This window comes from Gorilla gorilla, chromosome 13, assembly GCF_029281585.2.
Source record: "Gorilla gorilla gorilla isolate KB3781 chromosome 13, NHGRI_mGorGor1-v2.1_pri, whole genome shotgun sequence".
Classification (NCBI taxonomy): Eukaryota; Metazoa; Chordata; class Mammalia; order Primates; family Hominidae; genus Gorilla; species Gorilla gorilla.
Genome location: NC_073237.2, coordinates 87,847,191 through 87,991,369, shown reverse-complemented (window position 1 = coordinate 87,991,369; position 144,179 = coordinate 87,847,191). Strand labels below are relative to the sequence as shown.

Sequence of the window (144,179 nt, the reverse complement as noted above, 5' to 3'; positions counted from 1 at the left end):
AGCCAAGAGCAGGAGGAAGGCCTGCAACAGGCTGAGGCTGCTGCACAAGCTGCTTTACCCCTTGGGCCATATGACCCAGCAGATGAAGTGGTGCTTGAAGTGCTAGTAGCAGATAGAGATGCTGTTTGCAGCCTTAGGCAGGGCCCTATAAGTGAATTGTAGTGCAAGACCTTAGGATTTTGGAGCAAAACCCTCTCATCCTCTGCAGATAATTATTTTCTTTTTGGGAAACAACTTTTAGCCTTAGTAATACTGGGCCTTAGTAACACTGAACACTTAACTATGGGCCACCAAGTAACTATGGGACCTGAGCGGCACATCATGAACTGGGTGTTATTTGACCCTCCAAGCCATAAAGTGAGACACGAACAGTAGCACTATCATCAAATAGGACAGAGCCCTCAAGGTACAAGTAAGGTGCATGAAGAAGTGGCCCAAATGCCCATGGTTCCCACTCCAGCTACACTGCCTCCTCTCTCCCAGACTGCACCTATGACCTAACGGGGAGTTCCCTACAACCAGCTGACAGAGGAGGAGAAGGCTTGGGCCTTATTTATAGACAGTTCTGCACAATATGCACTCACTACCCAAAAGTGGATAGCTGCAGCACAAGAACCCCTTTCTAGGAAATCTTCTCTGTGGGCAGAACTTCAAGCAGTGCTGCTTGAAACTTATTCATTTTGCTTGAAAGGAGACAGGGCCAGATGTGTGATTATATGCAAATTCATGGGCTGTAGCCAATGATTTTGCTGGATGGTCATGGACTTAGAAGAAACATGAGTGGAAAATTACTGAGAAGGAGATCTGAGGAAGAGGTGTGTGGATAAAACTCTTTGAGAAAAAGAAAGAGAGAGAGAGAAAGGAAGGAAGAAAGGAAGGAAGGAAGGAAGAAAAGAAAGGAAAGAAAGGAAAGAAAGAAAGAATAAAGACATTTGTGTCCCATGTGGATGCTCACCAAAGGGCGACCTTAGCAGAGGAGGATTTTAATAATCAAGTGGATAGGAGGACCCATTCTGTGGATACCAGTCAGCCTCCTTCCCCAGCCACCCCTGTCATTTCCCAATGGGCTCATGAACAAAGTGTCATGGTGGCAGGGAGGGAAGTTATGCATGGGCTCAGCAACATGGACTTCCACTCACCAAGGACTACCTGGCCACAGACACCCCTGCGTGCCCAAACTATCAGCAGCAGAGACCAACACTGAGCCTCAGATATGGCACCAGTCCCTGTGGAGATCCGCCAGCTACCTGGTGGCAGATTGCTTACATTGAACACCTTCCATCATGGAGGAGGCATTGTTTTGTCCTTACTGGAATAGATACTCTAGATACATATATGCCTTTTCTGCATGCAGTGCTATTGCCAAAACTGCCACCTATGGACTTACAGAATGCCATTTGCCATCATAGTATTCCACACAGCATTGCTTCTGATCAAGGAACTCACTTCACAGCCAAAGACATACAGCAATGGGCTCATGCTCATGGAATCCATTAGTCTTATCATGTTCCCCATCAACATGGTGTAGCCGACTTCACAGAACAGTGGAATGGCCTTTCAAAGTCTCAGTGCCAGTGCCAGGTAAGTGGCAATACCTTGCAGGGCTGGGGCAACATTCTCCAGGAGGCCGCCTATGCTGCAAATCAGCAACTAATCTATGGTGCTGTTTCTCCCACAGCCAGAGTTCACTGGGCCAGAAATCAAGGGGTAGAAATGGGAGTGGCATCACTTACCATCACCCCTAGTGATTTACTAGCAAAATTTTTGTTTCCTGTCTCCACAACCTCAGGTTCTGCTGGCCTTGTGGTTTTAGTTCCAGAGGGAGAAATGCTTCCATCGGGAGGCACAGCAATGAGTCCATTGAACTGGAAGTTAAGACTGCCTCCCAGCCACTTTGGGCTCCTCTGGACAGCAGGCCAAGAAGATGATCTTCACAAGTAGTTCTCCCCTAGCATAGCTTTTTTCCTTTCTTTTTTTTTTTTTTTGTCTTTCCCTGCCCCTGACTCCTTTTCCTGGCTGCCATGTTCCCAGTCTGTTTCCTTGAAACCCCCACTCCTCTTGATTCTGGGTTCACCCTTAGAGGAAGGCTAGAGGGGGCTGGAACAGCTGGCATACAGCTCTAGCAGTCTTTTCCCTGGGAATGGTTCTGGGTGAATTTTACAATTTCTTTCCTTTTACTCTAGTCCTAGAGCTTTTTCTTAGTGTTTCATTATGGGAACCTGCTGGGGTTCCTGGAGGGAAAGCCCAGCAGAGTGTGCCCGCCAGAGCCTGCAGACCCAGACATTCCTCACTCCCACACTAGTCTACACTCGGCCCTGAGTCATTTGCCAAAATTACCATTGAAGTTTTGCTACTAGCTCATGACTCCAGTGGCTTCTGTTCCAGGTAAGTAGATGTCGACCGTGAGTCTCTGGACTTGCCTCTTTCAAGATTTTGGGGTGGCAACTTGCCCTGAATCCTCACTTCTCTGATGGGCCCCAGAAAAGTCATTACGTTTCAGTTTATACAGCTTTTTCTTGTTACTAGGATGGGAACGTTGACTTCCAAGCTCTGACATGTCAGAGGTGAAACTGAAAGCCTCTCATAAAAAATTTAGATGAATTATAATTTTTAAACTTTTTATCATGGAAATTTGAAGACATTTCTAAAGTAGAGAGAATAGACCAGATGCGGTGGCTCATGCCTGTAATCCCAGCACTTTGGGAGGCTGAGGTGGGTGGATCACCTGAGGTTAGGAGTTCGAGACCAGCCTGACCAACATGGTGAAACCCCATCTCTACTAAAAATACAAAAATGCACCAGAAATGGTGGCATGTGCCTGTAGTCCCAGCTACTTGGGAGGATGAGACAGGAGGGTAACTTGACCCTGGGAGGCAGAGGTTGCAGTGGGTCAACATAGCGCTACTGCACTACACCTGTAGTGCAGTAGCTGGCACACACCTGTAGTCCCAGCTACTCGGGAGGCTGGGGCAGGAGAATTGCTTGAACCCGAGAGGTGGAGGTTGCAGTGAGCTGAGGTATCGCCATGCACTCCTGCCTGGGCGATAGAGCGAGACTCTGTCACAAAACAAAACAAAACAAAACAAAACAAAACAAAATTCCTACTGCCACCATAAGCCCTCTGAATGCCCACAGGTTAAATTAAAGGTTTTAATTTAATTTAGTTAAATTTAGTTAATTTATTTAGTTAAAATTTATTTAGTTAAAATTATTTAATTTAATTTAATTTAGTTAAATTAAATTAAAGTATTTTCTTTAATACTTAAAAAAATAGGCAAAAAAAGACAAAATATTAGGGTGTGTAAAAACTGGGTGGTGGGTATGTGGGTATTTATTATATTATTCCTTAAATTTATCGAATTTTAAAGTATTTTATAGTAAAACTTGATTAAGATGGCAAAAACGAGCAACATGGCAAAATATGAAAATGTGTTTGAGTGGTGGATGTATGGGATTTGGATTTGTTTTATTCTCTAATCTTCTCTGAATTTTAAAGTCTTTTATGATAAAACTTATTTAAAGTATAAGAAAAAATGTTCATGAACTTGAGGTGGAGAAAACTGTGTAAATATTTTCTACCAACCTTTAAGAAAAGATACAAACCGAAGAAAGTGAAAGGGGAGAAGCGGTGGTCAGCAGGCATATGAACAGATTATCAGCCAATCTCATAGTTCTGAGATGGTGCAAAACTAAGATGTCATCTCTTCCCTTTCATTTATTTGTATTCTTTCTTGTTTTGTAGTGGAACCGTTTGAGGCCTAGAATTTTTCCCTGAGTGTAAGCTACCCAAATGTTATGGATTATGATACATACATTTTTTTTAAAGTACTACTTTGTAAGTGTTGCACAAATTTGATTTTGAGTCCCTCTTTGGGGCCAGATCTGCTTATTGTACAAGAGAAGGTTAAATGTCTTTTGATGTTTGCATTTTTCTGTTTGTTAATTTTCCTTTATTTCTCATTAATACAGTGTAATCTGAAAATGTTACCTGAACTATTTCTACTTTATAGAATTTTTTTTGAAGTTTCATTTGGGGCTTTATCTATAATCAGTAAGTATTTCATGAACAGTTCAAAATAAGCTGTATTCTGTTTTATTCCAGGCATAGCACTCACTATATATTTATTAGATTTACCTTATTCTGTGCATCATTTAGAATCTCCTCACAGTTTTTATTTTGAAATGTTTTCTGTTCATTAGAATTACCTGAGGAGCATGTGAAAGCTCAGATTCCTGCGTGTTGCTCCGGACTTGCTAGCATAGAAGCTTCTGGATGGCAGTTTTAGGCACATCACAGACAATTCCGGTGCACGGTGCATTTTCAAGGCCACTGTCTATGTTCTTACTGAATTTTTCTCTACTTGATCTGTCAGTAGGTGACAAGTGAGTTAATGTCTCCTACAGCTGTTGTATTTCCATGTCTCCCTGTGTTTCCTTCAGTTTTTGCTTTATAAATTTTGATAATAGATTATTTGGAATGTGGAGATTCATGATCATTTTGTATACCCTAAATATACATAGTGTTTACTTTTTTTTTTTTGAGATGAAGTCTCGCTCTGTTGCCAAGGTTGGAGTGCAGTGGCGCAATCTCAGCTCACTGCAACCTCTGTCTCCTGGGCTCAAGCCATTCTCCTGCCTCAGCCTCCTGAGTAGCTGGGATTACAGGCATGCGCCACCATGCCTGGCTATTTTTTTTTTTTTTTTTGTATTTTTAATAGAGACGGGGTTCACCATGTCCGTCAGGCTGGTCTCAAACTCCTGACCTCAAATGATCCACCCACCTCAGCCTCCCAAAGTGCTGGGATTACAGGCATGAGCCACCATGCCTGGCCTACTTTTCAATTTAAAAAACAAATAAATAAAATTCACAGAGCACGGGGATTGTGTGTCGAATGGAAGGTAAGTACTGTATTATAAGCAACAAGGAGACACAAATGAGAAGGGACTAAGAAAATGAGAAGATGGAGAAGGTGTAAAGTGAGTAAATTTCTCCACTGCTATCATATGGAATTGCTATATACTTCCCAAATTTGATAAACAAAAAAGGTGTTTAGGCCGGGCACAGTGGCTCACACCTGTAATCCCAGCACTTTGGGAGGCTGAGGTGGGCTGATCATCTGAGGTCGGGAGTTCAAGACCAGCCTGACCAACATGGAGAAACCCCGTCTCTACTAAAAATACAAAATTAGCTGGGCATGGTGGCACATGCCTGTAATCCCAGCTACTCAGGAGGCTGAGGCAGGAGAATCATTTGAATCCAGGAGGCAGAGGTTGTGGTGAGCCCAGATCACGCCATTGCACTCCAGCCTGGACAACAAGAGCAAAACTCTGTCTCAAAAATAAATAAATAAATAAATATGTTTAAGTATATTCCTTCATTTGAAAATCTTTTCTGAGTCTGTCACAGCTTCCAGCCTGGGATAGACAGTCATGCAGTTGTCCCCATGGAACTTGCACTCTAGTGAAGGGAGAAGACAACAAAAAATTGGCCAACAGTAAGATCGGTAGCTTGGTGGTCTTTGTTATAATGATAGTAAGGGTAGAGATGTGGTGGAGAAAGTGGATGCCAGGTCAAGAATGGCCTCTCTGGGGAGGTGACGTCTGAGCTTGACCTGAAGCAGTAGCTGAGGCACTCGTGTGTGGACCTGGGAAGGAACCTTTTAGGGCAAGTGTATGAGCCCTGAGTGGAAAGGGCTTCAGAGCTGGACAGGATGACCAAGCCCTGCTAGGGCCATAGAGATACAGAGAGGCTGCCCTAGAATGTCTGGCCCATTGCAGAACCCTGCCTTGCAGGCATTGAGGAAGAAATGGAGTGTTAGTTTAAGAACAATGGAGTCTGTAAAGGATGTAAAGCAGGACAGTAGTGTTATCTCCATGTGTAGAATGAACGAATGTTGAGGGTAGAGTGTGTGTGCAGGGCTAGGGGGTAGTAATGAGGCTCCTGCCTCCTCCAGGAAGATGTGCTGGTGTCACACTGAGGGGGTTGGAGTGATGAGGGTGAGAAGTGAATGGAATCAAGTGTGCTGTGGAGAAGAAATGACATGACTTGTTGGATTGAACTTTGCTGGATAAAGACAAAGAAGGAATTGAGGATGACACCTCAGTTTTTGACCTGGTAAGGAGGTAAAAGAGTCATCTCTTTACTGAAATGTGGGAAAGCGTGAAAGGGAAGCGTCTGGGAGGCTGGAATCATGATTTGGTTTTGACACATCAAGTTGGAGGCACTTAGCCACCCAGCAGTGATGTTAGGTAGACAGTTGGCTGGCCAAATCTAGGGCTCACGGAAGCGATCTTGAATTGGGAAGGCATGTTAAAAGATATAAGAACAGCCACTTGAAGAATTATAGTATTAATATTAAAACAAAAATTAGGCAAAGGAAGTGCTTGTTTCATTGCAGGGAATCAATAGATATTACTAAAGTTTGTCAGTAAAGAAAAAAGGTTTAAGTAAATTATGAAGAGTTGTGAAGCTAATTCTTTATAAAAAGGAAAATATTGACACACTCAAAAAGAGAAGCCAAACAGCGAAAGATTTTTAAAATGAAGCAGAGGCACAGAAGACATAAGAAAATAAGAGGTGAAGAGAGAAAGGCAAACACATCCGTAACATCAAATAAGGGATGAACTGCTTTATTAAAAGGAAAAAATGATTTTCAGATTGACTCAAAACCCATGTAAAAGCTGCATATAAAAACAAATAACAGATGACAAAATGGCACAGGACATTTGAGATGACAGAAGATGGGCAAACAACTAAGGAAACAAAATCAGAAGAAAGCAAGGTGCCAATAAAAATATCAGGAAAGGTTTAATGTGGGGCAAAGAGCATTCAGTGAGCAGGGTCACTTGATAATGATAAAAGGTACAATTTACACTGTACAATGCCTTCTATACCTATATATACCATCTATACATGCCTCCTATACCTATATATGTTTTGATATGTGTATACATTGTGGAATGGCTAAATCAAGCTATTTATCATATGCATTACCTTACATACTTTTTTTGTGGAGAGAACACTTACAATCTACTCTTTGAGTAATTTTAAAATATACTATATATTGTTACTAATCCGAGTCACCACGTTGTACAATATTCCTCCCATCTAATTTTGTGTCCTTTAACCAACATCTCCCCAATTCTGCCACCTTCCAGCCTCTGGTAACCACCATTTTACTCTCTGTTTCTATGAGTTTGACTTTTTTTACACTCCACATATAAGTGAGTCATGTGGTATTTGTCTTTCTGTGCTTGGCTTATTTCACTTAATGTAATATCCTCCAGTACTATGTTGAAGAGGAGTGGTGAGAGTGGGCATTCTTGTCTCGTTCCTGTTCTCAGAGGAAATACCTTCAACTTTTCCCCATTCAGTATTATGTTGGCTGTGGCTTTGTCACAGATGGCTTTTATTACATTAAGGTATGTCCCTTGTATGCTGACTTTGCTGAGGGTCTTAATCACAAAGGGATGCTGGATTTTGTCTATTTTTTTCTGCATTTATTGAGATAATCGTGTGATTTTTGTTTTTAGTTCTGTTTATGTGGTGTATCACATTTATTGCCTTGTGTATGTTAAACCATCCCTGTATTCCTGGTATGAAATCCATTTGATCATGATGGATTATCTTTTTGATGTGTTGTTGGATTCGGTTAGCTAGTATTTTGTTAAGGATTTTAGCATCTATGTTCATCAAAAATATCAGTCTGTAGTTTTCTTTTTTGGTTGTGTCCTTTCCTGGTTTTGGTATTAGGGTGATGCTGGCTTCATAGAATTAATTAGGGAAGGTTCCTTCTTTCTTTATCTTGTGGAATAGTGTCAAAAGAATTGATACCAATTCTTCTTTGAACATCTGGTAAAATTCTGCTGTGAATCCATCTGGTCTGGGACTTTTTTTGTTGGAATTTTTTTTTTAATAAAGTTTCAACTTCTGTTAAATGTATTCCTGGGTACTTTATTCTTTTTGATGCTATTGTAAATGAAATTGCTTTTCTAATTTTATTTGCAGTTTGCTCATTGCTACTGTATAGAAACACAAGTGATTTTTATATACTGATAGTATATCCTACAGCTTTGCAAAATAGGTTGCTTTGTTTTTTTAATTATACTTTAAGTTCTGGGATACATGTGCAGAACGTGCAGGGAATTTTAAAATTACTGTTTCAGTCTCTCTGCTTGTTGTTGGTCTGTTCAGGGTATCTAATTCTTCCTGATTTAATCAAGGAGGGTTGTATTTCTCCAGGAATGTATCCCTCTCTAGGTTTTCTATTTTATGTGTGTAAAGGTGTTCATAGTAGGCTTGAGTGATCTTTTGTATTTCAGTGGTGTCAGTTGTAATATTTCCTGTTTCGTTTCTCAGTGAGGTTATCTGGATTTTCTCTCTTCTTTTCTTGGTTAATCTTACTGATGGTGTATCAATTTCATTTATCTTGTCAAAGTACCAGCTTTTGGTTTCATTTATCTTTTATATATTTTTCTTTGTTTGTTTCAGTTTCATTTAGTTCTGCTCTGATCTTGGTTATTTCCTTTTTTCTGCTGGTTTGGGTTTGGTTTGTTCTTGTTTCTCTAGTTCCTTGAGGTGTGACCTTAGATTGTTTGTGCTCTTTCAGACTTTTCGATGTAGGCATTTAGGGCTGTGAGCTTTCCACTTAGCACCGCCTTAGCTGTATCCCAGAGGTTATGATAAATTGTGTCATTATTGTCATTCAGTTCAAAGAATTTTTTAGTTTTCATCTTGATTTTGTTTTTAACCCAGTGCTCATTCAGGAGCAGGTTATTTAATTTCCATGTGTTTGTGTGGTTTTGAAGGTTCATTTTGGAGTTGATTTCCAGTTTTATTCCCCTGTGGTCTGAGAGAGTGCTTGATATAATTTCAATTTTCTTAAATTTATTGAGGCTTGTTTTATGGCCTATCATATGGTCTATCTTGGAGAAAGTTCCATGCGCTCTTGAATAGAATGTGTATTCTGCAGTTGTTGGATGAAATGTTCTGTATATATCTGTTAAGTCCATTTGTTCCCAGGTATAGTTTAAATCCGTTGTTTCTTTGTTGACTTTCTGTCTCGATAATCTGTCTGGTGCTGTCAGTGGAGTATTGAAGTCCTGCACTATTATGGTGTGCTATCTCATTTCTTAGGTCTATTAGTAATGGTTTTATAAATTTGGGAGCTCCTGTGTTACCTGCATATATGCTTAGGATTGTGATATTTCCCTGTTGGACAAGGCCTTTTACCATTATATAATGTTCCTTTTTGTCTCTTTTAACCACTGTTGCTATAAAGCTTGTTTTGTCTGATATAAGAATAGCTACCCCTGCTTGCTTTTGGTGTCCATTTGCATGAAATGTCTTTTTCCACCCCTTTACTTTAAGTTTATGTGAATCCTTATGTGTTAGGTGAGTCTCCTGAAGACAGCAGGTAGTTGGTTGGTGAGTTCTTTTCCATTCTGCAGTTCTGTACCTTTTAAGAGGAACATTTAGGCCATTTACATTCAATGTTAGTATTGAAAGGTGAGGTACTGTTGCATTCATCATGCTCTTTATTTTTTGTTTTTTGTTTTTGTTTTTTTAACTTGCATTTTTGTTTTATAGGTCCTGTGTGATTTGTACTTTAAAGAGATTCTGTTTTGATGTGTTTCCAGGGTTTGTTTCAAGATTTAGAGCTCTTTTAGCAGTTCTTGTAGTGGTGGCTTGGTAATAGTGAATTCTCTCAGCATTTGTTTGTCTGAAAATGACTGTATCTTTCCTTCATATATGATGCTTAGTTTCACCGGATACAAAATTCTTGGTTGATAATTGTTTTGTTTGAGGAGACTGGAGATAGGCCCCCAATCCCTTCTAGCTGTTAGCATTTCTGTTGAGAAATCTGCTGTTAATCTGATAGGTTTTCCTTTATAGGTTACCTGGTGCTTCTGTCTCACAGCTCTTAAGATTCTTTCCTTCATCTTAACTTTGGATAACCTGATGACAATGTGCCTAGGTGAAGATCTTTTTGCAATGAATTTCCCACGTTTTCTTTGTGCTTCTTGTATTTGCATGTCTAGGTCTCTAGTAAGGCTGGGGAAGTTTTCCTTTATTATTCCCCCCAATATGTTTTCCAAGATTTTAGAATTGTCTTCTTCCTCATGAACACTGATTATCCTTAGGTTTTGTTGTTTAACATCATCCCAGACTTCTTGGAGGCTTTATTCATATTTTCTTATTCTTTTTTCTTTGTCTTTGTTGGATTGGGTTAATTCTTCAAGCTCTGAATTTCTTTCTTCTACTTGTTTAATTCTATTGCTGAGACTTTCTAGAGCATTTTGCATTTCTAAAAGTGTGTCCAAAGTTTCCTGAAATTTTATTTTTTTTTCTTTTAAACTGTCTATTTCATTGAATATTTCTCCCATCGCTTCTTGTATCATTTTTTGGATTTCCTTGCACTGGGCTTCACGTTTCTCTGGTTCCTCCCTAATTGGGTTAATAACTAACCCCTTGAATTCTTTTTCAGGTAATTCAGGGATTTCTTCTTGGTTTGGATCCATTGCTGGTGAACTAGCATGATTTTTCGAGGCTGTTGATGAGCCTTGTTTTGTCATATTACCAGGGTTGGTTTTCTAGTTCTTTCTCATTTGGGTAGGCTCTACCAGAGGGAAGGTCTAGGGCTGAAGGCTGTTGTTCAGATATTTTTGTTCCACAAGGTGTTCCCTTGACGTAGTACTCTCCCCCTTTTCCTATGGATGTGGCTTCTTGTGAGCCAAACTATAGTGGTTATTGTCTCTCTTCTGGGTCTAGCCACCCAGTGAGTCTACCTGGCTCCAAGCTGGTTCTGGGGGTTGTCTGTGATGTGAACCATCTATGGGTCTCTCAGCCATATATACTAGTGCCTATTCCAGTGGAGGTGACGGAGGGTGCAATGGACTCTGTGAGGGTCCTTAGATTTGGTGGTTTAATGCTCTATTTTTGCATTGGTTGGCCTCCTGCCAGGAGGTGGCACTTTCCAGAAAGCATCAGCTGTGGTAGTGTGGAGAGGGACTGGCAGCGGCCAGGGCCCTAGAAATCCCAAGATTACATGTCCTTTGTTTTCTGCTACCAGGGTGGGTAGAGAAGGACCATCAGATGGGGGCAGGGCTAGGCATGTCTGAGCTCAGAGTCTCCTTGGGCTGGTCTTGCTGCGGCTGCTGTGGGGGATGGGGATGAGATTCCCAGGTAACTGGAGTTGTATACCTAGGAGGATAATTTTTGAGTGCAAATAATTTTTGAGTGCCTGTATGGGACAAAAAAATGGCCATATATAAAGTGACACACTTATAAACTGTCTCACTTTTCCTAAGTGAACTTCCTGAATTAAGAAAATCTTTTAACACAAAGAATCCCTGGATATAATTGGTAAGTTAGAGAAAGAAGTTTTTTCTCCTTTTAAATCTACCCTTTCTGAATGAATACCATACACATTATTTTATCTTTTTCTTTTGTAAAGATATAATTATGCATTTTTCTGCTTATTAAAATATGTCTTTTTCCTGAATTCAAAGAGAGCCCATACCCATCACATAAGATCCACAATAATGGAAGCATTCTATTACTGAGACTGGCTGCTATTATTGTTTTAGATTCTCATCTTTTAGTCTTTTCTGTGCTTTTTTTTTTTGCATTAGTATCCCATTTCTGTGTAATAAATTACCACACATATGTAGCTTTAAGCAATACAGATTTATTAGCTCACAGTTCTGTAGATCCGAAGTTCTGCATGGCTTGACTGGGTTCTCTGTGCAGTGTCTCCCAAGATGATATTGAGGCGTTGGCCAGGCTAGGCTCTTCCATGGAGGCTCTGGGGAAGAATCTGCTTCCAATATCACTGGGTTCTTGACCAAGTTCAAGTCCTTGCATCTGCAGGACAGAGATCCTCGCATCCTGGCTAACTGTCAGCTCCCCATCTCTCAGCTCTTTAAGGTTGCCTGATTCCTTTCTCACCTGCTTCCTCCAGGTTCACACCAACAGAGGTGCATTGACCACTTCTCATGCTTCAAATCTCTCTGGCTTTCTTTCCTCAACCAGCCTGAAAGATTCTCTGCTTTTAAAGGGTCTCATGTGATTATATCAGGCCCACGAGGAGAATCTTTCTGTATTAAGAGCAACTGTGCTATATAGCATAACATAATCATGGAGTGATACCTCACCCTGTTCACAAGTTCTGGGGGTAAGGGAGTGAAATCTCAAGGGACTTGTTTAAAATCTTGTTAATCATGTATCTAGACACTTTTTAATTTTAATTTTTAAACTTTAATTTGGCATTTTAAATAATTTAAAATGGAATCAGGGTGATACTGTTTCATACACTTTTTACTTAACTATACATGGTGAATTTTTTTTCTGTCCTTAAATGTTCCTCTAGAATGTAATGTTTTAGGACTATAGAGTGTTTTACTGGATAGAGGTACATAATTTATTTGTATCATGCCTGTGTTTCACATCTTTTCAAACTCTATTGTATAAATCATGCAGCAATTTGTGTCTCATAAACTCTTCCACGTAAATCGCTGTGTCAAAGGGCTTCTAAGACACACTGCCAAGCTGGCCTCCTGAAGAGTCATGCTGGTGCATGCCCCTCCCAAAGGCGTGTAAGCCTGCTCACTTCCATGGGGCCCTGCTAACATTTGTTTACATAGGACAGCAGCAATGTGAGACTCAGACACCATAAACAAGTTGGCCTTCAGCACTCACACTTTGTGACCCTGGCCTTCCATAGTGCTTCTGCCCCTCAATGCATTTTCAACTGGGGAATGTTGAACACCTCAGAATTCTTTGCTACCCACTGGGCCACATATCAAGGTGTTGTCTCAGGACTGACCCCAAAGGCTTGTCAGCAGAGTCCCCTCCTGCCGAGGGGCCTAGGTGGTTAAACAGTGACTCAGTGGAGTGTCTTCAGTATAGGTCATTTCTGTGGTTGTGAGTAACTGGGCTGCTTCAGCTCCCTGGCTTCACTCCTTGTAGAAAAATAGACTTAGCCCTTATTGGAATAATCCTTTCACTCTTTTGGCTATTTATATTAGTTTTTGATTAAATGGCCACTCACTGTGTTTCTTGGGCTGAACCCATGCTGTACATCCTTCTGAAACTCTAAGTCTTTCTTTAGGAAGAGTAAGAATAGTGCCAGGGCCTTGACAAGAAAGAGTGTGAAGTTGGCACCCCAGATGCTGCGTGTCTGCGCAGAGGGCTTCTCTCGGCTTCTGCTTTGTTAGGCTGGAGTGCAGTTAGCAGGAGATTGGAGATGGTCAGTGCAGGCTTCCCCATGATGATAAAGGCATCAAGGCCAAGTGACTGCCCAACACTTCTGAGGGTGTCCTCCAATTAAAGACCTTTGTCTCAGAGACAAAATGAAGTAACAGCAACGGGCATGTTTTGCTAGGGGACTTCAGTTTTCGATGGTGCTTATTACTGACAGCGGAGTGGCCAGTGAGATACAGCCTCATGCTGAGAAACTGAGGGTCCTCATCATGAGCTGCCCCAGGCTTTCACTACATCACTAGCCATTAAATCTGAGCCTGAAAAGTCACAGAGAATGGCTCTTGAATATACCATCTTAGAAATCATGTATTAAGTTTGTCTTCACAGGTAACAAGGAATACAAAATGGGGCTCTTCCATAAAGAAGTAGGCTTCCAACATTTTTCCTGTTAAATAGGATGAAGTGTGTGCACGTGTGCATTTGTGCAGGTGTGCATGTGTGTCCTCCAAAGGGAAATAATACTTAGTTTAAATCATTCATGTTTTTTAATCTTTACAATCTGCATTGATTATATTTTCTGAATAATTACTGTTTGGGAGAGTGGAGGTGGGTCAGTACAGATCCCTCTGGGACGGTCAAGACATCAGGCCCAAGAAAGTCTTTAATGTTAAAGTATCCCTGTCTGCCCCTTTGCCCATATGTCCAAAAATATTTTTTAGTATATTTTAACATACTTTTATGAAATCTGAAATTTTTATATTTTATGAAATCTGAAAGTAGCATATTTTTATGAAATCTGAAAGTAAACAACAGTAAAATCTACCTTAACCAGACAAACGAAACTACCATTCCTTACCATAAATGGAGGACTTGCAGAATCCAATGTCCAGATGAGAAATAACGTGCAAAGTCAGCCACTAATGAGGGGAAAGCAAAGCCTTTATAGCGCACCTTGGTTTAGGCTGTTAATACAGAGCATAACACAAAAAGGTAATTGACGTGTTCTAATACAACTTTGGAATAAATGAGTGTGACCTGCAACATAAGATGATATGCAGACTTGATTTTGGATGACTTCACTGGAGGCACTGCTGGTTTCTTTAACATCCAGGCACTTGTGTACAACAAGCAACTGTTCCTCTTAGCACACAACCCAGACCCCTCTATCTGGAAACTCGTGAACATCACATGAGAGCGTGACTATCCCAGCACTGCTGACCTTCATGTCCACACTGGGGAGGAGGACAGCCGACAGTCAGCCAGCACCCATGGTGGCCAAGAGTTCACCACACTGTATGAATCCATTTGTCATTTATGAATGGCAGTTCCTGCTATTCCTCTGAGTAGGCTAATAAGGGAACTATGTAGCTATGCCTTCTGGCACAGAAAGGACCAAGGCATCTATGCAAGCCTGGCATGTGAGAAGCCAGATGCAACCCCATGGGAAAGCTGGACCGTCATGAACACAGGTGCAGACACCTCCATGCCTGCCAAAAAGCCTGGGCATGCCCTGCCTTCATGCAGGTTTGTTGTCCTGGGCTCCTCTTGGCACCACCAGGTGCCTTAGAAGGATTCGGCAAGTCCACCCACCACCCACCTCCAAATAGCACACTGTAGCCTCTGTGTTTTTCCACTCCAAGAGGTGGCCTTACTCTACTTAACCCAAGTCCACGGAATGTGCCTCTAATTGTAGACTGTTCTCCATCAGCAGGCCCCATAGGGCAGCAGGCTTTCAACCAGCGCCACAGGAGTTATAGCAGCGAGATGGCTAGTGACTTTGTCTCTAGGTACAGTCAGCCCATGAAAGGAGACCTCTTGTCTAAGTGGCTTTGTTCCTGGCTATTGAGAAAACTCATAGTCAACCCACACAAGCTGGAGCCTTTTCCTGGGACCCAACGCTGTGGACAGCATTGACTTATAAGCCATCCTCTTGTAATTCCATGGCCAAAAATGTTGCTTTGAGTTAAAACTATACATACCAACTTTGGTTTTTCTAAGGGAAGTATTTTGTGAAGTTCCAAGTTTAGGACCCAATGCCTGACTTTATAGGAGTGACAAAAGTTAACACATTTACTGAATTCTGAATGGTGTGACATCAGGTATTGTATATAATATATATATACACACACAGATATAAATTCACATATATACACACATACATATATTTATATATCTCCATTGGTTCTAGTTCTTTGGAGAACCCTGCCTAATACAGTAACTCTGGCTTTATTTTACACAAATAAAATACAAAGTGTCATATGATGAGGGAATGCCATCACTGTTACAGATGCATTTTCAGACGCAGATCTGAGGGGATTGTTGGGAGAAAGCTCAGGACCAGCTGCAGGCTCAGGTGGGTGAGCAAGCCTGCACTGTTACTGGCTTTGGCTTGACGATGACCAGACTCAAAGGAATGCAGTGCTAACATAGGTCCTGGACTCATAAAGTCAATCCACAGGTCCTACATTTCACATTATTATGGTGAACTCCAGTGACTGGAGGAAGGCATATTTTCTGAGTGATTTCTAAAAGGCTGTCTATGCAATCTGGTATAAAGCAAAGAGAGGTTTGCTTTAAAAAAAAAAAAAAAGAAAAAGTCCAAATGAGGGTTCTGCATCAAAACTGCCCCCTGGAAGTGTGTGTGTTTAGGATACCACCACTAGAAACCATTCTGGAGCTCTTCTGGCACTGACTTCAGAGCCAGTGTATCAGTTTAAGAAGCAAACTGATGCTCTTAAGTAGTCTGCAGGCAGCCCCCTGTACCTTGTTTCTGAGCTTCCTTCTTTCCCCTACTCTGCCTTCTTCCCCAGCAGTGGACACCAGCCCAAGGACTCAGGCAAGGGCCAAGTGAGAGCCTGCAGGAAGTCAGGACCTGGTCCTTACCCTCCTCATCACAGCTAGCGAGTGTGGCTGTCTTCCCATGGCACCGTTTATTTCTCACTCAGACCTCACAACCTGTAAGGCGGCTGCTCTCATTACCGGGGGGACACGAGGCACGGAGAAGTCAAGAATTGAGTCTTATTCACACTTTAGGAAATGCCCATCAGGCTTTAATGTATTTCAGAGCACACCACAGTGCTGCTTCGCCCAGCTAGTTTTTCCTGACCACTCCCCTCGCCCCTCTGCAATGACAACCATGTGAAGCGTGGGCCAAACACTCTGTGTTGCTATCACCTACCTAATTCTCCACCCTCGTGTTGGCCTTCTGCTCAAGGCAGCATAGTTGCATTGTTAGGAAGGAGACTCTAAAGCCACACTGCCTGAGTCTGAATCCCACCCCTGCTGCTTAGTAGTAGGGGAATGAAGAGCAAGTAACTTAATATTCTGTGCCTCAGTTTCCTTATCTGTAAAATGGCACTAATAATGGGACTGACTCATAAGGTCGTTTTGAGGATTAAATGAGTCAGAATTTATGAGGCATGTCAGACAGTTCCTGGTGCAGAGTAAGTACAGGCGGGTGTGAAACAGACAGAGCATCTGTGGGGTGGGAGGCAGGGCCAGCGGGACAGCAACACAGGGACTGTGTCTGTGTTGCTCCCACTCTATCCGCAGGGCCGGGAGTGTCAGACGCAACACTGGTTATACACCATGTTCAATACATACTTTTCGGATGTTGAATATTGCTACACTCAGGTATGTTTAACAGCAAAAGCAATGTTTTTAACAACTATGTGTATATTACCTCTCGGAGAGGTCAGATTTTCCCTAGCCATAGTGCTTAAAGCTATGCATTTTACCTCAACTCCAGTGCTTAAGATGACAGTAGATAATTGGTATTAAAAATGCATATAAGTCCATATAATGGACTCATAGATTATTACTCAGGTATAAAGAGAAATGAGCTATCAAGTCACAAATATTCATGGAGGAACTGTAAATACATATTGCTAAGTAAAAGAAACCAGTCTGAAAAGGCTGCATTCGGTATAATTCCAACTACATGACATTCTGGAAATGGCAAAATTATAGACAGTTAAAAGGTCAGAGGTTGCCAGAGGTTCAAGGGGAGGGAGGGATGACTAGGCGGAGTGCAGGGGGTCTTTAGGGCAGTGAAGCTATTCCTTCTGATACTGTAATGATGGATACATGACATTATGCATTTGGCAAAACCTGTAGAATGTACAACAGGAAGAGTGAATGCTAATGTAGTCTGTGGACTTTACTTAACCATAATGTATCAGTATTGGTTCATCAGTTGTAATAAATGTACCACACTAAGGCACTATGTTAATAACAGGGAGTGTGGATGTGGGAGAGGAGGTATATAGGAACTCTTTGTACTTTTCTGTGCAATTTTTCCTTCAACCTAATACTGTGCTACAAAATAAAGTCTATTAAAATAAAATGTGAAAAGCATATGAGGACTCCACCCCCTTCTTCAAATCAAGGAAGGAAGGAGAGGCACTAATATTCACTAAGAATATATTGCACACTAAGCACTTTTTATTTATCTCATTTATTCCCCACAGAGATGATGATGTAGGTATGATTCATAAATAGAAACCGGAAGACGGACACACTGCATGCACATGCCCTGATTTCTTTTCCCCAATCAGGAGGAGATTGTTTCCGCCATCTGACTACCTCTTCTCAGCTCTATAACACAATCTTCATCTAATTTGACTGAGTTGTCCATTAGCTGGCATTAAGTTCCTTTCAAGCCCACTTCTAGTACTTTTTGCTTTTCAAAACATTTAAAGAGAACAATTTAAAAGAGAGAGATAAAAGTAAGTCCTTTACAAAACTTTCCCAGAGCACCAAAGAAGACTGAGAAAGTAGCCACAGGGCCTAAACCCCAAGGGCGTAGAATATCCCAGACAGTGAGAGAGCACCTCCAGGGTGTGTTGATCCTGGAAAAGCAATAAAATGTTGCTAAATGTATCCTTCTTCCTCCCCAATCTCCTTCTCATAGCTGTTCCCTGATTTCCATTTCTTCCTTTTTAGGGTAAGATCCAATGCAATAACACCATCCTCACTCATTCATGAAGTGTCTACTGAGCACCTGTTGCATGCCAAACACCATGCTAATATTGGGTACCAGCAGCTGGGTGCGGTGGCTCACGTGTGTAATCCTAGCTCTTTGGGAGGCAGGGGCAGGTGCATTGTTTGAGCCCAAGAACGGGGCAGGTGCATCGCTTGAGCCCAAGAACAACATGGCAAAACCCTGTCTTTACCAAAAATACAAAAATTAGCTAGGCATGGTGGTGCACACCTGTAGTCCCAGCTACTCAAGAGGCTGAGGCAGGACGATCACTTGAGCCTGGGAGATGGAGGTTGCAGTGAGTGGACATCATATCACTGCACTCAAGCCTGGGCAAGAGAGCCAGATTCTGTCTCAAAAAAGATAAAAATAAAAATAAATAAATAAATAAATATTGCGCACCAAGCAGCAAAGAAAGCACATGAGCACAAGAGGCTCCCACACTCCCTCCCGCCCAGACCCCCCCACCTTACAGACCCCACCCTATATATGCTTTCTCTCTGCCTGATGAGGGCTCTTCCGAATGTCCGGTTAGGCTACACCCAATTCCTAATAAAACCTCTTGCCACAGATTTCGAAAGACTCAGGAAACATTAAAAGTGACCTCCCCATATGCTGTCACTCTTAGAAGATCTATGCCATTGAGTAGGACTGTTAGCCAATGGCTCTTATTGGTATCTTTCTGGGGGTAAATTTCAGTTTTGTGGATTCATGGTGTGCACTGTAAGCAATCAATTGCTTTTCCTTGGCCCACTTTAAGTTTCTGAAAATTTTAATTATGTTGAATACTATCTTGTTCTCAGAATCCAAAATAGTTTGAAGGTTATAATTTTGCACTTCCTATACCTTCCCTTATCTAACACTGCTAAATCTTACCTCTCTCTTCTCTGACAGCAAGATGAGTCTCTACAACTGGGGAGGAGAATTCACTTCCTGCAGATGTTTACTAGTTTGCCTGATCTTCTCTGGAGCATTTTTTCTTTTCAAATACCATCTATTGTTAGTTGTTGTGTAACACTTCCTGTCAGTGGCGCTGTTGTTTAAATAAGGCATTCCTGAAAATTTCCTTCTCTGGACAGGTTTTTCTCACTTTCGGGAGGGAGGAACCCAGAGATTTGAAGAGACCCTTTAAAGGATAGGGTAAGTAAGTTCTGTCAGAAGACTGCCTGCTGATAAAAGTCATGTCCATTTCTGACAACTTTCTGTTGTGGTTTGTAATTGCTCTGTGATAGAGCTCGTCAATCTCTGTGGTTATTGAAAGGTGTTATGATGGACGAGAAGAGTTGAACAGACACTGGGGAGGCATGCGAGCTCCCTTAAATGTAAGCAAAAGGTACGTGTAGTGTCCATTTAGAGCAGGGAGCCCTGCAGCCTGACACCAAGTCCCCATGAAGGCTCCCAGATAGATGATGTGGTCATCTGGTTGGAGGAAGGATTCCATCAGCGCTTTGTGAAGCCCCTCACCCACCCTTGGTGTTCTGGGGGCAGTCATGTCCCCCTAGACCCCCATGCTTTTCTGGAGACGAGCTGTGAGTGTGCCCAATGACTGTAGAGCATTCCTTAGTTCTTACAGGTCCTTGCATTTTCCAGACGCATGGAACACCCTTCCCCAGCCCTCCAAAGGGGCTGCAGGCCATTCTAAAGTGGGGCTGATTTTCCTTTCTTTCTTTTAAGGCATTTCTTGCATAGAAGACAGAAACAGCAAATGCCCGTGCCTCCCACTGCAATAAATACGTGAACTTGAAAGGCAAGAAGAAGAAAGTGGAGCAAACCAGTGTTTCTCACAGTTTTTGGTCTCAGGATCCCTTTATGATCTTAAGAACTATTGAGGGCCTCCAAAAGCTTTTGTTTATTGTTTGTTTACTGATAGTTACTGTACTAGATATTAAAATGGAGACAATAAAAGATATGCACTTGATTTATTTAATAATAATATATAAACCCATTGTTTGCTAGCACAAATAACATATTTTAAGTTAAAAAATAACATATTTTAAGTTAAAAAAAATTACAGGCCGGGTGCTGTGGCTCACGCCTGTAACACTTTGGGAGGCCAAGGCGGATGGATCACCTGAGGTCAGGGGTTCAAGACCAGCCTGGCCAACATGGCAAAACACCGTCTCTACTAAAAATACAAAAAAAAAAAAAAAAATCAGCCAGGTGTGGTTGTGGGTGCCTGTAATCCCAGCTACTCAGGAGACTGAGGCAGGAGAATCACTTGAACCTAGGAGGCAGAAGTTGCAGTGAGCCGAGATCATGCCACTGCACTCCAGCCTGGGTGACAGAGTGAGACTCCGTCAAAAAAAAAAATTCCAGACAGAGTGGCATTAGTTTACAGTTTTGTGACACTTTTAAATGTCTGCATAGTACACACAGAGTGGAATTTTTGTATCTACTCCTGCATTTAATCTGTTGTGATATCACAGGTCATGTGGCCTCTGGAAATCTTTACTGTACACTCACCAAAGGATGAGACTGAGAAAAACAAATCACATCTTATTATTATTATAAAAATATTTGACCTTGTGGAACCCCAGGGATCCATGAACCACACTTTGAGAAGCACTGAATTCAACAAATGGTTTCACTTTTCTTAAAAAGGCGAAAAACAGTGGTAAGATTTGTCCCTTTTTGACACTGGGGAAGAAACCCAGGCATTGATGCACGAACACACTAGCAGGAGAGCCTCTGCTCCGGCACAGGGGATGTGATTTGCCCTTTTCCCACCATAGCAAGAACTGTGGCCTTCCACACACTCAACTGATTCCAATGGGCCAAAATCTTTGCTTCCTTGTTAATGTTCAAGTCATTACTACTGGGACCCTGTTGTCAGGATGGTCACCATTTTTTCCATTTTCACACCCCCTAGGTCTGGCTGTGGTGGCATCTTTGCTTTCCGACAACAGCAGTGTGTTCCAGACTCACTCTCACTTCACCTGCTCCAACCAGACTCTGCCACTTCCAAGGCACCCTGGTGACTCACAGTGGGGCAGAGCAAAGGGAATCTCATTTTATTTCACACAAGCTCTCCAAGGTAGGGTCAATGGCACAGGGGCTACCAGACAGTGAGTGATAGGGCACGAACATTTCTTCTCTTCAAAAGGTCAAAAGTTTAAGCTGAGATTCCCAAATTAACTGTTTCTTGTTAGGCTTGCTCTATTATGAACTTTTACCAATTCTATTTGCTCCTTTCTTCACCGGCTTTGATGCACTGTTATACATCATACCAAACAATATGTTCAATCACAGTGACATCCTTAGATTTAGAAGTCTTGGGTGTTTTTTTTTTTTTTTTCACCAGTTGTGATCTTTGGTTCAGGACCCCCAGAATCAAAGTCTACATATTCAGGTAATCTTCCTTACCACCATCCCTCATGAATAGAGCAAGAACTCTTTATTTTTATTTTTGAGACGGAGACCTCTTCTGTCACCCACCCACATTGGAGTGCAATGGCGCGATCTCGGCTCACTGCAACCTCCGCCTCCCGGGTTCAAGCGATTCTATGCCTCAGCCTCCTGAGTAGCTGGGATCACAGGCATGCGCCACCATGGGCAGCTAATTTTTGTATTTTCAGTAGAGACAGGGTTTCACTATGTTGGTCAGGCTGGTCTCAAACTCCTGACCTCAAATGATCCACCCGCCTCGGCCTCCCAAAGTGTTAGGATTACAGGCATGAGCCACTGCGCCCGGCCAATCTGGATATCTTTAACTTCCATCTTCTGTTTTTGTTTTGTTTTAGCCTTATTATCCTGGCTGGAACTTCCAGTACTAAGTTGAATAGCACTGGTAAAGTGGACATCCTTATCTTGTTCCTGATTCCAGGGTAAAGAATTTATGGGATAATCTTATCTGGTCATGGTAAATAATACTTTTTATGTGCAGCTAGGTTGCTAATATTTCGCTGTGAAATTTGCTGTCTCTATTTACTAGGGGTTTTGTTCTGTACGTTTCTTTTCTTGTGATGTGTTTGTCTAGCTCTGTCACTGGGATAATGCTGGCCTCCTACAATAAATTTCTCTTCTCTTTTCTCAGAGTTTGTGAAGGACTGATATGATTTGATAGAATTCACCTGCAAAGTCATCTGGTTCTGGAGTAAGTTTTTGTGGAAAGCTTTTTTTCTCTTTTTTAAAAAAATCGTGGTAAAATATAGATAACATAAAATTTACCATTTTAGCCAATTTTATGTGTACATTCCTGTGGCATTAAGTACATTCACGTGGTTGTCCAACCATTACCACCGTCCATTCCCAAAACATTTTGTCTTCCCAAAATGAAATTTCATACCCATTAAACCACATTTCCCTTCTCCCCGAGCCCCGGCAACCACCATTCTACTTTCTGTCTCAATGAATCAGACTAATCGAGGTACCATGTATATACGGAATCACACTATTTGTCCTTTCGTGACTGGCTTATTCACTTAGCTCAATGTCCTCAAGTTTCATCTGTGTTGTAGCATGTGTCAGGATTTCCTTCCTTTATAAGACTGAATAACATTCCCTGTATGGATAGACTACTTTTTATCTATCCATTCATCTGTCAATGAACACCTGGGTCACTTCCACCCTTGGCTATTGTGGACAATGCTGCTATAAACATGTGCGTACAAATATCTGCTTGAGTCCTCACTTTTATTTTCTTTAAGTACGCACCTAGAAGTGGAATTACTGGATCATGTGTTGATACTATGTTTAACTTTTTGAGGAACTGCCACGCTTTCTCCACAGGGTTTCAATTTCCCCACATCCTCACCAACACTTGATATTTTCTCTTGTTTTTTATAGTGGCCATCCTAATAGGTGACAAATGGCATCTCATTGTGGTTTTCTTTTCATATGCTTATTGGCCATTAGAATATCTTTTTTGGAAAAATGTTGATTCAAGCTCTTTTCCATATTGGGTAATTTGTCTTTTTTTAAGGATAGGATTTCACTGTGTTGCCCAGCCTGGTCTTGAACTCCTGGGATCAAACAATCCTCTCATCTCAGCCTCCCAAGTAGCTAGGACTACAGACATGTGCCACCATTCCTGACTTGTTTGTCTTTTTGTTGTTGCATTGTAGGAGTTCTTTATATATTCTGCATATCAATTCCTTATCAGATAAATGATTTGCAAATATTTTTCCCCATTCTGTGGGTTGTCTTTACACTTTGTTGATGTGTTCTTTGATGCACAAAAGTTTTTAATTTTGATGAAATGCAATTAATCTGTTTTTTATTGCTTTGCTTTGATGTCATATCCAAGAAATTATTTCCAAATCCAATGTCATGCAGGTTTTTTCCCAGTGAGTTTTCTAGTTTAGCTTTATGTTTAGGTCTCTATTCCATTTTGGGTTAATTTCTGTAGATGGCATAAGGTAAGGGTTCAACTTAATTCCTTGCATGTGAATATCCAGTTTCCCAGGACCATTTGTTGAAAATCCTATGTTTTCCCTATTGCATGGTCTTAGCATCCTTGTCAAAGTATACACGTGAGGGTTTATTTCTGGACCCTCTATTTGATTCCATTGGTTTATGTGACTGGGTTTTGATAGTATCACATTGATTACTATAGCTTTGTGGTAAATTTTGAAACAAAAAAGTGTGAGACTTTCAACATTTTTTCTCCATTTTCAATATTATTGTAGCTATTTGGCTAATAAAGATTACATGTAAATTTTAGAATGGACTGTTCTATTTATGCAAAAAATTTTGTTGGGATTTTGATAGGAATTGAATTGTATCTGTAGATCACTTTGGGTAGCATTGACATCTTAACGATATTAAGCCTTTCCATCCATGAATACAGGATGTCTTTTCATTTTTTGTGTTTTCTTTTTTCCTTTCAGCAACATTTTGTAGTTTTCAATGTACAAGTCTTTCACATCTTTGGTTAAGTCTATTCCTCTAAGTATTGTTTTTCTTTTTGATGCTATTTTAAATGGAATTCTTTTTTTTAAATTTCCCTGTCAGATTGATCAATGTTAGTGTACAGAAACACAAATGATTTTTGCATGTTGATTTTGTGTCTTGCAGCTTTGCTGAATTTATTAATTCTATTATAGCATTTTTGTCTGTGTGTATAAAATCTTTAGGGTTTTCTACATATAAGTTCATATTGTCTGTGAACAGGGATAATTTTATTTCTTTCCTTCCAATTTGAATATCTTCTATTCCTTTTTCTTTCCTAAATGGTCTAACTAGAACTTCATGTTGAGTAGAGGTGGAAAAAGCAGGCATCCTTATTTTGTTCATTGTCTTAAATGAAAAAATTTAATTCTTTCATCTATGTATGATGTTATCTATAGAATTTTCATATATCACCTATATTTTGTTGTACATTATTTGTATTCCTAGTTTGTTGACTGTTTTTACCGTGCAAGAGTGTTGAATTTTGTCAAATGCTTTTTCTGCAGTATTTGAAATGGTCTTTTTTTAATCCTTTATTTTGTTAATGTGGTATATTACATTTATTGTTTTTTGTATGTTGAATTAGCCATGCATTCCAGGAATAAATCTCATTTGATCATCATGTATAATCTTTTGATATATTGTTAAATTCAATTTGTGAGTATTTGTTGAGAGTTTTTGCATCAATATTCATAAAGGATTTAGATCTATATTCTTCTCTTTTTCTGTAACATCTTTGCCTTTGGTGCCAGTGTTATGCTGTATTTTTAGCTCTAAAATTTCTGTTGGTTTTTAAAATAATTTCTATCTCTTTATTGATATTCTCATTTTGTTTATATATCATTTTCCTGAGTTCTTTTAGTTCTTTATCCATAATTTCATTTAGCTTTATGGCCATATTTAAGACAGATGTTTTAAAGTCTTTGTCTAGTAAATCCAATATGTGTTTCATCAGGGATCATTTTTGGAGATTTATTTTGGTTCTTTGAATAAGTTATGGTTTTCTTTTTTTTTTGTATGCCTTGTGATCTTTTTTTGAGAATTGAAAACCCAACCACCTCTCCCAATATTTGCAAACTGGCAGAGAAGACCTTCATTCATTAGCAGGGCACATTCTGAGCCTTGGTATCTGCCTGGAGTAAAGGCTTAAATTCTTTTCTGGGCATGTGTCCTATCTGGGCTGGTGTGTGTGTGCCTTTTTTTCAATGTCCCTTAGATATTCCATTGTATTCTTCTGCTTCTAATTTCTTAGAAATTAGGCATCTGTAGGTCTGCAAATTCCCCTACAACTTTCACATGCCATGACACCTGCCACTGCTTTGTGTGGCCTTTGCAAGCAAGAGATCTGAGCTATGCTGCTTTTCCCTATCTGAACTCTGAGTCAGGTGAGACTGAAACCAGTCCCTTGAACAGCTTGCAGATAGATTAGAAAATTGCAAATAAGTTCTCTGCCTCTGTGTAGAAATGTGATTGGACAAAAAGGGTATGATCTAATACTAACAGACTGAATTAGAAAACCTGACAAAGCCTATCTGTTCAGATTCTTCTTGATCTCTCTGTGTAACATTCCCTCCTTCTGGGTATGGGGCAGTATCCTTTTAAGATGGGGGTCTTAGGACCCACAATCAGAAGGCAGGTCAGAGAATTTATGGCCAGCTCCAAGAAAGAAAGGTGGGGGAAGGTTTCTGCCTTGAAGAGAAAAAGGGGCAGGTGAAAGGTGGGCAAGAGAAAGTCAGAGAGAGCGATTCTGTTTTCTGAGGCTGCTTATGAGGCCAAAAGCACCCTGACATTATAACAAGGGTTATGAGAGTTACGCACTAGGAACCACGAATGCAAACCAACATATATGTATCATAATATCACAGTTACTAGCACAAGTTTTTACTTCTATAAATTATTTACATTTACTATCTTTTCTTGAGTCAGTCTTGGTCATTTGTGGCTTTCATCTAAGTTGTCCAAATTTTAGCAAAAAATAGCATATACTATTACCTTATGATCCCGATTTTTCTAGGATGAGTATTTTAGTCTCCTACTGTTGCTATAACAAATTACTATAAACTTGGTGGCTTACAACAACACAAATTTATTTTCTTACAGTTCTAAAGGTCAGAAATATAAAATGAAGGTGTCAGAAGGCCAGTATTTCTTGAGGCGGCTCCAAGGGAGAATCCATTACCTTTCCTTTTCTAATTTCTAGAAGCCACTTGTATCTCTTGGTTTGTAATCCCTTCCTCCATAATCAAAGGGTGTCACTTCAATCTTTTGCTTCAATTTCCTTCTTCCATCTTTGACCTTCTTGCCTCCTTCATGATAAGGTCACTTGTGACTACATTTAGGGCCCACCTATATAATTCAAGATAATTTTCTAATCTCAAGATTCTTAATTTAATTATATCTACATATCCTCTTTTGCCATAAAGATAATGTTCACAGATTTTAGTGATTAGGAAGTAGATTTTTTTTTTTTGAGATGGAGTCTCACTCTGTCACCCAGGCTGGAGTGCAGTGGTGCGATCTTGGCTCACTGCAACCTCTGCCTCCCAGGTTCAAGCGATTCTCCTGCCTCAGCCTCCTAAGTAGCTGGGATTACAGGCACCCACCACCATGCCCAGCTAATTTTTGTATTTTTAGTAGAGACAGGGTTTCACCATTTTGGACAGGTTGGTCTCAAACTCCTGACCTCAAGTGATCTGCCAGCCTTGGCCTCCAAAAGTGCTGAGATTACAGGGGATGTAGATATCTTGATGGTGGGGCATTATTCAGCCTATCACAGTAGAAAAAAGTGCCCCATCTTTCATTTCTGATTTTGGTAATTTGTGTCTTCTCTCTTTTTCCCTTGTCAAACTTGCAAATTAGTAAATTTATTTGATTTTTCCAAAGAACTAACTCTTTACTGTACTATTAACTTTGTTGAGGCACATTATATAAATCACAAGTTTCAGGTGTACAGTTCAATGGGTTTTAGTACTTTTACTGAGTTGTGCAATTGTGATTCCTTTTTCTTGCCTAAATGGTTTAACTAGAACTTTAATATTTATGTTGAATAGAAGTGGGAGAAGCAGGCATCCTTATTTTGGTTAATTTTATGTGTCAACTTGACTGGACTATGAGGTGCCAAGTCATTTTGTCAAACATTATTCTGGATGTGTCCAAGAGAGTGGGATTTTTTTTAATTAACATTTTAGGCAGTAGGCTGAGTAAAGTGGATTACAACCCTAATGTGTGTGGGCCCCATCCAATCAATTGAAGACCTGAGCAGAATAAAAAGGCTGAGTAAAAGAGAACTGCTGCCTGTCTGACTGAGCTGTAACATTCATCTTTTCCTGCCTTTGGGCTCAAACTGAAACATTATCTCTTCTTGTGTCTTGAGCCTGCATGCTTTCAGGCTATAATGTATACCAGTAGTCTTCCTGGTTCTCAAGCCCTCAGATTTGGACCAGAACTACATCATTAACTCTCTAGCTTGCCAACGGCAGATCTTGGAACTTCTCTGTCTCCATAATCACATGAGTCAACTTCTTATAATAATCTCTTCCCCACTTTGCATTTCTGTCTCTGTATTTTCCCTGGGGTTCTGTTTCTCTGGAAAGCTCTAATACAGTAAATCATTATTAAAAATCTGTTTTAGACATTTTCATCACTCTAAAAAGATCCCTCATGTACTTTTACTGTTAACGCCCACAACCCCCTCCCTTCCACCCTAGGTAATCACTAATCGACTTCCTACCTCTCTTGCCTTGACATTTCACAAATATAAAATCATACAATATTTCACTGTAATCTTTATTATTTGTTTTTCTGCTAGCTTTGCATTTAATTTGCTCTTTTTTTAGTTTCTTAAGGTGGTAGCTTAGGTTATTAAGATATTTCTTCTTTTGTTATATAGGTTCTTAAAACAATGAATTACACTCTAATCTCTGCTTTATTTGAATCCCATAGATCTTCACATATTTATGTGTTTCCATTTTCATTGAAAATATTTTCTAACATCCCCTGTGATTTCTTTTTTGACCCACAGTTATTTTAGAAATGCACTATTTAATCCAAATATTGGGGGATTTTCCAAATTTCTTTTCGTTCTTGATTTCTAATTTAATGTCTTGTGGCTGGAGAACATACTGTACATTATTTCCAGTCTTTTAAATTTATTGACATTCATTTTATGGCCTAGCATAGTGTGTCTTGGAGAAGGTCCATACACACTTGAAAAAATGTGTATTCTGATGTTGAATGAAGTGTTCTATACATGGCAGTTATGACAAGTTGGTTGATAGTACTATTGAAGTCTTCTATATCATTGCTGATTTCATATATAGTTTTAAGTCAATTACTGAGATAGGATTATTAAAATCTTGGACTATGTTGAAACATTAATTTTTTTCTTTAAATTTTGTCAGGTTTTACATCACATATTTTGTGACTCTTGTTAAAAGTGTCTCTTTCTGGTACCTTGACTCTTTTATTATTATGAAATTTTCCTTGTTGTCTCGAATAATGCTTTTTTCTTAAAATCAATCTTGTCTTAGTATAGCTACTCTGGCTCTCTTATATTTTACTGTTTGCATGACGTGTCTTTTCCACTGTTTTACTCTGAAACTGTATTTTTGAATCTATGGTATATCTCTTGTAAACAATATAGAGTTGGACTTTGTATTTTTTTAAATGTAGTCTGATAACCTCTGTCTTTTGATTGGACTATTTAAATCATTCACATTTAATGTAATTTTTAGTGTAATTAAAATTATGTCTTCAATTTTTTCTATTTGTTTTCTATATGGCTCAGGTCTTTTCTCTTTTTTGCTTCCTCTTTTAATGTCTTCTTTTTTGTTAGATTGATATTTTCTAGTGTATCATTTATTTTTCTTTTTTGTTAAATTATTTTCTTCGAGGATGTTCTCAATTTTGCAACATGTATCTTAACTAATTACAATCTACTCCAGAGTCATATCCATTCATAAAATAAACTTTGCTCCAATATAATTTCTTTGTGGTATTGTCATATAAATGACATTTTTTTCTATAAGCTCGACAATATAGTTTTATAATTATAGTTTTATACAATCTTACACATTTTAAATTACACAAAAGAGAAAAATATTTATTGCCTGTCACACCTCCAATATATTTACCTTTCCCAATGCTTTTTTTTTGTGTTTGTGGATTTTAGTTATTGTCTAGAGTTATTCCCTTTCAGCCTGAAGGATTCTTTAATATTTCTTGTAAGACACGATTGCTAGTGATGAATTCTCTTAGCCTTTGATCATTTGGGAGTGACTTTATTTTGCCTTAATTTTTAAGGACAATTTTTCTGGATATTGACTTCTTAATAGGTGGGGTTTTTTTCCTTCTTTCTTTCAGCATTTTAAGTATACTGTTCCACTGCCTTGTGACCTTTATTATTTGAGTCAGCTTTTTATGATTAATCATTTTTCTCTTGTTGCTTTCAAGACATTTTCGGGTCTTTCAATAGTCTGACCATGAAATATTTAGGTATGAGTCTCTTTGTGTTTATTCTACTTGGAGTTGAGCTTCTTGAATCTGTAGATTATACTTTTTAAATTCCAATTTTGGAATTTTTTTGGTCTTTCTTCAAATATTTTTTCTTCCCCTTTCTCTCTCTCCTCTCCTTCTAGGGAGTTCCATCACACTCAAGAAGGGACATGAGAGGGTTGGGTGAAAAGTAAGAGCCAGGACAAATTTGTAAATGAGCAGAACTTGAAATGAGTTCCCCAGCCCACAGACAGACCTATTGGCAAAGAAAGGAAGCCTTACTCACTTAAGGTGTTTGATCATAACCCCTGACCATCACTGGCTAACAACTAAGGTATACTGATACAAAGTGACCCATAGAAAGCCAGCCATATAAATTAGAAGAATAAAAATGAAAAAGAGAGAGAGCGCACAAGTGCATGCATTTCTTGTGTCCCAAGGGTCTCTGAAGCTCTCTTCATTCTTTCTGTTTATGGGTCTCTGATCCCATTTTTTCTGTTTATAGCTTCTCACATTCCTTGTCTGTGAAGTTCAGCATCTGGGCCTCATTAGAGGCAGTTTCTATGAATTGCTCATTTTCCTGCATGGAAGTCACACTTTCCTGCTTTTTAAAGTATGTCTCCTAAGTTTTTATTGAAAACTAAACATCTTAGATAATATATTATAGAAATTTTGATTCTCCCCCACCCCACCTCAAGGGTTGTTGTTGTTACTCTTTTTTTGCTTGTCTGTTTTGATAATTTGCCTAAACTAATTCTGTGGTGTATCTTTGTTGATGTCCCTAGTTCGTTTGTTTCTCTTTCTTTCCTTTCTTTCTTTCCTTTCTTTCTTTCTCTTTCTTTCTTTTCCCTCTTCCTTCCTTCCTCTCCTTCCTTCCCTTTCTTTCTTCCCTTTCTTTCTTCTTTCCTTTCTTCCTTTCTTTTCTTCCTTTCCTTTCTCCTTCTTTCCTTTCTTCCTTCCATCCTTCCTTCTGTCCTTTCTCCCTCCCTCCTGTTTTTTTCCTTCCTTCCTTCCTTCCTCCCTTCCTTCTTTCCTTCTATTTTTATTCTTTTCACTTATATGGCTGGCATCCATGGGTCACTTTGTATCAGTATGCCTGACAAGTTAGTCAGTGATGGTCAGGGATTATGATCAAACACCTGAAATGAGTAAGGCTTCTTTTCTGTGCCAATAGCTCTGTTTGTGGCTGGGAAACTCATTTAAAGTTCAGCTCATTTATCAATTTGTCCCGGCCCTTACTTTTCACCCAGCCCTGTTGTATCTCTCTCTGGGTATGTATAGCCTCAGGTTAAGCCAGAGATGTGTGGATTGCTGGGGTCCTCTCTGGTCTCTTCTGAATGTGCACACAGCCTTGCATGTATGCACAGCCTTAAACCGACAGAAATGTGGGAGCTTACCAAGGTCCACTATGGCTGTCTCATTCCCTTGATTTCCTGGTTAAATTTCTGGCTAGCCTGCAGGTCAGCTGGTCTCTACTGGAATCAAGCCTCAGGCTGACTGCAGTGTTCTTCTTCCCTGTTCCTTTGCCACTGGGCTTACTATTGTTTTCAATAACGTCCAGGAGAATGGAGTTCTTCCTACTCTCCACTCCAAATCAAGTTATCACCCTCTGGTAGCAAAGCTTATGAAATACTTGATACCTGATACTTGAATACCCTGATAGAAATACTTCACTGACAGAGCAGGCGGTGGGGGTGGAACCAGCCCCCAAAAAGAGCCACAACTACCTGAGATCCTGCAGTTTTCTCAGTCAACCTTTCTTAACTTGTGGAATGCCTTTGGTTGATTCTTAGAGTCTTAAAATGGTGGGTTTTTTTAAATAATTTTTTTTCAGTTGCGTTGTTTCTTCTCAGAGAAAGGACTTGCCAAGCTCCTGACCCCAGCACTGTGGAAGCGCTGCCCCCAGGAATCTGTACTTTAACAAGCCCTCCATGTTTTTCTGATGTGCCTTAAAGCTTGAGAACTAGTGCTTCTACCTAGAACCAGTTTTTCCACTTACGCAAAGGATCCCATCCCCTCTCGCAGGCTTCAGATCCTGAGTCTCTGCTCTTTCTTGAACACGCTTCCTTCTGCAGGCCATTCCGCTGGCTTTTCTATTTGCCCTGTGCCTCCTAGATACTCACATTCACTCATTCACCATCTTTAAAGTCTGTTCAAATCTTGTCTTTTCAATATTCCCTTCTCTTTCTATCTTGTATTAAACTGTAATTCTTATTTCTTAAGCTTACTATTTTTGTTTGTTTCTCTCTACTTGAATATATGCTCCAAAGGGCAGGATTCTTTGTCAGTTTTGTTCACTGATGTATCCCAGGTGCTGAAAACCCAAAACTGTGTCTGGAATATGGCAAATACTTGTTGAATGAATGAACATAGTAACTGAAAATGTACCATGAAAAGAAACATTGAGTTACTTTATGGCACCTGGTGCCTAGGATGCAAGGATCTCTCCAAATACGTCTGTCTGTCTAAATTCTAAGGGGTCACACAGACACTGGGCTTCTTGGATGAACATAGGCAAAGTTGGAAGGCAAAAAGAAAAGGGACAACAAATTATTTTCATGTATAGCTGACCCCTGTAAAGTTCAGGAATACCACTGTTTGATTTATTGTGCTCTTGGGAACTGGCAGTACTAGAATTTCTTTTGTTATCTAGCTAGTGTCTGGTGTAGGAAAGAAACACCTCTCCCCCTGAAGGCTCTGATGATCATCTCCCTAGGCCTTTTCACTGTCACTCCCAGGAAGGGCGCTTGTCATCCTAGACAGGAAGGCCAGGACACCTTGGAGTGGTGTGTCCGGAGTTGATTCCTTCCTGGTGGGTTCATGGTCTCAGCCGTGGACCTTCATAGTAAGTGTTACAGCTTTTAAAGATGGCACAGACCCAAAGAGTGAGCAGCAGCAAGATTTACTGTGAAGAGCAAAAGAACAAAGCTTCCACAACCAGTGGAAGAGGACCTGAACGGTCCCGCAGCTGGTTGCTGCTGGCTGGGGTGGCCAGCTTTTATTCCCTTATTTGTCCCTGCCCATGTCCTGCTGACTTGTCCATTTTACAGAGTGCTGATTGGTCCATTTTACAGACTGCTGATTGGTCCATTTTACAGAGTGCTGATTGGTGCATTTTACAAACCTCTAGCTAGCTACAGAGCGCTGATTGGTGCGTTTTTACAGAGTGCAGATTGGTGCATTTTACAATCCTCTTGTAAGACAGAAAAGGTCTCCAAGTCTCCACTCCACCCAGGAAGTCCAACTGGCTTCACCTCTCAGTGGGACTTGCTTCTTTCTTCCTCACCAGCTTCCAGCTTTGAACAACAGCCTGATTAACCACCACACTATCAGAGCTGGTAAGAGCACAGAGTGGGCACATTGTGCCCCATGCCTGGCACATGCTTGCACAGCAGCCAGCATCCTCTATCTGTTCACTCTCTACTTTTGTTTCTGGGAAACTTGAATATGAAATCTTCTAGCACTTTATAAACCACTGGTGTGAAGAATTTTTTCTTGAAAAGCAAATGAACTGTTTCATTTTTCACTGCTCACCTCTGAAGCTACCAACAATCAATCATTGTCCAATATAAAAGGTGAAGAAACAAAAGACAGGGCAAAGAAAAGGGTTTTATTTTAACTTCTTATTTTGAAATAAGTATAGACTCATAAGAAGATCAAAAAGCAGTACAGAAAAGGCCTGGGTACACTTTCCCAGCGTCCTCCAGTGGCGGCAACTTGCATAACTAGAGTACATGATCAAACCGGGAAACTGACACTGGCACAATATCATCCCAGGCTGGTTTTTACATGCACTTAGCAAAAGAAAATTTTCAACGTTAAATCGGCAAATTCTAGGAAATACTTGATTTAAGTTTTATACTTTAATTTTTGGGATATCCATGATTTAATTAAGTGATAAGAGAGTATTGAAAAAAACCATGCCATATTTCCATAGAAATAGGTGTATTAATGTCCTGCTGTTACCATGGCAAATTACCACAAACCTGGTGGCTGAAGGCAGCAGAAATGGGCTGGGCACGGTGGCTCACGCCTGTAATCCCAGCACTTTGGGAGGCTGAGGCTGGCTGATCACTTGAGGTCAGGAGTTCAAGACCAGCCTGGCCAACATGGTGAAATCGGTCTCTACTAAAAATACAAAAATTAGCCCAGCGTGGTGGCGGGCATCTGTAATCCCAGCTACTCAGGAGGCTGAGGCAGGAGAATCACTTGAACTGGGGAGGCGGAGGTTGCAGTGAGCTGAGATTGCGCCACTGCACTCCAGCCTGGGTGACAGAGTGAAACTCCATTTCAAAAAAAAAAAAAAAAAACAGAAATGTATTCTCTCACAGTTCAGGAGGTCAGAAGTTCAGTATCAGTTTCAGTAGGCTGAAATCAAGGTTTCCCTGCCAATTTGTAGTGCTGCTTGCATTCCTTTGCTTGTGGCCAGATCACTGCAGTCTCCATCTCTGTCTTCACATGGCCTTCTCTTCTGCGTGTGTCATCTCCCCGTCTTTTACTGACACTTGTGATGGCATTTACAGCCCATCCAGATAATCCAGGATAACCTCCTCATGTCAAGATTCTTAACTACATCTGCCAAGACCCTTTTTCTTTATAAGGTAACATTTACTGGTTCCAGGGACTAGGACCTGATATCTTTGGGTGGCCGTCCACCTACTATGTAAGGTAAATTCAGGGATTGAATAAGGAAAGACTGTCACCTATGCAGCTGGAGGTTCATCATTGGAACATGCTTTCACTTTAGTGGAAACAGAAAGATTCTCTAATTCCTTAGAACCAAAAGCTTTGGGCTCTTCTTTAGTTCACATTGTACTAATTTGTGATTGCTTTAAAATCCAGAACTGGGTAAGATTTTTCCCACTTTAACCCCAATTCTTTTTACACGTTTTGCCAATGGGTTTGAAAGACGTAATGGAATTGACTATCCTTTCATAAAATGAAATTGTAGTTTTCATAAAACTCATAGTTTGCATTTCTGAAAAAAGAGAAAAGAGAAGTAGCTTTCTTTTGGGGGGCCAAAATAGCTGTTTCTTAATTTATAAACCAGGCATTCAGTCTGATTTGAGTCACTGTCTTTTTTCTTCCTATGTAAGTGGACATTTTAATAGTGAAAGTCCAGAAAACGACTGTGGCGTGGGCTGATTCTGAGCTGGCATTTAGCTGCTTGATAAGACGAAAGGAAGGAGGCGCGTAAATGAGTGCTTGATTACTCTCTGCCGCCTGCAGCTCCTCCCCCGCCATCCACTGTGAATCATGTTGCAGCAACAGCACATGCCAGACAAAGACACTGAAGTCTATGACATCGCTTGCAAAGAAGTTGTATTAAATGTCCTCAGTGAAATGACTTCAGAAAGTTCTCATTATGTCAACCAATCTTCACCTCACAAAATGAGAGCTGGGGTCAGAGAGAAACAAAGAATGTTTTTGTGGCACACTGCAACCAACGCAGAGCTTATGTGGCAGATGTTCATCCAGCCACGCAATGCAGATGACTTCATACGTGGGGGAGTCTGCTTACCATTGCATCGGCTTCTTCTCCCCCAGAACTACATCATCACCACTTCTTGAAGGCAGTTTTTATGAGCAATGGAGAACACTATGAACATAGCTGGGACCAGTGTGTTTTTAACTAGTTTTGTGTCTCTGAAGCAATCCCAAACTAACCTTTTTTTTCTTTTTCATATCTAATTTTCTAACTCATGATTTAAAAAATGATGTCTGTGTTTACATGCTTTAAGTACCTTTTTTTCATGCTTTCAGTACCTTTCTCTTTATTCTGTGTCTCTTGTGATTTGGGTTGCTAATATCTTACTAATTAACATATTTTAAATATACAGCTATGTGGTTAAGGTGTTAAATTGGATTTTTTAAAAGAATAAGATGTAGGCTGGGCACGGTGGCTCATACCTGTAATTCCAGCACTTTGGGAGGCCGAGGCGAGTGGATCACTTGAGCTCAGGAGTTCAAGACCAGCTTGGACAATGTGGCGAAAACTTGTCTCTGCCAAAAATACAAAAAAAAAAAAAAAAAAATTAGCCCAGCATGGTGGTGCACACTTTTGGTTCCAGCTACTTTGGAGACTGAGGTTGGAGGATTGCTTGAGCCCCGGATGCAGAGGTTGCAGTGAGCCAAGATTGCACCACTGCACTCTAGCCTGGGTGACAGAGTGAGATCCTGTCTCAAAGAAAAAAAAATTATTTTAGGATTCTAATCCAGATTCACTTCCTTCCCCAATGGCCAACTGAAAATGACAAAAAGAATGAGCAATAGAGAAGAAACCAATTTCATTGAAAATACATGCAAAACCATAAGTTAAAAATAATAACTGCAAAAGACAATACATTTTGGATCACACTGGGACATAACACCAAGAAGCATATGCAACCCCACAGGTCATTTCCAGCTGACAGTTTCCCATAAAAGGGTAGCACAGCCCTAAGGGGTGCAATCAAGGGTCCTGGCTAGGGTGTCCACACCTGGCATTTTGGATGAGCCAGGCGGGGGGAGGGGGGAGATCATCAAGATGCCTAGAATTTCTGCAAAGCATGTGGCAGTCAGCTTAGTATGAGCTGCTCTATTACCCCAAATATACTAGAACATCCAGGCTTTGCTACAAACCACATGGGCCTGCTTTCCTTGGAATGGCCCATTGAGATTAGTGAGCAGACACTGGGTCCTTGCACAGAGGACACTGCATCCATGAGAAAGTCCTTCCAGAACCCCTGCGTTCAGGAGACTGCCCCACCTCAATCTGTCCCTTCCCCACACAGCTCTTAGCAAATCCTCATTAACATGAACAATAATTCCCCAAAAAGAGAACAATGACAACAAACAAAGACAGAGGAATAATATACATCAGAAGTAAAAGAAAATGTGAATTAACATTTCTCCATGAACTCACGGAAATCAAAGGAAGCATAATCACATTGAAGTAAGAACTCAGAGGAGATCTGTAAGACATCAAAGAAGAGACAATAATATAACCGAAGAAGATTTAAAGTAAGCTGTGAAAGCTTAGGAAAGAATGAGAAAGCAGGATGGAGACAGTCCAGACAGTACAGAAACAAAGGCCTTTGCAGTGCAGCCATCAGAGGCTGGCTCCCCAGGAAGTAGACCCAGGATGGAGATGAGCATCAAGACTTAGGAGGAGTGCTCTTGGGATCAACAACCATGGAAGGGGAGGGGACCAGCGTGGGTGGCAGAGGAAGAAGTGGAACTTTGATGCAGTTCTGTGTTGAGTTTGGGTCTTCTAAGAAGCAGATGCCTAGAGATTAGACATAAACAGAGAGTTATTGGGGAAATGACTAACTCAAATAACCCTCTCTTATTCAACCTTCTGCTCTGGCTCCCTTGACCAAGCACCCTCCAATTCCTTATACAGGTGCATTCTTATAGCTCCAGGCAGCATCTGCTGCTAGATCCTCTGGTTTCTTTAGGGTACAGTTGCCTTCCTCCCCTTTCAGGCCCAACAGTTCCAGGCTGGTTTGTGTTGTGATTTAACCTACTTACTGGTCTGGGATCCAGGAAGGGAGGTAGAGGCAGATCCTGAGGAAGGCACAGGTATCGGGAGGAGAGGACCCTAAGTCATCTTCAACAAAGGGTAGGCAGGACCGAGGTTCCTGTGTGCAAGCTCAGAGGTTCAGGGGAATCTGGAGATTTGATATTTTAGGAAGCATTAATCCAGATGTCCCCATCCTCTATGCTGGGTCCCGTTCTTTCCCAGCCATGGCCTCACCTTGACATAACAGTGTCACCTTGGTGGGAATCCACCTCATTTGGAGCTCTGCCACTCTCAAGGGAGGTCTGACCCTGGCACTCAACCCTCTCTTCCTTTTCAGTGCAGGAGGTGAGAATTTCTCTATTCATGACCAAAAAAGGCTTCTGCATTCATTCTTAGCTGTTAGTTGCTAATTGATTATCCCAGCTTTTTTATTTTCTTTCCCAAAGGTCAATCAAGTTTAGCAATAGCCAACCAATCCCCTTTTCTTTATGGTTAGTATTCCCCCCACTTTTCCCAAACCCTTGGCATATCACACGAGTTAATGCACTTCCTCTCTCCAGGACACCACCAATGGAAGCTTTAATGCCTGCACCACTTCCTATGCAGCGCTGTCTGTGCTCTACCTACCATGAGTGATTGGGCCTTCCTTGCCAGGTAGGCAGGGGCTGATCCACCCCAGACCATGTGGGTCTCACCCCAGTGCCTATATTTTTGAACATGATCTTGTTCCTTTTTTATGGCTGCATAGTATTCCATTGTGCATATGTACCACATTCTCTTTATCCAGTCTATCACTGATGGGCATTTGGGTTGATTCTATGTCTTTGCTATTGTGAACAGTGTTGCAGTGAACATACATGTGCATGTATCTTTATAAGAGAATGATGTATATTCCTTTGGGTAGAAACCCAGTAATGGGATTGTTGGGTCAAATGGTATTTCTGGTTCTAAATCTTTGAGGAATCGCCACACTGCCTTCCACAATGGTTGAACTAATTTACACTCCTAACAACATTGTAAAAGTGTTCCTATTTCTCTGCAACTTCACCAGCATCTGTTGTTTCTTGACTTTCTAATGATCGCCGTTCTGACTGGTGTGAGAAGGTATCTCATTGTGGTTTTGACTTGCAATCCTCTAATGATCAGTGATGTTGAGCGGAACAACACACACAGGGGCCTGTTGGGGGGCAGAGCATCAGGAAAAATAGCTAATGCATGACAGGTTTAATACCTAGGTGATGGGTTGATAGGTGCAGCAAACCACCATGGCACACATTTACCTATATAACAAACCTGTACATCCTGCACATGTACCCCAGAACTTTAAAAAAAAGAATGGAGGGGGTAAATGGAGATAAATGTCCTGGGCTTCTTGCATTGGTTGGCAGAAGGGAACAAGTAACAGTTGATATTAGATCTAGGTAAGTCCAAGATGTATTCTATCATTTCCAAAATAACCACTAATAGAAGAGAAAAAGAGTGTATAACTTTCAAACTAAAACAGAGAAAAATGAAATAAAAAGATTGTTTTACATAGATGTATTACATGATGGCAAAATAAAACAAAAGATTCTTTTTGTTTTTTAGACAGAGTCTTGCTCTGTCACCCAGGCTGGAGTGCAATGGAGCGATCTTCGCTCACTGCAACCTCAGCCTCCCGGGTTCAAGCAATTCTCCCTGCCTCAGCCTCCTGAGTAGCTGAGATTACAGGTGCCACCATGCCCAGCTAATTTTTGTATTTTTAGTAGAGACAGGGTTTCGCCATGTTGGCCAGGCCGGTATTGAACTCCTGACCTCAGGTGATCCTCCCGCCTTGGCCTCCAAAAGTGCTGGGATTACAGGCGTGAGCCACCATGCCCAGCCTAACAAAAGACTCTTTCAATATGAATGAGATAAGGAAACAATGGAAAAGAACCCAGAACAGGTGGAACAAAATGACAGATATATTGTAAATCTAAGGAGACAGAAGGGTTGAAATAAAGGATGAAAAAAGAAATCCAGTTATCATTAAACAAAATAAAATTGGTATAGCTGTACTAATACCAGGCAAATACAATGTATACTTTGAGGGAAAAACACACAATTAGAGATAATGAGAATCACTACATAACTGGACCCGCAGCCTCAAAATACGTAAAGCAAAAATTGATAGAACCACATAACCTCATAGAGCCACATTAATTCACAACCACAGTAGGAGATTTTACGATATATTTTGTGGTAATTGACAGAATAATGACAACCAAAAAATCCAGAGGAAAGAATATTTAATCAACATGATCCACAAACTTGACCTACAGACAGATATGACATATTTCCCTGAATCTAAGAAGTCCTTGACTGGAAGACACACTATTATTTTATGAGGCACTAAGAAAAAAGAGAACCATGTTAACTGAGACACAATGATTTCTCATCACTTGACATTGTTAGACCACACTGATTGAGGAAGCTCCTTTATATTTAATTATGTTGTTCTTGTGCATATTTTTAAAGGGGAATATAAGAGAAATAAATTGTATTAGCTATTTCCGAAATGTCTTTGAGAATTATTTGCTTTGGGATTTCTTCAAGACTCAGAGCCATCAATGTTCATGTTTTTCCAAACATTCTCATCCTCTGTGACATCAGGAGGGTTGGAAACACGGCATTGCTAAGAAAGAGCTCTATTACTGTCTATGAGGTTTTTTTTCCAAACCGGTAATACTGACTTTAAGACTCTGATGCTTGATCCTACCTGAAAGGTGGCAATGGAACATTTTCAGACAACTACTAAGACTCACATATCTTCCTCAAATGGTCCTTAAATGATCTGACAACTAGAAGGTGAAGAGGTTGCAGTTGCTGTGTCATACACCATACATGTAGACATTCATATGTGCACAGGCAATGACAATGTCACAGGTGGTCGTTTGTTCCTCTGTGATTATAAAATGTGTCCCAAATTTTGCATGTGTCTTAAAATCATTGAAATAGAGTAAAATACTCCAGAATATAAAATATTTTCATGCACACATGGAACATTGACAGAAATTTCCCACCTTGTGCACCTGAGAGTAAGTCTCAACACATTTGAAAGGACCGTATAATTCCAGAGTGTGCTGTCTGATCATAATCTATGACAGAAGTCTATAACAAAAAGATAACTGGAAAACCCTTAATATTTTAACATAAGAATTATGATTCTAAATAACCAACAAGTCAAATAAGAAATCATAATGGCAGTTGGAAAGTATTTTTAAATGAACTTAAGAAAAAAAATTTTAGTCTTAAATGAAAGCGCTGTGCTAGGATAGGAGAAAAAACAAAATTAATAAAATAAAAATCAACCCAAAGAACATAAAAAGAAGGGAACAGTGAAGGTAAGAACAGATATTAATAAAATAAAAAACAAATATGCAAAATCAGTGAGGGATTCAAAGTTGACTCCTCAGGGCAGGTAAACTTCTGGTGGCAATGACCAATGAAGGCCTTTTTTTTTTTTTTTTTTTGGCTTCCAGAGTCTTGCCCTATTGCCCAGGCTAGGGTGCAGTGGCACAATCATAGTTCATTGCAGCCTTGACCTCCTAAGCTCAAGGGATCCTCCTGCCTCAGCCTCCTGACTAGCTGGGACCACAGGCACATGCCACTATGCCCAACTAATTAAAAAAAAATTTTTTTTTTTTTGGTAGAAAAATGGGGTCTCCCTGTGTTGCTCAGCCTGGTCTCAAACTCTTGGGCTCAAGTGATCCTCCTGCCTTGGCCTCCCAAAGTGCTGGGATACAGGAATGAGTCAACTCATCCAGCTGAAGAAGGCCTCTTGAGGCCTGCATCTGAGAATTCATTGCTGAGATTTCTGCCTTGACAGGGAGAGGCCAGTCCACTTTGTCTCTTTCATGTTGGCTTTTGAAATTCAGTGGAGGGACTTTGTTTTTCCTAAGGCTTGCTTCTGCCTCCCATTGGGCTCCTCCAAATTTCAGGAATCGGGCTGGTTGGAGCCCTATGCGGACTAGAGCCTTGCTTCTCACACAGTGAACTACAGACCAGCAGCTTCAGCAGCTTATTAGAAATGCAGTCTCGGGTCCTGCTCCAGGCCTACTGAATCAGAACTGTCTTTTCACAAGATCCTCAGATGGTTTCTATGGGCATTAAGGTTGGAGAAATACTGGCCATGAAAGACCACTGAGAGAGGATGCTCGAATCTCACTTGCGCTTTTGGGTAGCCACAGACAGGTGGTCACTGCAGCCACTATTCCCCAGCCAGTGAGGACCATGGAATTTTCTTCCCACACTCCTCACCCCCACCTTTGCCTCACCATCTCAATGACAGTTACTGTCATATCTACTGCTTCCTTGAGAAATCATCAGAGGTGGTAATATTCAGTTCTAATGCTGAAAGAGATGTTCAGCACTGCATAAATCAGGGTTAAGCAACTTTAGAGATCTGTGGAAACATGGCAGAGACCACAGGGTGACCAGGGAGTGATAGTTTGATCCTGGGCTCTTCCGAGATGAACAGACACCACCATCCACCTTCACTGTATGCACTTGGTTAGCCTGTGGGAAGCATGTCTCCAGCCAGCCAGGTAGGTGTCGAGCACATCCTAACCAGCCTATTAAAACCGCGGGAGAGAGTTCTCCCAGGAAGCCCGTTGCTACTTTACATTTCGCCTCTGTTTTTATCAGAATAGAATTGTGAAATTTCCTCAACATGGATTCTTTTGGTCCTTGAAAGTGCAACAATAGTAATTTTAGCAGCCTGGGAGTTATTTTCAATCTTTCCTAAAGCTTAATGGAAACAAAACATTTATAAATAATAAGTCTGCAGAGGCTAACTAGAATGGTCTGTTTCTTTTCATGAGCCTGGGGTTTAGCCAGTTTACTGCCTATTTTTATACTTGCTTACTGCTGTGGGTTATCATTTCTGTTGCTACTGAGTTTTGTGTACTCAGATATCATTAATAAAGTGGAGGAATTTATTTGTTTTTCCTTAATGAAAGCAATCGGTTTGGTAGATAAAATCTTTTAATGCACAATGTCATTTGTGGGTAGAAATATTACCATAGGTCTCCTCGATGTTAAGAAGGGTCACAGCCACTACTCCTCTTTTGGTCATCATAGTTACTAAACTTAGAAAAAAACCTGACCAGATAGAGCAGCACAGAAAGCATGGAGAGGCATCACATGTCTGCTTCTAAACATCCTAAGCAACGTGTTCTAACCATAACCCTAGCCCCTAAAATTTGTGTTCTAGTAAACTTAAAGGATCTTTTCTTATGATTGTGCATAGGAAAAAAATTGGGAATTTTTCTTTTTTATGGTAGCCTCCATAGCTCTGATTACTGAACCTGAGGAAGATGGCACAGATGGTTTGCTAAGATTTTTGTCAAGGATTTTCATGTCTATGTTCATGAGGGATACCGATGTCTGTGATTTTCCTTTCTTGCAATGTCTTGGTTTCATTTTTGTATCAAGGTTATGTTGATCTCACAGATGAAGTCATTCCCTCTTCCTCCTGAAGTATTCCCTCTTCCTCCGTTTTCTGGAGGAAAATGATCAAATGATCCCACTTTATGGCTAGTATTGCAAAGATCTTACATATATATTATCAAATCTTACACGTTTACTAAAAGTCGAATAAATCAAGATCAAGTCAATTTATTCTAGGGTGGCTCAACCTTGAAAATTTCTAAAATATAATTTATTGTATTCCTTTATTATAAAATTAGAAAAAACATATCTATGGAAACTAAGAGGCATTATACATAATTCAACGTCTTGATTTTCTTTTTCAAAAGCAATATTTTAGTACAACAGGAATGCATGGAAATTCCCTTAATAAAGAGGTTTTCTTTGTTGTTGGTTTTTTTTTTTTTTTTTGAGACAGAGTCTCACCTCGTTGCCCAGGCTAGAGCGCAGTGGTGCAAACATGGCTCACTGCAGCCTCGACCTCCCGGGCGCAAGTGATCCTCTCACCTCAGCCCCCAAGTAGCTGGGATTACAGGTGCATGCTTTGGGATTTCTTCAAGACTCAGAGCCATCAATGTTCATGTTTTTCCAAACATTCTCATCTTCTGTGACATCAGGAGGGTTGGAAACACGGCATTGCTAAGAAAGAGCTCTGTTACTGTCTATGGGATTTTTTTTCCATACTGGTAATACTGACTTTGAGACTCTGATGCTTGATCCTACCTGAAAGGTGGCAATGGAACATTTTCAGACAACTACTAAGACTCACATATCTTCCTCACATACCCAGCTACATTTTTTTTCTTTTCTTTTCTTTTCTTTTTAGAGACGGGGTTTCACCATGTTGCCCAGGCTGGCCTTGAGGTCCTGAGCTCAAGCAATCCACCTACTTTGGCCTCCCAAACTGCTGGGATTTAAAGGCATGAGCCACCGTGTCCGGCCAATAAAGAGTATCTATCAAAACTAAACCCAAATATTGTACTTAATGATAAAATAAACATACCTATCTTAAACACTTTCACAGGGACATTACTGCCATAGGCATTTTTTGGTGCATCTAAATCTAGAGTTTCTCAAACTTAGCCGATAATGACCATTCAACGGGAACAGTTGCCCCACCTCAAAATCCCAGTCTGCAGAGTAGAGACCTGGGCGTGTGATCCTTAAACAAGGGCTCCAGGTGGATCCTTTCATCCTTTCATTTGGGGAACACTGATCCAAGTGCTTAGCTCATTTCAGCTTTGAAAAGTGTTATGAGGTTACTCCTCAACCTCTTCTCTGAATTAAACCATACCATTACATTTTCTTCAAAGATTTAATATTCTAATCTTAGTCCTCCTAATTAACTCAACAGCTACTAGCTGAGCATGCTTTGAGGATTTGAAATCTCTCTTTAGAGTTGTGGGTCCTTGAACTTTTATATGAATATGATAGTTTGCCTCAAGGTTGCTGGGAGGCTCTCAGACGCAAGGATATAGACTATGTGACTTTTAAGCTTCCTTCCCACCCCCCTCAATTTTTAGATACTTGAAATGTTGCATCTGGTATTTGTGTAAGTTTACTTTTCCTAATTCTGCAACTAATCTACAATACATTCCTAGTTTGCGGAGAGTTTTTATCATGAATATATGTTGAATTTTGCCAAACACTTTCACTGCATCTACTGGGATGATTATATTTACCTTCTAAAATATATTTAACTGTTGAAAATCTGGTAAATTATATTGATTGAGTTTTTGAATGTTAAATTCATTCAATACCATCCATGATTTCCTGGGATAACCCCTATTAAATCAGGATATGTCACCCTTTTATAAATGTGTGCATTTTGGTTTGCTAAGATTTTTGTCAAGGATTTTCATGTCTATGTTCATGAGGGATACTAATGCCTGCGATTTTCTTTTATTGCAGTGTCTTGGTTTCATTTTTGTATCAAGGTTATGTTGATCTCATAAATGAAGTAATTTCCTCTTGCTCCTGAAGTATTCCCTCTTCCTCCGTTTTCTGGAGGAAATAATTTCTGGATTCCAGCTGTGTCATTTCCCTTCAAGTTAAAGAAGAACTTCTAGGCTGGGCACGGTGGCTCACGCCTGTAATCCCAGCACTTTGGGAGGCCAAGGTGGGCGGATCACGAGGTCAGGAGATCGAGACCATCCTGGCTAACATGGTGAAACCCCGTCTCTACTAAAAATACAAAAAATTAGCCAGGCATGGTGGCGGGCGCCTGTAGTCCCAGCTACTCAGGAAGCTGAGGCAGAAGAATGGCGTGAACCTGGGAGGCGGAGCTTGCAGTGAGCCGAGATCGAGCCACTGCACTCCAGCCTGGGCGACAGAGCAAGACTCTGTCTCAAAAAAAAAAAAAAAAGGACTTCTGGTATTTCTTGCAGCACAGTTCTGCTGGAGATAAATTTTCTGCAATGTCTTTTTTATTTTTGAATGTATCTGTCAGAGTTTAACCAAAGAAGCAGGATCAGTCCGTCCAGATGCTTCCCTTCCTGTCTGTCCTCATCAGCAGGAGATGGTAGCTGTGGTTGGTATGAAGCACCTGTATATCAGAAGAGGGGACTCACCTATAGAGGAGGACATGCCTGCCTACAGATGACAGCACTCAGTCACCCAGCTTCCTACACCCACAGAAATTCATTCCCATCACTGTTTTCTCCAGGACTGATAATACATTCCTTCATATTCACTATTGTTTAAGTCATTCTACACTCCTGGGCTAGTCCCTGGGTCCAATTCCCTAGGCCAGACTTCCTAAATATTGCCTTTATTTAAAATAGTCCAGGCTGGGACTCATGGCTCTCTCCCGTAATCCTGGCACTTTGGGAGGCCAAGGTGGGAGGATCACTTGAGCCCAGGAGTTTGAGACTAGCCTGCGCAACACAGCGCAGCCCCATCTCTATGAAAAATAAATTTAAAAAATTAGCCAGGTGTGGCGGTACACACCTGTAGTCACAGCTACTTGGGAGGCTGAGGCAGGAGGATCACTTGAGCCAGGGAGACTGAGGCTGCAGTGAGCTATAATCACATCATCACACTCCAGCCTGGGCAACAGAGTGAGAACCTGCCTCAGAAAAATAAAATAAAAATAAAATAAAATATTTCAGCTCACTGTCCCCATAAGTTATTGAACCGTCCTGGCTAGTCTAACATTTTAGCATACATACAATAGAACTGTATCAGTGAGACAAGATTTCAAACCTGGAAGCAACATGAAATCCTTTGGCAGATAGTGTTTACCAGCTTCACCTGCTGACTCATCGAGGGGAGGAGGTAAAGGTGCCAGTGCTATATTGTTACATTCATTGGGAATCCTAGAAAAGAGGGCCCTACAGGACTCAAAATCAAATTGGAGTGCATATTCCTTCATGCAGTACTCAGGGTCCTAAGACATCCAGGAGTAAAATGCATGGCCATCTTATTCCTAGTGTGGCTTTGGCGAGGGGGTGGAGCCATCCCTTTGGGCACATCGGCCAATAACCCCAACTCTTCCCTTCAACATGCCAGTTCAACATACTGGACACCAGAATTCTCCCAGCCTTCTTACATGAGCCTAAATCCTCCCTCCAAACAGAAGAAGGAACGGAGCTGCGGTGATTTGAAAGGAAGATCCATAGCTCTCTCTTTGTTGGTGGAAGGCAAGAAACAGAAACAGCTGCTTCTACTCTGCTGCTGACGCGACCTCCTTCCCCTTTCATTCCCTTGCAGACTGGTCTTTTTGGTTTTCTCCAACCATTACTGGTGTGCGTCACTGGGGCCTCCCTTCTTCCAGCACATTGGTCTCACTGCCCTCATCTGTTCTCTATCAAAGCTTGTCTGACCCTGACCCTCAGCCTGGGTGGAGAGTAGGGACCCCCACCCCTGCCCGCTGTACTTGTTGACTAGTCAGACCCAAAGTGACAAGCCTGAAACTGCGTCTGCAGCATGAGGCATGGACAGCCATGACTCAGCATCCAGAATCAATGAGGAAGCAGTTACTTCATGTCTCCATACGGGACCTGAAAACACTACCCCTGAAACAGTACATTTTATTTTTTAAATGTTAGCATTTTAAATGCAAAACTTTGTAGTGATCATACACATTTCTCACACAATGTGTTGGTCTGAATTCAATCTTTTCTTGATGAGTCGGATGATGTGGTAGTTTGACACATTGATGGCCCCCAATAAATGACACCTGCTGGTATACACATCCTCGTGTCATTCCTCCCCTTGAATCTGGTCTCTTGTGATTCACCTTAACCAGAAGAACGTGGTGGAAGTGACGCTTTGCCAGCTCCAGGCCTAAACCTTAAGAAAGCTGGAGGCTTCCACTTTTCGGTTCTGGGGGGAAGCCAGCAGCCATATATAAAGCCTCATTATTCTGAGACTGCCATGCTGTAAGAAGCCCACCCTAGCCACATGGGGAGGCCGCACAGAGGAAAGCTAAAGCCCCCTTGTCAATACCCCTGGCAGAGTCCCTCACCAACTGCCAGCACCAGAAGGCCAGCCTCATGAGGAGGCCATGTGGACATGGATGATGCAGCCACATTTGAGCTGCCCCACTAATGCCACACAGAAAAGAGACAAGCTGTCCCCGCAAGCCCTGCCCAAATTGCACAATCATGAACAAATCAATGGTTGTTGATGTTGAAACCACCAAGTCTCAGTGTGGTTTCTTATACAGAAAGATGACTCACCGGGAACATCAGTATTGATCAGTGATGGGATTGTGCCAATCTTCGCCAGCAAGCCGGAGTGCCATATGAGAGTGTAAGGAGGGCTTATGATTTGCATTTTGCAGTATTAAAAAGTCAGCTGATATTCCTCCCTGATGTGAAGGCACTCTACTATAAAAAGGGGCTTTGGGTCTTCAAAAACACTGATAATTAGATATGGTAGAGGGAACGAAAAAGTATGAGAAGAACGCAGGAGAGTGGATGGCCACTTGTAAAAACAGGAGAGAGTCATTTGTTGTTGATAAAGCACAGTGGACTGGAGTAAGGAGGAGAACTTTTTTTAAAGACTCATAAAGATGTCAGGGCTCCTAGGAAACAGTAGAGTTGTGGATAAGCATGAAACACCTGCACCCTGGCTCTTTTCCATGATAACCTGAAAGAGCAAAGATCAGTTCTCGAACATAGTTTGAGTGATGTACACCTAGGAATAGTACACCACATGCTTAGGAGTGGGTTTTATTGACATTCTCAATAAACAACTAGGTGTAATTTTGTATACTTAGAAGCTTGAGGGCTTTCTTTACCTTAGTAATTCCCTTTCTCTCTCTTTGGGATACTTTTCATTAGAACATACTTAGCTGGTTTATTAGCTGAAATAATTATGTGTTGATGAAAAGCACTAACAAATTGCAGATGAGAATAACATTCTCCACAGGCAATCCCATGCTGTATTGGAGGCCTCACTTGGAATTCTTTGGGAATTTCAGCCCTCTATTATGATGGAATCATCAACTATGAAAATTGTTATTCTCTACACCAAATATTCCATCATTGTCAGGATTTAAGAGCTTAATTGTTTAATGAAGCCAATTTTCAGACCTCTCCTTATTTCTCCTTCGATATGAAAATTGGACCATTAAAAATAAATAAGAGATGAAAATTTGGGTCATGTAGCCAGATGTGTGCTCCATTTAGATTTGGACAATTTAGTCACTGTGGCCATGGTCTGAATTAGTGCTCCTGAAAGGTGCTGACACCTCTCCAACTATAGGCTCCACATTTGGCATCCGCATAGAGGAGGCATTTGTAGGTGGAAGTCTTTCAGTCTTAGTATTTACTCAATACTAAGTAATTGTATTATTGTAAATTGTAAATGTAAATTATAATTGTAAATTTAAGTGATACTAACAACTTAATTGTAAATGTAAACGATACTAAGTGAATTGAAATTACTTAGTATTGAGTGAACGATACTGGTGAAAACACAGACCCCGCTGATTAACAAAAGATTGTAGGCCGGGCGCGGTGGCTCACGCCTGTAATCCCAGCACTTTGGGAGGCCGAGGCGGGCGGATTACGAGGTCAGGAGATCGAGACCATCCTGGCTAACACAGTGAAACCCCGTCTCTACTAAAAAATACAAAAAATTAGCCGGGCGTGGTGGCGGGCGCCTGTAGTCCCAGCTACGCGGGAGGCTGAGGCAGGAGAATGGCGTGAACCCGGGAGGCGGAGCTTGCAGTGAGCCGAGATCGCGCCACTGCACTCCAGCCTGGGCGACAGAGCGAGACTACGTCTCAAAAAAAAAAAAAAAAAAAAAGATTGTAGTGTGTATTGTGTGCAAACTCTGCATTAGGAGGCTACAGCCTGGTTAGTAACTTTCCAACTAGTTCTAATGTATACAGGTTTTATCAATACCTACTCTTGGTTCCTGCCAGTGATATTTTGGTCTACTTTAAATGATAAAAATAAAGTAATTTATACCAATCTTACCACATTCCATAGATTAATATATCAAGTGTAGCTGTACAATCATCAGCTGAATTTTCCCCAATTTCTTTCAAAACATTTAAAACTTGCAGGAAAATAGAAATAATAGTACGATGAACACCCATAAACTCTCCCTCCAAATTCACCGATTGTTAATGCTTTGCCACATTACTTTATAAACGCAGACACACATTGGGAAATAAGCTGCAGTCATCACCTCCGCTTCAGTGTGCACCTCTCAAGAACAAAGATACTTTCCAATTAACCACAAAATCATTAACAACTCCAAAAATTCAATATTTAATATGATGGTATTAAAATTTCTTCAGTTGTCACCAAAATGATCTTCATTGCTGTTTTCTGTCTTATAAATTCAGGATACAATCAAAGACCTCACGTGACAGCTGGCTACCACACTTCTTCAGTCCCCTCACAGTGATTTGCTGATCAAGACCTTAGCTTTTTGAAGTCGACTTGTAGAATCATCCACTCTCTGGATTTGCTTAATTTTTTATCTTGATTAGATTGCAAACTAAAAATAAATCTAAGCCCCCCTCTTCGACTGACCAAACCAACCTCCTCTTGGCCAAGGGAACCCCAGAGAAACTCATGATGAAACAGAAGGTCAGACACGCCTCGTTATACTCCCCGCTGCCCCGCCCCACCCCAGTCTGGGGTTTAGACACAACAACTGACCAGCATTCACGTTAAAATGGAGATCAGAAGACTGACAGAACAGGCTCTTTGTGGCAATAAGATACCAAATTATAAACAGGACCTAAGGTCATGCCAGTGAAGTCAACCACTCCTACACTTAAAGAGTAAGCTATGTTCTAACTGCCACAAGGTTTCTCTTTTTCTTTTTCTCTAGCAGCTAAACAAGGGCTAGACTTGAGATAAGCAATATTAAAACAATTATGACTCATGGGCTCACAGATGCTGACTAACTGAACCCCTGCTGCACCAGCCATGACTACAGTTTTGACCGGACAGGGCAGTGATTCAGTAACCTCCTCCTGATAAGAAAATCACCAACCATAGACTGGCTCTGGTCGGTTCGCAAAGGCTGAAGACTAGTGCCATCGTGTCTCTGCTGCACCTCTGATCACATAGAACCTAATAGTAATACATTTAAATGTTAAGCCTCTACCCCAAGATGAACATGGGTCTATGTTTGGGAATATTCATAGTTTCCCTGTAAACTGTTGAATAGTAGGTTTAGCCAACCCATTGACTATGAGCTCCAAATCCAACTTCTCCTCCTTCAAAGTGCCTGTCTCCGGTCTTTGCTGGAGGCCCACTTCCCAGCCTGCAGGATGACCACCTTGCAGGCTGTAACCCTTTACAAGAAATAAAGTCTTCTTTCCTAAATTTATATATCTTAAGTTAACAAGATGAAGGTTAAACAGCTTTGACAAGAAAACTACCTGGCACTGTAGTCTGCTTCCTTTACATCATTAGTGTGTCCCATGATTGGGCAATTCTGACTTCCATTTATTCTTCAAGGTGTATCCTTTTCCTCTTTATACTTAAAAATAACCTGTGGGTGATGCTTTGAGATTGTGTATCTAACTCTTCAGCCAATGATTTTAGGTGCACTGCTGATTCTTGCCTAAATCAGTCATTACCGTGGTGACTGCAAAATTTTATTGTTAAATTCCTTCATTCCTCCGATATTTATTAAAAAGTATTACTTTATAAAGAAAAGCTGCCTTGCCCCTATTTTAAACGTATTACTAAGGACTTGAAGATTTCTTTACTTATTTTAGTTAATGTAATATAACCCATTACGCCCTTTTTAAATGTTCAAATTGTCCCAACTATGGCTGGTGGGAGTCCCTTTCAGTGAGGACCTGTGTTCTTCTCACATATCTCTCTGAGATTTTTGCTTTGTTTTAGCATTTTTCTTGCTTTCTGGCACAGCAAAGCATCCCCAGCTTGCCTTGTGTTTGTTTCCTGTGGTTAGGCATTTACATTGCTTCCACCATTAGCTATCTCAAATTATGGCACAGTGAATAACTACGCATGAATTGATTTGCAGCTGCCATGTGGTATCTCAAAGAAAAATTCCAAGAAGTAAGGTTGCAAGATTGAAAGATAAATGTCTATGTGATTTTGCTAGAAATTGCCAAATGCCCCTCCCAAAGAGTTGTAGCATTTTGCACTCTTATTAGCCAAAGTGCCAGCTTGATTTTTTTTATATTCACACTTCAGAGTAAGTTCCTCTCTCAGAGAAGTCACTATTTTTTGAAACTCTATTTTTACAATTACTTTATGTCCCTTCATTACAATCTTAAATTATTTCACTTAGCAATTTTTGTCATATGTGATAATATTCGAGAATTTTTATCCCAACTTTTATTTTATTTAATTTACTGTGAAAATAATACATGCTCAGTTATTTGATTTTTTAAGAAAACCTCACAAGTCAGAGCAAATATAATTGTACTTTGTAGAGCATTTGCAAACCAAATTAAATTATTTTGGTTTTGTTACTACAGTTCTTCAGATTGGTCACAAAATGATATAAATTTTATATAATTTATGCATTGGCTTTTGAGCCCATATCCAAAGAGAGAGACTCTAAAACTATTTTGAGCAATTTCAGCATCATTTGAATAAGTTTATGGCCTCCCACAGTAAAACTTTAAAAGATAACATGCTTTCAAGTACATAAATATCATTGTATAATTATTTTCCTTAAGAAATAATATTTCAGAATCATTACATTATTTGTTTGCCCCTGACAAGTATAATTATACAAGTCTAGCATAAGAACAAATAAGATCAAATATTCTATTTAAAAGAAACAAATTTAGTTGCACACTAACTAAAAATATGCTCACTGGCAAAAATGTCTCTTCCTTGAGTTCTGTGCAAGACAAAAAGAAACAAACTTCAAGTTAAATAGGTATTTAAGTATGGAATGGTGGTGTCAAATGCTTACTCAACTATTAAAGTTGGTTAGATATATTTTTATACCATGGTTAACAAATATTTTCAGTATTTTTCAAATTAGTGATAAATGAATAAATGATTTAATTGTGAACTCTTAACATTCATGTTTGTTTAAGCCAAGTCACATTACCTTGAGTAGGCATAAAACTATTAGAAGCTGGTTCAGTTAACTAATGGATGCAGACATCCTAGACAGTGATGTTTCCATCCCCGCAACTAGTAAAACTATGTTATTATTGGTGGTGACTGGAATATTTGCAGTCACTTTTTCAGTTTGGATTTGTGAGGCCAGTACTTTAAAAAGTGGTGCATTTCTTCTTGGAGTCTACCAGCAATTCAGATAGCTGCCAGGGAGTGACTGAGACCTCCCATCTCTAACTGCATGACTAATTAAGATGACCTAGGTAATATTGTCACGGATTTATTTCAATTGGCATAGAAAAACTGAAAGTAGAAATGTAATATATAATCAATCTTCTCATACTGTGCATAAGCACACATACACACACACACACAGACACAAGAATAACCCTATGTACTATATTATACAGCTTTGTTTTTGTTGAGTACCCATCACGTGCCATGCACTGAGCTTGATTCTTTTACATAAAATCCTAGCGAGATACCTTCACATGCAATCTATGTAGTGTAATCTAATTCAGAGGGGAGGATATGGTCACTCCCTGATAGAGAGGAGACTGGTGAATCTCAAGAGATTAAATAACATGCTGATGATCATCAGAGAGAGCACATCAGCAACGCATCTCCAATTGCTAGGTAGTGTTAGATGTAATACAGTTGCCTAGGTAAAAGCAGAACTTTCCTTTAAAATCTCAAATTTTAAAGGACTACACTAGTGGTGGGCGCCTGTAGTCTCAGCTACTTGGGACGCTGAGGCAGGAGAATGGCGTGAGCCCGGGAGGCGGAGCTTGCAGTGAGCCACTGCACTCCAGCCTGGGCGACAGAGCGAGACTCCATCTCAAAAAAAAAAAAAAAAAAAAAATCTCAAATACACTTTACTTGCTGATTTTCCTTATTGCATTCAATGTAGTAAAACCTGCTTTTCCGTTTGTGCAGGATGGAGGCACCTCCCCCTTGTTGCTGGGGCCTCGGGAGGACAGAGTGGGGGATGGTGGTGAGAGACTGTTGGTGTCCACCCTGCTATGGTCAGTCCCTATGCCCACTGCTTCGCTGACAGGGCACCCCTTCCCACAGGAGCTGGAAATTCCAGATGGCTGCTTTTCCTGCTTCTTGTGAAGCCAGGTGTGGGCCTGAAGCCATCCTGGCCACAGGACTGTCTTGGGGGTTGGGGGGGCAGAAGAAGGGAAAAGCGTGTGTGTGAGGATGTGGCCCTTGCCGCTGTGAAGACAGAAGCCTGCGGCTGACAGGAGGGAGGATGGGCTGACTTTTGTCCTTCATGTTACTATGCCTATTAGTACACCAACTTACTATCATGATAATTTTAAGGCAGTCATTTTGTTATTCGATGTTCTGTTAAAATGTATGTCTTAAAGAATAACAGCGTCTAGGAGAATAGAATGGAAGGCCAGTGGCTCCAGCCACTGCACCAACCTGGGCACTGTCCAGTCTCCAGACATGTTGCTGTAGAAGACAATCAGCGCTGGATTTTTAAACTGTTGCTACCCAGCGTGTTCCTTGGGCCAACAGAATCAATAGCACCTGGAGATGGCTAAAATTCAGGATCCAGGGTCCCACCCAGACCTGCTGGGCCAGAATTTGCATTTTAACCAGATGCCCTGGTGATGCATGCTCTGAGGCATGTGTGAGCATCTTCAACCGCTTTTCCAAAAAGTGGAACCACTTTTGCATATTCTGTGACCAGCAACCAAACATGCCCAACTGAGGCAGGGGTTGTAGTAAACACCGTACAGCCCTGCGTCAGCTCAGTAGAGTCTCCGCTCTCTAACTTCTTAGAAGTGTCTTCAGTCTAAGTACAAGACGCTCTCTGGCCTGTTCACTCAGATGGCAAGAAGCTTTTTATCAATGCCTGAGAAATACCCAAGCCAAACACTCTGCGGGAAAGCCTGGCACGGCCTCTAGTAAAGAGTCAGGTTTCTCCCCAGCCTCTCCCTACCAAGGCTGGCAGTGCCGATTCGTTATAGCTGCAAAGACTTTTTCTTTTCTTTTAAAAATAAGCTCTGTATGAATTCTTCCATTCCATTTCCCTAGACTCCCTTATTCTTTAAAACACACGTTTTAACAGAACAGTGAAGAGCAAAATAACTGCCTTAAAATGATCATGATAGTAAGTTGGTGAACTAATAGGTATAGAAATAGTGGAATACTACTTCCCCCGCACCCGACCCATTTTAGTTCTCCTTTAGCTCACTTTAAAAAAAAAATAGAGGATAGGCACATATTAATGGGTAGCTTCCTCGTGTCTGCGTGTGTGTGCACTGAAAAATGCACTTAATAATTTATGTACTTGTGCTTTAAAATAAGCAACATTAGACATCTAGTATAACCTAATTATCAACATTTTAGTATTGCAAAACTAGTAAAAGTAGAGAAAGTCAACATGTTTCCCAGTTCCCAGAATGTAATTTTCCATCCTGGGAATTATTTTGACAATATTTTAGCAAATGGGAACTTTTTTTCCTCTTTCTGGGCAAAAACTGGACCTTTTTGACCCTTACACAAATGATTATTAATCCTTCCAGATTTCTGTTTTTTTTTTGTTTTTTTTTTTTTTTTTTTTTTTTAACGTTTCATAAACTGGAACCCAAAACTGTAACTGAACACAGTTTGGAGACAGATGACTAATTTCCTAAACTATTTCTGGATTTTTCCTTTGACTACTTACAGCTTCAAACAGGCTTCCACAGAAAATTTCGCTGTGAAGCCCTCCCTGCTCCCCCTCCAGTCCCCCTCTCCCTTGAGAGGTAGAAGTGAAAGGTTTGTAATGGAACACTTTAAAAATGATTCCACTGGGCCCTGCCTCCTATTCACTAGCAAGGAATGTGGTTGTGCTTATACGGCCAAGGTTAGTCTAAAAGAATTTTCATAAACCACCAATTGCATTACATCAATGCATCATCTTAAATCCCATGGTGATTTTCCTAAACATAACTAGCTCACTGGCCTCAAACCGATTATCTCTACTTGTCATTACAAGAAATTCTCTAAATGTTTATGTTCCTACAGGACCATACTAAAACGGCCAGTTAGCTAATGTGGAATACTAAGGGAAAAGTAATATATACGCTCTCAAGAAATTATGCTGGGGTGGAATATATAGCCACCAAGCAAAACTGTCCAAAGATCATGCTGCCCCTAGAACCTGTGAGAGGAAGCATTTCATTAGCCCTATTGTTTCTGTGAATTTATTTATTGCTGTGGTGGGTGAAGTGAAGAGACTTTGGTATGGAAATGAAGAGGAAGCAGGATAGTTATTTAGAGAGACTATTCCTCTTTCCAAAACACCATCGGGCAAAAATGTCTGCCCCTGATACTCTAAAATTGACCGAGAATGACAGGGAACTCAGAGAGAATGAGGAGGACCTTACAAAATTAAAATGTGAGCTCCTCAACATCACTAATCATCAGGGAAATGCAAATCAAAACCACAGTGAGATATTATCTCACCCCAGTCAGAATGGCTATTATTAAAAAGACAAAAAACAACAGATACTGGCAACAATTCAGAGAAAAAGGAACTCTTATACTCTGTTGGTGGGAATGTAAATTAGTATAGCTATGATGGAAAACAATACGGATGTTTCACAAAAAAGTAAAAATAGAACTACTGTATAATCCAGCAATCCCACTACTGGGTATTTATCCAAAGGAAAAGAAATCAGTATATTAAAGGGATATCTACACTCACATGTTTATCACAGCACTATTGACAATAGCCAAGATATGGAATCAACCTAAGTGTGCATCATTGGATGAATGGATAAAGAAAATGTGGTATATATATATGGTGGAATATTATTCAGCCATAAAAAAGAATGAAGTCCTGTCATTTACAGAAACATGAATGGAACTAGAGGCCATTATGTTAAGAGGAATAAGCCAGGCTCGGAAATACAAATACTCCATGGTCTCACTTATGTGGGAGCTAACAAAGTTGATTTCATGGAGATGGAGAATAAAATGATAGATATCAGAAACGGAAAAGTCAAGAGGAAAGGGATAAAAAGAGGTTGGTTATGGGTACAAATAGACAGTTAGAAGAAATAAGTTATCCTTTGATAGCTGATAGGGTTTCACTGTGTCCCCACCCAAATCTCATCTTGAATTATGGTTCCCATAATTCCCATGTGTCATGGGAGGGACCTGGTGGGAGGTAATTGAATCATGGGGACAGGTCTTTCCCGTGCTGTTCTCGCGATAGTGAATAAACCTCATGAAATCTGATGGTTTTATAAAGGGGAGTTCCCTGGCACATGCTCTCTTGCCTGCCGCTATGTAAGACGTGACTTTGCTTCTCATTCGCCTTCCCCCATGATTGTGAGGCCTCCCCAGCCATGTGGAACTGTGAGTCCATTAAACCTCTTTCCTTTATAAATTACCCAGTCTTGGGTATGTCTTTATTAGCAGCATGAGAACAGACTAATACAATAGCAGACTAGGAAAGTATACTTAAGCAACAATATTGTGTACATTTTAAAGTTACTAGAAGAGAGGACTTGAATGCTCTAAAAATGCTCCCAACACACAAAAATGATAAACACTCAAAGTGATGGGCACCCAAAATACCCTGACTTCATCCTTGTGCATATTCTATGCATGTAACCAACTCACGTGTGCCCCATAAATATGTAAATTATTATCTATCATTTAAAGGGAAAAAATTGTGAGCCCTCGAACGCAGTAACTGGTCAGGAAGATAATGTTATGAGCTCTAAATCAAGACATGTCTCCTTAGCATATTAGCATATTGGACTTACGCAGCTCTCTGAAAAAGTAATTTTTGGTTATGGCTGGGAGGAGGCCTGTGAAAAACAGTATAAAAAGGAAATCAGATGTTGTATATCCTGAAGTTTTGGCTTTCCCTAAGACCTCACCTTTCATTGCAGGCTCTTCTCATTCCGTGAGTGACCTTACCCAAGACTTGAACTTCCACAGGTGTGCTGATGACCAAAACCTCCATCCCCAGCCTGGCTTCTCTTCTGAGCTCCAGATGCAAACAGCTAGCTGCTTATGGGGCATCTCCTTAGGGGCCTTCCATGGCTACCTCACAGTGACACATCCAAATGCAACTTCTCTGCCTGCCTAATACCTCCATCCCTTAGTGTATTCAAGAAGAGGTAGGTTTGTCACTCACCTGGTTGGCTGCTCTGTGACATGAGCTTGTCCCCTGTGGCTCTGGGTCAACCCTGGTTTGCTGGTGTATTCCTGCAGGTCACCACTGAGATCTGCTGAGAACAGTACCAGCTGTTCCCTTAGCACAGGCCCTGGGGTGGCTGTGGGGGCCGCCAGTCTCCCATCACATGCTCCAAACACCACATGGAGGCTGATCAAGGGATGGGACCCCCCGATGGGGAAGGAAGGAGAGTAATTAAATAGAATTACAGCATGCTTGGTGGAAGCATTTAAAACTGAGTGCTAAAATGACTATCCTGAGACTCTAGGAGAAAAGCATAAAAAAAAAAAAAACCCTCCTCCCTGAAGATGCCTTGTGGGCAATCGCCCAGAGCTGCAACAGTGTGAATCTCCAGGCTGCCAGGAAGCCCACTCAGATTGCTTTCACCCATACCCAGCACCCCCTCCAGCACCTGTGGCTCCAGCCATTCTTAGTTACTTGTGCCTCCAAATATCTCTGCCTGTTTCACCCTCCTTGCCTTCACATTGCTATTTTTCCTGGATTTCCTTCATCTTTCGGCTACTCCATCTGCTTATTCTAAATCCCTCTAGTACCTGTCTCAAGCATCACTGTCCCTGAGCCCTCGCCTGAGTTAGAGGCACATTATGTTAGAGTAGGTGCCACACCCTCACCTCCCTGGAACCCCACCCATCTCCTCTTCTCACTTGATTCCTCCCACTCAGGGGCTTTGTGTTTGCAGCGCCTGGCCCAGCCCTTGGCACATAGCGTTTCACAAATATCTGGGGGAAGAATGACAGCTGTAAAGAACAGTATGCTTGTGTTCAAGACCCAGGATTAATGCCCCACTTTGCTATTTTCAAATGTGTAGTTTTGCTGAGGTAGTGTAATTTCCCTGATTTCCCTGAGTCCTCTTGTCTGTAAAATGGAAGATGATCCCTTTCTTCTTCTAGTGAGGATCAGCATCACAAGGGGAGTGTGCACAGTAAACCCAGAAGTTTCACCCAAATGTAAGCTTTTTTGGGGGAAAAAAAAGGAGCTAAGAAGAAGAATAGCTGAAGCTCACCTAGCTCATACTCTGTGCCAGGCACCATTTAATTGATCCTTGCAATTATCTCATAAAGGAAGCTAAGTCATTTGCCAAAGAGCATAGAGGTAGGACATAGTGGAGAGAGGATTTGAACCCAGGCAAGTCACTCACTTGTAAATGCTTTCACCAGGCAAATCTTTGGCTTCAGAATGTATAGGCTTAAAAGCCCGCTGACAACTGTAATACCAAAAGCTAACGCTGACTGCACGTTGCCTATATGCTGAGCTCCGTGATAACCATTCTACAGTGACATCGACCTATGCTGTCCACAGCCCTACTGTATCGGCGTCCTTGGTCCCATGAATCCGATGAGAAAATGGAGACAGAGCCATGGGCACTCGACCAGGCTGCAGGGCTAGTGTTCAGGCCCGACCCACACTTCAGAGCTGGGGCTGTCCAGCACCGTGCAGGGTTCAGTGAGGATGACCTTGAGGCAGCAGCTCCTGGGCTGTGCAGGACCAGGAGGGAAGCCCAGTCGAGGCTCATGGACAACCTTGCCTGGACACAGCTTTGTCTCAAAACTGGAAGTGTTGAATGATCTTCAAGTCTCTGTAGGAAAAAGAGGTTCCAAAACAAGGAACTAAGGCCGAGGACCACTGGGAATTGGGGGGGGCTAGCAAGTCCCTCTTGTGTTTAGAGGAGGAGACTTGACCCAGCAGGGAGAGCCTGAAAAGGCCTCGCTGAGGCTCTGAAAGCAAAGGTCTAGTGAACTCATCTTAGAGAAGGCTGCTAGTGTTGCGGAGGTCTCCTGCCTGTAAAAAGTTTGTAGTCCAGATTTTCCCCATGTTGTGATAACATTCTAATGTGTTAGGTTTGAGGTTTCTTCATGAATAGATTCAGGATATGCATTTTTGGTGGGAAGCAAGAGAAGTGCAAAAAGCTATGTTTTTCTCAGCACATCATATCAGGAGGTACGTGAAGCCCACCATCTCTGATGCCAGCTGTGATCCGCTGGTTAAGGTGAGGCCTGCCAGCCTGCACCAGTGTAAAGTGACTATTTTTCCCTTCGTAATCCATCAGTATTCCGCGAGGAGCTGCACTGAGATCATGAAAACATCCTATTCCTCCTCACCAGCTAGTTCTGTCTTCCGCTGACAGCTGTCTGAGTCAATATAACTACGACTGTTACCAAAAGGTGATTTTCTCATTAATTCATTCTTTAGGATGAAAACTTATGGACATTTTATGAAGTGGATAGCTTGTATGCCTCAAAAATACCAATCTCATTAAAACTGAGGAACTGCTCCACATCAAAAGAGACTAAGGAGCTATGACAACTAAATGCAATGTATGGATCCCAGACAAGAATTTATTTTTCTTTTGCTCTTAAAGACATTACGGGGGCTGCATGGCATGGCTCACGCCTTTAATCCCAGCACTTTGGGAGGCCGAGGCAGGTGGATCACCTGAGATCGGGAGTTCAAGACCAGTCTGGCCAACATGGTGAAACCCTGTCTCTACTGAAAATACAAAAAAGTTAGCCAGGTGTGGTGGTGGGCACCTTTAATCCCAGCTACTTGGGAGGCTGAGGCGGGAGAATCACTTGAACCCGGGAGGCGGAGGCTGCAGTGAGCCAAGATAGCGCCACTGCACTCCAGCCTGGGTGACAGAGCGAGACTCTGTCTAAAAAAAAAAAAGAAAAGAAAAGAAAAGAAAAGACATTACTGGGACAATTGGTGAAATCTGAACAAGTCCTGGAGATTAGATAATATTATTTGAATGTGGATTTTCTGATGTTGATACTTGTATTATGTAAAGAATGTCCTTGTTTTTTGGGAATTACATATTGAACTGTTTAGGAGCAGAGGAGGTTTTGGCTGCCACTTTCTTTCAAAAGGTTCAGAAAACTAGAATGTATGTATAGAGAATGATAAGACAAACATGGTAAAATGCTAACATCTGAGGAATCTGAGTGAAGGGTCTGTGGGGGTTGTTTGTAATATTCTTGCAACTCTTGTACATCTGAAATGATTTCAAAATGAGCAAACGTTTTTAAATGTGCTATGAGTTTGAACTGAATATGCGTACTTGGCTCTTTCTGCCAATGAATGGTTGGACTCCCCACTCCTACAGGGAAGGGACTGGGGCTGTCTTGTCTCTGGGAGCATTCTGAGGTGGGTGGACAATCTACTCTGTCCCCCTCTGACAGATGCAGATCCACAGAGAGATGTAGTCAGAAGTATCTTGGTCTATCATGCTGTTGTGGAGGGGAAACACTTAAGTCAAATCAAAGCTCATCTTTTAGAACACTGACCGATACTGGCCCATCGCTTTTGTCTGTAAGTTCCAGCTTTAGGGTATGACGCTGCCACTGTCACAGGCTCCTGAAATAGATGATGCCAGAGCACGGAGCTTCCATAGGACAGAAGGCTTTACATGGCAGCAACAATAAAGCCCTTTAGCCACTGAGCCCTGCAATAAAGGGCAAGAACAGCAAGTCATGAGTCTTCACCACCACATGAATAAGCTGCCAACCCACAGTGCCACGGAAACACAGGCTCTGAGCCCACATGCCCACAGTGCAGATAATGACCTCAGCCTTCAAAGGGGAGAAAGAAGCGCCCCCTAACACAGTCCTTTAAAACCCTCCTTCGTCATTTGTGACAGCACAATTTGCTGTTTCATTTCAGTCTCTTATGAAGACGGCTTCTGAATCAGTGCTCTATTTTGAGCACAAAGTCAAGATGTCTGTGGCTTCAGCCAAAGAGGTTCACATGGAAGACCTGCTGAGCTAGTTGCTGATTCAAGCCTGGACCATTCCTGAAGTTCTTCTGGGTGAGTGGGAAAGGGTCACCCATAATAGCTTTTTCTTGGCCTTCCTATCCCTTTCCCACCCTGTCCTCTTAGCATCCCTCTAGAGAGAATAGGAAACTGAATAGATGCCAAGAAAATGGACACACTCCACATGCATTAATAACTTCACTATATTAATAGCTTGCCAAAGTCAACTATCTCCCTAGGGGATCTTAGTTTCTCCTCTTGGGTCTATTTTTTGTGTGTTTGTTCTTTCTTTTCCCTGGCCTTCTTATAGAAATAGCATGTAAGGTAACCAGTTGTAGCCTTTGTAATGATATTCACACCTAATGACAGCAGGGCTGGCCCCACAGATGCCTCTCAGTCACTGAGTTCCCATAACGAGGGCACTTTATACATGCCATCTACCATTCCATCTAACCCTCAAGACAAACTTACATTTTACATCCCAACTTTGCTGATGAGAAACTAAAAGCTTAAAGAGGTTGAATCACATGCCCAAAGATGCATGGCTAGTACAGGTGAGATTCAGACTCAGTCTATTTGTCTTGGTGCGAGAGCCTTAGTGTTTCCACTCTGAAGATGACCAGCTTCTTCATTTGCCTGTTGAGGGCCCAGTGTTCTTTTACCAAATTGGCTTTGGTGCCTGGAGTGCATGAGGACTCATGACCCTTAGCTCACTTTCCACCTGTAGTTGCCCTTTTATTTCATTGCTACAAGTCTCCTCCGTAACCCTGTTCAGCAAGAAAGTGAATATATTCAGGCTTTTGCTCAGATTGTCATTCAGATTCCTCCACGATGTGTGAGCAGGGGTTCCTCAAAATGCAAAGCTGGGCGGTGCTGCCATCTTCTGCCCCAGCTAGTGAGGGGGGCCCCAGTAGCTAATCCTGTGTGTCCAGCCCTCGTACAGTTTGTAATCCATCGTTTGGCTTTTTGTGAGTTATGTGACATCTGGGCCTGAGAAAGAAGATGTTCTCACCTCCCAGGGGACCTGAGAGTCTGTCCTGTTTCCCTGGATACAATCACCTCTTTGTTTGGCTCCCCAGGCAACAGCATCCCTAGAATGATGCTTCCAACAAGTGCCTGGGATGCTCCTCTCCTGGACATGGCTGAGTTGCACCCATCGCCCGCCGTGGCACCCACTGGAAGCTTGCACAGTAGTGGCTTCTCACAGATGCAGCTGCACTTCTCCATTGAAGGGCCCAGGGAGCCTGACTCACACGCGGGACCTGAGTCTGACGTGTGTCCTAACTTTCCTCTAGAGGCTTCCAGTGGGGTTGAGCCACTACTGCCCACAGCGATAACGTCTGTAAAGCACCCTGTGCATCGACTTCCTTCTCTTCTCTGTTTCCCATCCACGCCCCTCCCAGTGCTTCCCAGCATCAGTGCCTAAAACATCCCTTGCACTCAGATCTTAATCTCAGTGTCTGCTTCTGGAAAACCAGCCTCAGGCACCCCGGGACTCCTCTTGTACATCCCTAGTGCAGTGGTCCGCTGCTTAGCCCTCCGTGCAATGGTGCTGACAATGGTGAGGGCAGACAGCCCTGAGTTCCACACTTAGACTTTTCCATTCCAGGAAGCTGCTGTTCCAGCCAGAAGGCACCCTCAGGAGTTCCTGGCGGGTACAGGAGGGCAGGGGTCAGGGTGGGGAGCCACTCCAGAAATGTGAGAGAATTTTCTGTTCCAATGGCGTATAGGGAAAGATACAACACTCTCAATCCAATTCCGAGTGCCATTAAGCAAAGAAACAAAAAATATTTCTATGCAAAAGAAAGGAAGGTTTTGTCTTTTGCAGATTCACAGTGTTTCAAAAGAGTAAGATGTTTCTTCTTCTCCTTCCACCTTAAAACCCGCTTTTCTACCCTAAGTTGCACGCTCCATTAAGTTTAATGATTTCCAGGAAGTAATGGAAACGCAGAGTCATGCACCCCACTTCTGCTAGCAGTCATTCAGGGCCCCACTGTGGTCCCGTCCTCAGGGCACCAGGTCATGGAGTAGGTGACGGTGTGTCTCGGCATCCAGGCGCACACTCATTTCCTCCCTCACTCTAATTGGTTCAGGGGTGGACATGTGACACCTTGAGACCCAATGAGGTATCTCCTGGGACTTCTGGGAAACAGCCCTTTGCTCCTCCTCACTGGTTTACAGTAAAAGGATAAGGGCTGGGGCCTTGGCAGCCATTTTGCTCCCGTGAGAGAAGGGCCTGAAGTTAGAGTCCACAGGAAGAGGCAGAGCTGAGAGGGAAAGAAACACCAAGTCTTGTGACACTGAGCAATGGAATCTGCCTGTCCTCCTCTGGACATTTCAGTAGTTTAGTCATTCAGTTCCCTTTCTTGCTTCATCTGGTGTTGAGTTTTTCTGTCACTTATTGCAAAGAGTCCTAATTGATGTGAACAGAAGGGAGAGGTTTCCTTTTTTTCTCTCTCTCTGATTCAAAATGACTGGTAAGTTTTCTTCATTCTCTTTTGCACCATGACCCAAGTTTCTTTCTCCTGTCCTCTGTGACCCAGAGTGGCCCTAAGAGGCAGGGCACGTGGTTGCTGGAGGCCCCTCGGCGTGCGTGAGTATCTAACATATCTCCTTGAAATCCTCTGTAGAAATGTAACTGACTCCGCCAAAGAGGGATGACCAAACTCATAAGGAGTGTAAGGAATTTGCACTTGAGATGCCCAAGGGTCTGATTCTGACATGCTAAGGTTTTATCCCAAAAGTTAAGATTTCATTAACAAATCTTTATGCAAAAGTGCTTGGAGAAATTTGGCTTTAAATTCAAGTGCAAAGCGTAATCCTTTTAATAAGCTGGGACCAATGTTTTGAAAGGGAGAAAAAAATTTTCAGTGGTAATTCAAATATGTAAAATAAACAATATTTATCTACTAGTTCTTCTGAAAGGCTTATAAACATGGTAACCGTAGTAGAGAGTTTCTCATATTACTTCATTTTTAAAAAATCCTTTAGTTTCTCTCCAACTTATTAAATACTCAACCTACAGAAAACTTGCAAAAAATAATCAAATGGACGTCCACATATCCTTACCTAGATTTACCAATTGTTACTGTTTTGCCATATTTGTATTATATATACATATATGTGATTTTTTTTTTGAGGAAGCATCTGAGAGTTAATTACAAGCATCATGACACTGAACTCTTGAATGCTTTAGCATTTCTCTCCTATCAAATGAGATAATTATCTCATATAATTATCACACTCAGGAAATTAACATTGATAGAATACTAATTATTATTATTTTTTTACACAGGTATCACTCTGTCATCCAGACTGGAGTGCAGTGGTGAGATCATGGCTTATGTAGCCTTGAACTCCTGGACTCTCAGCACAGCCTCCCAAGTAGCTGGAATTACAGGCACATGCCACCACACCCAGCTAATTTTTGTATTTTTTGTAGAGATGGGGTTTCACCATGTTGCCCAGGCTGGTTTCAAACTCCTGGGCTCAAACAATCCCACTTTGACCTCCCAAAGTGCTGGGATTACAGGTATGCGCCACCATGCCCAGCTCGCAATACTATTGTCTACGTCTTTGGTCCATATTCAAATTTTTTTTCTTTGTCCTAAGAATATCTTTCACAGTTGACTTTTTTCTTTTGACACAAGATCCACCCAAGTATCATGCACCACATTTACTAATATTTTACTTTTGAACATTATGCTACAGCCTTTTTTCTAGTTCTTAATCAACTATCTTGGGTTATTATGAAACTGATAATTGTTCCATGAGTTGCTTATTTTCTATCAGTTTCTATTAGTTCTACTGATTAATTATTGAGAGAAGTACCTAAAGAATTACCTAAAGCCCACAAGGGTTTGGGCATTTGTGTAACTTTTTAAACCTAAGAGAACGTGTTGATTTTATACTTACAAGCAAAACCCATCCTGTTGCATTATACATTATCACAGGAAAAAAAGTAATCAAAGGAGGTTGGTGGCAGATGTATGATGATATTGATAATGGAGTGATGGGGATGATGAAGCTGAGGAGAAGGAAGGGGTATGGTGATTTTAAGTCAGGTTGACTGAATTAAAGTTTTGCCTGAAGATGGATATCTGTGTGCTCTTTTGTATTATGAGTGTTTTGCCAAAGGTAGCTGCTTCACATACCTCCTGGAGCTATAACCGCTTCCTTCAAGATCACCGCCTTGACCCCATTATCACCAAACCTACACCACATCCCAAAACTACAGTGCCATGCCTCCCACTCACGGACTGCCATATGCCACGTCTTTACTTGAGAATGGCGCTGTCCCACAGAATGTTCTACAAGGATGGAATGTTCCAGACATGCACCATCCAGTACATGTGGCCACTGAGGAGTATGACTAAAGTACTGAAATTTTAATTTTATGTAACTTTAAATACTTTAAATAGCCACAGGTGGCTGGTGGCAACCATATGAAAGAGTGTGGCTCTAGGCCATGGCTGCAAAACTGCTTGTCCCCTCAGAACCCCCAGTTCAGATTCACCGGCCAGCACCTCTCACAGCCCATACACTGTTTAGAGTTCACCAGTAGGTTATGGTTACCTCAGAGAAGAATTCAGAAGTGGTCATCTTGTTTAAAACTCACAAATCATCCCTCTTCCAGCCCAGCCCACACAGAACTCCCCGTTTCCCTCCCTGATGGATTTTCTCCATGCACTTACCATGGCTTGGCATGCTGTGTATCTAACTTATTTAATTGTTTACTTTCCATCTATGTCCACTGTGATGTAGCCTCTCTGAGAGGAGTTTCCTCTGTCTTGTTTCCAGCTGCATCAGTAAACACTTGGGAGTGAAGCAGGCTCTGTAGACCATCACCCGGGAATGCCTACGTCTCACCAGCACCACGTGCCTTACATATCACGTACATCCAGGATGCCCATACAACCTCAGCATGGTGGGGGACACGGGAGGCAGCAGGGTAGAGGAAAACAGGGGGGCCTAAACAGGGCTAAGTTCCAGCTTACCACTCATAAAAATAGTGGTACTCTTTTGGCCAGCTGGGTTGTTATGAAAAGTAGAAATAATAAATGTGAACAGCCTATCGTGATGCCAGCAGCAGAGGACAGCCCCGTGCACATGTAGAATCTCACGAATGTGATTCAAGTCAGGCATCTTAAAACCCTTTTCAATGATACTTTCTTATAAGGGAGCAGGCAACGTGCTTCACTAGGGAATAAAAAAGAAGGGCCCTTGATACCTCTGGAAAATCTCAGTGCTGAGTGCTTCATCTGCGGTAACTCATTCACGAGTGGTCATTATCCTCATTTTCAGTTGGGAAAACTGAGGCCTAGAGAAGTGTCCTGAATCCTAATGTCTGTAGCGGGACGTGAACTCACGAACCTCCTGCAGTGTGTTTCCAGAGCCTGCCAAGTCACTCTGCTGTACCACCTGGCACGTGACGTGCCAGACTGAACAGCAAGGCAACTGGAATGAAAGTCCCTCCTGTCATTCATTCAAATCGAGTGAGTCCTTCCTTGTAAGCATTGAATGAGGTGAGAAGCGGGAGGTTGGTGAGGAGGGCAGCTGCTTCCTGCTCCACACAGTCCAGGAAAAGTGGCTGACTGGCCACGCAGCTCACATAAAGAGAATGGGGGCATTTTTATGTTAGGATGGTTTTAGGATCTTTCAGAGGCAACTTCTTGTTTGCTCCCTGGCTGAAGGAGCCGAAGAGCTGCTCATTCTTGCTCTGGGGTGGGTTGGGGGGAATCTCATTTCAAGGTCAGAGACTGAAGGAGTTGCCTCTTTGGATCTGCGTTAGAGTGCCAAATGCCCAGGCTTAGGAATTATTTTTAGTTGGGAACGTCACCCCAGAATGTTGTGATTCCAGAGATCGCCACCCAGGCAACCCTCATGCAGATGGCTGAGTAATGCAGCAGCCAGCACTAGGGCTCCAAGGAGGGGCAGGAAAGAGAGAAGCCAGTTCCTCGTGTCCTCATTTCAACTGACTGCGTGTTCCTGGTACCCTGACTTCTTCTGGTTCCTGCAACTCCAGACTCCTGCTGGGGAGAGAAGAAATGTGGGTATTTCCTGGTCCTCTTGTCCTCTCCAGGCTTTCTGATTTTGAGCAGGGTGAGTACTATGCTGGTTTCCCAGATTCTATTTTCATCCTGCTGGTGCTGGATCCAACTCTGGACATTACAGCATATCCCAGCAAAGCTGTCACAGGCTGGCCAGGAAACATAGGACGGGAGGGACAGAAGGAGGGGGTGAGAAGGGAAGACTGCAGCTTCCTAGATTCTCCACCCACAGCCAATGGAAAGGGCTCTGAAGGTGACTTGTATGGCCTTTGGAACCCACCACCAGGGAGAGAACTCAACAGGTGCAGACTGTTGAGCAGACTGTTGAGGGAGATGATAAGGGAAGAGACCAGGAACTGGAAGTTGGGCAACAAGTCCTCTAGCCAGGGATGTTGTGGCAGCCCATGCTTCATAACCTTATGTGGATAGGCAGTCGATGGTCTTATCTGCATAGACCCATACTCTGCTGCCGACATGTGCCCCTTTCGGGTGATGACGCAGTCCTTTCTGCCCCATTACCTATATACATGTGCAGAAGTTCTTCACCATACTCTAGAGTCCAACTTATTTGTCTCTTTTTAAAACATTCAGTTAGGAGGCTGGGCATGGTGGCTCACACCTGTAATCCCAGCACTTTGGAAGCTGAGATGGGCAGATCACCTGAGGTCACAGAGTTCAAGACTAGCCTGAACAACATGGCAAAATCTCGTCTGCACTAAAAATACAAAAATTAGTCGGGCGTGTTGGTGGGCGCCTGTAATCCCAGCTACTAGGGAGGCTGAGGCAAGAGAATCACTTGAACCCGGGAGGCAGAGATTATAGTGAGCCAAGATCACACTACTGCACTCCAGCCTGGGCAACAAGAGCAAAACTCTGTCTCAAAAAAAAATTTTTTTGGTTAGACAGTAATCTATACTCCTAGTAAAATCACCATCATCATCATCATCATCATCATCATCACCCAGCCCTGGCTTCTTTATATTAAACTACTGCCTCCCAAAGATAAAGGCCAGATGTACTCTTTGCCATAACTTTCACCACATTCATATAACCAGAGGCAAACACTGTTTTAGATAATATTTTATAAAACCATTTCCTGTTTTATAAAACTGGATTCATGCTGTGTACATTTCTGTGAAGATTGCCTTTCACACTTCTTGTAGTTTTTTGCCAGGCCAAAAAGTGTTGCAACAGACATCCTCAAGTACAGATACTTTTATTTTTATAGAGTAGATTCTGAGAAATGAGATTGTAGGGCCAAAGGGTATGCGCATTTTAACTTTTTAATGGATATTGCCGGATCACTTTCCAAAACAGTTGCGGTTATTCCTGTTCCCACGGGCAAAGTATGCAAGTGCCTTTTCCCCCAATCCTTTCCGGCACCAAGGTGTCATTTTTTCTCACTTTTAAGCAAATATATTGCATGAAATTATCTTACTATTTCTTAAAATTTCATTTTTCTGGCTAATAGTCAAATTAATTATATTTTCATATGTTTATTGATTGTTAGTAATTATTTTCTTCAAAACTATCTATTAATATTTTATGACTATTTCGCACTGAGATTTTAAAATCTTTTTATTTTTCAAGCATTTTATTGTGTTATAGATGTTAACTCTTTGTCACATATATTTCTCTGTTGATCATTTGTCCTTTGACTTTGTTTATGATAGTTTTTGCCATAATATTTTAAAATACAAATATCATCGGTATTTCTTGTGTTGTTTACAAAAAACGTTAACCACAAAATAAAAAGCAAAGTAATTAGAAAAGAGTATGGTGATATATACAAGAAAGTATCAATTACAAGCACTGTTTATCATTAAAATAGAAATAACCTGAATATTGAAATATTAAGGGTGTAATTTAATTATAGTATTGTATACAATCACAGCCATCAAAAAGCAGATGACTATGATTGTATACAATACTAGAATTATAACTATTTACATGAAATGAGACTCAAAACATATATTTTGATGTGAAAAATAAGGTTACACGGCAATATGTATCTTATGACACCAACTATTTATATTTTTATAAGTGCATGGAAAATACTTGGGATATGAATAAAACCAACTACATTTTATGCTAGTGAAATTACGTGTGTTTTCCCATTTTTTTATCTATGTGTATACATACTTTTTAAAAATTATCTCAAATTAATTCTGTAATGAAAGAATAAGGTCTATAAGGATTTACACACAAAATGTATTATCCCTTGGGAGTAGAATTGGGCTAAGAATCGTTGTTAGCTGAAGGAGTCTTTCAATGTTAACTCTACACACCTATGTGTTATTTAACTTTTAAAAACACGTTATTTCTGAAATATTTTAAACTAACCAAATAAAAAGGAAATGAAATGTGGATGTCAGGAAGTACTCCAATAACATGAAGTTGACATAGAATAAATCTTTTAAGGTCACCCTCTGCGTGCCCTTCCCTGCTCCGCTGTCAGCTGTCCCATCCTTTCCTGTGGGTAACTGTGGGTATTATTTACTCTGAGTCCTATCACATCCTCTAAAGGTGCATTATGTATGGATATGCATATTTACAAATCTCTACCTTTTCAAGAAGGCTAATGTCACAGGACAATTAATCGAGAAGTAATTTTTTAGGAGCTCAAGCCATTTTGTTGCCTGCATTTTGACTTAATTTATGAGGTCTTTTTGGTCCATAGATTTCAATTTTTGTGTAGTCAGACCTCCTGAAATTTCCTTGTTGTATCTTTTATTGCTTCAAAACCCGTAGTCCATTGCCAAATTTTAAAATACAATCTGTTCTCCTTTTTTTTAGTGTTTTCTAAGGTCTTTGTTGTTGTTTTTTATATTTAGCTCCGTAATTCATCTAGAATATATTATTCTGCATGTTGTGAGGTAGGAATTTAACATTTTTTTCTAAATAGAGAATCAGTTGTTTCAATACCCTTAGTTGACCAGTTCAATCTTTCCCTGCACTTGAATGCTACTAGTAGAATATTCTATGTTTCATGTTTATTCTCTCTTGGGTTTCATTACTCTCTTTGATTCGTTCTGTAAGCTCACACACGGGTTTAACTACTATAATTTAGAGTATAACTTAATATCTGGTAGACCATGTTCTCCTTCTTGTGCTTCCTGAACTTTTTCCTGGCTATTCATTTACTGTTTAAAAAGAATGAAGAGGCAGTGAGCCAAGATCAAACCACTGCACTCCAGCCTGGGAGACAGAGAGAAACTCTGTCTCAAAAAAAAAAAAAAATTATTAGATTATGAGAACAAAATACAGGAGGTGGCTGGCAAGATGGCCAAATAGGAACTGCTCCAGTCTGCAGCTCCCAGAGAGATCAACACAGAAAGTGGGTGATTTCTGCATTTCCAACTGAGGTACCCAGCTCATCTCTTTGGGACTGGTTAGACAGTGGGTGCAGCTCACAGAGGGTGAGCCGAAGCAGGGTGGGACATCGCCTCACCCGAGAAGCGCAAGGGGTCAGGGAACTCCCTCCCCTAACCAAGGGAAGCCGTGAGGGACTGTGCCATGAGGGACAGTGTACTCTGGCCCAGATACTACGCTTTTCCCATGGTCTTTGCAACCTGCAGACCAGGAGATTCCCTTGGGTGCCTACGCCACTAGGGCCCTGGGTTTCAAGCACAAAACTGGGTGGCCATTTGGGCAGACATTAAGCTAGTTGCAGGATTTTTTCTTTTCTTTTCATACCTCAGTGGTGCCTGGAACGCCAGCAAGACAGAACTGTTCACTCCCCTGGAAAGGGGGCTGAAGCCAGGGAGCCAAGGGGTCTTGCTCAGTGGATCCCACCCCCACAGAGCCCAGCAAGCTAAGATCCACTGGCTTGAAATTCTCGCTACCAGGACAGCAGTCTGAAGTTGATCTGGGATGCTCGAGCTTGGTGGTGGGAGGGGCATCTGCCATTACTGAGGCTTGAGTAGGCGGTTTTCTCCTCACAGTGTAAACAAAGTCACCAAGAAGTTCGGACTGGTTGGAGCCCACTGCAGCTCGGCAAAGCCTCTGTAGCAAGACTGCCTCTCTAGATTCCTCCTCTCTGGGCAGGGCATCTCTGAAAGAAAGGCAGCAGCCCCAATCAGGGGCTTACAGATAAAACTCCCATCTCCCTGGGACAGAGCATCTGGGGGAAAGGGTGGCTGTGGGCACAGCTTCAGTAGACTTAAACGTTCTTGCCTGCTGGCTCTGAAGAGAGTGGTGGATCCCCCAGCACAGTGCTCAAGCTCTGCTAAGGGACAGACTGCCTTCTCAAGTGGGCCCCTGACCCCTGTGCCTCCTAACTGGGAGACACGTCCCAGCAGGGGTCGACGGACACCTCATACAGGAGAGCTCCGGCTGGCATCTGGCAGATGCCCCTCTGGGACAAAGCTTCCAGAGGAAGGAACATGCAGCAATCTTTGTGTTCTGCAGCCTCTGCTGCTGATACCCAGGCAAACAGGGTCTGGAGTGGACCTCCAGCAAACTCCAGCAGACCTGCAGCAGAGGGTCCTGATTGTTAGAAGGAAAACTAACAAACAGAAAGGAATAGCATCAACATCAACAAAAAGGATGTCCAAACAGAAACCCCATCCGAAGGTCACCAACATCAAAGACCAAAGGTAGGTAAATCCATGAAGATCAGGAAAAAACAGTGCAAAAAGGCTGAAAATTCCAAAAAACAGAACACCTTTTCTCCTCCAAAGGATCACAACTCCTCGCCAGCAAGGGAACAAAACTGGACGGAAAGTGACTTTGACGAATTGACAGAAGTAGGCTTCAGAAGGTGGGTAATAACAAACTCCTCCGAGCTAAAGGAGCATGTTCTAACCCAATGCAAGGAAGCTAAGAACCTTGAAAAAAGGATAGAGGAACTGCTAACTAGAATAACCGGCTTAGAGAAGAACATAAATGACCTGATAAACATACCACGAGAACTTCATGAAGCATACACAAGTACCAATAGCCAAATCAATCAAGCAGAAGAAAGGATATCAGAGATTAAAGATCAACTTAATGAAATAAAGCGAGAAGACAAGATTAGAGAAAAAAGAGTGAAAAGGAATGAACAAAGCCTCCAAGAAATATGGGACTATGTGAAAAGGCCAAACCTGTCTGATTGGTGTACCTGAAAGTGACGGGGAGAATGGAACCAAGTTGGAAAACACTCTTCAGGATATTATCCAGGAGAACTTCCCCAACCTAGCAAGACAGGCCAACATTCAGATTCAGGAAATACAGAGAACACCACAAAGATACTCCTCGAGAAGAGCAACCCCAAGACACATAATCATCAGATTCACCAAGGTTGAAATGAAGGAAAAAATGTTAAGGGCAGCCAGAGAGAAAGGTTGTGTTACCTACAAAGGGAAGCCCATCAGACTAACAGCAAATCTCTCTGCAGAAACTCTACAAACCAGAAGAGAGTGGGGGCCAATATTCAACATTCTTAAAGAAAAGAATTTTCAACCCAGAATTTCATATCCAGCCAAACCAAGCTTCATAAGCAAAGCAGAAATAAAATTCTTTACATTCAGCACATGTGTCCCAGAACTCAGAGTGTAATTAAAAAAAAAAAGAAAAAGAATAAAGAAAATAAAAAGGAGACCTAGGAATGTGCTTAATCTCCCCACTTTTGGGGTCTCTTTGTTGTGTTCATTCATAAGCATTTATAATTTTCTTTGTCTAGGTCTTTCACATTTTTATTAGTTTTATCTCTGGCTGTTTTTAGTTTCTGTTTCTTTACGTGCTTGAAATTTTTTCCCCAGTACTTTTTATAGTGAATTATTGGAAAGCGATTGATTTTTCCATTTTGATCTTGTATCTGGTTATCATGCTATCAGTTGCTCCTTTGGGATTTTCTTAGAAGTTGTGGTGAGCGGAATTCTAAGATGGGGCTTATGACCTGTCCCTGGTCTCCCTCTAGGTTACACTGCAGAAGGGATTTTGCAGAGATAATTAAGGTCGCCAATCAGTTGACCTTAAGACAGAGAGATTATCTGGGCTGACCTAACCTCATCACATGAGCCCTTTAAAAGCAGAGCATTTTCTGCAGCTGCAGAGAGAGGAGGAATTCAGAGATGTGAAGCATGAGGGGGTTCTATGTGAGGGACTCCCTGCCGCTGAGATGGAGAGTGACATGTGTCAAGGAAACAGGGAGCTCAGCTGGGCAACCCCAGGAACTGAACTGTGACCACAACACCCAAGAGCTTAGAAGTGGGTTTTCCCTGACTCTCCAGACAGGAATTCAGCCCAGCCAGCAAGTTGATTTCAGGCTCTCGAGGCCACAATCAGGGAACCCAGTGCAGCCCGGCCAGACTCTGGACAACAGAACTGTGAGAAAACAAATGGGAATTGTCTTAAGGCACTAAGTTTCTGGTAATGTGTTATGCAGCAACAGAAAACAAACAGAAAATTCAGATCATTTAACAGGAATTAGAGTTTTGCTCTTCCCTTTCTAATATTTACACCTCTAATATATTTTTATTATTCTGTTAGCGTCTAGAACCTCCAGAAAAAGGCAAACTTCGGCAGCAGTAGTGGAATTCTTGTTTGTTCCTGATTTTGATAGGAACGTTTAGTGTTCACCATTAGCTGCTTTATGTGCAATAGATTTCCTTTATCACAGTAAAAAGTTTCTTTTATCCTAATTTACAAAATGTGATATTCAGTAAGAAATGTTGAATTGTATTGAATGCCTTTTCAGCTACCATCACAGAGATTTTTTGTTTTTCTTCTTTAATTTGTGAATGTAGTGAATTGCATTCATAGACTACCAAAGGTTGAAACACTTTGCATTTCCATAAATAGACAATTGGACATTGTTTTTTTTTTTAGACGGATTCTTGCTCTGTCACCCAGGCTGGAGTGCAGTGGCGCAATCTTGGCTCACGGCAACCTCCGCCTCCCAGGTTCAAGCAATTCTCGTGTCTCAGCCTCCAGAATAGCTGGGATTACAGGTGCGTGCCACCACACCCAGCTAATTTTTGTATTTTTTGTAGAGATGGGGTTTTGCCATGTTGGTCAGGCTGGTCTCAAACACCAGACCTCAGGTGATCCACCTGCCTCAGCCTCCCAAAGTGCTGGGATTACAGGCATGAGCCACTGCGCCCGGTCAGTCGTGATTCTTTTATACACAGCTAGATTTGGTTTTGCATCATTTTACATAGAATGTTTACATCTATGCACTGAATTGAGGTATGGGTTTCTTTGTGTGGTATCTGGTTTTTTAGTATCAGGAAAGTCCTAGTCTTGTAGAATGAGGTAGAAAGCCTTACATTATCTTCCATGCTCAAACATGGAAATTAACTGTGCTTTAAAGGTTAGTAGAATTTACTTGTGCAAGTCTCCTAGCCTCTTTCCTTATGGAGCAGTCATTCATTCATTCATTCACTTAGCCAATAACCACTGAGAACCAGGCATAGGTCTGGTGTCAGGGACCCCACAGTGAACAAGGCATCTTCTTTCAAAGAGCTTACAATCAGTTAACTATCATTCACTATCTTTGATTTTGCTCCAGTTAGTACTTTTGCATTTGCAAGCTATTATCAAGTAAATGTCATTCACATATATTTTACTGGAAAATTCATTTAATCTATATTATCATATTTATGGTTATAAGTAGTCCTTAATAATTTTTAAAACTTCCTCGTATCTTGAGTATATGACCTTTCTCATTTCCAACATTGTTCATTTGTGAATTCTCTCACTGTTTCTTAACCCACCATGCCCTGGTATATCTGGTCTGTTGGTTTCAAATATATTCATTTTGCAATATTTTATTAATTTCTGATTTTTTGTATTAATCTTTTTTTAGCATCTTCTTGCTATTTTTATTTTGTAGTCTTTCTTTGTGTTCCAATAATTTCACTTAAGGTTAGAATTTTTCCTCTGAGTGACATTTTGGCCACATCTTGTAGGTTATAATATTAGGTACTTTTGTTAGAATTCTGTACCTTCAGCTAAAATTGACTGTCATGTTAGCCCAAGATGTATTTAGAGGAATTTAAAATGTTTCTATATGAATACCCATACATATATATTTATGTTTACATCTATCCATGTAGTTGGAAGTTTTGAATACATACATAAAACATATGCTGCACATATCTATACATAAGTATATTATAGGTCTAGAAGTCAGGGTCAATGTCTGGACTGGAATGGATAATTTTGTGATCAATCTATGGATAGATTATAAGTGGAGTTATGAGTACATGAAATGGTTGGAAGAAAGTAATGAGTGGGTAGAAAAGAAAGCCTTGAGAAATGATAACAATGAATGCTCAAGAAAATGAGATATGGGTTTGTCATGCCAATTGAGAATGCATTCAACTATCAGTCACAGAACCCCTGACTAACAGCAGCTTTAGCTTAGGGCTAGTAGGTCTCACAGGGCAAGAAGTCCACACAAACTTGCAGGGATGGTACAGTGGCTCCACAAGGCCATCCAGGTTCTTTCTTACTTTTTTGTTCTGCCATTTAGTATATAGGCAGGACTTTGTCTACATGAGGGGCTGACTAATCTGGCCCACTGCCCATTTTGTAAATGAAGTTGTATTGGGAAACAGCCACACTGGTTTGTTTCCCTATTGCCCATGGCTGCTTTTGAATGACAAGGACAGATTAAAGTACTCAGGAAAGAGGCCTTTTGGCTAGGAAAGCTCAAGTCGTTTATCTCATCTTTCTTCCACCTCACCTAACCCCTTCACAGTGTTAGGATTCCCAAGATGAAAATCCACAATTTAGGTAGAATAAAAAACCATTTCCAGTCTAGCCCAGCACATAAGGCACTAAGAAGCCATCACTCCTGCCCTCACAAGAGAAAGACATAAATGGAAAATAAACAACTCTTATTAGATCATAGAATTGAGTTTACAGGCCAAACCATTGCCCCAAAATAGGAAGAGACAGAAAGGTGCATATAGAGAATCACCACATACTGGAACAGAAGCCAAGGAGCAGCAGCCTTCATGGGAACTAGTGCCAGGGTAGAAAAACCTAAATTATACACCAATATCTCTCATTAGCCTAGATGAAAAAGCCTTCAATAAAATATTAGTAAATCAAATCAAATAATATATAAAAAGAATTACATACCATGAACAACTGGAATTCATTACAGGTGTGCAAGACAGGTCATTATTCAAAAATCAAGTAACATAATCCCTCATATCAACACATTAAAGAAGAAAAACCATAAGATCATATTAATAGGTACGAAAAGAGCAATTGACAAAATCCAACACCCATTCATGATGAAAACTCCTAGCAAACTAGGGACAAAGGGGACCTTTGTCAACTTGATTAAAAAAAAAAATACAAAAACCCTACAACTAACATGATACTTAAGGGTGAGAAACTGGATGCCTTCCCTCTAAGGTCAGAAACAAGGCAAAGCTATCCCTCTCACCACTCCTATTCAACATTGTTCTGGAAGTACTCACTAATGCAATAAGATAAGAAAAGGAAATAAAAGTGCACAGATTGGAAGGGAAGAAATAGACTGTCTTTGTTCACAGATGACATGATTGTCTATTTAGAAAATCTCAGAGAATTGGAGATTGTTCCAAGATGGCCAAATAGGAACAGCTCTGGTCTGCAGCTCCCAGCGTAATCGATGCAGAAGACAGGTGATTTCTACATTTCTAACTGAGGTACCTGGTTCATCTCACGGGGACTGGTTGGACAGTAGGTGCAGCCCACGGAGGGTGAGCCGACATAGGGCAGGGCGTTGCCTTACCCAGGAAGCACAAGGAGTCAGGGGGAATTCCCTTTCCTAGCCAAGGGAAGCCATAACAGACAGTACCTGGAAAACTAGGACACTCCCGCCCTAATATTGTGCTTTTCCAACTGTCTTAGCAAATGGCACACCAGGAGATTACATCCCATGCCTGGCTCGGTGGGTCCCACGCCCACGGAGCCTTGCTCACTGCTAGTGCGGCAGTCTGAGATTGAACTGCCAGGTGGCAGCCTGGGCTGGGGGAGGGGCGTCTGCCATTGCTGAGGCTTGAGTAGGTAAACAAAGCCACTAGTAAGCTCAAAGTGGGTGGAGCCCACCGCAGCTCAACGAGGACTGCCTGCCTTTGTAGACTTCACCTCTGGGGGCAGGGCATAGCTGAACAAAAGGCAGCAGAAACTTCTGCAGATTTAAATGGCCATGTCTGACATCTCTGAAGAGAGCAGTGTTCTCCCAGCACAGAGTTTGAGCTCTGACAACGGACAGACTGCCTCCTCAAGTGGGTCCCTGACCCCCGTGTAGCCTAACTGGGAGACGCCTGCCAGTAGGGGCTGACTGACACCTCATATAGCTCATATAGCCGGTTGCCTCTCTGAGATGCAGCTTCCAGGGGAAGGATCAGGCAGCAATATTTACTGTTCTGCAGCCTCTGCTGGTGATACACAGGCAAACAGGGTCTGGAGTGGACCTCCAGCAAACTCCAACAGACCTGCAGCTGAGGGTCCTGACTGTTAGAAAGAAAACTAGCAAATAGAAAGGAATAGCATCAACATCAACAAAAAGGACATTCACACCAAAATCCCATCTGTACGTCACCATCATCAAAGACCAAAGGTAGATAAAACCACAAAGCTGGGGAGAAACCAGAGCAGAAAAGCTGAAAATTCTAAAAACCAGAGCACCTCTTCTCCTCCAAAGGATCATAGCTCCTCATCAGCAATGGAACAAAGCTGGACGGAGAATGACTTTGATGAGCTGACAAAAGTAGGCTTCAGAAGGTCGGTAATAAACTTCTCTGAGCTAAAGGAGAATGTTTGAACCCATCACAAGGAAGCTAGAAACCTTGAAAAAAGATTAGACGAATGGCTAACTAGAATAAACAGCATAGAGAAGACCTTAAATGACCTGATGGAGCTGAAAACCATGGCATGAGAACTACGTGATGCATGCACAAGCTTCAGTAGCTGATTCAATCAAGTGGAAGAAAGGGTAGCAGTGATAGCAGATCAAATGAATGAAATGAAGCGAGAAGAGAAGTTTAGAGAAAAAAGAGTAAAAAGAAATTAACAAAGCCTCCAAGAAATATGGGACTATGTGAAAAGACCAAATCTACATCTGATTGGTGTACCTGAAAGTGATGAGAATGGAACCAAGTTGGAAAACACTCTGCAGGATATTATCCAGGAGAACTTCCCCAACCTAGCTAGGCAGGCCAACATTCAAATTCAAGAAATACAGAGAACACCACAAAGATACTCCTTGAGAAGAGCAACCCAAGACACATAATCATCAGATTCACCAAGGTTGAAATGAAGGAAAAAATGTTAAGGGCAGCCAGAGAGAAAGGTTGTGTTACCCACAAAGGGAAGCCCGTCAGACTAACAGCTGATCTCTCGGCAGAAACCCTCCAAGTCAGAAGAGAGTGGGGGCCAATATTCAACATTCTTAAAGAAAAGAATTTTCAACCCAGAATTTCATATCCAGCCAAATTAAGCTTCATAAGTGAAGGAGAAATAAAATCTGTTACAGACAAGCAAATGCTGAGAGATTTTGTCACCACCAGGCCTGTCTTACAAGAGCTCCTGAAGGAAGCACTAAACATGGAAAGGAACAACTGGTACCAGCCACTGCAAAAACATGCCAAATTGTAAAGACCATTGATGCTAGGAAGAAACTGCATCAACTAATGAGCAAAATAACAAGCTAACATTGTAATGACAGGATCAAATTCACTCATAACAATATTAACCTTAAATGTAAATGGGCTAAATGCTCCAATTAAAAGACACAGACTTGGGGGGAGGGATAGCATTAGGAGATATACCTAATGCTAAATGACGAGTTAATGGGTGCAGCACACCAACATGGCACATGTATACATATGTAACAAACCGGCACATTGTGCACAGGTACCCTAAAACTTAAAGTATAATAATAATAAAATTTTAAAAAAGTAAAAAAAAAAAAAGACACAGACTGGGAAATTGGATAAAGAGTCAAGACCCATCAGTGTGCTGTATTCAGGAGACCCATCTCATGTGCAGAGACACACATAGGCTCAAAATAAAGGGATGGAGGAAGATACACCAAACAAATGGAAAACAAAAAAAAAGCAGGGGTTGCAATCCTAGTCTCTGATAAAACAGACTTTAAACCAACAAACATCAAAAGAAGGCCATTACATAACGGTAAAGGGATCAATTCAACAAGAGGAGCTAACTATCCTAAATATATATGCACCCAATACAGGAGCACCCAGATTCATAAGGCAAGTCCTTAGAGACCGACAAAGAGACTTAGACTCCCACACAATAATAATGGGAGACTTTAACACCCCATTGTCAGTATTAGACAGATCAACGAGACAGAAGGCTAACAAGGATATCCAGGACTTCAACTCAGCTCTGTACCAAGCAGACCTAATAGACATCTACATAACCCTCCACCCCAAATCAACAGAATATACATTCTTCTCAGCACCACATCACACTTACTCCAAAATTGACCACATAGTTGGAAGTAAAGCACTCCTCAGCAAATGTAAAAGAACAGAAATCACAACAAACTTTCTCTCAGACCACAGTGCAATCAAACTAGAACTCAGGATTGAGAAACTCACTCAAAACCACACAACTACATGGAAACTGAACAACCTGCTCCTTAATGACTACTGGGTAAATGACGAAATGAAGACAGATATAAAGATGTTCTTTGAAACCAATGAGAACAAAGACACAACATACCAGAATTTCTGGGACACATTTAAAGCAGTGTGTAGAGGGAAATTTATAGCACTAAATGTCCACAAGAGAAAGCAGGAAAGATCTAAAGTTGACACCCTAACATCACAATTAAAAAAACTAGAGAAGCAAGGGCAAACAAATTCAAAAGCTAGCAGAAGGCAAGAAATAACTAAGATCAGAGCAGAACTGAAGGAGATAGAGACATAAAAAACCCTTCAAAAAATCAATGAATCCAGGAGCTGGTTTTTTTTTAAAAAAAGTGATAGACCACTAGCAAGACTAATAAAGAAGAAAAGAGAGAAGAATCAAATAGACACAATAAAAAATGATAAAGGGGATATCACCACTGATCCCACAGAAATACAAACTACCATCAGAGAATACTATAAACACCTCTATGCAAATAAACTAGAAAATCTAGAAGAAATGGATAAATTCTTGGACACATACACCCTCCCAAGACTAAACCAGGAAGAAGTTGAATCCCTGAATAGACCAATAATAGGCTCTGAAATTGAGGCAATAATTAATAGCCTACCAACCAAAAAAAGTCCAGGACCAGACGGATTCACAGCCAAATTCTACCAGAGGTACAAAAAGGAGCTGGTACTATTCCTTCTGAAACTATTCCAATCAACAGAAAAAGAGGGAATCCTCCCTAACTCATTTTATGAGGCCAGCATCATCCTGATACCAAAGCCTGGCAGAGACACAACAAAAAAAGAGAACTTTACACCAATATCCCTGATGAACATCGATGTGAAAATCCTCAATAAAATACTGGCAAAACGAATCCAGCAGCACATCAAAAAGCTTATCCACCATGATCAAGTGGGCTTCATCCCTGGGATGCAAGGCTGGTTCAACATATGCAAATCAATAAATGTAATCCAGCATATAAACAGAACCAAAGATAAAAACCACATGATTATCTCAATAGATGCAGAAAAGGCCTTTGACTAAATTCAACAACCTTCATGCTAAAAACTCTCAATAAATTAGGTATCGATGGGACGTATCTCAAAATAATAAGAGCTATTTATGACAAACCCACAGCCAATAGCATACTGAATGCGCAAAAACTGGAAGCATTCCCTTTGAAAACTGGCACAAGACAGGGATGCCCTCTCTCACCACTCCTATTCAACATAGTGTTGGAAGTTCTGGCCAGGACAATCAGGCAGGAGAAAGAAATAAAGGGTATTCAATTAGGAAAAGAGGAAGTCAAATTGTCCTTGTTTGCAGATGACATGATTGTATATTTAGAAAGCCCCATCGTCTCAGCCCAAAACCTCCTTAAGCTGATAAGCAACTTCAGCAAAGTCTCAGGATACAAAATCGATGTGCAAAAATCACAAGCATTCCTATACACCAATAACAGACAAACAGAGCCAAATCATGAGTGAACTCCCATTCACAATTGCTTCAAAGAGAATAAAATACCTAGGAATCCAACTTACAAGGGACATGAAGGACCTCTTCAAGAAGAACCACGAACCACTGCTCAATGAAATAAAAGAGGACACAAACAAATGGAACATTCCATGCTCACAGATAGGAAGACTCAATATCGTGAAAATGGCCATACTGCCCAAGGTAATTTATAGATTCAGTGCCATCCCCATCAAGCTACCAATGACCTTCTTCACAGAATTGGAAAAAACTACTTTAAAGTTCATATGGAACCAAAAAAGAGCCCACATTGCCAAGACAATCCTAAGCAAAAAGAACAAAGCTGGAGGCATCACTGGCTGACTTCAAACTACACAAGGCTACAGTAACCAAAACAGCATGGTACTGGTACCAAAACAGAGATAAAGACCAATGGAACAGAACAGAGGCCTCAGAAACAACATCACACATCTACAACCATCTGATCTTTGGCAAATCTGACAAAAACAAGAAATGGGGAAAGGATTCCCTATTTAATAAATGGTGCTGGGAAAACTGGCTTGGTATATGTAGAAAGCTGAGACTGCATTCCTTCCTTACACCTTATACAAAAATTAATTCAAGATGGATTAAAGACTTAAATGTTAGACCCAAAACCATAAAAACCCTAGAAGAAAACCTAGCCAATACCATTCAGGACATAGGCATGGGCAAGGACTTCATGACTAAAACACCAAGAGCAATGGCAACAAAAGCCAAAATAGATAAATGGGATCTAATTAAACTAAAGAGCTTCTGCACAGCAAAAGAAACTACCTTCAGAGTGAAGAGGCAACCTACAGAATGGGAGAAAATTTTTGTAATCTACTCATCGGACAAAGGGCTAACATCCAGAATTGACAAAGAACTCAAACAAATTTACAAGAAAAAAACAAACAACCCCATCAAAAAGTGGGCGAAGGATGTGAACAGACATTTCTTAAAAGAAGACATTTATGCAGCCAAAAGACGCATGAAAAAACACTCATCATCACTGGCCATCGGAGAAATGCAAATCAAAACCACAATGAGATACCATCTCATGCCAGTTAGAATGGCGATCATTAGAAAGTCAGGAAACAACAGGTGCTGGAGAGGATGTGGAGAAACAGGAACTCTTTTACACTGTTGGTGGGACTGTAAACTAGTTCAACCATTGTGGAAGACAGTGTGGTGATTCCTCAAGGATCTAGAACTGGAAATACCATTTGACCCAGCCATCCCATTACTGGGTATATACCCAAAGGATTATAAATCATGCTGCTATAAAGACACATGCACACGTATGTTTATTGCGGCACTATTCACAATAGCAAAGACTTGGAACCAACCCAAATGTCCATCAATGATAGACTGGATTAAAAAAATGTGGCACGTAAACACCATGGAATACTATGCAGCCATAAAAAAGGATGAGTTCATGTCTTTTATAGGGACATGGATGAAGCTGGAAACCATCATTCTCAGCAAACTATTGCAAGGACAGAAAACCAAACACCGCATGTTCTCACTCATAGGTGGGAATTGAACAATGAGAACACTTGGGCACAAGGCGGGGAACATCACACACCAGGGCCTGTTGTGGGGTGGGGGTTGGGGGGAGGGATAGCATTAAGAGAAATACCTAATGTAGATGACGAGTTAATGGGTGCAGCACACCAACATGGCACATGTATACGTATGTAATAAACCTGCACGTTATGTACATGTACCCTAGAACTTAAAGTATAATAGTAATAATTTTAAAAAATCCCAGAGAATCAACACAAAACCCTGTTGTAACTAATAAGTGATTATAGCAAGGCTGCAGTATATATGGTTAATATACAAAAGTCAATTGCTTTCTTATATACCAACAATGAACAATTAGATTTTGACATAAAAAATGTGATATCATTTATATTAGCACCCCTCTGAAAGAAATGCTCTATTAGAGTATTCCAGAGAAACAAAACTGAAAAGATGTATGTTTGTGTATATATACACAAATGCACACATACATCATATACACATGTATACATACACACATATGCTATATATACACACACATATATGCATTTATACACACACATTTAAGTTGTATATACATATAATATGATATAATATATAATATGCGTATAAAGACAGAGAGAGATATTTATTTTAAGAACTTGGATCATGCAATTTGGGGTGCTGGCAAGTCCAGAATCTGCAGAATTGGCAGGCTGGAGACTAAGGTAACAGTTGTTGTTGAAGGTAGCTTGAGTCTCAATGCAGTCTGCTTTGCAGAATTCCCTCTTTATTGGGGGAATCATTCTTTTTTCTTTTAAAGTCTTCAACTGACTTGTGGAAGGTATTCTACTGTACTCAAAGTCTGCTAATTTAAGTATGAATCTCGCCTAAAAAATGCCTTCAGAGAAATATCTAGGAGAGTATTTGACCAAATATCCGAGTATTATGGCCTATCCAAGTTGATGCATAACATTAACCATCACAAGTCCACTCTTTGTCAACTTGACACCCGTATATACCTCTTTAAACCATGTTTATTCTCAGAATAAATACAATAACAATGTCATACTTCCGCCTAATGTGATAGAACTATCCTGCTTATGGCCAAAAGTGCATTAACCCTTTCCTCAAAAAGGATGCAACGTTCTTGGGTGATGTTTACTCTTTTCCTTGATGTCTTACAACTTAAGTATTATGAAATAAAATTAACAATGCTTAAATACTATGATACAGAGCCAATACTTTACATGTTATATGATAAGGGGATAAGAGAGGGAAGAAAACAAAAACATTATACAAACTTACATATCCATAACAAAACAAACTCATGCTCATAACAATTGCAGTTCTCTTTTTACATAACAGGTCATACAGTCTTAGCTGCTTTTTGTAACTACTTTCATCCACTACCATTCTTTATTTCTTGTGTTTTCAGGAAGCATCTCAGCTGGTCATGGTTTTTCACCTGGTAGAGTGACTCTAACCTTCATTCAGAAGGGTCTATGTTGTTAGTACTCTGGCTGAAGTTGGGTTGTTGTCATTGTAAAGTCCATTGACTTTAATTGCAGGACATGGTAATATTAAGAGATGTCCTAACATATCTCCTGTATTCCAAACACACTCTTCCTTACCTCTATTGGGGATTAGTGGTTCAGTTTCCCTTTGGTAATCAGGATCAATCACACCAGCCAACACAAAGACATAGGCTAACTAAAAGACTGAGATCTAAACATGTGACTTTAGAATGCTTACACACACACACACAGATCTACTGTACATCACACACACCCCACACATACACACACACACACACACCACACCCTTTACTACCATGCCTACAGGGCTGTAGTATAATAACAGTGGGTTCCAGCTAAAAGAACCACAAGACTCAGACTCTCTCTAAAAAAAAAGTACTTATGAAAGGTTAAAGTGAAGAGGAAAGATTAGAAAACAAGGACATTAGAAGAATTTTAATCCTCTGGCACCTATAGCACAGCAAACATTAAACAGCCCAACTCCTGAACAGATTAACATAAATTCTCACATAAATCCTAACATAAATGGCCTATTTACCTCAGTTCCTATTAACCAATATAGCATGTCAAGCATTTCACAAAAAATTTAAAGGCATGCTAAAAGGAAAAAAAACTCACACACTACAAGGAGACAAAGCAAACGCTGGAATCTGACTCAGCTATGACACAAATGGTGAAATTGTCATGCAAAGAATTTAAAAGACTATGATTAATATGTTAGGAGCTCTAATGGAAAAAATAGAGTAAAGGTAGACAAGATGCAAAAAAAACATGGATAATACAAGCAGAGAGATGAAACTGGAATAAAGAATCTAAATAAATTTCTAGAAGTAAAAAACACTATGGCAGAAATGAAGAATGCCTTTGAAGGGCTCACCAGTATACACAATACAACAAAGACAGAATCACTGAGGTTGAACACAGGTCAGTTAAAACTTCACAAACTGAAATGTGAAGAGAAGAAAGAATTTTTTTAAAAAACAGAACTGAATCTCCAAGAACTTTGGGACAATATCAAAATGTGCAGTGTATACGTATTTGAAATATCAAAAGAGAAGAAAAAGTACAGAGAAGAAGAAATATTTGAAGTAATAATGGTTAAGAACTTTCCAAAACCAATGACAGACACCAAACTATAGATGCAGAGCTCAGAGAACACCAAACATGATAAATACCAATAGAATAACATTTAGTAACATCCTATCGCAACTTAGAAAACCAAAGACAAATAGGAGTAATACCAGTAAATACCAATATATCTAGGAATAGCCTATTGCAACTAAGAAAACCAAAACAAAAAGAAAATCATTAAAGAAGACAGAGGAAAAATACAGCTGAACTCTAAGAGAGCAAAGATAGAGATTACTTTTTGGAAGAGAAGAATCTTCTCATCAGAATCCATGCAAGCCAGAATTGGAGTAGTAAATTATTTAAAATGTCAAAAGAAAAAAAGTTCGCCAACCTAGACTTTTATATGCAGAAAAATTACCCTTCAAATTTGAAACAGAGATAAGACTCCCTAAGACAAACACAAACAGAAAATTTATCACCAGCAAATTGGCCCTGCCAAAAATTTTATAAGCTCTTCAGGCAGAAGGAAATAATATAGGTCGAAATCTTGGGTCTGCATAAAGATTGGAGCTGCATCAGAGAGGGAATGAATGTAGGCAAAATAAAACATTTTATATTTATTATTCTTAATTGATACAAAAGATAACTGTTTAAAGTAACAATAATAACATTGTATGGGGCTATTACGGCATATGTATAAATGAAATGAATGACAGCAATGTCACAAGGGAAGGGAGGAAGCAAATAGGAATACTCCATTATAAGGCACCTGCACTACCCATGAAGTAGTATAGTGTTATTTGGAGGTAGAGTTAAGTTAGTTTAAAATATATTGTGTTAACTCTAGGACAACCACTAAAAAAATTTTTTTTCAGAGGTATACTTGATATGCCAAGATAGGAGAGAAAATGGAATAATATAAAATGCTCAGTTAAAACCTGAGAGGGCAGAAACATGTGAGGGAGGTGAGAAACAAAGAAAAAAATACAGCAAATATATAACAAATATGGTAGGTATTAACCAACTATACCAATAATGACTTTAAACACGCATGGTCTAAGTACACCAATAAAAAGACAGAAATTTTTGGTGAGGGTTAATAAAAAGAAAACTATATGTTGTCTACAAGAAACCCACATAAAATATAAAGATGCAAATACGTTAAAAGTAAAGGATGGGGAATGATATACCATATCAACACTAATCAAAAGAAAGCTGGAACAGTTCTATTTTTCAACAAAGCAGACAGAATTACCAGGGATAAAGAGGGACATTACATAATTATAAAGGAGTCGATTCTCCAAAACAACAGAACAATTTTAAATGTATATGTATCTAACAATAGAGCATCAAAATGCATGAGGCAAAACTTGATAGAATTGAAAGAAGAAATGGACATATCCACTATTATCGCTGCAGACTTCAACACTCTGTTGGTAGTTGATAGATGGAGCTGACAGAAAATCAGAAAGGATATAGACAACCTGAGTGTCACTACCAATCAACTAGCTCTAATTTATCTTTATAAAAGTCTTCGCCCAACAGCAGCAGAATGCACATTCTTTTCAAACTCACATGGAACATTCACCAAGGCAGGTCATGTGCCAGGCCATTCTTAGACTGCAATGGAACTAAACTAGTAAACTATAACATAAAGATAGCTGGATAATCCCTGGATATTTGGAAATTAAACAACATTCTTCTATATATTACATTTGTCAAAGAAGTCTCAAGATAAAATATTTAATAAATAAATATCTTATTTAATAAAATAATAAATAATGAAATAAATAAAATTACAACCTATCAACAGTTGTGGAATGCAGCAAAAGTAGAAGTTAGAAGGAAGTTTATAGCATGAAATGTGCATGTTGGAAAAGAAGAAATATCTAAAATCAATAACCTAAGCTTCCACCTTATGAAACTAGGGAAAGAAGAACAATTTAAGCCTAGAGCAAACTGAATAAAAGAAATAATAAAAATCAGAAAAGAAATCAATGAAATTGAAAATAGGAAACTATGTAGGATATCAACAAAACCAAAAGCTGGTTCTTTGAAAATATCAATAAGATCAATAAACCATTACACAGGTTAACCAAGATAAAAATGTAGAAGACATAAATTACCAATATTATAAATAAGATGTCATTATACTAATTGTATAGATATTAAAAGGATAATAAAGAATATTTCAAACAATTCTGTGGCCACAGATTTAATAACTGAGATGAAATGGATCAATTCCTTGAAAGACATAAACTACCAAAACTTATACAAAAAAATAGATAAACTAAATATTTTATGTCCATTAAGCAAATTGAATAATAATAACTATTTCCTTCCCTCCCCCCACCCCCCAAAAAAAAACACTGGGCCTTGGTAGAATCAATGGTAAATTCTATCAAACATTTAAAGAAAAAATAATACAATATCTTCCAGAAAATAGAAGCACAGAGGGCACTTTCTAACTTGTACAATGAGGCCAGCATTATCTTAATACCTAAACCAGAGAAAGATATTATAAGAAAAGAAAACTACGGACCAATATCTCTCATGAATGTAGATGTAAAACTTCTTAATAAAGCATTAACAAATTGAGTTCAACAAAGCATAAAAAGGATTATGCATTACAACCAAGTGGAATTTATTCCACGTATGCAAAGATGGTTCAAAATCTGAAAATCAGTCAATGTAATACATCATATCAACGGTCTAACAAAAAGCACATGATCATATTAATAGATGCAGAAACAGCATTTGACAAAATCTAACACCATTTATGATAGAAACTCTCAGCAAACAAGAAATAGAGGGAACTTTCTCAATAAAGAACGCTTACAAAAAAACTATCGCTAACATTATACTTAATAGGATAACACAGATCCTCCTAAGATCAGGAATAAGGCAAGGATGTCCACTCTCACCACTTCTATTTAACATTGTATTGACAGTCATAGCAGGCGCATTAAGACCAAAAAAAAAAAAAATAAAAGATAATAGATTGGAAAGAAATAAAGAAATGTATTGATTGCTAGTATATTTGGATTTACTTCTTATTTTGTAGTTTGTAGTAACATATATACTCAACTATCAACTAACAAAGTCTAAAGTTATTTCACACCTGGTCCTTCTCAGCAAGACAAATACCTTAGTAGGTTTTAAGTACCCATTGAATAACCTCCCCCCATTTTGTTAATGTTGACTAGATTCCAAATCCACATTATTAAGCATATAGAACAATGACCGTGATTACCTACCTATAGTCTTGCCAATATATTTTATAGATGTGTGTCACTTTGTTTCCTAAATAAGATGCCTTTCCTCTAGGTTCCTTTTCCTCTCCTTACCTGAGGTTCATACTTAAGAGTTATTAAGGACGTTGAGATGAGGAAACCATCCTAGGTTATCTGTGTGGGCCCTAAATCCAATGCAAGTGTCCTAATAACAGAAAAGCAGAGCTGATTTAAGACAGGAGCAGAGAGGACTCAGACACAGAGGAGAAGACAATGTGAAGCTGGAGGCAGAGATTGGAGAGACGCGGCCATAAGTCAAGAAAGCCAAGAAACACCTGAAGCCATCAGAAGCTGGAAGAGGCAAGGCAAGGTCTTCCCAAGAGCCTCCAGAGGGAGTGTGGGCAACACCTGGCTTTCAGACTTCTGACCTCCAGATCTAGGAGTGAATACATTTCTGTTGTTTTAAGCCATGAAGTTTGTGGCAATTTGTCATGGCACCCTCAGAAAACTAACATAGTTCCCTTTTGGTTTTTAGTTATCAACTCAATCCTTACCCCACATACACACACAACTTGTTATTTTTGCTTTTTATTTATAACTTTTCAAATTTTTACCTGAATTTATTTTTTAGTTAAAAAAATTTTAAGAAGTCAAACTAGGTTAAGTTTTCCTAAGGGCATTTTCCTAAGGGATGTATTTTCTTCTGTGTATAAATTGAAAAATGTGAAATTGTGGAATTGAGAAGATAAATAAGATGGGGTTGGTTGGCTCTACAAACAAGGTAGCTTAACAAGTTCTTCACCATAATCGTCCCTGACTGAGTAAATCTTTCCAAAATCAATGACCAGGAACAAGTTTCCACCCAAGATAGATGAGAAACTCCAAACATGGCATAGACAGCATGGAATTCAGATGTTCCCAATGAAAATGACAAAAGCATCTTACTCATTGCTTATGAAGTTACACAGAAGGAACTAGATGGCAATGTAGCATTTAATTTCTATTCTAAACCTTTCTATATTGCCCATATGCTTAGGATATATTAGGCATTTTTGCAGTTTTCAAGACATAAGTAAAATAGTACTTTTGAGTTGTAATGCCTTTCAGAGGGTGCCCAATGCACTTACCCCATATGCCATGCATTATGAGCCAGATGTTCATTTTTGACTTCTCTATTTAATAACTAAAGACTCAGCTGTATGCTTGCTAGGCTCTAAATGTGCATAACTCAGGAACTTTGCAGAACTCCCCCAGGGAAAACCCTTGAAAAATAAAGAATGTGATTTGGTGGATAAACATTCCATCTCCTGTCTTTCAGGTGGACAATTCTGGTTTCACAAGTTGTCTATTAAGAACAAACCCCAAGCTGGGCGTGGTGGCTCACACCCGTAATCCCAGCACTTTGGGAGGCTGAGGTGGGCAGATCACTTGAGGTCAGGAGTTCGAGACCAGCCTGGCCAACATTGTGAAACCCCATCTCTACTAAAAAAATAGAAAAATTAGCCAGGCATGGTGGTGCACACCTATAGTCCCAGCTACTTGGGAGGCTGAGGCACGAGAATCACTTGAACCTGGGAGATGGAGGTTGCAGTGAGCCAAGATTGCACCACTGCACTACAGCCTGGGTGACAGAGTGAGACTCCATCTCAAAAAAAAAAAAAAAAAAAAAAAAGAACCAAGCCCTCCTTGCCCATGGCAGCAATCTGTACACTTTTCTTTCTTCTTTTTTCCCCGTCTCACTCCCCTGGTCCCTCACTCTTCCTCCGAGGATTGCTTCTCAAACTACCTGCACAGCCTTCTCCTCTGACTCTACTCAAGGCAGAAGGAGCCAGTGGATGGTGGGGATGGCTGGGGAGAGAGGTTGCTGGGGAGAAGGGAGCTCAACTCAGACATTATTTTTCTAACATGTTTTATGAACAAAGGAACGTATAAAACTCCAATCTCTCTACCTTCTCCACCATCCTCATCAATGTCTTCCCCAGATTCTGGATGGAAGAGGGTATATAAAAAGGGCTCTTTGTCAGTGTGCCTTTGCCTAAGGAAAAGACTCTACGGTATGTCTCATTACCCCCATTCATCCATCCATCCATTCCTTCATTCATTATACATACATTCATTGAGCACTGTATTTGAGCTATAGCATTTGAAATGCAAATATTAATAAAAATCGGTACCCGCATAAAGGATTTTATAGTCTAGTGGAGAAAGTAAATACATAAACAAATATTTTCTTTTTTATTTATTTGTTTGTTTTTTGTTTTGAGACAGAGTCTCTCTCTGTCACCCAGGCTAGAGTGCAGAGGTATGATTATAGTTCACTGCAGCCTTGAACTCCTGGGCTCAAGCAATCCTCCTGCCTCAGCTTCCTGAGTAGCTAGGTCTACGGTGCACACCACCATGCTCAGCTAATTTTTTATTTAATTTTGTTATTGTTGTTGAGACAGGGTCTCACTATGTTGCCCAGGCTGATCTCAAACTGAGAGAAGAGAGAGGAAGGAACAAGTTAAGCAGAGACTTAGGACATGTCCTTGGAAGAATTCTTTTCTAAAAGAGCAGCCTGAAAGATCAAGCTACAAGCACAGATAAGGAAGCAAGATCCAACATAAAAACTGCCTTTTGTGTAGCCAGCAAGATTCACATATACATGATGGGCTTCACTGAGCCCTTTCCTTTTTTGGGCATACTCAGTTAAGGGAGCTTGCATAGGGAGTTTTGCCTAAAACATGCCTATAGCTGCACAGATAAGATACACAGAACCAGGCAGGTCCACAATGGAAAATTCCATCCCCTGACACATGGGCAGTAGGGAAGTTAAATAACATGGAGTAACTCAGACTAACAGCCCACATGGGCACTAGAGGGACAGGGTGGAACTGTCAGGAATTCACACCTTATGCAAATGAAACACTTAGTCCTGACCAGTTTTTCGCACCTTATGCAAATAAGGCATCCTGTCCCACCAGCCTGTTTCTAAAAATTATTGTATTCAACTGCAAAATGGCACCCCTCTCCACAGCAGAGAGCTTTCTTCTTTCGCTTATTAAACTTTGCCCCAACCTCACCCTTGGTGTCCATGCTCCTTAATTTTCTTGACACCGAGAACTTCAGGTGATACCTCGAACAATGAGATCACTTCAGAATTCCTGGCCTCAAGCAATCCTCCTGCCTTGGACTCCCAAATAAGCAAATACTTTCTAATGACTTTGATAGAACAACATTAAATTAAGAAAAAGTTAACTAAAATATTAAGTATCACCAGAAATGGTAACTAGGTAGGTAACTATATAAGAATTTTTAACGTTAAAGTCAGTGAAATAGAAAACAGAAAAAATAGAATCAATAAAACCAAAAGCTGGTTCTTTGAGATGATCAGAAAAATGGATAACTTCTAGAAAAGCTTATCAGAAAAAAAAGATAGAAGAAATGAAGGCCCAATATCAAGAGACAGGTGACATTACTACAAATGCTACAAATGTTAAAAGCAAAACAGGAGAATACTATGAATAATATTATGCCAATAAATCTGACAACTTAGACAAAAATGGACAAACTCCTTTAAAGACATAAACTACCAAAGCTCACTGAAGAAGATAAATAACCTAAATAGCCCTGAATCTCATAATGAAATTGAATTTTTAGTTAAAATCCTCCCAGCAAAGAAAACTCCAGGATAAAATAACTTCATTGGTGAGTTCTACCAAATATTTAAGAAAATAATAATACTAATTCTATAAAAACTCTTCCAGAAAATTAGAGAGAACAGTTCCAAATTCTCTCTACAAAGACAGCATTATTGATTCAAAAAAACTAACAAATGTTTTTTGAATTACAGATTAAAATTCCACATAAAAATATATGTAAAAATTCTAAATAAATCTAAGTCACTGATATATAAAAAGGACAATATAACATGACAAAGTGGGGTTTATCCCATGAATACAAGGTTGGCTTGCATTTGAAAATCAATGCAATCTACCACATGAACAAATGAAAAGAAAAAAACTGTATGATCATCTCAAGACAGAGAAAAAAACATTTCACAAAATCATATTTACATTTTTCATCTTAAAATCTTGCAAAAAACTTGGAGTAAAAGTTGCTCAAACTTAAAAAGAGTACCTACAATAAACCTATAGCTAACATACTTAGCAGTAAAAGATTAAATATTTTCCCCCAAATTAACAACACAGAGATTTCACTCCACTTCTTTTCAACATCGTACTAGAGGTTCTGAGCAGTGTAATAAGGTGATGAAAGACATAAAAGACATTCAAATTGGAAAGGAAGAAGTAAAACTGTCTCTATTTGCAAACAGAAAGCTATCTATGAAGAAAATCCAATGAAATCTGCTACACAGCTACCAGAACTAATATAATATAATACATTATATTTCTATATGGTAACAATGAACAATGAGAAATTGAACTTTAAACACTGTTTATAATAGCATAAAAAACACTTGGGAATGAATCTGACAAAGATGTGACCTCTACACTGAAAACTATAAAATACTGCTGAGAGAAAGTGCAGAAGAAATAAATAAATAACAGCGATAACAGTGTTAAATGCAGAGATAACAAGTGTTTACAGCTTGGAAGAATCAATATTATTAAAATGGCAAATCTCTCCTAATTGATCTATAAATTCAATGAGATCACAATAAAAATTCCAGCAAGTTTTTTTAACAAAAACTGACAAACTGATCCTTAAAAAATGTTAAAATTCAAAAGATTGGAACACCAAGAGAACTTTTAAAAAGAATGATAAATTTAGATAGTAGCACTACCTTATTTTAAGCATTATTGTAAAGGTACAGTGATCAAGGTAGTGAGACATTAGTGTCAAGATAGACACATAAATCAATAAAAGAGAAAAAGAGTCCAGAAATAGAACCACACACATATCTTTTAATAAAAGTGCAAAGGTAATTCAGTAGATTAAAATATAGTTTTTTCAACAAACAGTGCTGGGACACTTGGATATCCATATGCAAACAAAACAAAACAATACAAAAACCCAAAAAAGTGAACCAAAAAGAATTTAATGCATTCCTCACACCATATAAAATGTTAATTCAAAATGGATCACAGACCTAAATGTAAAACCTAAACTATAAAATACCTATAAGAAAGTAGAGGAGAAAACCTTGTCATCATGTGATAGGCAAAGATTTTTTAGATATAATGCAAAAAGTAAAATTAATTCAGAAAAAGTTAATGAATTAGACTTTATCAAAATTCAGACTTTCTTCCCTTTAAAAGCACTGCTAAGAAAATGAAAAGCTAGCCATACACTGAGAAAAAATATTGCAAACCGTCAATCTGATAAAGTCATCCAGAATGAAAAACTCTAAAAATGTAATATTGAGAAAACAAGCAATCCAATAAAAAAATTGTGTCAACACTTCAGGAAAGATGAGATAAGAATGGCTACTAAGAGCATGGGAAAGGTGTTTAAAATATTTATCAAATAAAAACTTCAATAAGATACCATAATATAGCTATTAAAGTAGATAAAATTCGAAAGACTGACCATACCAAGTGTTGGAAAGGATAGGAAAGAACTGGAAGTTTCCTATTCTTCTGATGGGAATAGAAAATGTTATAACCACCCTGGAAAGCTGTTTGGCAAGTTTCTAAAAAAATTAACCATTAACCTACAATGTGACTGATCCAATCATTCAACTCCTAAGAAAGAAAAATGTACATATATGCAAACACATGTTGAAAGTGCTGGAACAATTTGTAATAGCCAAAAGCAGGGAATGACCCATATGTCCATCAATGGATACATGTATATCCATACAGTGGAATAATATTCAACAATAAAAAGGAATAAATGATCGATATATACAACAACATGAATGGATCTCAAAATAATTATACTAATGAAAGAAACAAGTAGGAAAGTTGTGTGGTTTCCCTTACGTGAAATTTTAGACAGTGTGAATTAATCTCCAATGACAGAAAACAAATCAGCAGTTGCCTCAGAATATTGGGTGAGGGTAAGGGGGAGGCATGAGGAGAGTTTTAGGGGTGATGTACATGTTCATTAACCCACTTATGCTGGAGGTTGCAATTTTTTAAATTTTTGCAATCAGACCTTGGCTATGACCTTGAGCAGTAGGATATAAATAACTCCCACGTGCTTAGCGTTCCAATAATGGGATATTAGGCATAAATCGGTTAACTTGAATGTGGCGATGGTGTCACAGGTCTATAAGTATGTCAAAATGTGCTGGATTGTACTCTTCAAATATGCGAAGTTTATCATGTACCAATTATTCAATTATGCATCAATAAACCTTTTTGTTAACTATCAATGTTTTAATAAGGCCAAAGAATGCTTGTAAAATAAAACAGCCTTGGGTAGATGAAGGGTTTGGAATAAATCCAAAAAAAGATTTAAAAAAAATTTTTAAGTTAGAGCTTATCAAAAGGACATCAAAGCTGGAACAATTTAGGCCACAAAATACAGAATGATAGTATTAAATAGAATAAAATAAACATCATTAAGCCACAAGTGATGTAAATAAATAAATAAATAAACAAATAAAATGGGGAGATGGGACAGCATTTCCTTACAGAATAACTACAAGTAATAAATGCAGAAGGAAAGAGGGAAATAAAAACTCAACATCAGTCAAACACCACAGCAAAACTTGCCATAGAAAGATCCATGGATGAGTGCTAAAATTGGTGAGCAAAAATTTGAGGAAAAGCAATATATTCACATAGTCTCAAATATCTCCCTCAAGATGTTTATTACTTACAAAAAGACCTAAACAGTGGAGAAACTCAACAGATACTACCTTACCCAAATGATCAAAGGGAACATCACCCTCATATTCGTATAACTCATAGTCCTATCAGAAACCCCTTATTTCATAAGAAAACATTAGATAAAGCCAAAATACCATACAAAATAACTGGAGGCAAAGAGCATGCAGACTGTGTTCACCATGATGTCCCTAGCAATTACTGTAACATTTAACACATAGTAGACATTTAATAAATATTTTTAAATGACGGAATTCATTAGAAAAATGAGTTCCAGTTATTGAGAAAACTTCTGAAGTTTCTTATGAGAGGTTTTGTTTTGTTTCGTTTTGTTTTGAGATGGAGTCTTACTCTGTCTCCCAGGCTGGAGTGCAGTGGCACAGTCTCGGCTCACTGCAACCCCTGTCTCCTGGGTTCAAGCAGTTCTCCTACCTCAGCCTCCCCAGTAGCTGGGATTACAGGCACGCGCCACGACAAGCTGCTAATTTTTTTATTTTTAGTAGAGACGGGGTTTCACCATGTTGGCCAGGCAGGGCGCAAACTCCTGACCTCAGGCAATCCACCTGCCTCGATCTCCCAAAGTGCTGGGATTACAGGCATGAGCCACTGTGCCCAGCTGAGAGTTTTTTAAAAAGGAAAAATTGACAATCACTTTGAGGTAATTGAATTATGGCCCAATTTCTAAGGAAATGTATGAATTTCATAGGTAATCAAGACTTTGTGGTTTTACTGTAGCATTTTTTTTTTCAGAGTCAAAAATTCGGTGTTTTGTAAATACAAAAAAGCAAATATTGTTGGGATAAAAAGCCTCCCAGAAAGTTGATTTCCATGGAATAGAAATAATTTTTCTATTCCAATTGCCTTGTTTGCTTGTGCTTAGGGAACACAAATCATGGGTAATTTTACTTGTAATATTCTTTTTTTTTTTTTTTTTGAGACAGAGTCTCACTCTGTCTCTCAGACTGGAGTATAGTGGTGCCATCTCGGCTCGCTGCAACCTCTGCCTCCCGGGTTCAAGCGATTCTCCTGCCTCAGCCACCTGAGTAGCTAGCTGGGACTACAGGCATGCGCCACCCATGCCCAGAGCTAATTTTTGTATTTTTAGTAGAGATGATGTTTCACCCTGTTGGCCAGGCTGGTCTCAAACTCCTGACCTCAAGTGATCCCCCGCCTCAGTCTCCCAAATTGCTGGGACTACAGGCATGAGCCACCGTGCCTGGCCTTAGTTGTGATGTTCTTCAATTGTATTTCTCAAGCCTTAATCGCTTGAAATTTCTTTTCCACGTCGAAAACTAATGTTTAATTCCACATGACATATAAAGCCAGAAATGAGATACTATAAGCTAAAAAGATAAATCTCAAGTCAGTAAGACTTGCCCTCATTTTGTGGCTATTTTTAATGTTTTAATTCTATCAGTTTTCATAATTAGATAACACCTACCAATACAAATGCACCCTATTCCCATGTTTTAATTTCAGAGAAAATTTTAGACTAATCTGTATAATAAATGATTGCCTTAGTGTAATGTTGGAAATGTCTCTGCTTTAAAATACAGTCTCAAATGGTCAAATAGTTTTATTATATTATATTATATAACCACAGGAGAAAAATGCTAAATAGCAAGGATTTAAGAAGAATTTTTGAAATATGTTGGGAAAAAATCAAGTTTATGTCTCTCCAAAATAAAGTTAGTTTTTAAATATTTTTGTTAATAATTCATTACATTTAATAAGACAAAGGCTTATGAGGTAAAACCTACCAAATGTTTGTATTCTGCTTTTATTTATGATGCTATTATGGGCTGAATTGTGTCCCTCCAAAAATTTCTATGTTGGAGTCCTTAACGTCAGTACCTCAGAATGTGACCAGACTTGGGGACAGAGTCTTTTCAGAGGTAATTAAGTTATAATGAGGTCATTAGTGTGGGCCCTAATCTAATATGTCTAGCTTCCTATAAGAAGAGGATATTCAGATACAAACATGTACAGAGGAAAAACCATGTGAAGCCACAGGAAGAAGATGACCATCAACAAGCCAAAGAGAGAAGCCTGAAACAGATCTTTCCTTCACAGCTCTCAGAAAGAACTAAACCTGCTGACACATTGACCTCAGATGTGTAGCCCTCAGAATTGTGAGAAAGTAAATTTCTGTTGTACAAGCCACCCAGTCTGTGATACTGTGTTATCACAGCCCTAGAAAATTAGTGCAGGTGACAATTCCAGCTTTTGTTCTTATAGCTGTGAACCCAAAAGTCTCTGAGACAGGCCTCAATTAATTTAGAGAGTTTATTTTGCCAATGTTAAGAATACATCTATGACACAGCCTCAGGAGGTCCTGACAACATGTGCCCAAGGTGGTTGAGGTACAGCTTGTTTTTTTTTTTGTTTTTTTTTTTTGAGACAGAGTTTCACTCTTGTTGCCCAGGCTGGAGTGCAGTGGTGTGATCTCGGCTCACTGCAACCTCCGCCTCCCAAGTTCAAGTGATTCTCCTGCCTCAGCCTCCTGAGTAGCTGGGATTACAGGTGTACGCCACCACACCCGGCTAATTTTTAGTTTTTATTTTGTATTTTTAGTAAAAACGGGGTTTCACCTTGTTAGCCAGGCTGGTCTCAAACTCCTGACCTCAGGTGATCTGCCCACCTCAGCCTCCCAAAGTGCAGGGATTACAGGCGTGAGCCACTGCACCTGGCCTAGCTTGCTTTTGTACCTTTTAGGAGACATAATACATCATTCAATACCTGTAAGAGGTGCATTGATTTGATCTGGAAATGTAGGACAACTGAAAATGGGGGCTTCCAGGTTATAGATAGATTTAAAATTTTTCCGATTGGCAATTGGTTGAAAGAGTTAAGTTATTATCAAAAGGTCTGGAATCAATAGAAAGAAAGGTCTGGGCTATGATGACAAGGTGTTGTGGAGACTAAAGTTTTATTATGCAGATGAAGCTTCCTGTAGCAGGCTTCTGAGAGAATAGATTGTAAATATTGTTTTGGTGTTTTTATCAGACTTGAGATCTGTGTTGATGTTAATGCTGGCCAGCTTTTCCTGAATTCCAAAAGGGAGGAGGGTGTAATGAGGTATGCCCAACCAACCCTTCCCATCACAGCCTAAACTAGTCTTCCAGGTTAACTTTGGAATGCCCTTAGTCAAGAGGAAGCTTCCATTCAGATGGTTGAGGGGCTTCAAATTTTATTTTTGGTTTACACAGCTAAAAAATACTTCTTGAACTTTTAAGAATTGTGAGGGGTCTAGGATTTTACTCTACGTGCAAGCTAACAATTTAGACTATTACTGTTTCTCAGATGCTAGCAGAAGACATGAGATTCCTGGGTCAGAGACAAAGGACTTCCTTACTCATGGCAACAGCAGGTCATGTGCATGGATATCCTGTTTTCCCTGAATCCCGCAGGGCCAATTTAAACAGTCCATGATGAATGCCCATGTGTACAGTGGTTGTGTTACAGGACAAGAACCCACACATCTTAGATGAGTCATCACTAATATGCTAAGTAGAAAGAGTCCTGCTTTTTGTCTGAGAGACATTACTTCATTATCTCTCAGGTGTGCTCTCTGCAAATACATTCCTGAGGAATGGGTCCAGATAAAGAGTGATCAAGATCTTGTATTCTTGGCATACTCAGCAAGATCATGAAGAGATATTGAGGGCCAATTGTGGCTTGCCTTTCCCAGTGAAGCTATTATCTGCCAGGCACAATGCTAGAAGCCCTAGTGGTGATTAACAAGCCAAAATGTGGTATGTTAAGAGTTATGATAAGAATCAAAACACATGGAAGGGTATAATTCTTTAAAAGGATATGTGATTTTGTATAAGGAAGTCAGAGTATGTTTCCCAGAGGAACTGATGATTTAACTGACACTTATAGATCAATGGAAATTCTGTATATGAAGAGATAGAGGAGCAGAACTAGAGGCAGTTCTAGCAGCATACAAAGTAAAACAAAGGCCAGGGAGTGAAAGGATTGGGTGCAACTGGAAACATGCAATACTCAATATATTTGGAATCAGGAGTAAGAAGGAAGAGTGGTAAGAAGGTAAAATTAAAGGTAGGAACCAAAGCCAGGTCATGGTGGGCTTTGAAATCATGCTAAGAAAAAAGAACATTTTCTTGAGGCTAATGGAGAGCTACGAAAATGGTTTTCGAGTGAGAAGTGTTGGGATGAAATTTGGTTTTCAGAAAAAGTTACCTTGGTTACTGTTTGGGGAACAGATTTAATCAGAACAAAGCTGAAGCTGGTTAGGTACCATTAAAGTAGAACAGAAAAAAATTTGGTAGCCAGGAAGTCAGAGTCAAGAGATCTTTAGGATTTACAAAATTGAAGGGAGAAATATACAGTTCTACAATAATAATTGAAGACTTCAATACTCCACTTTCAATAATGAACAGAACATTTAACCATAAGATCTATAAGGGCACAGAGGGCTTGAACAACACTATAAACTAACTAGACCTAACATACATACACAAAACCCTCCACCCAACAATAGAAGGATACACGTTCTTCTTAAGTGCACATGGAATATTCTCCAAGATAAATCATGTGTTAGGTAGGCCACAAAGCAAATATCAATGAATTTTAAAATTGAAATTATACAAAGCATCTTCTCCAACTATAATAGAATGAAGCCAGAAATCAATGCCTGTGAAAATTGGAAAATTCACAAATATATGGAAATTAAGCAATGCATTCTTATATAACCAATGGGTCAAAAAGAAATCACAAAAGATATTAGATGATTAGAGATTAATGAAAATGAAAACCAAACTAGTATACCAAAACTTATGGGATGCATGAAAGGCAGAGTTCAGAGGGAAATTTGTAGCTGTAAATGCCAACATTAAAAAGAAGGAAGATCTCACATCAGTAGCCTAACTTTATATCTTGAGGAAATGGGGGAAAAAGAGCAAATTAAACTCAAAGGTAAGATAAGGAAGAAAAGAATAAAGGTTAGATAGCAGATAAATAAAATAGAGAATACAAAAACAATAAAGAAAGTGAATTAACCCAAAAGTTTGTTCTTTGAAATGATCAACAAAATTAACAAAATTTAGCTAGACTAATAAAGAACAAAAGAGAAAAGATACAAATGACTAAAGCCATAAATAAAAGTGAAGACATTACTATTGAATATACAGAAATAAAAAGGATTTTAGGAGAATAGTGTGAACAATTGTATGCAGAAAATTAGATAATCTAGGTGAAATGGACAAACTTTTAGAAATACACAAATTACCTAAACTGACTTAAAAATAAACAGAAAATCTCAGCAGACCTATATAACAAGCGAAGAGATTAATTCAATAATCAAAAATGTCTCAACAAAGAAAAATCCAGGACCAGATGGCTTTACTGATAAATTCTACCAAACATTCAAAGAACTAACACCAAATCTTGAACTGTTTTTAAAAAATAGGAGAGGAAACTTTCTAACTAATTCTATAAGGTCAGCATTACCCTGATATCAAAGTCAGATAAAAACATCACAAGAAAAAGGAAACTTCAGACCAACATCCCTTATGAATAGAAATGCAAAAATCCTCAACAAAATCCTAGCAAACTAAATTGAACGGCACATTAAAAAAATTATACTCCACAACCAAGTGGGATTTATATCAGGAATACAAGGGTGGCTCAACATAAGAAAAGCAGTAAATGTAATACATCACATTAATAGAAAGAAGGGGGAAACCCACATAATTACCAAAATGTAATGCAGAAAAGGCATTTGACAATCCAATATCTTTTTTATGATAAAAATAACTCTCAGAAAACTAGGTAGAGGAGGGAACTTTCTCATATGCTAAAGAGCATTTACGAAAAACCCGCAGCTAACATTATACTCTATGGCAAAAAACTAAAATTCTTCATTCTAAGATCAGGAATGAGACGAGGAAGTTCACTTTCACCCTGCTGTGCAACATCGTATAGTTAAGTTTTAGCCAGAGCAATTAGACAATAAAAAAAAATAACTGAAAAGGAGCATGTAAAATATATTTATTTGCAAATGGCATTGTCTTACTTATAGAAAATTCCAAAGAATACACAAGAAAGCTAATAAATTAATTCCACAAAGTTTCAAGGTACAATGTCAATACCAAAAATCAGTTGTGTTTCTGTATACCAGCAATGAATAACTAGAAAAGGAAATTAAGAAAGCAATTTCATTTACAATAGCATCTAAGGTAATAACATACCTAGGAATAAATTAACTAAGAAGGTGAAAGACTTGTATATTGAAAATTATAAAACGTTGCTGAAAGAAATTAGGACCAAAATTAATGGAAAGACATCCCATTAAAAAGAAGACTTAATAGTATCAAGCTGTCAATACTACCCAAAAAGATCTACAAATTGAATGCAATCCCCATCAAGATTCTGATGACCTTTTTTTCTAGAAAGGGACAAGCCAATCTTTACTTCATATGGAATTTCAAGGGACCCTGAATAGCCAAAGGCACACTGAGAAATATAATGAAGTTAGAAGACTCACACTTCCCAGTTTTAAAACTTACTACCAAGCCTTAGTAATTGGTTTGAAAGGGGTCTGTTCCCACCAAAACTCATGTTGAAATTTGATCCCCAGTGTGGCAGTGTTGGGAGGTGGGGCCTAGTGGGAGGTATTTGAGTCACAGGGAGCAGATCCCTCATAAATAGATTAATGTCCTCCATCAGAGGTGAGTTCTTGCTGTCACAGGATTGGATTAGTTCCTGCTAGAGCATGCTGTTAAAAAGAGCCTGGCTTCCTTGGTTTCCCTCTCTTGATTCCTCTCTTGCCATGTTCTTTTTGCACGTACTCCCCTTCTGCTTTCTGTCGTGGATGGAAGCAGTATGAAGTCCTCATCAAATGTAACTGTTTAATCTTGGCGTTTTCAGCCACCAGAATCATGAGCCAAATACACCTTTTTTTAAAGTAAGTTACCCAGCCTCAGGTATTCTGTTATAGCAACCCAAAATGAACAAGAAAGTAAGCAAAATAGTGTGGTGCTAGCATGAGGATAGACATAGAGCACTAGAATAAAATTGAGAGTTTGAAAAAAAAAGTCATTTGACAAAGGTGCAAAGTCTATGTAATGTGGAAAGAATATTCTCTTTAACAGGTGGTTCAAAAGAATAAAGTTGAATCCCTACTTCATATTACATACAAAAGTATACAAAAATTAACTCATAAGGGATCAATGGCCTAATTATGAGAGCTAAACCATAAAACTCTTACAGGAAAGAATAGACATAATCTTCAACACCTTGGGTTTGGCAATAAATTTCTAGATATTACACCAAAAGCACAATTAACAAAAGGGAAAAATAGACAAATTGGGCTTCTTCAAAATTAAAAACTTTTGTGCATCAAAGAACACTGTCAACAGAGTAAAAAGGCAACTTACAGGATGGTAAAAAAAATATTTGCAAGTCATATAACTCATAAGGGTTCAATATCAAGAATAGATAAAGAATTCTTAGAACTCAACAATAGAAAGACAACACAACTAAAAAGTAGTTAAAGGACTTGAATAAATATTTCTCCAAAGAAGATATACTCATAGTCAATAAGGATGCGATAAGATACTCAACATCACTAACCACTAGGGAAATGAAAATTAAAGAGGCACAATGAGATATCACTTCACAGATACTAGGATGGCTATAATTTTAAAAATGGAAAATAACATATGTTAGCAAGAATATGGAGAAATTGGAACTCTTGTGTGTCATTGGCATAAATATAAAATGGTGCAGCTCCTGTGAAAAACAATTTGCCAGTTCCTCAAGAAGCTAAACATAGGATTACTATATGAACCAGCAATTCCACTACTAGCAATCTCAATACCCAAAGGAATTGAAAGCAGGACTCAAACAGTTACTGGAATGCCAGTGTTCATCACAGCATAGTTCATAATAGCTCAAAGTCAGAGACTACCCATGTATCCATCAACAGATGAATGGGTAAACAAAATGTGATATATACATACAAATGGAATATTATTCAGCTTTAAAATGAATGAAGTTCTTATATATGCTATACATGGTTAAGACTTGAAAACATCAGGGCCGGGTGCAGTGGCTCACATCTGTAATCCCAGCATTTTGGGAGGCTGAGGCAAGCAGATAACCTGAGGTCAGGAGTTTAAGACCAGCTTGGCCAACATGGTGAAACCCTGCCTCTACTAAAACTACAAAAATTAGCCAGGCATGGTGGTGCGGACCTGTAATCCAAGCTACTTGGGAGGCTGAGGCAGGAGAATCACTTGAGCTCAGGAGGTAGAGGTTGCTGTGAGCCAAGACCATGCCATTGCATTCCAGCCTGGGCAACAAGAGCAAAACTCCATCGAAAGAGAGAAAGAAAGAAAAAAGAGAGAGAGAGAGAGAGAAAGGGAGGGAGGGAGGAAGGAAGGGAGGGAGGGAGAGAAAACATCATACTTAGTAAAATAAGCTGGACACAAGAGCACGTATATTGTATGATTCCACTAATATGAAATACCTAAAATGGTCAAATGTATGGAGACAGAAAGTATATTAGAGATTACTAGAGGCTGAGGGGTGAAGGAAGGAGTTATTGTTTACGGTTACAGAGTTTCCATTTGGAAGGATGAAAATGGTTTTGGAAATAGTGATGATGGTTGTACCATATTGCAAATGTAATTAATGCTATTGAATTGCACTTTTAAAATGGATAAAATTAGGGGTGATGTCAGCAAGATGGTCAACTAGAAGTTTGTAGAACTCCTTGCCTTGCAACACACACAAAAACAAAACAATGAATATACAACTACATTTCAACCAAAATAACTAAAGGAGAACACTAGAGAAGAGCAAAGGAGCAACAGAAATCCTGTGAAGCACAGAAATCCAGTATGGCTACGTAGAGAAGGGAAGGAAACAGTTTGCCTCCACCAACTGGTCCCCCAGTAAGGATCAGCTCATAACCAGGAGAGACTTTCTCTCTGCAGGGAAAGGTAAGCAAGAGGACTCCTGAAATCCCCATCACCACTGTGGACATCTGCATTCTTCATTATTGGAGACTCCCACAGTCCTCACAGATTCTGATCCTAGTTAAGGGAGCTCCCCAGTGTCTACACACTGCACTACCCCAGAGAAAGAGCTGATGTTGTATCTCTCCCCTTGTGGTCTGAGCTGCTGCTGTTCTACACTGTCTTGGAATTAGGGCCACTGCCAGACTGTGTTCTGCTCCAGGGATGAGCAGCCATTGCACCTCTCCATCCCTGAGTCTTTGCTGCCACTGTACCATGCCCACATGATAGCATTACCATCTCTAAGTCAAGCTGTTACTACAACCTACCCCTGAGCTAAGCTACTGTGGAGACACTCCATCCCCCCGATTTCAGTCACTGGAGCACCCTGCCCTCAGGGTCTGAGCTAACACTCTTCCTCACTGCTCTGGGATCTCAAACCTCTGGCACATCAGAACAGTTGCATCTCCAAGTACCATAGCTGAGGTAGTGCCCTGCTTTCTATGGACCCTAAGCTTCAGCCCTACAGAGCAGTCTTGCGCCCCCAGTGCCCAAGCCAATGCAGCACCCCACCCCTCAGAGAACTAGAGCACCTGGCAATGTGTGTAGCCATACTCTGGAGCTGAGCTGATGTGGCACCTCATATTCCAGGGAAACTTACCCTTGGCTGAGCTGTTCTACCCCACCTTTTAGGCTCAACAGCTAAAGGCCCTGCCTCCCTAAAACTGGAGTAGCCCACCAGAGTCCAAGCTGCTGAGGCATGCCCACTCCATGGGGAGTAGAGTCATCACTGTCTACTCCCCGGTCCTCAGGGCCTAAGCCACAGCTGGGCCATTCCTGGGTCATTGCTGCTGCAACAACTGGCCTCACAGAGCCTGGGTTACTGTCATGCCTCACATTCTCAGAATCCAGAGTCACTACTGTGTGGTATCTCATCCCTCAGGGCCCAAGTTGTCACTGTTTCCTGTTGGTTCTGGGACCTGAACTGCAGTTGTGCCTTGCTCCCCAGGGCCAAACCCTCAGAGTACCCCTTCTTCCCAGAGCCAAGTCAGTACTATGCCCTGACCACCAGGACCACAGTCGTAGCTACAACCTAGCTCCCTGGGCCTCAGCTGCTAGGATATGCCTCAGAGCAACAGACCCCAGCTTTATTAGAGAACTAAAGCCACTTGTGCCTCAGAGAGTGAACTGAACCTCAAGTCCCAGGTCCTATAGTAGTTTTGCAAGACCCTGAGCCCAGCCCAGGACTCTGGCTCTACAGACACTCAGAGCACCTGGGCCCTGGATCCCAGCACCATTACCTGTGGGCCACGTCAGGCTTGAAACGAAGAGAGATTCCTTCAGCTAAGACACTTCAGCTAAGTGGGGACACTGTGGAGAAGAAAAGTACAGGAGAATCTCTAAAGCTCTTGCCACCAAGAATCCTAATAACATATGCTGCCACCACCGTTGCCACAAAATCTTGCAGCCTAGACCACTGAGGCACCCACAGTCATTGCTGATGTTCATCACAGGTAAAGGAGCTACATGGAGAATTACATAACTACACCCACCTGGGACCAGACCCATCACACCCTGCCCAATTGTCTCCCTCAAGCCCATCTGTGGGTGAAAATCTTTCCCAACAAAAGCCACTGTGTAAAGTTTGAGAGAGGTGACTGCTCCACCAGATGCACAAACGTCAATGCAGGATACAAGAAACACAAAAAACGAAGGAAATATGATACCATCAAAGGAACACAACAATTCTTCAGTAACTGACTCCAAGAAAATGAAAATTTACCAACTGCCTAAAAAAGAATTGAAAATAATGATTTAAAGGAAATCCAGGAAGATACAAAAGAATACAGATAGATAATTCAATGAAATCAGGAAAACAATTTATGATCTGAATGAGAAATTCAATAGAGATAGATATCGTTTTTTTTAAAACCACACATAAATCTTAGAATTAAAGAATTTGATCAATGAAATGAAAAATACAATCAAGAGCTTCAACAGCAGACTAGATCAAGCAGAAGAAAGATTCTGTGAACTTGAAGATAGGCTGTTTGAAATGAATCAATCAGAGGAAAAAAATGAAAGTGAAAAAGAATGAAGAAAGCCTGTTGGACTTATGTAACACTACTAAGCAAACAAATGCTTGCAATATGGAATTTTCAAGAGAAGAGACAAAGACAGGGACAGAAAGCTTATTTAATGAAATAATTGCTGAAAATTACCCATGTCTAGAGAAAGATATTAATGTCTAGATTCATGAAGCTTAAAGTTATCCAAACAGAACCAAAGAGGTCCTCTCTGGGGTACATTATAATCGAGCTGTCAAAAGTAAATGATGGCAGCTGCAGCGTGTCTTGAGCCAGGGCCGCTAAGAGACCAGCTGCAGTGGGGGAGGTGTGGCTCGGGCTGCATGCTCCATGGAGCTGGTGGGGGCTGGTAACAGGTGGGAGCCGTGCCCCCTTCTGAGTTGTTGGGGCAAGAGTCCTGCAGCCACCCAACCACAGCTACCAACCCAGCCTAGGAAGCCCCTCTGTCCCTGCAGGCTTGGAAGTGCCTGCTCCCAGTGCCCACTCTGGGGTAGAGCAAAGTCGTGGTCGAGCCCAGAGCTGTTGTGACCTGTTCAGGTGTGCATGTGCTCGGGGTGGTGCTGACATGTTAGCCCCCTGCCGCCTTGGCCTCCTCCAAACTTTGGGCCCTGACCAGCACAAGTGGGAGGCCAAGGAGGTGCTGACGGCAGCTCAGGCATGGGCCATGGGCCTGCAGGTGCCCTTCAGCACAAACAGCATGGGCACCATGGACAACATGATTGGTGGCAGGAGGCATACAGGCTCCTGGGCAGAAAGGGGCTGTTCCCTGGTGAAGCCCCTCCTTCAAATCCCAGATGGCCTGAAGCATGGGGGCCAGGCTATCAGTTCCAGGTAGAGTCTGTGGACTGGAATGAGAACTTACGGCGCTTTTTCCAGGCCTGCCCATGGCTGCCCATGGACCAGTCGGCAGGCATTTCTTCCCTTCTGAGCCCATAAAAACCCCAGACACACTCAAATTTGAACAGACATCAGGATGACCTGCCTATGGAAAGTAGCTACCCACTGTGGGTCTCCTCTCTACTGAGAGCTAGATACTTATGTGCATGACCTGCCTGCAGAAAGGAGCTACCCACTTTAGGTCTCTTGAGAGCTGTTCTGTCATTCAGTGAAGCTAGTCTTCACCTTGCTTACCTGCCAGTTGTCCACATACCTCATTTTTCCTGGATGTGGGACAAGAACTTGGACCCACTGAATGGCAGGACTGAAAGTGCTGTAACACAAACAGGGCTGAAACATGCCCCTCTGCTTGCCACATTCCGGATGACAAGAAGGAGAGAAGAGCTGTGGCCCTTCGGGGAGCTCAGACCTAGGGGCTCCCAGAGCCAGGGCTGTGGCACCCTCTTTGGGTCTGTGTGGTTCCTGGCATCTCCAAGCTTCTGGGCACCACCATGTCCCTCTCATCCAGATGTGGGCACCCACAGCAGAAGCCACATGTGGTACATCTGGTCCAGCTGCAGCCTTGCAAGGAGCCAGCACCTGTGCTGGCACCTGGAGCTGCCTGTGCTGCCAAAGCAGCCAGCATGCCTGGCTGTGCACAATGGCCAGATCCTGCACTTGCTCACCCACACACCCCTCACCACTCTGCGCCTGGCTCGCCCTTGGCAGGTATAGGTTACAGGCTGGTAGCATAAGCTGAGCACAGCCTGCCAGGCTGAGTGGGCAGAACGAGCCCAGCAGACACAAGCAATACTCAGGCAGAGGACACTGCTGACCACAGAGGTTTCTGGCTGGTGAAGTGACACCCCAAGGACATAGAGAATTTAAAAGGTAGCAAGAGAATAGCATCGTGCCATGTATAACAACATTCTCATTAGACTACTAGTAGATTTCTCAGCAAAAACCTTGTAAGCCAAGAAAGAAAGGGGTAATATATTTAAAGTACCAAAAGAAAAAACCAAGCTAGCCATAAATACTAAATCTAGCAAAGCTGTCCTTAAGAAATGAAGGAGAAATAAAGTCTTTCACAGACAATCAAAAGCTGAGGGAACTCATCACCACTATCCCTGCCTTATGACAAATGCTTAAAGGAGTTCTTCAAGCAGAAAGAAAAGGACAATAATTGCTATAATGAATACCTAGGAAAGTATAAAACTAGTGAGGAGTAGTAGTATAAAACTCGCTAGTAGTTTTATTCTTTCATATGTATGAGTACAGGCAAACACGTACTCAAATTCAGAATACTCCAACACTATAATGGTGCTATGTGAATCATTCATATCTCTAGTATGAAGGTTAAAAGTCAAAACAGTCAAAAATAACGAAAGCTACCATAAGTGGTTAAGGAATACAAAATATAAAAATACGTAAGTTGTGAAATCAAAAACATAAATTGTGTGGGGTAAGGTAAAAGTCTAGAGTTTTTATATGTGACAGAATTTAAGTTGTTGTCTGTCTAAAATAGTCAATTCTAACTATAAGAAGTTTTATGCAAGCCTCATGGTAACCACAAAGCCAAAACCTATAACTGATATACAAACAATAAAGAGAAAGAATCAAAGCTTAGCATTACAGAAAATCCTCAAATCGGAAAGATAGACAAAAAAAGCAAAGGATCCACAGGACAACCAGAAATCAAATAACAAAATGGCAGTAGTAAGGTTTTACTTATAAATAATAACCTTAAACGTAAGTTGATTAAATACTCCAACCAAAAGACATAGAGTGGCTTTGTGAATTAAAAAAATAAGATCCAACTATATGCTTCCTACGACAGACCCAGTTTAGGTTTAAGGACAAACATGGACTGAAAGTAAGAGGATAGAAGAAGATATTCCATGCAGATGGTAACCAAAAGACAGCAGGGGTGGCTGCAACTTATATCTAATTAAATATACTTCAAATCAAAATCTGTCACAAGAGACAAAAAAAGTCATTATTTAATGATAAGGGGATCAATTCATCAAGAGGACATAACAATTATCAATATGTATGCACCCAACATCAGAGTACCTAAATACATAAAGCAAATATTAATGGACATGAAGAAAGAAATACACAGCAATACAATAATAGTAGACCATTTTGATACCTCATTTTCAACCATGAATAGATCAACTACACAGAAAATTAATAGGGAAATACTGGACTTGAATTTCACTTTAGACCATACAGCCCTAACAGACATATACAGAACATTCCATGCAACAGCAGCAGAATACACATTTTTCTCAAGTACACATGGAATATTCTCCAGGATACACTGTATGTTAGGCCACAAAACAACCCTTAACAAATTTAAAAAAAATAAAATCATATTGAAGATTGTTTCAGACCAAAATGGCGTGAAACCAGGAATCAATAACAGAAGAAATCTTGAAAAACTCACACATATGTGGAAATTAAACAACATGCTCCTAAGCAATCAACGAGTAAAAGGAGAAATTAAAAGGGAAACTGTAAATACCTTGAGACCAATGACAATGGAAATGCAACATACTAAAACCTATGGGATGCAGCAACAGCAGTTTTGAGAGGAAAGTGTATAGCAATAAGTACCCACATTAAAAAGGAAAAAAGATCCCAAATAAATAGTCTAAAAATATTCTTCAAGAACTAGAAAAAGAAGAACAAACTAAGCCCAAAGTTAGCAGAAGGAAGGAAACAAGATCAGAATAGAAATAAATGAAATGGAGAACAGAAAAACCATAGAAAAAAATTGGTAAAACTGAGTTGGTTTTTTAAAAAGTAAACAAAATTTAAAAACACTTACTAGTCTAGCTAGCAAAAAAGAGAGAAAAGACTGAAATAAAATAAAAAATGATATTGAAGATATTACACAGATGCCTCAAAAATTAAAAGAATCACACAGGACTATTATGAACAATTATATGCCAAACAAATTGGATGACTTAAGAGTTGGATTAACTCCTAAAAAAGTAAAGCCTACCCCAGTTAAATCAGAAAGAAATAGAAAGCTTGAACAGAATAATAACAAAGAGATTGAAGAAATAATCAAAACCCTCCCCCAAATTAAGAGCCCAAGATCAGATGCCTTCGCAGCTGAATTCTACCAAACATTCAAAGAGGAAATAATACCAATACTTCCTAAACTCTTCCAAAAAATAGGGCTACAGGAAATACTCCCAAACATATTTTATGAGGCAAGCATCATCTTGATACCTAATCCAGACAAAGACATCACAAGAAAAGAAAACTATAGGTCAACTTCTCTGATGAGAATTAATGCAAAAAATTCTCAATTAAATGTTTTCAAACCGAATTCAACAACACACCAAAAAGACTGTACAACATGACCAAGTGAGATTTATTTCTGGCATATAACACTGATTTAACATATGCAAATCAATCAATATAATATACTACATTAACAGAATGAAATAGAAAAAACCATCTGATCCTCTGAATTGACAAGGAAAAAGCATTTAACAAAGTCCAACATCCTCTGTTGATAAAAACTCTCAACAGCTTAGGTTTAGAAGGAAATTTTCTCACACATAATAAAGATTTTGTATGCAAACCCCACAGCTAACAACATAATCAACAGAGAAAAACGGAAAGCTTTTCCACCAAGATCCAGTACAAGGCAAGGATGTCAACTCTCCACTTCTAGTCAGCATAGTACTGGAAGTTAGCAAGAGCAATCAAACACGCACACACAAAAGAAATAAAAGGCAATTAAATCAGAAAGGAAAGAAAAAGTATCTCTATTTTGCAGATTGTACAATCCTATATGTATAAAATCCCAAAGATTCCACAGGGAAAAAAAACTGTTAGAACTAATAAGTGAATTCAGTAAAGCTGCAGGATTCACAATCAACACACAAAAATCAGTAGTGTTTTTATTCACAGAATAATAACCTAGCTGAAAGAAAAATCAAGAAGACAGTTCCATTTACAGTAGCATCAAAAGAAAATAAAGCACTTAGAAATTTAACCAAGGAGGTAAAAGATCTAGACACTAAAAACTGTAAAACATTGATGAAAGAAGTTGAGGAAGAATAAATACAAAGATATCCCATGTCCATGAATACAATAATTAATGTTTTTAAATTGTCTGTTAACCAAAGCAATATACAGATTCAATGCAATCCCTATCAAAATCCCAATAGCATTTGTCACAGAAATTTTTTTAAAGTTCAGAAATTCATATGGAACAACAAAGGATCCTGAATAATCAAAACAATTCTGACAAAGAAATAGTTGAAGGTATCACACTTTCTGATTTTAAATTATATTGCAAAGCTATAATAATCAAACTCATACTGTATTGGAATAAACCCATACCATATTGGAATAACAGGCCATAGACCAGTGAAACAGAATAGGGTGCACAGAAGTAAATCCAAACATATATGGTCAATTAAGTTTTGACCAAGGCACCAAGAGGACACAATGGAGAAAGGATAGTCTCTCTAATAAATGGGGCTAGGAAAACTGAATTTCTACATACAAAAGAATGAAATTGGACTGTTATCTTACATCATGCACAAAAAGCAACTCAAAATGGATAAAATACCTAATTTAAGACCTGAAACTATAGAACTCCTAGAAGACACTATAGGGGAAAAGTGCCTGAACATTAGCCTTGACAATGATTTTTTTTCCCCTAATTACACCAAAAGCTCAAGCTACAAATGTAAAGATAAGTAAATGGAACTACATCAAAATAAAAATCTTCTGCAAAGCAAAGGAAATTATCAACAAAATGAAATAGCCTATGAATTGGGAAAAAAATTGTATACCCTGTATCTGATAAGGGGTTATCATCCACAATTTATAAGAACCCCTACAATTCAATAGCAGAAAAACAAATAACTCAATAAAAAATGAACAAAGAACCTGAATAGACATTTCTCCAAAGAAGATATGAAAAACGGCCAACAAATTTGTATGAAGGTGTTCAACGCAGTTAATCATCAGGAAATACGAGTCAAAATCACAATGAGATACGACCTCACACCCATTATGATGGCTATTATTTAAAAGTCAAAAGATAACAAATGTTAGTAAGTATGTGAAGAAACAGGGAAGCCTTGCATAGTGCTGGTGGAAATGTAGTTTGGTGCAGCCATTATAAAAACCAATATGAAAGTTTCCAAAAAAATTAAAAATAGGACTACCATGTGGCCCAGCAACCCCCTTTCTGGGCATATACCCAAAGGAAATAAAATCACCATTTCATAAAGGTATGTGCACGCCCGTGTTTACTGCAGCAGTACCCACAATAGCCAAGATATGGAAACAACCTGTGTGTCTGTAGAGAGACAAATAGTTAAGAAACTGTGCTACATACATATAGATAATGACATATTATTTTGCCTTTAAAAAAGGAGATCCTGCCATTTGTCACAACATGCACAAACCTGGAAGTTTGTGCTAAGTGAAATAAGCTAGACACACACACAAAAATACATAATCTCATTTACATGTGGAATTTTTTAAAAAGTCAAATATACAGAGATAGGGAATAAAACACTGCTTACCAGGGGTGGGGCTAGGGAGGTAGAAAGGAAATGGGGAGATGTAGGTCAGAGGACACAAAGCAGCAGACATGTAGGATGAACAAGTCTAGAGATCAAATGTATGTGAAGATTACAGATAATAAAATTGTACTGTATTTGCGATTCCTGCTAAATGAGTAGACTTTAGCTATTCTTGCCACAAAAACTAACAAAAGTGTAACTGTGTGAGATGACGAATATGTTAATCTGCTTCTTTATAGTGACCATTTTACTATCTACATGTATCCCACAATATATTTATATCTTAAGTATAAATGATTAAATTTATTTTCTTAAAAATGGTCAACAGGCAAGTTTTGTTATATATGTATTCCTGACCCAAAAAATATAACATGTAATATATCAAATACCATTGAATCGTGCACTTTACATGGGTAAATTGTATGGATGTGAATTATAACTCAATAAAGCTGTATTAAAAAAGAGATTTAGGACAGTGGTCTTCAATCCCCAGGCCACAGACCGGTACTGGTCCCTGGCCTGTGAGGAACTGGCCCGCACAGCAGGAGGTGAGCGGTGGGCGAGCAAGCATTACTGCCTGAGCTCAGCCTCCTGTCAGAGCAGCGGAAGCATTAGATTCTCATAGGAGTGTGAACTCTATTGGGAACTGCGCACGCGAGGGATCTAGGTTGCGCACTCCTTATGAGAATGTAACTCCTGATGATTCGACACGGAACAGTTTTATCCTGAAACCATCCCCCAAAACCGTTGCACGTGGAAAAATTGTCTTCCACGAAACCTGTCCCTGCTGCCAAAAAAGGTTGAGGACTGCTGATTTAGGGGATAGTATCAGTAGGAAATTGTAATTGACTATATATGAAGCATGTAGTGAACATTTGTCACTTTATGGCTACTTGGCAGCGGAACCTCTTCCTATTTTGGGTTATACAGCCTGTCTCCAATCAGAGAAGTTGAAGATCTTCTATTAATTTTCCCAGACTCTTGGTAGCCAGGGTCCTGGCATATGACGTAGGTCCTGCCAATCAGAAATACTTAACTCCTCCTTAGCTCCCTACCTTCAACTCTTTGTTGTTGTTGTTGTTGTTGTTGTTGTTGTTGTTGTTGTTGTTGAGGCAGTCTTGCTCTGTCGCCCAGGCTGGAGTGCAGTGGCGCCATCTCGACTCACTGCAAGCTCCGCCTCCCAGGTTCACGCCATTCTCCTGCCTCAGCCTCCGGAGTAGCTGAAACTAAAGGTGCCCGCCACCACGCCCGGCTAATTTTTTGTATTTTTAGTAGAGACGAGGTTTCACCGTGTTAGCCGGGATGGTCTCTATCACCTGACCTCGCGATCCGCCCGCCTCGGCCTCCCAAAGTGCTGGGATTACAGGCGTGAGCCACCGCGCCGGCCCCACCTTCAAATCTTAATCAGAAAATGGTAATGTGAAGAAATGGAGATCATGCAGGCTCTTTCCCTGGGGCAGTGCCTGTGAAGGTGGCTGTATCCTGTTTGCAGGAGCTTTCTTTCTCGTAGCAGCATTGGAGGAGTGTGCCATGCAGATGCAGTTTCTCTGTCCTACAGCAGAGACAGTAGTGCCTGCGGGAGATCAATTCTGCAGTTTGATTTGGGGCATAGCTTCCGGCTTTTTAGCCTCCAAACCTGACTTGCCACAGATTCTGTGAGTTGCCTGGAGTTTTTTGGGTTTTTTGTTTAATAAATTACTGTTCTGCTCATATTAGCCAAAATCGGTCTGTGTTGCTTGCAACAAAGTACCCTGAATGTTGTAAAAAATTGCTCCCAGATTCTCAGCAAGTTGAGTGAACTATGGGATGTACAAGATGTAACTGAAGGAAGTAAAAATCCAGCTAGTATTAAAGGGAAGAGTTCTGATAGTACCTGGCATGCATAGGTGAAATGTTAATTAGATTATAAGCTGTAGGCACATGGAATAAACTGTTCACTGAAAGTCTCAATAAGGGACCCTGGTTGACCACTGTCACAGAATAGAATGGTAGTCATGAAGACCATGTGGCAAAATCATAGTCCTCACTTCACCAAGGCAGACCTTTCTTCCTACACTCCTCAGTTTCAGGTGCAGGCAGATGTGTCTAAAACTGATTCAGTGCCAAACGGAGCCATCATCCAGCCTCTAGAGGCAGGTGGACTTGGTCAGGCTTCATGAGGACCATGATGAAATGGCACTCAAGTTCCATTTCAACCTCCTTTGAGTGGCCTTTTATGTACCGTAGAATTTGAATTCCACATTTACTAGTCTCGCTTGCAACTGGTATTCTGGATGCAAATTAAGATAAAATTTGATGGTGAAAGAGGGGTGAGGCACACTTCCTGTTGAGTTAGCAATTGCTGCAGGCAGGCAAGGTCATAGAGATGTTGGAGTTTTCTGACCAGCAGCTCCAGGGGCCTGATGATTGTATTATTGTATAAGTCAGTTGCATCAAGCGGTTTTATCCTAATTCTCACAACTCTGGATTCTGATCATTTAGAGGACTGAATATCCAAAGAGGGTGATGCTTCCACTACTTGACATAGCAAATACTTGCTATGCCTAGTGGGGGCAGTGGAGAGAGAGAGAAAGAAAGAGAAAACACACAATTCAGTTATTAGGTACTTTGGGGGAATGCAAAAGAAAACCAGGGAGCACAGGGGTGCCTGGAATCATAGAAGACGGCTCATACGGATACTGTTATTTCACCTACAGGCAGCCTTGCCATGGTCCTCAGGCATGTTCATGCTGACCTCCACATTCCCTAGGAAACCCTTTAGAGAAGTGTTTGGCAAACTACAGGCCTATGGCCCAAATCTAAACTGCCACCTATTCTTAATTATTTTTAAATTGCGATAGCTTTAAGAGTACAAGCAATTTTTGGTTACATGGATGAATTGTATAGTGGTGAAGTCTAGGTGCACTTGATTTTTTTCGAAAATTATTCATATCCTCTTACTATTTTCCTATTGGATGTTGATTTTCTTGTAAATTTATAAGAGTGCTTAACATATTAAGAATGTTAAACCTTTTTCTAGAATAAAAATGTGAACTATTTTCTCAAATTTTTTGTCTTTTAATTTTGTTTAAGGTGTCTTTTATCAAACAAAAGCTGCTTGATGGTTAATTAAATATATTTATCTTTTCTTTTGTAACTTCTGGGTTTCATGTAGACCTGTTCTCCCATATTTTGGTTTTGTACTTTTATGTGTAATTTAACACTTAAATCTTTAATAGTATGGGAATATTTTTATGCTTGGAATGAGATGAAGGTCTAGCCAATGATTCCAACATGATGTATTTTCCCTTGGTTAGTAGACACTTAGCATCCATTTTTTTCTACTCCCATGCAATCTGATATCTACTTGGGGAGGCTTGAAAGCCGAAGAAACATGTCTTAGACTTCATGAAGCTGAGGTTCTGGAAGCATATTGTGTTCCATTGTTTAGAAGCACTCATGAGAGCCTGTGTTGTGCAGACTGGTCTCAATCTCCTGGTCTCCAGCGATACTCATGCCTCAGCCTCCCAAAGTGCTGCTATTATAGGCATGAGTCACTGTGTCTGGCCTGAGAATCAACTTTTTAAGTTTCTCAAAATATCCATTAGAATTTTGATTAAGAGAGATTATACTCATTGGTTAATTTGGGGGTAATCATCATCTTTATAATACTCTTAATCAGAAATGTATTCAATTTTTTTACTTGTTTGGCTTCTGTTAGTCATTATTCAATGTTTAATAGTTTTCTTTATGTAGACTAACTTGTACCTTTTTGTTAGATGTAGTATTAATTATTTGATAGTTTTTCTTATTGCGAATAAGACACTTTTCCCAAGTATATTTTAAATATATTTAAATATAATATTTTCAACTAAAATACTAAGAGCTAACATTTATTAAACACTGCCTAGGCACCAGATATGTTATTTATGTTATGCTTCACATGTTATTCAGTCACAAATGAAAATATTGTTCACAAAATACTCATCTAACAATGACTTAAACAAATCGAGGTTTGTGTTTCTCATGTTCAAGAAGCCCAGGAGTAGGTAAACAGGTGCTGACATTGACGCTTCCCTCATGGTCAAATGGGTGCTATAGTTCTAGCATCATATCCATTTTTAAGGCAGGAGAAAAGGAAAATAGGGGCACCTGCAACTTCTTATTATGCCCGTTTGGCCAGAATGATGTCAGTTAGCCACCCCTGCCATCAAGGAAGTCTGAAAGTATTTGATACTTGCAAATCCCAGAGTAAATAAAGACTGGATGAATAAGCTTGTAAGTAGATCTTGTGTGAGTCAAACTGCAGCAATGCTCATTCATAATATCCTCACCATAACCTTCAGAGGGCAGCATGACTACAATACCAAGTGTGCAGAGGAGGAAACTGAAACATAATGAGTCTCAGCAATTTGCCGATAGTCACAGCAATAAATGTAGAATGTGTGCTTTTAGCCATTCTATTACAAATGATTCCCATATGCAGGAAAATTTTGTTTTTAAATATTAACATCTTGTCCAGCTACATTACTGAATTCTTCTATTTTTGCATAAGCTTTAGTTTTGCTACATAAGTAAATGAACATATGGAATTATATCTTCCTTGTAATATTGATAATTCTTTTTTTTCCTGTCTCATTGCAATGGCTAAGACCTTCAAAATGATGTCAAATAATAATGAGTTTCCTGTTTATTTTCCTACTTAAATAGGAAGGACTTTATTGTTTCACCATTAAATGATTAAATTTACACTGAAAAGAATGCTTTTCAGATATTCAGTAGTAAAGATAAATATTTTTCAGTAACAAGAAAGTTTTCTTTCCTAGTCTGCAGTTCAAAATGTTTTCCTTTTATCACATCAAAATAGCTATACTTCTGACTACTCTCCAGCTACTTTAGCAATATATATCATACTCCAAAAAGAGTACTAGAAAAGACCTCCCTAAGACCTTCTCACACTAATGCTTTACAAATCAACCTCCCATTTCTTTTCAGCTCTGCCTTTGCACAGCAGAATTAAGATCTGGAAAAAAAAAACTAAACAACTTCACTGGAATATATAGGTTCTTATGTGTCAGCAACAGTTTTCATAATACTGCAAAAGATAAGAAAATGGACAATTTCTCTGCAAGACTGAGAGTCATCTTTCCCTGCTACTTTTAGTGAGGGACATGTTTTCAGGAAACCTATTTTTGGGACTATTGCTGCACTTTGAATCTTTGACAGGTTCTGAAAGAAATTGGCTGGGCCTGAGTTTCCCAGAAACCGGAGCCTGAATCAAATCTCCTGTGCTAAGCCTTTCTTGGGAGGTACAATTCTAGAACTGCAAGAGTAGGAGGAAAAGAAGAGGAGACAGAGAAATAGGGGAAGTACATTTATAAGGACAAGGTACACTACCAGGTTGACTACAGTGCCCCAAGACAGCACAGACTGTGGCTGGGATTTGGGACATCATGCCACTAAACATTGTAGAGAGGAGGCATTTATCTACTGGTTCCATCCCATCTCCTGTAACTCATGGCTCAGAACTAACCTGACGGTGTGCCAACTACCCTACATCGTGGGGTTGTGTCACCTGCCCCTGGTAGCCCTTGGGAAAGACAGGTTCCTGGCCCTCTGTGCTTGTGTGAGTTCCTAAGTGATGGGAGGTGCCCATCTGTAAGTTCTGTCCATCTTACTTGCAGCAGCAGGAAAGCATTGGGAACCCAGGAAGACCCAAGTTAGCTGCTGGTGGTAGAAGAGGGAAAGGCGTCCAAGACAAAGCCTCTCCAGTAGCAAGCAAGAGAGGCTTGGGACAGGTGAAGCAAAGGGGATCCAGGAAGGAGACACACTGGGACTTGCAGAGAGGTCATTTTTACAAAGGAAAGTGGTGTTTTACTTATGCATTAGGGGGAAAGTCTTTTGTGGCCTGGGTCATTGAGCAGCACAAGTCCTGCACTGGGAACCATCCCAGACGGCCAGGAGCAGGAACAGAAGCAAAAGGAACTCTGGAGCATCATAGTCCAAGTACAGACACTCCCTGAAGGCCAGTCACGTCGGCTTCCACTGTGGTTAAACTGTTCAAGTCCAATTCCACTTGCTTCTAGTCTCCAGCTGGCTTTCTCTCGTGGGATGAATACACATCCTTTGTAATAGCACAGGAGAGCATGTGCTAGTGCATCCCTAAGCTCAGGCTCTGTTCCCGTGACACCTTTCCCCTCTCCACGGAATGGCAGAAGGATGAAACATCTTAATATATGGGATGCGCCCAAGATAGTGTGTGCATGCTGTGGTGTTTGAGCAGTATTTGTTATTCTTACTGTGTAGAGGAACTGAAGCATATATAGCATATGTAAAGTACTATTGTGCTGTTTCTCAGATGAAGAAACTGAGGCATCAAGGTTTCACGTGACTTATCCATGACCACCCAGCTCTAGAGTCCAGGCTTTGAACCATTTCCCTACACTAATTCTTAATGTGTGACATTTGGGGAAAAAAAGCATTTAAAACGATGTGTTTTAAATGCTTGAATAACGTACTGCCTGAATAACGTACTGGTTGGTTTTGCTACTCCAGGTCCCCTAGGCCTGGGCCTGGTCTACATTTCCACACTGCTCTCCCATGCCGACTTTGCAAAACCTGGGTTTCCATCAAGCTCTCTGCCAGGACTTGTCACTCCCCAAGGTTCCCTTGGTCACCAACCACACTGGCTTTGCTAGGCCTGGCTTTATGTGGTACTCTTTTGAGGCATGATTCCTGCCTGCAGAATACCCATACATCTTTAAGACTTTGGTCATAATCCCAGCACTTGGGAGGCTGAGGTAGGAGGATCACTTGAGGCTAGGGGTTTGAGACTAGCCTGAGCAACAGAGTGAGATCCTGTCTCTACAAAATGCTTTTTAATTAGCCTGGTGTGTTGGCATGCACCTGTAGTGCTAGCTGCTTGGGAGGCTGAGGCAGGAGGATTGCTTGAGCTCAGGAGGTCAAGGCTGCAGTGAGCTATGATCATGCCACTGCACTCCAGCCTGGGCAACAGAGCAAGACCCTGTACCAAAATTTTTTTTAATAAAAAACTTTGATTAAATTCTACCCTCTTTCAGGAAGTACTTCTGCCTCTGCTTCAATGGAACGTGGGTCTCCTCTCCTTCAAGCCCCTCTTGGTACACAGTCTGGTCTTTCCAGTGACAGTTACCACACCGTGACAGTATTCGAGTTATGCTTTTAACCCACCATCCTCATCTTCCCATTAACCTCTAAGGGCCTGGCTTAGTTTCTGGCCCCTGCTAAGTAGTCAGTAAACATGTACCTTAAGTGAGGAAGTGAGTGAATGAGCGCCAAGTCTAGAGCAGGCATGGGACATCACTCAACTGTTCAAGGGATGCCTGGCACCCAGCAGGTGCTCCATAAATGGAAGAATGAATGAATTCCAATCCCCATCCACCTCTGTTATTCTTTCTTGTAGATGTACGTGCTCACTTGTTCATCTGAATTGAATAGGATCCTGGCAGCGTAACAAGATTTATTATGTATATGTAATTAATATGGACACGCACACACATACGCATGCACAGGCACAAGTATTTGGTTGATGATACTATTTTTCTGATGTATGTTGATTCTTTTTTGGGTTAATAATAATAGCTAACACTTGCTAATATATCAGGCACTTTCCTAATCAGTTAATAGGTACTAATTTTATCCTCAGAACAAGTTGAGATTGATACTATAATTATAAATGGTTGTCAAAAGGTGAAAGTGAGGCACACAGCAGATGAGAAAAGTAAGTTGCCCACAGCCACAGAGTTCCTGAGTGGCTGTGGGCAAGCTGGGATGTGGACACGGGCCTCTGTATCTGGGTCTTCAGCACTGTGCTCTACTGCCTGCAATTCCTGGTGACTGCCCGAGAGCTGGCTCTTTTATCATCCTGCCAGTATGCGGACTCACAAAATCCTCCACAAACCTACACGCACTGCCTGAGAGCAGCATCACACAGCAGCAACTGAAAACACAGTGGCAGCTGAATCTTGAGCACTTCTGAAAGTTTCTCAGAAGACCAGAAATGCAGTCAAGCACCCAATTTCCGGACTTCTTAAGTGCATTTACCAAACTGATAGCATTCGCTTTAATCTCTTGCTGAAACAAACGACTCCTCCAGAAGACAACTTTTGTCTCTGGAGTGACAAAAGTTGGTGGGCAACTCAACAAGGTAATTTTCTCTTGTCCATGTTACAATTAGGCCAAGGGAAGATTATGAATGAGCCAGTGCTTGCCATAGCTGCTTTGCTGCAAATATCACATTTGCAGTTTTTCTTTTCTGCGATATATGCTGGTGGCATGTTAGTCAACCCATGCTAATGAGAGAAGGAACGTGGCCAACCATCTGGTCGGCTCCATCGGGTTTCAGATGAAGGAATGGACATTCAGAGAGGTGAAATGATCCCCTTGGTGAGTATGGGGTACAGAATGCACTAGAATTTCAGCTTCTGAGTTGCAGCTGTGTAGCTCTTTCCAGTAAACTATCCTGTGCATGACTTCACAGAAATGTTTAGATAAGCTTTACTTCGTTGATTTGAACTGGATTGCAATGCGGACCTGTCTTGTCTTATTCTTCATAAAATGATTTTTGTTAGAACATATTTCACAATTTTCTATTTCACATACTCATAGCCCTGCTAGCTGTGTCCCAGTTGCTGGCTGAGTGCTGCCACAATGCTTGCTCCATCGCCAAGATTTTGCAATGAACACGATTAGCTGCTCCCACAGTCTTGACCATTTTTAGCGTATTCTCCTTTTTCCTACCCACCTTTTTTTGTTAATGTCCCTTATTTTGGCACTCTTACTCACATATACCATTTAATCTGAATGAATAAAAATGCTTACTGAAATGTGTGCCATCTGTGGTGGCTGAATTTAAAGACATGTTTCAGTTTTTGTAATAGTGTACTTGCAACATTTTCTCTTCTTTGCAAAATCACCTCTTTCTGGTCTTTTCCTGGGTCCTTTGGAAATGCTTTCAAATGTATTCAGACCATCAGCTGATTTTGTCTGGGGAAATCATGTCGTTGGTGCAGAGATCTAATTTCTTTCTTAGCTTGAGCAAGAGCTGTTTAATAGGAAACATTTTGGCTTCCCATACTTTAAAGCCATCGCTTCTACAGGGAATGTTATGTGACCATCTTCTATTACCCAATTTCCCGCAAAAGCTAGTTTTTGAAAAAGAAGGCCAAGCATGCTAATAGAACTCCTGCTAATGGAGCCACATGGCAAAGTTAGGAGACTGAGAGGCAGAGGCTGGAAGACAGTTGAAATCTTAAAAACTACAACGTCTAGGTTGTGGCCGGGATAGGTAGATGGCAAGAGCAAAGAGAAAAGTGGATGTTTGGGGGAATGAAGGAATCCCAGGGAGTAATGATCTGAATGACTGGAGAAAGGCCAAACGAAAAAACTAAGAATGAATAGAGTAAATCAAGATAACTAAATTTAAAAAGAAAAAAGGTCAACAAAGGTAGAAAAACTACAAGAAAAGGCAAAGCAGAAGAGGAAGACAGAGGTGAAAGATTAAAAATGACATGAAGAGCAGAAATAAAAGTGCATGAGTGGTGGAAAGAAATATCATTCCAGGAAGTTTCTGCCTCAACAGTCAATGACTCATTGCATCAAAGCCAAAATCCCAGCAAAAAGCACACACTGATGGGCGTGGGGAGGAGAACCTCACTAAGGCTACCATGCTAGCTCACATCTTAAAGCCTCCACTTGAAAACAAAACAGGTCTGGTGCTGTGACTCACACCTGTAATTCCAGCACTTTGGGAGGCCAAGGTGGGAGGATTGCTTGAGCCCAGGAGTTTGAGACCAGCCTGGGCAACATAGAGAGACATTGACTCTAACAAAAAAAAAATTAAAAAATTAGCCAGGCATGGTAGTGTGCACCTGTAATCCCAGCTACTTGGAAGGCTGAGGTTGGAGGTTTGCTTGAGCCTGGGGGGGTCAAGGCTGCAGTGAGCCGTGATCACTCCACTGCCCTCCAGTGTGGGCAACAGAGCAAGACCCTGTCTCAAAAACAACAACAACAACAACAACAACAACAACAACAACAACAACAAAAACGATATGCTATGGATTCCTAGAAACTGAACTTCTGTTCCTGGAGTTTAATAAAAAGACACAAGATGGTCCATAAACATACTACAGTGGAAAGAAAATGGTCCTGGCACACAGGAGCCCTGATGCAGGCTGCCGGCCACCAGACCAGACAGGAGGTCACCAAAGGGCTTTTAGTTATCGAAGTTTTTTCTACAAAGAAATCCAGAAGTCCAATGCACAAAACAGATAGGGTAGAGCTGCCCAATTTGGTTGCCAGGTAGGCAGCCTGCTTTTTAGCCACTGAGTCCCCCGTCTCCACCCCCTGTTCCCAGGACATCTCTGTAGAACTCAGAGGACTCAGACTGTCCAGCCTCTGGGTAGGTAAGCCCTGCAGTCTTTTATTTTTTAATGAATTGCTTGCCTAAACTGAAAATCAGGATATTTTACCAAAAAAAAAAAGAATGTCAACTTTCTTCTGAATAATTGGAGCTGTGGGCTGTGCAGTCTTTTATTTTTTAATGAATTGCTTGCCTAACATGAAAATCAGGATATTTTACCAAAAAAAAAAAAAAAAAAAGTCAACGTTCTTTTGAGTAATTGGAGCTGTGGGCTCCTGGAAACAGCAACTGATGAAAGAGCTGAAAAACAGTCTTCTTCAATGGGTCACTTTCTTTTTGCCACACTCCACGTGTGGCTAACGTCCTGAATTCTCATTATCCATCTGACTTTACAGTTACTCCGGCCTAGTGAGGTCCACTGTAAAATCCCTGGGATATATATATGGCCTCTTGGGGATGTTCCAGCTCAAGACATTCTGCAGCTGTAGAAAAATTATTACTATATTAAATTAAGTTGTTACTAAATTACAAATTCCTATTAATTCCCATTTTAGTAAGGAGAAGTCACTGTTTTGGTCATTCTGTTCTCAAGCTATAGCTCTTATATTTGCTTAGTCAGAAACCATGTTGGCAGTATAATAAAATGAATTAGAATGTGGTTGATTGTCTTCTGCTGGTAGTTCTCATCCCTGTCCAGGCACCTCCTCCCTTGCCCCTGCCCTCAATCCACCCTTAGCACTGAGAGGTTGCTGAGAGCAAGAACCCCTTCCTCCTCCTCCTGAGAACCTTACAGCCCAGCTCCATCATCAGGCACATGCTGATGTCTTCCTAGAAGCTTCCCCACCCTGGTTAATTTGTTTCAAATATCTTAGGTTTTTATGCTCCATTTACTCGGGTTAATCTGCAAATACTTACCTACTCTGTGAATGTTCTAGGATATAATATTAGATACATCATCACTTCGGCCCTGGGGACAGATCCTTCATCCTATTGTTTAGTGGTGTCCTAATCACCAGGAGGAGCTAAAGAGTTGTTTTCTAAGCTGGTATCTCAGATACCTTTCACACTCCTCTGATTTCCAAGTTAGATGGTAACAATGAATGATGCACAAATATAATACATACACAATCTAAAATACTCCAAGTAAATACAGGAGCATTCGATTTCAAAATTCAGCATAAAGAATAAGTTTCCAGGTTGAGAAAGTTCCTCCAGCATCACTGCCTGGGGTGGCTCCAGGCACGTTCTTTACCTGTCTTGAAGGTCGAGTTGTCTTTAAAGAAAGACATTTACTACAACGGCTTTGAAATTCCATGAAATTATTCAAAATGCAGAACAAGGTCAGAACACGTGAAGGGGAGGGTAGACTATGCAGGACAGCCCTGGATTTCTAGACAATAGCTGCATTTCTGACCCCAAAAAGGCAACTAATATGGATATGATTTTGATTTCATCTAAGAGAGGTTTTCAAAGCTATAAATAAGCATTGTAAGGTTTGGGCAAAAAGGAAACTATCAGTAAATTTGAGAAAAGTGGCCAGGCACAGTGGCATGCGCCTGTAATTCCACTACCAGGGAGGCTGTGGCCGGAGGATCCTTTGAGCCCAGGAGTTCCAGGCCAACCTGGACAACATAGTAAGACCACATCTTGAATTATTATATATGTATGAGAAAAGTGGAAATTATAAACTAAAATCAGGATTTGTTCTCATGAAGGTAGTCAAGTTTGGAAAATGTGTAGTGGAGGGGATGTGGTTCTTGCATTAGTCAGCACCGGGAAGATGGTGTCGGGGAACACGCTAAGCCCATATTGTACGTCTGAGTTTTCAGAGCCCTGTCAGCAGAGCTGTACTACCAGATAAATCACGAACAAGAGTGCGTTCAAAACCACAACGCTGCCCTGGAAGGCTTTCCAAAAACCCAACTGATAGGTGATAAAAATTTTTTAAATGTGACTCGGGTTATTATGATATTAACTGTGCAAGAAGGGGAAAGGTAGAAAAGACAATCTTGGCGAGTAGATCTGCTGCTCATGGCAGACACTAGGGATGGTACCTGGGTGTTCACTCTGCTCTTCTCTTTACTTTGGTTTTTGCTTTTTAAAAACGAAAGGAGCAAAAAGAAGTGGAAAGTCGTGGAGGCACTCGGCCCAGCCCCCACGTAGTTCAAGGAGACCAGGAGGGAGCTGGCTGGTGGAGGTCCTGCCCACCTGCCACACTCCGTATTTGGGCAAGCCTGTGAGTCACTGTCGGGAACATGGCTCCCTTCGCCAAGGCCAGCACTGACCACTATCCGTGTATCGGTAAACGCAGGGAGTGTGCCACGTGCCTTGACAATCTAGCGCGACGACTTAAGAAGTCGCGGCTAGGTGCTCTTTTTTCCATTTTTTTACGTCTCTTCCGTAGCCCGGGAATTAGGGAGAGAAAACTACCGTATCCAGTTAGACGCAGAAATAACACTAAGCAGCTATCAGCTCAAAATCACAGGAAGAGATCCCGCGCGGTCGTCTCAAGCCCCAGCACCAAACGACAGTGGGCGTCCCAGCGGGGCGCACCCGAGCGCGGACCTTCACATCCTCCGAGGAACGCCGCACCCGCGTGGCGGGGGTGGGTAGATGGACCTCAGCGAGCCTCGTTTCCCAGTCGTGTTACGCAACAACTTTGCAGCCGTCATCTTCGCCCTAATTGTGCAGGGGGCGGTGTTTGTGCGTGGAGCTTCCCCTCCCGGCTCCGGGCCGTCGCGGCTCTCCGGAGAGGCGCCGGGACATTTTAATCGCTGCCTCCGCCGCGCAGCCCTGCGCAGCTGCCCGGCCGCGCCAACCCCTTCCCCGCCGCAGCGCGCCCCGAGTGTTGGCAGCTTGCCAGCCGCCACCCCCCGCCTTCCCTCCTGCCCACCCCAAGGTAGAGGGCTCCTCTCGGGAGTGTGCGGGGAAGGGGAGGCCGAGGTCCCTGCCACGCCCGGGTAGCCGCAACCCGCAGTGCTCAGTCGGCAACAGGTAGCCCAGCAGGCTGCGGCTCTCAGGAAGACAAAAAGCGCCTCTGCGAGCAAGTGAGGGTCGCGGGGTGCGCAGAGCCACCGCGGCGACCGGGAGGGTGAAGGGAGCCAAGAGCGGACGGGGCGGTGGGACGGGGGGCTCCCGGGCTCCCCCGCAGGCTCGTTCCGGTCGTGTCGGCCGCGTGGGCCGTTGCGCAACACTCGTTGCGCCGGGAATGGGGCGCCAGCCCTCGCGGGCGCTCGGACGGCGGTGGCCCTGGCCGGGGAGGGACGCGAGCTGGTAGTGGCGCCGCCGCGGAGGGGGAGCTGAGGGCGGGGAGGCGGGGCGGGGCCGCGGAGTGCCCGCCCCGGCCCGCCCCTGCCGGCCGCGGCCATTGGCGGCGGGCCGGGGGCGGGTGCGGGCGCGGCGATTGGGGCCGCGGCCGCCAGTCACGCGGGGCTGGCGGGCGGCGACGTAGCGCGGCGCTCGGAACTGACCTACTAACACACATCTCTCGGCGCGGCCACGGCGCCCGCGGACCCGGCGCGCCCGCCCGCCTCCCGCGCCGCGCCCTCGCCGCCGCCCGCCTCCCGCCGCGGCCCCGGAGGCCCGGTCCGGCCCGAGCCCTGAGCGCCGGCGGCCCGACTCCCGGCCGCCCCTTTCTTTCTCCTCGCCGGCCCGAGAGCAGGAACACGGTAAGCGCTCCGCCCACCGCCGGCCGGGGGCCCGGCGACCGCTCCCCGGGCGCGCTGCGGGCGGGCGGGCGCGGGGTGCGGGCCGCGCTGTGTGCGGGGTCGGGCTGTAAGCTGGGCTCGCCAGCGGCGGCGAGTGCGCGCGGGGCATTCATTACATAAACTTTTGCTGCCTTGTCAGGATGGGACTCGCCACCTTAAGGTGGCTGCTTTGATTGCAGCGCCTTCGCGCCGGCACGTAGTCCTGGCTGGTTTGCGCTCTCCCCCCGCTGCTGTTGCATAATGTCTCCTGATTTCAGGAAAATTGATGTTTTGGTAAAGAAGAGCGCCAGGCAGGCTGAGCCCTCTCCGAGCGGGAAGATGCTCTTTCCTCTCTAGTGTCTTTCTTTCTCGTTCCTTCTCTGGGGCTGGCGGCGTAGGGGGGAGAGGAATGGGGGGTTGAGGAATGGGGAATAGTCTTAATTTGCTTGGTGAGAAAAAGGGTTGGTAGCGTGAACGGTGACGGCATTCGGAGAATGCCTGCGCGGCGTTTGTTTGTGTCAGGGGCTGTGTCTGCACAGACGTTTTCCACCCTGTTTGTCGTCAGCGTGTTTTACAAGCCCTCGGGAAGGTTGTGGGATTTGTCCTTTCATACATTGCATAATCTGCCCACGGTGAAATGTTGGCAAGAATTGCGGGCTGATGTGGGAATATGCGCGTATGTGTGCAATGATTTGGTAATTGAGGCGCAGCGTTGGATATTAGATCGTTATTTACGTCTATATTACGTCCCAAATAAACAGGTTTTAAAACGATACTACAAAACCTAAAAGCAAGAATTGCTCGGATTGAATTCTGATCTTGGGTACTACTGGGGTTCGCCCTTTCAATGTTCTCAGCTGTTATTTTTAAATCTGGGACGAACCATTGTGACGTTTACCTCCCCACCTTCCTAATTTTAATGCATTCCATTCGATCAGCCCTTTTTCTCACCTTATTGTCATCGCTTTTTCAGACACGACAAGACAAATCACATAATAGTTTCCTGGAAATGTTGCATTATGTAACTGCCGAATTTGCTGGCAGTGAGCATAGAGAGAGGGAGCTAATTACGTGATTTTATAATCTTGCTACAAAGAAAGTAGGACAGTCTCAGCCTTTAAGAATGTCACTATAACAGTTTTTTTTTTCCTTAAGGATATTTTAAACAGGAAAGTAGACAACCGGGTAAGCATGGAGTTTGCTCATGCTGCCGAATGTGTGTCTTTTGCCCTAAATGAAACGCGCGTTCTTCTAAATTTAGCCCTATCACATTTTAACAATTGTGGCCTCGCAGTGCTATTTCTGGTGTTTTCTCCAGGGCTGTGTGCAAATACAAGTTCAAGGCCATTTGCTGTAGTTTTAACTCCACGCCTTCGGAGACCTTTGATAAGATTGTATTTTTAGGAAGGCATTTCGCAGCGCCCGGTGATTTGCTGGATGCTGGCTCCCATTTATGTTTTTAAAGGACACTTTAGGAAACTGCTGTTCTCTGAGAACAGCAGGGAATGGCCAAGTGTCATCTTCTGTTCTTGGCTTTTGTAAATAACAACAGTAAGTGAGGTCAGAAGTATTTATTTACCCCCAGACCAGATATGACCTATGGGAAACAGATATAGGTTAGTAGATTGTATTTTTGTCTGGATACCCTGGTTTTACTTATGTGAAGATGTATGAATATGTAATTTACCCAAATATTAAATTTCTTCCTGGACTGTTACATAGTGATTATGTGTGAATATATGTATATGATGGGATGTATATATAACGTAACATTTAAATTAAGTGCAGGGTTTTTTTTTTTTTGTGGGAGGTGGGGGGTGGACGTCTCTGGAACAGAGTATATTACCCCAAATAATTGCAGTCGCTTTCCAAGAAGCTAGTTGCTCTAGGCCCCCAGCTTCAGACCCCGACCTACTTTGCGAGCTCGGGTGGGAGTCCCAGGCCTGTAGGGGCCGCGTGGCGCCACCTTCCGATCGCGATCTCCAGTGGCGCGTCCGTGCGGCCCCCAGTGCGCCGCTCCCTCCTGCGGGCCGGTGGGGTCTGCGAGAATCCGGGGCTGGGGGCGGGTCTGGTAGTGGCGGGCGGGGACCTCGGGTCGGGACCGAGAAGCGCCTCCGGGCGGCAGTTATACTGGGGCTGCTCAGTGGCCTGAGCTCCTCCCTGCCCCCTCCCCACATTCCTTTGTTCTGGCGCGGGGGGTCCTCGCGGCGCCGAGGCCCCGCTGCGCCGCCCACCCGGAGGGAGGAGGGTCTCTGGGAGGCGCCGCGTGGGGGCGCGGCCCGTGGAGCCCGGGCGCTAGGGACCGGCCGGGGCCGGCGTACGGGTGCGCTCTGGGTTCGCCCGGGCCGCGGGAGCAGGGGAGCCAGGGAGCCAGGGAGCCAGGGACCCCGGCTCCCGCACGGGGCAGACAGGGGCAGCGCGGGCGACCCGGAGCTCCTTCCAGCAGGGCAAATCCAGGGGCCTGACTCCGCGCCTGTTCTGCGGTGAGGTTCAGAAACCTGCAGACACCTTTGTTCCAAGAGTCTTCATTGTATTTCTGAACCAAGCGCGTCTCCATTCTTGAAGTGAAAAAGACCTTAAGAAAAACCTCCAAACGTCCACCGGCCACAGAAATTGGGGGTGGAGGCGCTCCAGTATTGATAGTGATTAAAAGGAAGGCCTCAGCTTGACTTTGGCCAGTTGAGTTGAGCCGATTTTTTTTAACCTTTAATTTATGTGGTCAAAGGCTAGAGGAGAGAGAACACTGATCTCCAGAGTTCAAAATAAAATCTAAACGCCCACATAGACGCTGCTGTCCTACTGTAAAACTACAGTACTTTCATCCTCGCATAAAGACTTCCAAGATTGTACCCATGCAGTAATTCATGGAGACATCACAGATGTTCTCCTGAAGCATATCAACGCAATCTGCTCTTTGTTGAAAACTGACCGAAAACTTGCTTTCTTTGGCATCATACCCTACACCGCTATCCCTAATCAGTTTCCCTCTTGTTACAGGCAGTAGAGAACAGGTTTCGGTGAGGTACAGATCCTAAGAGCGCAGGCCCTGGGCTCACAAGAACCCTGGGTCCCAGGCCCCAGCTTGTTATCTTCCAACACTGTCCTGATTTCCATCACTCCCCAGGGTAAACTGAGGGAATAAAACCTGTTGACTTAGTTGGTTATGAGGAGTTCAATAAATGTTTCCTGTGTTATTGATCAGGAACCAGAATCTTTGTGTGTGTGTGTGTGTGTGTGTGTGTGTGTGTATTTACCTTCATTTTTCTCTTTGTAAATCTCCTCGCAGTAACAGTAAGGATTCGTGTTGGAATTAAGTCTGTAAGATCTTTCTTGAGATACTTTTTTTGTTCTAATAACATATATATTTTTTAATTTGCCATTGTGTTCAATGTTAATTTCAGTTTGAGGGGAATTCCTGACAGGATTGCAGAACCTCAAACTTCCCAAGTCATGGGGTTAATGTTTTGGGGAGCTGCTTGAAGGAATAGAGAGATGAGTCGATTATAGTAGCAGGAATGAAGTGACAACTGCCATATTAATAGCTCAGCTTTTTCCAATTCCCTTACACATTCTGTGACTCATTTTCTGTAGCCTGGATGATTTCTCTATCTAAAACTTTGTGGTCTGAGATCAGCAGTGGATGGTGAGACCCCACAGATCAGCTCTCTTGTAGGGGGTATATGTAGCCTGAAAACTAAGGCCAGTCCTGTGAAACTGTTGATATTTGACCCTTTTGACCAAATTTTCATTTGGTTTACCCTTATACTTGCGACATAGGTCAGGGCTTCAGTAAGAGTCATGAGCAGCAAAAACAGCCTGGAACTGATAGGCATCGTTGCCTTTTGATACTGATCATTCTTCAGAAAAGAGATAAAGAGTTAGTATTTACTAAACACATACTCTGCATGTGCCAGGCACAGTGTTGAGGGGCTCTGTTATCATCCACATTTCATAGATGAGGAAATGGAAACTCAGAGAAATGAATTTGCAGCCCAGGTCGCAGAGCCTGAAAACCAGATGGGGAAATTTGCACCTCAACAAAGTGTATTCTCGCACTCACTGTAGTTTTTGAAACAATTTCCTTTTCTGGGTTAAAGACTTATTTTTGTGCAGTGCAGTTATAACATCACTGTGATGCAACAGCCTGAAAATTAAAACCCTTTGTGAGAGGCCTTTCGGACGTTGAGCAATGTGCCTGACTCACCAGCTGAGTGGATTTTTCTAGTTGACCTTGCCTTGGTCATTAGAGTCAATTTCGAGATGTAAATGCGATTGCAGCATGGAATGGAAAAGGTGCAGTCATATTGCCTGGGCTTTATTTTTACCCAGGTTAAACTCATATACTTCATGATTTCCATTGTAATCCAGATGCCATTGATGCTGTTAAAGTTGTTTATTTTTAATTTGTATTGAGGAATGAGAGCACACTTGGGATTCAATTCAAAATATAACAGAAACAATGTAATTGAAATTTCCTTTAATATTCATTTCTTGTTTTTGTAAGGTATGCCTGTATTTCACAGGGTTTAATACATTGTTTGATATCCTGTTATTTTTCTAAATTATATTTGAGTTGATTTCTATCCAGGTTGGACTTGTATGAGAATGTTGAAAGACGTTGACCTTTGATCACAGACATTACATAAGAATTTTTCAGTTTCAAAATGAATTTTTATTACTACTACCCCAGTTATCTTTCACATTTCTTTGTAAGTAACTTTACCGTAGTTAAAAAAAAAAACCACCCAAAACTGTTTCTCATATGGCTTTAATAATAGAGCATAAACTTGTTTTTATGATAAGAAAGTTTACTAGAGATTTGCTAGATGCCATTTGTTATTAATCTGTGCTTTGAGGACTCAGTTTCATAGGACTCAGAATGATGTTTATAAGCCTTTTAGTTATCAGAACATGATGTCTTTTATTAATTAGCTTTTTAGGGGTCTTAAACTGTAATTAACTGGCCTTCAAAGAAACACTACAAATAAGCATTTGAAAATCCACTCTATTCATAAGGTAGAAAATGACATTTATAATCATCCACTGACTGGAAAAGTGGAAAAAGAAATTAAAAAGCCAAGTGAAGCAAGTTGGGATGATTCTACATTATCATTAGAAACTTTCAAGAATTGTCTCGGCCTGACTGCCCCCTTAGCCCACCATTTTTGCCATCATTATACCATGTTGCATGTATTACTTATTCATTGGAGAATTTTCTACAACTGGGTTACTTTGTGATTGTTGGTGTCCTTTTAAGATTTCAGATTAGTTGCTACACTGATCAGTTATCTTTTCAGAAGTTTCAAGATACTAATAGTCCCCACTTTTAAGTTTCTACAGATTTTTAAAAAATTATTACTGTTCTGTTTTTCCCCCATGTTACTACCCATCTTTAGTGAGAGCTGTTCTTATTTCTCAAGCTGTGCAGTTAATTGGTCGTGCTAGCGTGTATGTGCTTACTCTGTGCAGGCTTCAGAATAATTTAATTGTGTATTAAGTTTCAAACACTGACGACCTCTTAAAGAAGAATGTTAAGTTATACTATTTCATATTTCAATTACTTAAATTACATCAGTGATGTAATAAAATGCAATGTTGTCATCGTATTTATTAAATTTAAATTTAATTTTCAGCTAGTCCTTTGTCGAACTTGAAATATTTTCATTTATCATAAACTGGATCAGGCTTTGACACATTTATTTACAGAGGCACCCAAATAGAAAAAGTAGGTCAATTTGTTGCTATGATAGAATAGATTCTGGCAGTGTGCGAGAGTGTGTGTGTATGTGTGTGTGTGTCTTGCCTGTCTTGATCAAGTGCACATTTCTCTCTAACTTTGGGGTAAGCTGCTTCTTGGGGACAGAATGGCCCTTAGAGAGGTTTAACATAGTTTTCTCAGTTTAAAAATCCTTCTCTTTTTCAACGGGATTAGAAAATTCTCTTGCAACTTCAGTGTTTTCTGACTGAGTTTTTTCACTCCCCATTTCCTCTGGGTTGTACATGTGTAGTGAATTCTTTTCTTATTTCATCTCTGCTTTTAAATACTAGATTGTTTTCTCATCCATGAAAAGAAGTAAAGCATTTCATTGATGCAGATACTGTGAATTTTACCCACAGGAAGAAAATGTAGGGTTAACATATTGCTAGTATTCATACTTTAAAAGTATAAAGAGATGTGAATTGATTAATTGATTTGATTTTTTCATGAAAATGACATTTATCTAAAAAATAAGCATCTGCTGTCTTACTGGAGAGGTGGCTTACAGTTTAACATAACTTAGGTTTACCTTGAAGACATTTTTTTCCCCTTTACTGTTATCTGTATTATATAACAGGGAGAAAACAATACATTCAGAGAGTAGAGGGAAAATAAGATAATTCTATAATGTTTCCAAATCATTGGGCATATCAAATAGTATTTCATCTTCTATTGACAGAATTTTAAAAACAAAATATATATTGCAATTTGCAATAAAACTTACCCTTTAGAGATAATTAATAACAAAATGTTCTCAGAGTAGATTTTAATGTTTAGACTATTAGTAAGATTTCAGATAATTGAAACAAAGCATGTTTATGCTTTTCTTTTGTGGAGCTTGGATTGTTAAACATTAGTTCTGTGAGAGACCAGGGAAGATAAAGGTCTATCATAAACATAAGTAATGAGATAACTCCTCAAGGAAAAATTTGGTCTAGAATTATTGTTATGAGGTTATATTCTTTTATAGAATTTTCTAAATCAAATCTTCTACTTAATTAAAAACAATAGGGTAATCTGACTTAAACTTTAAAAATCTGGGCTTATGAAATATAATTCTTGCTATATAATTCTTGCTTAGAGAAGTAGTGTGATGGACTATACAAAAGCATTAATTAGTGATGGCACCTTCAGAGTATGTATGGAAAAATATGTCAACTGGTAGGTAATAATACCTGCTCTTAAATTTCTCTTTTTTATTTGTGTTTTCAAGGAGAGTCATATCATCTAATGTGTGTAATGAAGTTAATCGTGCTGAATACACTAACATCATAGAATTGGCATGTAGTGTCAATTATTCACCAAAAAAGAAACTTAAGCAATGACTAATATACCACAACATTAGATGTTGATTTGAAAAGATGATGCATAGATGAAGTAATTGTTAAATTAATCATAAGGGAAAATATTGAGGCTTGAAATAAATTTGTTAGGTTAGCATAAATCCTGAGGCTTTTTGAAGGCATCGTAAACTACTTTTGCATTTGCTTTAAGTTTATTGTTGAGGGGCATAAGGAGAGCTCAGAGCCCATCTGTGCCCAACTGCTGTGTGGTCTTGGGAAGGTCAGCCTGTCTTCTAGCTGATTAATCTGAAAAATGAGAGGGTCAGAGAGACACTGTCCCCCGCCTCATGTTGAAAACAGATTACACTCTTGGATTTGTTAAAAAAAAAAAAAAAAGATCATAGGTGACAATGTCCACAGCTATCATATTTCTTTTTCTCTATTTAACATAATTAGAATGGCCAGGAGGTTAAAATTTTAGTAAAGATATGAAAATTAATAAAATGTTTTCTCAATTCATAAATAGTGCCAGATCTGAAACATCTAAGGAGGATGGAGAAAAGTTCTAGATAGTATCTTTGCTGGCTAAAGAAGTTAAGACAGCATCTAAGAGAAGTTAAGGAGCCAGGCGCGACGGCTCACACCTGTAATCCCAGCACTTTGGGAGGCTGTGGCAGGCGGATCACCTGAGGTCGGGAGTTCAAGACCAGCCTGACCAACATGGAGAAACCCCGTCTCTACTAAAAATACAAAATTAGTTGGGCGTGGTGGCGCATGCCTGTAATCCCAGCTACTTGGCAGGCTGAGGCAGGAGAATCGCTTGAACCCAGGAGGTGGAAGTTGTGGTGAGCCAAGATCGCGCCATTGCACTCCAGCCTGGGCAACAAGAGCAAAACTCCATCTCAAAAAGAAAAAAAAAAAAAAGAAGAAGAAGTTAAGCTAGCACAGTGCCTTACTGCGCCCAAAGTAACTTAGTAAAAGGGTATGTATTACTCAGAAATGAAAGTGACACAAAAGAGAACTGTGTGTAAATGAGACTGCATTGCACAGATGCAGAACCACCTGTGAAACTGTAGGAGAGAGTAAAGGAACTGGGCCGGAATGTATGCTCTGCCATTTAGCTGTGTGACACTGGGCAAGTCACTTGACTTCTCTGAGCCTTAGTTTTCTTATCTGAAAATTGTCACCAAAAGTGAATGAAAGAAAGCAGGTCAGGCTCCCAGTGCCCATTCTGTGGTAAGTGTTCAATAAATGGCACCTATTATGATTGTTTTTGTTATTATCTCCATGACAAGAAGAAAGCCTGCACCCCAGGCCCATGTCTGTGCAACTCTGCACTCACACCTGGTTCCCCTCTGCTCACCTGTTTGTCTCCCACCCACCCACGACTGAGTACCTGGTCTCGGGAGTTTGGTTTTTCTCTCCCTCTTTATGTGCCCCTAGTCTCCCCTTGTGCCCAGTACACAGTAGGTGCTCCATATGTGTTGAATAAACAAATTAATGAATAAGAGAATCTCTCTGTTAATAAGTAAAATATCTTCTTTACAATTCACATAACATTAAAAAGAAAGCATCAAAAAAGTTTTCTGTTTACAAAACTGTCTTATATAAGGTATATGGGTGACTGTCGATGAAATGTTGAGCACCTAGTATCTTCAGGTTTTTGCTGGAAGACAAGTATATTTTAATTTCCGCCCTGAAGTAATTCGCAGTGTAGTTGGGCACAAAAGACAAACATGTGGAAACACACACAGTGTATATGATTGTGCCTGTCTCCGTATCATCCCATAATGCTGATAAACTCTTTTCAACACTGCAAGATTATTTGATAGATAATATTACAGAAAATATCCTAAGATAGTGTGGTGATTTGCCATTGAGTTGTAGAGACCATGAATGTAATACATACAGATGAGAGCAGAATCACAGATTTATAGTGACATGTCATGAAATTCAAATAGGAAGAAGATGATTAAAAACAAATGAGGTGGCCTGGCGAGGTGGCTCACGCCTGTAATCCCAGCACTTTGGGAGGCCAAGGTAGGCAGATCACCTGAGGTCGGGAGTTCAAGACCAGCCTGAACTCCCCATGGAGAAACCCCATCTCTACTAAAAATACAAAAGTAGCTGGGCGTAGTGGCACATGCCTGTAATCCCAGCTACTCGGGAGGCTGAGGCAGGAGAATTGCTTGGACCCTGTAGGCGGAGGTTGCGGTGAGCCAAGATCGTACCATTGCACTCCAGCCTGGGCAACAAGAGTGAAACTCTGTCTCAAAAACAAAAAAGCAAATGAAGTTTTCTGTAGGTTAATGTACCAACAAAGTTGTAGAGATGATAAAGTAGTCATATAGTACTTAGACACCTAGAAGACATGAGTTAAGGAAATTTTAAGACAAATGGGGCTATTTTAGTTAAATAGAAATAGGATTGTGAAGGCTCCTTCCCAATTGGGCCCCAACCTTGAAAAGGTCCTAGAAGTTTAGGAAGAGTAACTAAGGCAGACAGAATGGCGGGGCATTTCAAAAGCATTACTGTAAATCTAGTAAGTGAGGCAAAATAAAGGAATCTGATTTTTTTTTTAAGAAGGAACAAATAAAATAACACATGGAAGAGAAAGATTCTCAGGTGGAGAAAATAACCAGAATAATAGTCTGCAAGGGATCATATGATGTTTAAAAACTAAAAGTGGAAAAAAGTAGTGGCCAAGAGTATAGTGGAGATTTGAAAGGTGCCTTGGGAAAGGTCAGTGCAATTGTCTTCTTTAACTGGGATATCTTCCTCTTTACTTCTCCACTCATTTTACTTTAGCAGGAGGACTTTGCTGAATGGCAGAGTGCAGACTTCAACAGAGGAAAGAATCCATTCAATATGTAAAGGAAACTGGGTTTTCATATTAGAGGACAAAACCTAAATGCAAATTAGAGGAAATAGTATTGTTGGCCGGGCGTGGTGGCTCATGCCTGTAATCCCAGCACTTTGGGAGTCCGAGGCAGGCAAATCACCTGAGGTCAGGAGTTCAAGACCAGCCTGACCAACATGGTGAAACCCCGTCTCTACTAAAAATACAAAAAAATTAGCTGGACATGGTGGCGCGCAACTGTAACCCCAGCTACTCAGGAGGCTGAGGCAGGAGAGTCGCTTGAGTCCGTGAAGCAGAGGCTGCAGTGCACCAAGATTGCACCACTGCACTCTAGCCTGGGCAGCAGAGCGAGACTCTATCAAAAAAAAAAGGAAATAATATTGTTTAAATGATAAATAGGAAGATTCCTTCTCTGCAACATCACTGCTGACTGTGACACACTCCTTGCCTTCATTTCCTATTAAAGTTTCATTATCAAAAAACAAACAGAAACTTGATATTAATAATCACAAATTTCTCTGAGTTATGACTAGCTGTTCCCTTAACTATGTTGGCTCAGTTTAATGGGCAAAAACCTGGCATGAAACATTATTCTTTATGATCCTGAAATTATTACATAATTCCTTTCATTCCCTGGAAAAGACAAAAGAAGCTGGCAGGCTTTTCCAATTGATAAAAGTAAACTTCATTTTATTAGTCATTATGAAACTAGGCGTAAGAAGGAGATAGTGGCATCATGTAAGAACATTACATCTTTCTTTTTTTTTTTTTTTTTTTGAGACGAAGTCTCGCTCTTGTCCCCCAGGCTGGAGTGCAATGGCGCGATCTCGGCTCACTGCAACCTCCGCCTCCTGGGTTCCTGGGTTCAAGCGATTCTCCTGCCTCAGCCTCCCGAGTAGCTGGGATTACAGGCGCCTGTCACCACACCCGACTAATTTTTGTATTTTTAGTACAGACGGGGTTTCACCTGTTAGCCAGTCTGGTCTCGAACTCCTGACCTCAGGTGATCCGCCCACCTCGGCCTCCCAAAGTGCTGGGATTACAGGCATGAGCCACCACACCTGGCTCATTACATCTTTTTAGTATGGTAGAATGAAGTGCCACTGTGTGCAGATCGTGCTGATGGAACTGTTGTTGTACCACGTCTATTTTACGAAAAATATTACTGACTGGAACATTAGGCAGAGAATCAGTGTCTAGAAACACAGTTAAATTCAAAAGCCCCCATGCAATGATTGCTACTGGAACATAACATGGATTTTATTATCTCGAGCTAAGGCAACTGTCAGGCCAAATTTGTACTGTAAGTATTTCATCAATGGAAGAGGAAACTAATGAATGATTCTGTTTTTGAGTTCTTATATTTTACTTGAAACTAATTCATATAAATGAAAGAATTTTTTTTCTGTAACTGTATTCTCTTGGTTTAAAAGAATTTCGTTTCAAGAATGCACTATACTTTTAAAAACCCCCTTTGAATAGTAAGCTTTTTTTTTGTTTTGTGTGGGTTTTTTTTTTTTTTTTTTTTTTTTGACAGAGTCTTGCTCTGTCAACAGGCTGGAGTGCAGTGGCACGATCTCAGCTCACTGCAATCTCTGCCTCCCAGATTCAAGCAATTCTCCTGCCTCAGCCTCCCGAGTAGCTGGGATTACAGGCACATGCCACCACACCCAGCTAATTTTTGTATTTTTTAGTAGAGATGGGGTTTCACCATGTTGGCCAGGATGGTCTCGATCTCCTGACCTTGTGATCTGCCCGCTTCGGCCTACCAAAGTGCTGGGATTACAAGCGTGAGCCACCGTGCCCCACCTAGTAACTGTTTTTTAGTTCAAAGCTACTATGTAACTGAAACCTGAAATCTATTTTGACAGAATTTTCAAGATCACAAAAAGCATTTTGGATACTTCAATCTTGAATGTTTGATAGAACAAATTCAAAGGAATCAGAAAAAAAAATTCTAATCTCTTAAACTCAGATGCTTGTAAAGAGATGGCTTGATGGAGAAGAATCCTTTTCATTTAGTTGCAGTGAGTCACCTGGTGGAATTTGCTGGGATATAAGCCTACCAGGCAGTCAAGGATGTGATGGGCAGGTTTATGTCCACGTTAAGGTGTAGATTAAAACCAACAGCTCGGTTGTTAATGTGGCTTTTACTTTAGTTTTTGTAGAAGAAGTTTGTCTCCATTTGTATTTTATTCCATATAGGAGTGCAGAACTTTTTTTTTACTCACGTTAAAGTTTACTTGGTAAAGTCCCTTTTAAGAGGTGAGCATATCTGCTTGGCAGTGATGTAAATATTAGGCAACATTATTTAGAAGCATCACGGTATGCATGTGCTGTTTAGAAACTTACCAACCAGAGGCTATCTGTCATTTCCTTCCTGTAATTGCCCACACCCAACTATTTCTCCATTTCGCCTCATTAAATACAGCCTTCCTCTCTTTCTCCCTGGGCAGAGGTTATTTTATTTTTCCCTCACTTTCCTGGATCACCTATTCTCTTACTGATAGGCCTCATTAGGGATTTGTCCTTTACAGCTTTATAGTTTAGGTATTTGGGAACTTATTTCCTTTTTGAAAATGCTAACTTGTTGAAAGAAAGAACTGTGGCCGTGCCTCATCTGTGCTTGTATGCCCTAAATGCTTAGCATATTTCCTTGTACATAATTTGTAATAAACATTTATCCAGTGAATAACTGGTTTTTTTTTATTCATGTATTGCAGATAACGAAGGAGGCCCAACTTCATTCAATAAGGACCCTGACGGATTTATCCCAGACGGTAGAACAAAAGGAAGAATATTGATGGATTTTAAACCAGAGTTTTTAAAGAGCTTGAGAATACGGGGAAATTAATTTGTTCTCCTACACACATAGATAGGGTAAGGTTGTTTCTGATGCAGCTGAGAAAAATGCAGACCGTCAAAAAGGAGCAGGCGTCTCTTGATGCCAGTAGCAATGTGGACAAGATGATGGTCCTTAATTCTGCTTTAACGGAAGTGTCTGAAGACTCCACAACAGGTGAGGAGCTGCTTCTCAGTGAAGGAAGTGTGGGGAAGAACAAATCTTCTGCATGTCGGAGGAAACGGGAATTCATTCCTGATGAAAAGAAAGATGCTATGTATTGGGAAAAAAGGCGGAAAAATAATGAAGCTGCCAAAAGATCTCGTGAGAAGCGTCGACTGAATGACCTGGTTTTAGAGAACAAACTAATTGCACTGGGAGAAGAAAACGCCACTTTAAAAGCTGAGCTGCTTTCACTAAAATTAAAGTTTGGTTTAATTAGCTCCACAGCATATGCTCAAGAGATTCAGAAACTCAGTAATTCTACAGCTGTGTACTTTCAAGATTACCAGACTTCCAAATCCAATGTGAGTTCATTTGTGGACGAGCACGAACCCTCGATGGTGTCAAGTAGTTGTATTTCTGTCATTAAACACTCTCCACAAAGCTCGCTGTCCGATGTTTCAGAAGTGTCCTCGGTAGAACACACGCAGGAGAGCTCTGGGCAGGGAAGCTGCAGAAGTCCTGAAAACAAGTTCCAGATTATCAAGCAAGAGCCGATGGAATTAGAGAGCTACACAAGGGAGCCAAGAGATGACCGAGGCTCTTACACAGCGTCCATCTACCAAAACTATATGGGGAATTCTTTCTCTGGGTACTCACACTCTCCCCCACTACTGCAAGTCAACCGATCCTCCAGCAACTCCCCGAGAACGTCGGAAACTGATGATGGTGTGGTAGGAAAGTCATCTGATGGAGAAGACGAGCAACAGGTCCCCAAGGGCCCCATCCATTCTCCAGTGGAACTCAAGCATGTGCATGCAACCGTGGTTAAAGTTCCAGAAGTGAATTCCTCTGCCTTGCCACACAAGCTCCGGATCAAAGCCAAAGCCATGCAGATCAAAGTAGAAGCCTTTGATAATGAATTTGAGGCCACGCAAAAACTTTCCTCACCTATTGATATGACTTCTAAAAGACATTTCGAACTTGAAAAGCACAGTGCCCCAAGTATGGTACATTCTTCTCTTACTCCTTTCTCAGTGCAAGTGACTAACATTCAAGATTGGTCTCTCAAATCGGAGCACTGGCATCAAAAAGAACTGAGTGGCAAAACTCAGAATAGTTTCAAAACTGGAGTTGTTGAAATGAAAGACAGTGGCTACAAAGTTTCTGACCCAGAGAACTTGTATTTGAAGCAGGGGATAGCAAACTTATCTGCAGAGGTTGTCTCACTCAAGAGACTTATAGCCACACAACCAATCTCTGCTTCAGACTCTGGGTAAATTACTACTGAGTAAGAGCTGGGCATTTAGAAAGATGTCATTTGCAATAGAGCAGTCCATTTTGTATTATGCTGAATTTTCACTGGACCTGTGATGTCATTTCACTGTGATGTGCACATGTTGTCTGTTTGGTGTCTTTTTGTGCACAGATTATGATGAAGATTAGATTGTGTTATCACTCTGCCTGTGTATAGTCAGATAGTCCATGCGAAGGCTGTATATATTGAACATTATTTTTGTTGTTCTATTATAAAGTGTGTAAGTTACCAGTTTCAATAAAGGATTGGTGACAAACACAGAACTCCTGCTCCATTGCATTTGATTTGATGGAGAAGAAAAGTCAATTTAAGTTATAAAAATAAATATTAAGATATTTTACATTTTATATGAGAGAGTTTTCTCCCTTGAATAAGAGAAAACTGAAGTGCTAAGTTCAGCAAATAATTTGTTTTTTCAGGCTATCAGTTGGAAAACCTTCTAAAGAGAAAGAAAAATAACAGTGAATTTTCTTGCATTTGAGACTAATTCACTAAATTATATTATATATTTTTCTGTAAGATTATGTTTTCTCTATAATTTTCTTAAGTATAAAAATCCAAGTTGTTTGGTAACAGCCTCTTCTTAGTTATCTACCCTTTAAGTATGACACATGGATGTGGATAGTTGAGTCACTGATGCATTTTATTAAAGTCTTTTAAAAGAGCAGATAAAGACTGAGGATGAGGCATTTTTATGTTATTACAAGTCTTAACAGTTCTAGAGTATAACAATCTAGGGAACTAAGCTAAACACTATTTAGTTTCTAAAATTTCAAAGAACACGTCAATTACCATATGCCAAAATATATAATCTGAGTATATATAATGACATTTTAGAAGATTTATTAATGATGAATAGGAAGAATGGCTCTATATCTTCAGATGTTAGCTTAAAAATTATAGAAATCCAAAAAAAAAAAACTTCCTAAGTAAATTGAGGATAAGACCATTATTGGTTATTTGTCCAAGATGCTCAGTTGCCATAATTATAGAAGTAAGCGTGGTCAAACGTGGACCAAGTGCTTCTGTTGCAATCCGTGTGACTGGCATCTGCCTCTGCGTCTGGGATGGGGTGGGGTTGGGGGAAAGTTGTGGGGGTTGGTAGGTGGGCTGGGCGTTAGTCAGGCACAGCTTTCTCCAGAGATAACTGCTCACCAAAGCCCTCTCCAGAATCGTCTCTTTCCACACTGACCTCTTTTCTATTCTAGAAGTGGGTAAAAGACTTGAGCAGTCCTGGAACTGGTGCAGAGTGACAGTGACTCAGCCCTCACTTCTCACCCGCATCTCATGTTGGCAGGGAGGCAAAATGCAGGCAGGAAGAGCCCAAGGGTAGCATCCCGTTTTAGGTGCCTGTAGTCTGTGACTCTCCGCTTTGAGCACAAGCCTGATTTTTGATATGCTAAGTTTCCTGCACTTTCATATTTTTAAAAAGTGTGGTGCCTTGTGTTAAAGGCACTGCCAGTAACACACACACACAGGCCATCCACTTTGTCCTTTTTGCCACAGGGGTCACTTTCCTCTCTGAAATCTCCTGGCTCTTAGGGAAATGTGCTGCCTGGCTCTGCTCTTGGCCTTCTCTCTCCAGTATTTTACTAGTGGCTGGGTGAAGCCCAGAGGCAGACTCTTCTCATTTATAAGTGAAAGTTATAAAGCAGGGAAGGAGAGCTAAAATATCCGATGGGAGTCAGGATCCAAAAGCCTTTGACGGCCTAGATGGGTAGGATGAATCTAACAACACGAAATATAATAGGGATACGATGTAAAGCTAGGTTCTTACATTAAGAAAAAAAAAAGCAACTATCCAAATTCACAACTGGGAGAAAAATAATAAAATAACTACTTTTTTTTTTTTTTTCTGAGATGGAGTCTCGCTCTGTCACCCAGGCTGGAGTGCAGTGGCTCCATCTCTGCTCACTGCAAGCTCCGCCTCCTGGGTTCACACCATTCTCCTGCCTCAGCCTCCCAAGTAGCTGTGACTACAGGCGCCCGCCACCACGCCCGGCTAATTTTTTGTATTTTTAGTAGAGATGGGGTTTCACCATGTTTGTTAGCCAGGATGGTCTCGATCTCCTGACATCGTGATCTGCCTGCCTCAGCCTCCCAAAGTGCTGGGATTACAGGCGTGAGCCACCACGCCCAGCCTAAAATAACTACATTTTTAAAAATGAGTTTTAGTTCCCTCAAGCTTACTAAGAGTCAACAACAGTGGAATGTTGGGTTGTGTCAATGAAAATAGCATTCCAAGCACGGGTGGCTGTCCTCCGTACCTGGGGTGCACGCTTGATAAGAGGTGCAACAGCAGACATTCCAAAAGACAAAGTACTAAGAAAACTATTGGTAAATTGTCCAAAAAGAAAACTATTGGTAAATTGTCCAAAAAGGGATGAACCTTACACTCTGGGCTACTGAAAGGGAGAATAAGTAGATAATAGCAAGAAAGGTAAATCTCGAGTAGTTTTTTTTTAGGAAGAACTTTGATCTCTCAGAGCAGTGAAGAAGCAAACAGCACCTTCCCCAGTAATCTGTGAATATTAGCGCTCATGCTGTGTAGCACACTCAGATATCACCATTTGAACTCTTTTCCTTAGCCTTCTTTTGCCTTTTCATTTCGAGGATCTAAGTTATCATTGGGATCATTTTTAAGTGTGACCCCTCGTGGCCGGGGGTGGTGGCTCACGCCTATAATCCCAGCACTTTGGGAGGCCTAGGTGGGAGAATTGCTTGAGTCCAGGAGTTTGAGCCAAGAATGGGCAACATAGTGAGCACCCCCAAAACCTCCCCAAAATTAGCTGGGCATGGTGGCACATGCCTGTAGTCCTAACTCTGCAGGAGGCTGAGGAGGGAGGATCGCTCAAGCCCAGGAGTTCTAGGCTGTAGTGAGCTGCAATGGCACAACTGCACCCCAGACTGGGCAACAGAGCAAGACCTTACTTATTGCCTCCTCCCCCCCCTCAAAAATGTAACTCCTTAGGAATAAAAGGAATATCATAAACAAGCAATTCCAATCCCACTAGAGACCAAAGAAACGCAAAGTAAAATTACAACGTGAGACTTTGGTTTCATGATGTCAACCAACCAAACACCACCGCCTCTCCTTCCCA

General features: G+C 40.8%; 1 protein-coding gene and 1 long non-coding RNA gene across 7 annotated transcripts; both read left to right on the top strand.

Annotated features, from left to right (window-relative positions):
• Positions 1–21,929: 21,929 nt before the first annotated feature.
• LOC129524432 (uncharacterized) lies at positions 21,930–37,672 on the top strand. Of its 2 annotated transcripts, none has more exons than XR_008668181.1 (3): positions 21,930–22,009; positions 22,219–22,278; positions 37,632–37,672. It is a non-coding gene; the product is annotated as an uncharacterized lncRNA (long non-coding RNA). The 2 variants fall into 2 exon arrangements; XR_008668179.1 differs by lacking the exon at positions 37,632–37,672 and adding an exon at positions 34,664–34,793.
• Positions 37,673–63,211: 25,539 nt separating this feature from the next.
• Positions 63,212–141,341, top strand: NFIL3 (nuclear factor, interleukin 3 regulated). Of its 5 annotated transcripts, XM_055349859.2 has the most exons (4): positions 63,212–63,483; positions 66,311–66,501; positions 66,867–67,108; positions 139,480–141,341. In XM_055349859.2, the coding sequence occupies exon 4, from the start codon at positions 139,652–139,654 to the stop codon at positions 141,038–141,040; it is 1,389 nt and encodes a 462-aa protein (XP_055205834.1). In that variant the 5' UTR covers positions 63,212–63,483; positions 66,311–66,501; positions 66,867–67,108; positions 139,480–139,651; the 3' UTR covers positions 141,041–141,341. The 5 variants fall into 5 exon arrangements, with proteins under 5 accessions (XP_055205834.1, XP_004048300.1, XP_055205836.1 ...); XM_055349860.2 differs by lacking the exons at positions 63,212–63,483; positions 66,311–66,501; positions 66,867–67,108 and adding exons at positions 126,601–126,837; positions 134,423–134,878; XM_004048252.4 differs by lacking the exons at positions 63,212–63,483; positions 66,311–66,501; positions 66,867–67,108 and adding an exon at positions 125,851–126,068.
• The last annotated feature ends 2,838 nt before the right edge of the window (positions 141,342–144,179 follow it).

What these genes read in the sequence shown, in the direction of transcription:
- NFIL3 (XM_055349859.2), top strand. Translation starts at nt 139,652, where the DNA reads ATGCAGCTGAGAAAAATGCAGACCGTCAAAAAGGAGCAGGCGTCTCTT.